We start from the raw sequence: 144,179 nt of genomic DNA on the forward strand, positions 1-144,179 counted from the left end.
ACACCTGTGGTTTGAAGTAATCAGTGAGGGAAAGCTAGTACATTACATGGAGGCCATGTGGCCATTTGTAAAGTAATTTTTTGGTAATATATCTTCTATTATGATGAGAGAGAGAGAGAGAGAGAGAGAGAGAGAGAGAGAATATACTAAATGTGATTCTTTGTTTCAGATAATTTTATGAAAGAACAATCATTTAGTTGTGTCTTTTATAAAAATTACACCTAATATCTAAGGGCTAGTTACATACCTAATATCTAAGGGCTAGTTACACATAAAGTTCCCACACAAGGTCTCCCTTTGGAAGATGTAAAGCTAGCTAGTAGACCTTTAAAACAAGCAAATTTTTACACATGTTAGGTGCCCAAGCATAAGGCAATGCCAAACATATTTTCATAATAAATCATAAAACTTACAACTTTAAAAAAATAAAAACATTAGCATCCTACTTAGGATTCTTTATGGTGGACGAGATCTTAAGAGATTATTAATCAAGTCAATGTATTAGCCGAGTCAATGAGAGTTATTGAAGTCAAATAATAACTAAGGAAGTGCTCACATCAATTATGATACCAGGGATACACGGATTAACTATGGGAGAAATGTGTATAAGAGTGACAAAGCTTTAGCAATGAGATTGAGCACATATACAACCTCTAACTCATGCAATGAGATTGAGCACACGTGCAACCTCTAACTCATGGAAGAATGCTCAAAGATGGGTTCACAAAGTGTAAAGCACCATTTTTAAGGTCAAATGTGCTGATTAGAGATGGATTCATATCAACATCAACAAAAGAGGGGTACCCACAACTACTAAAGCCCTAGATGACCCAAAATCATGATGGAAAGCCAATTTTGGCTCACAGCTTCATGGAACTAGGTAATTCTACTATTAAACACTTATGATGGCACTAGGGTATGCCCAAGGATGTGCCTAGGCCGTGTTTGCTAAATTATGAGCTTAGGGAATACGGATTTAGAGACTATACTAGTTCATAAGTGAGTTATGGTTGGCAGACAAATATGAACACCCATAACTTAAGCTATCTCTACACTCAATACACTTTAGCATGCTCATTTAAACTTTGAAGCTCTCGTTCCCTCTTTCTCTCTTGCTCTATATTCTCTATGTGTGGAGTGTTCTAGCTTTCATGTGAGCTCTAATCTTGTTGTATTTTACTTGAGTTTGTGGATTTGTTAAAGATTTGAGGTCTGTGTGAGTAGGAGAAGCTCACATTGGCTTTTCTTTAGTGAAGGAGCAAGGCTTGGGCTAAAATCACAAGATTAGGGTAGAGTGAAGCATCGACATGGGAAGGGAATGGAGCATTGATATATCGAAAGAGTGAAGCGTGGGAAGATAGCAAAAGGAAGCGTGAGGATGAAGAGTGGGATTGTGCAAATGTTTGTCAGAGTCCAATGGTAGAGGAAACGCCCATCGTTTCTTTCCTTGTGTTGCTTGGAGAAGAAGTAGGCAAGGAGCATGTCCCTTGAAGGAGAAGGAAACATGAGAGCAAACTAGAGAATACTTGCTCCTCCCCCATGATTGGATGAATAAACACAAAATTCACTCCACATACCATTTCACATCGCACCTTGCATGTTGCATGGCATAAACTGCACGTTTCTCTCTACACTTGCACACTACAATGTCACACTCCATACCTCTCATTTTGATGTCACACTCCATACCTCTCACCGCACTACACATTACACCTTGCATGTTTCATTTTTCACCTTTCATGTTGCACCTTCTTACATGTTGCACTCCGCATCTTACACCTCACACTTCGCGTCGCATTCCACTCACATCACGCGTCACACTTTGCACCTTGCACTTCGAATGTCCCACAACATCGGCATGTTGCACTTCCCACAACATCGCACGTCACAGTCAACACGTTGCACTTCCCACCATAGCATCCCATGTCACACTCTGCACATCGCACATCACACAACATGTTGCATGTTAGATATCCGTAACGCCACTACGGGCATTACCACGATAGGGGACGGCCTCTGGCTCACCACCCAGCCATAGAGGAAGAATGAGGATTGCCCCTCATCCCCCAGGCTATATAGTGTGTGGCCTGCCGTCCACACTAGCCTGGCCGCCCATGACTCCGCACGGGCATCCTCTCCCACTGAACCCCGGACATGGCTATCCGGTCTGCTGCCCGTTGGTCACAGGCATTACAGCCTACGTGACATTACCCCCCCTTAAGAAGAGTTTTTGTCCTCGAAAACAAACTGGGGAAACCTTTTGAAAATTGTACTACAGCGTTCCCAAGTAGCTACCTCCTCATCCCTATCTGTCTATTTAACAAGTACCTCCTAGTACACTTTATGTCGGGTTTGTCTATCACGATATGGTAGAATCTTTTCAGGTTCATGTGGTATCTTTGGTGGCTCTATGAAGTCCACCAAAATCTCTGGAGAAACTGCGTTCTCTAACCCGTGAACTGATTTCTTTAGTTTACTAACATGGAAGACAGGATGGACTTGAGAACTCTCTGGTAACTCAAGTTTATACGCTACGTCCCCAATCTTCTTAAGGATTTTAAAAGGACCACAATATCTCGGAGAAAGTTTATCACACTTTCCCATTTTCATGGTTTCTAACTGCGTAGGAACTTTGAGGAATACAAAGTCACATCCTGCAAAGGTCACCTTTCTACGTCCTTTATCCGCATAAGTTTTAGCGCAATCCTGAGCGCTACGAATGCTCTCATGTGCGGCTCTGAGCATATCATTCATATCTTCAAGGAAATCCTTGACAGATTGAATCTTCTCCTTTTCTAGGCCTACAGCCATCAAAGATCTCGGCTGGAATCCATACATTAACATGAATGGTGTAAATCCAGTCTCGCTGAGTGTTTGGAGCTGTTATAAGCAAACTCCAATAAAGGCAAGTACTCTTCCCAATTAGATTGCTTCTTACTAACATAAGAACGCAACATATCCTCTAGAATTTGGTTAACTCTTTCAGTCCATCAGACTCCAGATGATCTGCCGTACTCATACTCAGAGTAGTATCCAACTTTTTGAAGATTTTCCTCCAAAAATGACTGTTGAACTTTCTATCTCTATCCGACACTATATTTACGGGCAGGCCATATAGCTTGTAGAGATGTTCAATAAAGAGTTTTGCCAACTCTGGCGTTTTAACAGTTTTCTTCGTGGCAATAAACTTTGCCATTTTAGTTAACCTGTCCACTACCACCCACACCGAGTCATTCCCTCTCGACTCGTCTTGGGTAAATCGGTAATGAAATCCATGGAAATGCTTTCCCATTTCCCTTGAGGAATCTCCAGCGGATGGAGTAGTCCTCCAACCTTAAGACGTTCATGTTTATTGACCTGGCACTTATTGCATTTCAGCACATAAGTCTGGACGTCCTTAAACAAACTAGGCCAATAAAACTGTCTTTTTACTATTGCATAGGTCTTTTGAATCCCAGGATGACCCGCACTTGGACTATCATGACTTTCTTTAAGAATGTGGGCCCGAAAGTCACCAATAGTTGGTACACATATTCTACCCTTGTAGAGTAAGTACCTGTCGTCAATGGAGTATTTAGCATATTTCTCTCCCCGACGAAGTTTATCACTCCCCTTTGAAGCCGTGGGCAGTCAAAGGTGATGAAGGGCCTATGTCAGAACTCTCCGGCTCCAAACTAGACCCAGAAGACACGGCTAGTCTCTCCAGACTAACTCTCGCTTTTCTTCCCGTTGTACTTTCGGCTAGTCTCTCCGGACTAGCAATATGTGCCAACGAGGGAGGTGGTCGCGTCTATGAAGAAGTGCGTACGCGCACAGCGCGCCAGACCTCTGTAAAAGATGGATCATGCTCACATAAACCACGTAGTGACTCCAAGAAATCATTCTTGAAGACTGTGAAACTAAGTTCATTAATCTGTGGCATGCGACTAAGTGCATCTGCCACTACGTTATACTTACCTTTCTGGTAACGTATCTGAAGGTCAAACTCCTGTAGAATCTCCACCCACCGAGCTTTTCTACCCTTCAGTTCATTTTGACTTGAAAGCCATTTCAGACTTTCATGGTCCGTCCGGACCTCAAAAGTGGTACCATATAAATAGTGTCTCCACTTTTTCAGTGCATGAACTATCGCTAGTAACTCTCGCTCATAAGCCGAGTAGCTACGCTGCGCACGATCTAACTTTTTACTCTCAAATGCAGTTGGGCATCCCCTTTGCATAAGTACGGCCCCAATGGCCTCATTACTAGCGTCTGTTTCCAAAACAAACGGCTCATTTGGATCGACAATAGTCAAAACAGGTGCAGCTGCTAACGGTCACCTTGAGCTTATCAAAGCTTCTCTGTTGGGCGTCCCCCCAACTAATGTTTTTTGTTTTTGACCGTAACTGGTCAGTCAACGGGACTGCGATCTTTGCGTAATCCTTCACATACTGTCGGTAGAACCCCGACATGCCAAGAAAAATCTGCAGTTCCTCGAGATTCTTCGGCGCTGGCCATTTAAGAATAGCCTCTACTTTTTCTGGCTCCATCCGCGTACCATCGACGGATATAATATGGCCAAGGTAGTGAATTTTTGTTTCAAAAAATTCACATTTGCTCTTCTTTGCAAATAGTTTATGCTTTCGCAACAACTCGAACACGAGACGCAAATGCTCTGTGTTCTTTCTGTGTCTTACTGTACACAAGAATATCATCTAGGAAAACTACTACGAATTTCCCAGATATGGACGTAAAATACTGTCCACATCAGCATCATAAATGTCGCTGGAGCATTGGTTAGCCCAAATGGCATAACCAAAAACTCAAAATGCCCGAAACGGGTCCTAAATGCTGTCTTCACAACATCTTCTGCTTTTATTCTAACCTGATGATATCCTGATCTCAGGTCTATTTTTGTAAAGTATCTCGATCCATAGAGTTGATCAAACAACTCATCCATGTGTGGCATTGGATACTTGTTCTTAATCGTTATCTGATTAAGAGCCCTATAGTCTATGCACATCCGCATAGATCCGTCTTTCTTCTTTACCAGAAGAATAGGCGATGCCCACGGACTTGAACTAGGCCGAATGAAGCCTTTGTTCAAATATTCCGTCAATTGTTTTTCCACCTCCTGTGCCTCGGAGTGGCTTAATCTATAAGCAGGTTTGCTTATAGGTTTTGATCCTGGCATAACTTCGATGCCATGGTCTACTTCTCTAGATGGTGGTAAACCATCTGGCGAATCATCAGGAAAAACATCCTGAAATTTCTCTAATAAATAGTTTAAAGTATCTACGTACTTTTTCTTTAATGTCTCATTCACCTTGGATTTTTTCTTGTTTGAATCACATGCATGCCAAACAAGGTTTTCAAACAATGGGTCTCGTCCAAGGTTATTTTGTTTTCCTTGTTTGTCTACGCAAACATCATTTACAGTTTCATCTACAGAAACAGAATTCAAAAGAGGGTAACAAGCATATACCTCTACTATATCTGGTCTCTGCAGACTGTTGTACACAGCTCCATGGAGGAAATAAGTGGTGTGGCAGGGACAGTACGGTCGCCCTGCAGGGTAATGACTCTACCTCCGTGCTCAAAACATAGCGTATTATGTAAGTAATTTCGAGCTAGACTAGGGCCCAAGCCATACAGCCATTCCCTGCCTAAATATACGTCTGCTCTGGCTAAGTGCATGACCTGAAAGTCAAGCGGAGCCTCGTAATCCTGCATAGATAATGGGACCCCCAATACTACGGTATTCCATACCGTTTTGTCATATCCGTTGGCTAGGCCAACAGTATACTCATGATCACTTCGGGTCTCAGTCAACCCCAACTTCTTGACTAACGAGTAGTTGAAGAAGTTGTGGCTAGCTCCATCATCAATTAATACTGTGACTCTGCGACCACCTATGGTGCCATACATGCGCACCATGTCATGCGGACCTATAGTAGGCTGCCACATCGCTGGTGTCACTGAACAAGCGTAATGCTCATCACAATGACACACTGTCACCTCTCTGAACTCTGTGGAACTGAGAGGGAGTCTCTGCACTGTATGCAACTGCCTAGAAGATTTACCATCTTTTTTGGGCTCGTTGCCACTCGTGCTGGCTTTAGACTTTGGACACTCAGCCTTCGTGTGCCCTACTTCATTGCAATTAAAGCAGCGATTTTCCTTTCGCGCTTTAATATACTGCTCTTTCTTTTGGATTTCGGTCTCTTTTTTTCCTGAATGGTCGTGGTTTTTTAGACCAATGACCACCCTGTCCTTCCTGGTCCGTCCTATCCCCTTGTTTCTCACTGCGGAACCCTTTTCTTTTGAGGCCTGACCTTCTCTTTTCACTACCCTTGGCCCTGCTAGAACCACCACGTGCACTACGGCACTTGATGTCATCAAATATCTGTGCATATTTAATTGCCTCTGCTAAGTCTTTAGGCTGTAAGGGCTCTACGTACTCAAGGTAATCATCTTTGAGGCCCCTCTTAAAGCCTCGCAATGTCTGGAATGCATCGATTCCCTTTAGCTTGAGTACTATCTCCCTGTAATCTGAGATGTACTGAGTTAGGGATTTGTTCTCCATCGAGCACTTGTCCCATAACTCCCAGCTTCTCTCTGCCTCATTAACAGGCAAAAATTCTTTTCGAAACATCGTTTCAAACTCTGTCTAAGTGGCAGGACGAGTTGTCAAACTCATCCACCACTTATACGCTTTGCCGATTAATGAGAGGCTAGCCTCTACGGGCTGTATATGGCTAGGCTGCTGTCGCAGCGCATGCAAATCTGACCACTTCGCTAGAAAGATATTGACCGAGTCCTTGTTTCTCTCCTTCTCCTCGCCACCAAAACTAGGCGGCTTTAAGTCTTTTAATAACGACGAAGCTGTCGCTACAGACGGCCCCGCAGGCGCATCGGCCTGTACTCCTGCAACCACTGGCGAGGCTACGCTCACCCATGCCGCAGGAGCTCGGCTACCTCGAGGAGTCGGAGTACTAGCCGAGGCGGCTGCTGTCAATGCATCTAACCGTGTGGAGATGCTCTGTAGCATCGTGACTAAATCAGCCTGGACTTTACCCATATTATTTAGTTTGGCATTAAGATATTTAAACAGTCCACTAGAGAGCTCCGTCTCTGTCAGGACATCAACAGGGTCCAATAGGTCATAGTCGTCGTCGTCATAATCCAAGAGGTCCTCCTCGGTCTCCTCGGCGATGTCGGTATTCATGTCCTCTGGCTCGTCAGCCAGAAAGAGGTCATATGCCAATGCGGCCGCTGCGGGCTTGCTGGGTCCTAACGAGGGGTCAATAGATGAGGAGGGCGCTGGCGGATCACGCGTGATCGACGAGCGCACTCCGGACCGAACAACGGTCGGGCGTGTATGGCCTGACAATTCGGTCGGGGTCAAACCCGCGAAGACCGAGGACAAGAGACTGGAAAAACCTAGAGAAGTAGAAGGCGGTGGGGACACACTACGCCTAGCAGACATCTTTAATTCTTGCAAAAAACAATGTGAGAACTCGGAAATTACTAAAAAAAACGCTAATAAAAATGAGCAGTGGTGGTGGAGAGAGAATAATAGTCACCCCCCTTTACGGTTGCCTGTCGATTTGTGTTGCACTGCGAGCCTCTACAAGGACGCTACTCCGAGATTCTCCGATCCGAGAGAAAAAAATAATGCCTGCAACTCATAACAAAAAGTAAAATGATCGAGAGGCTGTGCCTTGCCGGGATTATTTCTTGCGGGGATTATCCCTCCTCCCCAGCCGAGAGAGAGGGTTTGTTTGAATTGAGTTTCATTTTTAATTTCATTAAAAATGAATAATGAAATATATATTTAAAAAATAAATATCTTTTTTTCTTTTTTTTTCTTCTTTCGCGCTGGTTGCCTGCAGCGCTGGTGGCTGGCCGGCCCCCTGGCCTGGCTGCTCGCCGCCGTCGTCGCCTAGCTGGCCGCCTAGGCCCGCTTGGGCTGGCCGCCTAGGCGCTAGTCACCCCCAACGCCAACGCGAGCTCTCCAAACGAGGTGCCAAGGTGCCAGACAATAGAATGGGGCGCCGGGGCTGCAGGTTTCTGATGGTGGAGGCGGCCGCCAGCTGGGCGGGAAGAAGGTCTCTCTTCGCCTTTCCAAGGCAAGCCCCCCCTTGCACAACAGCGCTACGTGAGGTAGGGGGCTGCTGTTCGCCCCCCCACACACAGCAGCTTCTCTCGTTGACAATTTCAACGAATTCTTTCGCAGACAGTGGGGCTGGTGTCCGCCCCCCCCACACACAAGCTTCAATGGGCAGACAATTTCAACGCAGAGAAAAAAAAACAAACGAAATTGCTTTTGCTTACCTATGTTTTTTGCTTGCTGTGTGTGATGGGGAGAGAGAGAGAGAGAGAGAGAGAGAGAGAGAGAGAGAGAGAGAGAGAGAGAGAGAGTTCTTCCCTTCCAAAAATGGTTTGGTCGCCTCCCTCCACACACTCCCTTGTGGAGATAAGGGTGAGAAGATGAATGGTTGAAAACCATTGAGTGGGCTCCGGTCCCCCGTTCACGGCGGACTCTCACGATCCCCTCGAACCACGCTCTGATACCAGTGTTAGATATCCGTAACGCCACTACGGGCGTTACCACGAGAGGGGACGGCCTCTGGCTCACCACCCAACCATAGAGGAAGAATGAGGATTGCCCCTCATCCCCCAGGCTATATAGTGTGTGGCCTGCCGTCCACACTAGCCTGGCCGCCCATGACTCCGCAACGGGCGTCCTCTCGCACTGAACCCCGGACATGGCCATCCGGTCTGCCGTCGGTCTCACAGGCATTACAGCCTACGTGACATTGCACTTCCCACCACTCACATCACATGTCGCACACCACATGTTATAGACCACTTAACGTAGTTGAAGGTCTTGTTGAGTCTAAGCCAAACTTGGGATGAAAACTTATTCATGTTCGAGGAGCTAAATTGTTGCCCTCACACAGTGTACACATGCTTGTAGAGCAATATCTTTTTTAGATGCACTGTTTCAGATGTAGGTTGGTGTTGTCCCATAGAGGCGCTAATGGCTCTAGAAAGCACACTAGGCACATATGTTGGTGGCCAATCATTGATAATCTCTTCCTTAAATTATGACACATCATGGGTGGTGTGGTGGTAACTCTTGGTTTCATAGATGATATTAGAGCAGAGGCTCTAATACCATAGAGCTTAGGCTCTAATACCATAGAGCTTAGGCTCTATGTGCTTTGACACTTTACTATTTGAAGGTAAATTTCGAGAGATGGCCCAACCTATAAATAACGTAGTTTCTTGTGCCTGACCTCCACATTTTCGTGATTGGAAATTAGATGGGACAAACTACACTTTTTGAATTTCAAGATCAAGTGCATTCTTGATTCATATGACTTGTGGAAAACTGCAACATGTGGTTAATGCAAAGCCAAGTCCTACTCCAGATCGAACAGATCCAGAAAGCAAACCATACCAAGGCTACTCTTACTTTGGCACTTGGAGGCAAAGAAATGCAGATACGTTATTGTCTCTAGCTCACTAGTACACAATGATGCCCTTATCTAGTATACTACCATTGGTTTTGAAGCATGGCAAGTTCTAAAGAACTAGTATAAGACGAGGAATCACACAAGGATATAAAACCTTCAGAATCAGCTTTGCAGAAAAGCATTTTGAAGGAGAAGTAGCAGAGCTGTTCATATCACGGATAAAGAATCTATAAGATCATATGGGGTCATGGTGATCATCCAGATGAGTGTAGGTGTATTAGGGTTTTTCCCTTGAAGTATGTCAGTTTGGTAACTTCACTAAACACATAGGTGCACAACCCACCTCTTACTTTTGAGGAGTTTAGTGCAATGCTAGTGGAGGACGAGATGCATTTTTTTGTGGTAATGTTACACACAAAGAAAGGCAAGGGGAAGCCTCCAATATCCTCAATGCTTCTAAGAAGAAGAAATTAGAGCCAAAGTGTTTATACTGGGGGACAAGCCTAGTCATGTGATCAAACCATGTAGAGGACTAGGTTGTGGCACATCTACTAGCATTTTCTAAAATGTTAAATGCATGTAAAGTGTGTATGATTGGAAAATAACGTCATCATACATTTCCACAATACAACGAGAATGGTGAAAAGTCTCCTCCAGAGCTTATCCATGCAGATCTTTGTGATAAAATGCCAACCTACATTGGGTGATTTTTCCTACTTTTTGTTATTGATCGATGACTTCAATAGACTTTAAAACTTTTGGTTGTGATTGTTTTGTGCATGTACCCAAGTAGGATTCCAAGACCAAAAAGTGTATCTTCTACCAACTGTACAACTCAAAGGTAAAGAAAATAATTGTCAAACATGATGTGTTTATAAAACAACCTCATCAGGTGGAGAAGAAGGCTCCAACCACACTATACTTTAATGAATGGTATATTGGATAAGTACAAGGTAAGGCTCTCTTGAGAAATGTGGTGCCATTGAGCACAAGGAAGAGGTAGGGAGTGAGTATGAGTAGCCAAGCAAGAGCAAAGTTTAGCATGAAGCCACATGAGCAAAGAGAATTATCCCATATTGATGTGCAAACCAAAAGGTGTACCTCCTCATATAAAAGGGGGCTATTTTCAAGCAATGAACATAACACTTACACTTATCTCAAGTCTCTTTATGTATCCAAGCTAATTCATCTTGGAGTCTAATTGTACTTGAGTGCATTTTAATTAGCACACACTCATGATGAGTTTTCTTCGTTTCTATCCACCTTAGATTAATTTAGTCATTAGTGTTTCATTAGGAAGTTGTTTAGGAGTCAAGAGCTACATCAGTAGAAAGGCAATAGTGCACAAGCAGTAGTTGAACGAGTAGCAGGCATGGGAGTCACGCAAAGAGCTACAACAATCAGCTCACAGTCATGGCAACAAGCAATCCATGCAAGCAAATGAGCTCTCGTGTAATAGAAGCATCAGTAATTAAAGCAAACGGTAGGCAACTAGTATAGCTGAGAAGACTGTCAAGCACTAATTCATATAGTGTAGCACATAAGAATCAAACAAGCGGTGACAGCCATGACCACTCAGTGAAAAAAAAAGATAAGGGTAGGTTATCCTAAGGCTTATATAAAAGTGCTTTAACAAAAAGTAGGTGTTCATATGGTCCTCATCACTAAAATCTCCAACAACACCCAATATAAGCAACAACTACACCATCATCAAAAGAAAAAGGGATCATCATCAATACTTATGCTTCCACAAACATCATTGACATGATCAAATGTAAAAATTGTCAACACTAAAAATCTTTGTAATGATGCCGTTCTTATGAGTAAACAAATGTGTGGTTATGTAAGAGCCAAGAGAAATCTCTCACATGAAGATTTTTTATTTATTTATTTTAGCGGCCAAATGAGCACGTATGAATGTGTGAGAGTGAAAAAGGGACTCTTAAAATCTAAGAAGAAAAGACATCATGAAGAAGAAGGACACCAAGGAAGCTGCACAATGAAGCATGAAGGTAGCCCAAGGTCTTCAACAAATGGATGAGACAAGGCCAACACCTCACTTCTTGATGCAAGCTAAGCAAGCAATGTACTTCACAATCAACCACTACCCTAACCTAGATCATACGTTGTAAAAGCCACCAAATGATTAGGCAAATTGATATGTTTTGAGAACACTTGTCCACCAGAGAGAAGCTAAAGTAGCACCCTAGGAGAGTGAAAATCAACCCGAATATCTCTAAAATAACCTCTAAGCTAGAGAGTAACCAAACCAAAAGAGCCTCTGAGTTACCCAACCAAGCTATAAATGAGGGGGGGTGATGATATGTTGTAAACCTCACAACTGACCACCTTGTAGTAGCCTAAGAAAATGGCACTAAGGGGAGGTTTTGAGAAATGTGGTGCCATTAAGCACAAGGAAGAGGTAGGGAGTGAGTATGAGTAGCCAAGCAAGAGCAGAGTCTAGCATGAAGCCACATGAGCAAAGGGAATTATCCCACATTGATGTGCAAACCAAAAGGTGTACCTTCTCATATAAAAGGGGACCATTTTCAAGCAATGAACATAACACTTGCACTTATCTCAAGTCTCTTTATGTATCCAAGCTAATTCATTTTGGTGTCTAATTATACTTGAGTGCATTTTAATTAGCACACTCTCATGATGAATTTTCTTCGTTTCTATCCACCTTAGATTAATTAGTCATTAGTGTAGGGTTAGTGTTTCATTAGGAAGTTGTTTAGGAGAGCTCGGTCCATGTTTCTCAATAGGTTCATGGTGAAGGGTTTTGTTACACAGGTCGAAGGGTTCAACTTTTAGGAGACATTTTCCCCCACCACTAGATTGACCACTATTTGTACAATACTAGATTTGGTGGCTCATGGTAAGTGGCCAATGATGTAAATGGATATGAAGTCATTTTTTAATGGCCATCTCAAGGAAGAGGTTTATGTGATGCAACCACCTCAGCTGGAGATACCTGATTCAGGGAAACAAAGTGTGTAGACTCTGAAAGACATTATAGGGGCCCCTTAGGCATAATACTAGTGGATAAATGCATTCTTTGTAAGTATTAGTCTTTCTAAAAGCTCATGGATCCTACCCCAAAATCATGATGATCTAGTTACTTCTTTGAACACTCAAGTTAGAAATCTACCTCTTACATTTGATGATTTTTATGCAATGATTATGAGGAAGACATCTATTAGAGCAAGATGGTGAAATTTAAGATTTTTTGCTAGGATGAAGAAAGGCAAGAGTAAAGGCTTTGGTGACCCTTCTTCTTCAAATGAAAAGAAGAAGAACGTGAAGCGTTTCTAGCATGACAAAATTGGTTATTATCAAAATGAAAAGAAGAAGAAGAAGAAGAAGAAGAAGAAGGTGAAGAGTTTCTAGTACAATAAACTTGGTCATTATCAATATGACTACAGGAAGAAGAAGAAGAAGAAGAAGGCAAAGCATTTCTAGTACAACAAACTTGGTCATATCAAGAAGGTGACTTATTTCTAGTACAACAAACTTGGTCATTATCAAGAAGGTGAAGTATTTCTAGTACGGCAAACTTGGTCAATATCAAAATGACTACATGAAGAGGCAAGTTTTGTGGCAAGTGAAGAAATATATGAAATAACTAACCATTCAACTAAGCTTGATGATTATCAATAGTTGGAGTGTCTTGACATACGACAAATCAGAAGGATAAATATACCTTTATAAGAGATAGCACAAGAACTAACCCATCATCTCTTTTCTTTTAAGTAATGGTGTATGTATCAAACATAAAGAGAAACCTAGTCTCTGGTGTATGTACTAAACATAAAGAGAAACCTGATCTCTGGTGTCATGACCATCATCGATTGTAGGGTACACATTGGTAGTAGGAGATAGTAGTCAAGAAATGGCCATCTAAGGGAACATGTACTAGACGTGCTTTCTTGGATATTCTCTATGTACTAGACATATATATGAACCTAGCCTCTCTCGTCGTGACAATCACCATTGTAGGGTACACTTTGATTAAGATGGTGCAATCATCTTGGATGATAATAACAATGGTTTTAAGAAAGGAGCAAGGTGTAACAACATTTATAAGCTATCAGCTTTTGTTGCTTGGGTTGATGTGTGGGCACAAGTAAATTGTGGCATGAACAATTTATGTACTTGAGCTATGTAGTCTTGAAAGAGATGTAGAAAAGTGGGATGCATGTGAAGCTTGTATGATGGGCAAGCATCATAAATAAAAGAGATCAACTATAGAGAAAAATCTCCTATTTAGTTGACCTTGTAGTAAAATGCCACCATTGATTTGAATTATTCTTCTTACTTTATGTTAAAGACCAACAACTACAATAGGAAGAGGTGTATATATTTTTGAAGGATAAGGTTGAGGCTGGAAAATTCAAGATATAGCTATTAAAAAAAATCCAAGATATGGTAGGTAAAAAATGAGTTAGGTAGGTAAAGAAGTTTTTAAGAGATTGAAGTAGAGAGTTTACATCTTATCCACCACCACGGAGTGGAGATTCAACCATCAACTTTCCACTAATATTCGATGGCAAAATAGCATTGTAAAACACATGAATAAAACAACGTTTCCATGGGAAAATGATTTGTAGAACACAAGAATCAAACAGTGATCAGGACGGCTTGGAGTATGCTCAAGGGAAAGGGTTATTTAATAACTTCTTTTGGCTAGGCAGTTTTAATACTGAGGTGCACATTCTTTAATAGGAGTTACACTAAAGAAGTCAAGGGAATGACTCCCTATGCTTACTCTTGGTGGTAGAACTTCAAACATTATAGACATTATCTCAATTTTACTAATGTAGAGTATTAAAAGGGTTTTTCCTATGCATGCTACTATGCGTGCTAGTGTTATTATTAAAATGACTTCAAATAAATTGATGCCGGTGTAGATTTGCAATCTTAAACTTGTTTTCTTGTAAAGATATTGTTAATATTGCTATTTTCTTGTAAAGATATTGTTAATATTGCTATTTTCTATAACTTCATTTAATCATATGCTATTCCACACACTCCATACATGGTTTATGAATCAATTTAACGAATTCACAATTAGTTTAAATTTTGGCGAGCGCATCGGCACACACAGTTTCCCTCATTGAAGCCCTGAATCAACCAAACAAACGACTCATGCCTGCTGCGCACCTTTGCACTACTTCTCTCACTAGGCCAAGGTAGAAACCAACAAAGATCACCAAGTTTAATGGGTAATAGCCTTGAAGCCCTAACATGAAGATGGTGGTTACATGTATGTATAAGGGGAATTGAGATATGAAGGGGTATGGTAATTTGACATTGTATTTCACTTGCGTATAAGTGGTAATTGATATAATTTCACCTATTAGGCACTTCCTGACTTAGATTTGCTTGCACAATCATGCTCGTAGACTGAGACCATAATTTAAAAATAGAAATATGCTCGCTCACTCGTGTTTGCTTTATAGCCATCCCCCAATAAAGATGCCTTGCTATATTTATCAATGTAGTAAAGTTTCAATTCATTATTACATGTTACTAAATGCTTCATCTAAACACAACATCAATTCATTATTACATGCTACTAAATGCTTCTAAACATAGTATCAATTAATTATTACATATTACTAAATGCTTCATCTAAACACAACTTCAATTCATTATTACATGTTACTAAATGCTTCATCTAAACACAACTTCAATTCATTATTACATGTTACTAAATGCTTCATCTAAACACAACTTCAATTCATTATTACTTGTTACTAAATGCTTCATCTAAACATAGCTTCTATGTTATATTCAAGGTGGAAGAGGCATGCATCTCTGCTATGGAAGAGGCGTGCATCTCAAATCTAAAGGACAAAGCTCCTCTGTTGTATTTAAAAGCTTGACTCATCAATGTCTCATGTTATATGGGGGATTTCATGACGCAATTCACTCATAACTTATGGCACATGTTGATTTAGAAATAATACATGACCCATGATGTAAAACCTATATGTGACGACACACTTTACTCAAAACCTATGGTACATGATGATTTATAGATGATACACGACTAATGATATAAAACACATGACTAGGAAGGGAAGGGTCCATTGTTTCATCACCCAACAAAGAAATCCACTTGAATTATCTTTCAAAAACTCTAGTTGCGTTAATATGGGCCTATTTTATCAGATCTTATGTCTTTGAGAGGCACTCTCACCCACACTCATGCATAATTCTTTTGTTTTTTTTCTTACACCTATGAAATGGCACATGCATATGACAAAGAAGAAAGTGTTGACTCTAAGGTTATGTGACTCTTGGGAGGATGTGCATCAACTCTCACTACACCTGTGATACAAGTTATTCTCTCTTACCCATCAAACATAATTGACACATGATAGGATTTCATGACGCAATTCACTCATAACTTATGGCACATGTTGATTTAGAAATAATACATGACCCATGATGTAAAACCTATGTGTGACGACACACTTTACTCAAAACCTATGGTACATGATGATTTATAGATGATACACGACTAATGATATAAAACACATGACTAGGAAGGGAAGGGTCCATTGTTTCATCACCCAACAAAGAAATCCACTTGAATTATCTTTCAAAAACTCTAGTTGCGTTAATATGGGCCTATTTTATCAGATCTTATGTCTTTGAGAGGCACTCTCACCCACACTCATGCATAATTCTTTTGTTTTTTTTCTTACACCTATGAAATGGCACATGCATATGACAAAGAAGAAAGTGTTGACTCTAAGGTTATGTGACTCTTGGGAGGATGTGCATCAACTCTCACTACACCTGTGATACAAGTTATTCTCTCTTACCCATCAAACATAATTGACACATGATACATATATAAGAGATTACACATTGCCATCTTCTAAATGGTGCTACCTTGTCGAGTCACTACTAAAAGGAGAGGGTTAGAGTCAATGTTGAAGAAAGGTATGGCTCAATTCATTCTAGGGAAAGTTGAAATTCAAGACCATGATTCAAAGATAAATTTAGCATGTATTAAAGATGGTATAAATAGTTTTAAGGGGCTTTACATACTAGTTGGGTGGAAAATATGAAAACTTTTAAAATTCCAATTATGTCGTTGGATGAAGCCAAAAGCCCACAACGCATTAAATAAAAGGTGCCCATCCCAACAAGATTTAAGTCAGGTGTGGAAAGGAAAATGAAATTCATTGAGGGGGAAATTTCCTAGAATGCCATGGGCAGGCACAAGACTTGAGCATTGATTGGATGTAATTCCATTTCCCATGTGGACACTCTGAGTCGAGCAGTGAGAGCCACCTTGCTAATGTCAAATTAGAGGGACAACAAGAAGATAGCCCCTGAAAATCCTCTATGTCAAGTGTGTAATGCAAGAGCTGGAAGGTTTTCCACCCACATAACTACATCATCATGATGTAGGAGGATTGATGCCGATGTTGCATAGATAGATGTATGCCATCATGATATAGATGGATAGATGGATGGAGGGATGGAGAGCAGACTTATGGTTTAGTTAGTTAAATGAATCCCTAGTACACTTGAGGTTGGGAAACACTCTAGATCATATAGGTATCAACATTATGGGCATATTAGATGGAGGGATGGATCTAAGGAAGGGAAGGATGGGAGGAGTCTTCAACAAGGTCAATAAATTATTGACACACAATAAGCACCCCAAATGTTTTTTTTGGGGGGTTGATTAATTAATTAATCGTGAAGATGCCCTTTGACACATCTTTAACATGTGTAAAAAGCAAATATTGCACCCCAAACGTTTTTTTGTTGCATGGTGTATTCCTCTCCGCTTCCGTTTCGCATGGCGTCTTCCTCTCCGTTTCCTTTTCACATGGCATCTTTGTCTCCGCTCATCTATAGGTGTCGGTTGCATATGATGTCTTTGTCTCTGATCGTCTGTAGAGCTGGCGGTTGCATATGGCGTCGTCTTCTTCGCTCGTGTGCAGTTGTGCATTGCCTATGCTATCTTCTGTTGTGTTGTGTATGTTGATGTGCAGGTGCCAGGCATGTAGACTTGCTGTTGCCATTCCTTTGTCCTCTTGTTTGCAGCAGCTATCGTTTGAGTGTGGGCTCTTTTGGTGTGTGGAGCGTTCGTTGCTATTCTCTGATGATTTGCATCCATCGAGCATTTTGCATGTGCTGTTATAACCTTTATTTCTTGTAAGATTCCTCCCTCCAGCTTCTAATGATAAAAAGATGTAAGAACCTCCCCTTGAGTCTCTTGTAATCATTTCCCCCTTCAGAAATGGAAAAAGATCTTGTTTAACCCTGTTTTTATCTAGAGAGAGAAAATATTATAGAGAGAGATAATACAGTTTTGAGATATTTTTGGATAAGTATTTTCTTCCAGCCAATAGGAAGTGATCCCTTGAAATAGAATTTTAATTAGAAATTTCTAAGTTGCATTAGATTTGGACAGTGGGTGAGCCAAGGAGTCCCCTAGTTTAAAGTTCTAAGCCTTATTAAATTATTTTGAATTTAAAAATGTGATATCCTTATCCATTAAGGTTGGAAAATAAAATAAAAATGAAAAATGAAAAAAATTAGAATTATCCAAAAAAATAGTAAAGAAAGGCTCACACGAGGTGAAGATTCAATAATTATGAGTTTTCAGATATTTTACGAGACTTTTGGGAGGGATACAAAGGATAGTTAAGGCTCTTGACTACATTAGAAGATTTTCTTAGAGGAATCACCTATGTTTTATGAGCGAGAAAAGTTTCTTTAGGGTTCGGTTTTGGAAGAGCCGCCGGACTAGTCCCTTGCCTGGACATTCGTGGGTGAGGCCCCGAGAGGGAAGCTCTGCCCTGCGCGTGAGGTTGCTACTTCCGCTGCCAGCACTCTAGAGTTTGATGCGCATAGTGGACAGGGATCTCACATTTCTTTTTCAATTTCTGTCTTCATGTCGTGGTCTTGGTGGTATATCTCGGTATGTCCCATGCTTATCATGTGCCTTTTTTTGGCTGTCTTTATTTAATTGGTTCTTCTGCACGTTCATTGTGGTGGATGAATTTGTTGGACTTCATCAGCTCCTTATCATGGCGATCCCGTCTTCTTTGGGTTCTGTAAGCTTCATTTCCTTGGTAGGTTTCGTCTTTCTCCCATACTGATCACGTGTATCATTCTCCTTCTAAACTATCTATGCCTTATGCCTTATTTAAAGAGCAGTACTGGCTCTTAGTAACACGCACTTCATGCAGCGTTTTTTTCTAGGTGCTTGCTTATGTGTTTTCGTTGTGCCTCCTAGAAGGAAGCCTTTTGATGATATCGGTAATAGCATGACATATGATCATCGCCCATGTTTGTCGTCCATGCTTTGCCTTGACCAACATGGTCGTGGTTCTTCTTCTGTATTGCTCTGCCATGAAGCTAAACCCTCTACATCAACCGTGCCTAGGGCTGAATGTCATGCACCCTGCCCTCGAATTCTCACACCATCGGAGGGCCCTTACACAATTCGTAGCCTTCGTGTAGTGAAGGAGAAAGCACGCTCCCCTGGTAAAAAATCATTGTCGTCTGCTACTTATATATGCATCCTAAACTTTTGTTACGTAATCAAAAGGCATATACTACATTCGTGGTTTACATACTTCTCACCATCTATGTAATGCTCCGTGATGAACTCAATCACTTTGATATATATAAGAAGGTCGTGTTTAACAGTTACTGCCAAATTAATTATTGTATGCATCTACTTTTTATATGCCCCCCCCGAACGTTTTTAAAGGGGTCATTTGATTGTTTATTTTAATAAAATCCTCGCACCACTTATGGGGTTTCTTTATTTGTTTTCTCTGTGTTTATAACATTTTTGGTGCCTACTTTTTCATTCTATATTACATTGTGGGTTGAGCATTCTTTTTTTAAATCGGCAGTGCCCGTGCTTATTAATATTTAATTTGCATAGTTTCAAACGTTTGCCCTTGAACGTTTTTTATATATATAATACGTAGAATATGCAAATTTATTTTCTCTGCGTTTATACCCTTATTGCATGTATTAAATTATTAACATATCGCCTACAGTAATTATTTTTTTGTTACTTCTTTACGCACACATCAAGAGTACATATGAAGCAATTTTTAGAGCATGGATAATAATTATAAAAAATTAGCGCGCACAATGTTAATAAGCACCCACATTAATAAAATAATCACCCACAATATGCACAATATGCAACATTTGGGTTTTTTATTATATTTCTCTAATTAGCTTTTAGAACAATAATTCCATAATAAAATAATGTATCACCTTCATTTGGTAATAAAACAAAGTAATGTTAACAAGCAAAACGTTATTGTGCAGGATCTACACATCGTAACTCTAAAGGCAAACAACCCATGACAAATGAAAAGAATGCAGAATCAGAGCCCTTTGTCCATAAGATTCCTCAATTTCCACTGGAGAAGAAAATAAACCTCTTTGAAGTATTAATGACTGTGGCTATAGGAAATACAGACATACGTCTGTCATGTTGGGAGCCACTCGAAGAGTTTATAAGGATGGATTGTTTAAAAGGAATGTTTGCATTAGAAAAAGGTGGTACTTTGAATCGCTTACATTTTCAAATGGTTGTAAGTCTTATGGATCCATCACTCATAAGTGTAGGCAAAACCATCAAAAGATATTTAGGTTGGGATTTTGTTCAAACCAGAGGGGTGGTATAGTAATATGTAGAGGTTTAAGATAGATTAAAATGCACACATTTGAAGGCATGATAGGATACTATATGAAAGATTTGCATAAGTTGCATTTCAAGTATTTCTTGTATAATATCTCCAGTGAGGAGATAACAAGAGGGCGTCAACTCTACACTCTTTATGGACAAGCAGACTTGAAAAACAAAGTATGCTTGTTACCTGTAAATTTGTTTGAAAGGGCATAGGTATACATGGTCAATTCCATAGCCAACAAGCTGGGTGCTTCACTACAAAGTACTCTTTTGAAAATGGTTCGCACGGGGAAATACTACCCAACAGCTTCATGGATAATTCCAAAGACTAGATCTGGCATGAGTAGGATGAGATCTGCTACTGTTTGGAAAGTGATGAAGCTCCCTCATTTGACCTAGTGCATAAATATTGACGAAATCTTCTTTGCAGATACTCCTGGTTATAGATACTTCAATCCTCTACATGCACAACACAACAAAGAAGATCATCAAGATGATGAAGGTGAAGATGCTGATGGAGGACAAAGTAATGAAGGTGTGCATGACAACCATAATATAGAGCTGGGGAGTCGTGGCAATCCCATTGTCATTGACGATGAGCAAGATAGTCAATCACAAGAGACCTATTCCGCATCATATCTTTTTCTTCATGAAAGAGCAGACAAGTTTAAAAAAGCAATTGTGAATGGAGATGAGTTTGTGCCGTTGTCTCACGGGAAGTCAGTAAATTTGTGGGCCTCATCGAGGAAGAAGCTTGCTTCCTGTAGATTGTGATTTTGGCTTGTACTGGATTGGGTTTCTGGCTTATAAGACATCTTCTCTTGTTTTTTAATCTTTATAAATACACGCGGCTGCAATCATCATGCTTATTGTGGTAATTTCATTTCTCGTTAAATTTATTTACTTCATGGCCTACTTTAAGATTACGTTGAATTTTTAACTAAGTTGAATTTTTTAATATGCTTTGATTTTAGCCTACACTAAGATTATACTACACTAAGGTTATTACTAAGCTTATAAACCTTAGTGTCCCTAAGCTTTTATACCATAAGCACCCTCAAATACATTATCATCTAGGCGGATTATTTCAACAACGATTAATTTTGCATGTCACTAAGGTTACTACTAGCTTACAAACCTTAGTGTCCCTAAGTTTTTATACCAAAAATTAAATACAAGCACCCTCAAAAAAATAAATTAATGTGTTAGAGTGATTTATATAGATAAGCACCCTCAAATACATTATCATATAGGCAGATTATTTCAACAACGACTAATTTTGCATGTTAAGAAGGGTACATTTGCCTTGCTCGTTGGACAATCTGCACGGTCCTCCGCAACAAGTCGCCTACTCCTTGGTTCTCATCGTCTGAGCTGTGCAGGAAGCAAAGCAAATTACGGGGAGCCCAGTTTTCTCTCTGGTTTTTTGTCATCAGATCTCGCCATGTCTGCTGGATTCAGAAGGCATACGCCTGGATACAGGGACAGTACTCCGCCTGCAGGCCTCAGCTTGGCCGTTGTTAACACCCCAAACAGTAATCTTGCCCTCACCAACTGCGGCTTCTGCAACCCTAATCAGGCGCACTTCTTTGACCATGGCTTCGCCCTCGTCGCCTCTCCCAGCGGCTTCTCTGCGGTTTTCACCGTCCAATATCCTTTTGATGTTCTTTGCAGTTGTGTTTTCATTCTGTTTTTTCTTTCTTTCCTACTTCTCTCTCTCTCTCTCTCTCTCTCTCTCTCTCTCTCTCACACACACACACACACACACACACACACACACACACAGAGAGAGAGAGAGAGAGAGAGAGAGAGAGAGAGAGAGAGAGAGAGGTATTAACGTCGGTAGAGAGAGAGAGAGAGATGTTATTGATGGATTGGCATGGGGGGACCTGTCTTATATGTATGGATGGACATATGTTATTGATGGATGGATGGGGGGACCTGTCTTATATGTATGGATGGATGTCTATAAGACCAGCATTACTTTGACATATATGGCATGATGTTTATGAGGTAGATAAATGCATCATCATGATGTAGGAGGGTTGGTGCCGGTATTAGATGGATAGATGTATGCTATCATGATATCGATAGATAGATGGATGGAGAGACGAAGAGCAGACTCATGGTTTAGGTAGTCAAATGAATCCCTGGTTCACTTCAGGTTGGGAAGCACTCTAGATCATCAAGGTATCAGCATCAGGACAGGAAGAAGGATTATGGGCATATTAGGTCAAGGGATGGAGCAAGGAAGGGAGGATAGGAGAAGTCTTCAACAAGGTCATCATTGACACAGATAATCATATAGCTAGATGGTGGCATCATTATTTTAACATGGGGGTAACTCCAGCTCATTAAAAGCTTGACATTTTTTTTGGCGTAGATAGATGCATGGATCTGCCTAGGAATGATACTACTCCAGCTCATTAAAAGCTTAACATTTTTTTGGCGTAGATAGATGCATGGATCTGCCTAGGAATTATACTGTTGAAGGGAGATTATTTGGTATGCAAGCAATACGCATGCAGGATGAGTGGACGGATGGAGAAGGGAGGAGCCCTTGGCTCAATTTACTTAAGAGCAAGTTTAGCTTCTTACTTAAGAGCAAGTTTAGTTTGGAACAGCCAACAGAGCAGCATTAAACGAGAGAGAGAGAGAGAGAGAGAGAGAGAGAGAGAGCTTTGGAAATTATCTACATTTAGAGTCGTTTCTTAACTCTCGTCAAACATCACACCAGTCAGTTGACGAAGGTACCTTTGGTTTAAACATAGCACAACGAAAATGCCTCAAAGTTGCTCAAAAGGACCCAATTACAGTGAGCAGGTAACCCTTAAATTGGCTTCCTTTTTCTTGCCCTAGTGATCTTGTTGGACATGCACTTTTAGGATGCGCTGTTTACTTTAGCCAATGAAATTATATTTTAATCACGTGGTGGAGAGGAGAGCAAGATGATTTTCATACATATACGAGAGTTTTTGTGTCTATAGGTTAGAGGCTTAGCTCTTAGCTGGAATGGAATGCTGTACAGGTTCATCCCCCCTGACATCGGATTTGGGTTGGTTTTGCTTACATTGGAAGTGGAATTTGTGAGAAATCGTGGAAACAGCGAGGAGGTAGGTTCATAAAAAACTATCACTCTTTTCTTGGATCTCTTGAAAGTTATGGCTTTCCATGACATGCTTTAGTCAAGGATGTGAGATGTCCTAAGATCTTATGTGAACAGCTGGATGCAGTTAACCTTGGGAAGCAGATACAGGAGAAGTTCAGTGGGCAGGTGCTTGTTTCATCCCCAATCATTTTTCCTCCTTACTTTTTTACAAGGACATGTTAACCTTCTATGGCTTGGCTAATTTGCATTTATTAGCTCAACATTCTCCAAGAGTTTTAGGTGTGATTGGACTAGAAGTAAAAAAGTGATAAAGCTGATGAAATTCTAGATTAAAAAAACTGTAGATTGGTCTGAATCCCTGCTTAGTAAAAAGTTGAGAATTTAAACCACTCAAAACATCCACTCCTTTTTATGGGCATGACAAATTGCAATGCAAGATTTTGTGATGTAAAGGTATCATATATGGAATCGAGGAGAATTGTCCTTGATAGAGATGCGACGGACAATGGATATAACATATTCGACCTCTAACATGTCATGCGTTACACACCATCGAACAGGTGGAAAGTCTAGATGACTCCAAGGTCCTGGAATCAAATTAACCTCATGGAACTCCGTTCACATAACTCATAACTGCCCCCAAGGTCACTTATATAGCAATAACCTGGTTACCTTGCTTTATTTATAAGCTTTTGCCATTATTAACCCTAGGCTATTAATTATAGCCATTATTAGTCCTAGGCTATTAATTATAAGCTCTTACCTTATCTAGACCTCATCTTGCTAGCATCCTTAGCCCATGTGTGAACCCTCTAGGTGCCCATGCCCCGTGTGAACCCTCTAGTTAGTCCTAACCCTAACTTGGGTTAGTCCATCTTCCTAGTCCTAACCCTAACTTGGGTTAGTCCACGTCCCTAGTCCTAATCCTAGGCCTGTTGAGGCGTAACACTTTTGCTCCATGTTTCTTTGCTCCTCGGTTCTTGTCAACTCGTAGGCTCTAGCTTTTCTCCAACGCACTAGCTCGGTCACTAAAAAAAAACACTACTGGAATGACTACTATGGGAATTTTTGAATCACTCGTCTAATCCTTGTCCGCATTGGATTTGAAGGAATCTCCTCAGGAACTAACAAACTGAACCCCCTCCTTGTCACGTGCACCCTGCACTGGGGTACACAGTGACACGCTGGCATTGTCATCAATGCAACATTTGTACAAAAGTAATACCTTTTTTAGAGAATATTTGTCGTACTCTGTGACCCCATTGTGAGCCTTCAGTCCAAGGACAATTAGGCACGAGCTACGTAGGTCAGTTTCTAAGCCATAGAGGTCAGTTTGGAGTCAATCCTCTTAACCCACTTGGAGAATTCATCAGATTAGTGGATGTAGCATTCAACCTTAGCAGTAGGTATGCATTAGGAGCATTAGCATAAGCATTGCATGCCTATGGGCCAGCCAAGCCGTGGACACAGTAGAATGGGCTAGCCGACAAGCATTTGGAGCTACTATGCTCTAGTCGGCCAGCATATAGAGCATGCCGACAGCATATCTGAGCATATGCAGCAGTCGGCCACATTGGGACTTAGCAACAGCATGGAAAACAAAGGCTAAAACATTGGATGTTAAGTGCTAGCATTAAATGTTATTTTATAGCATTTTATGTCCAAAAGAAGCAGGTCGACAAGGGTTGGCCGACCAGCAGCTTGTGTTCATATATAAGGAGTTGCTTGATCCGAGCCATAATCATTCATTATGAGAAAGTCTCAAGTCAACAAATTAGCAAACAAATCTCCTATCCTCTCCAAGCAAAGTCCTTGAAGTCTCTTCAACATTCAGCCAGCATACTGCAGTCCTACAGCTATTTTGGACTTGCATAAGTGGCCCCAAAGAGTCTTTTGCAGAGCCCTTGGATGGGTGGATACTCAGCCGATGTATGGTCTTCCTCGTCCTTGCGTTGGGCAGTCATATCGCTTGTTCTCAAGCATTGTACAACATTTCTCCAAAGAAGTAATATAAGCAAGTACTCTTGCTTGCGGGGGGGGGGGGGGGGGGGGGGAGGGGGGGGGCTTCAGTGGGTAATTGGGACCCAATACTTTGTCGTCTACTTCTCTTCTATTCTCTTCTCCCTCTCTACTCTGTGAATGGATGCAAAAAATCTCACCACATAAAGGTATAAAGAAGGCCCTTTTGTGCGTTAGCACGATCAACCTTAGTGCATGTAACATTAGTATCAGAGCATTAGGTTGGTGACCCGACCCGGCTACCTAAAGAAGTGAGAGCATTCGGTGGATGGTAATACTGCGGTCCGGAAAAAACACCCAAGCCTCCACCATGTCGGGAGAGACGTTGCATCAAGAAGAAAGCCAGTTGGATGTTATGGAGGCACAAATGTTACATGCGGAAGCTTTGGGAGACTTCTTTGAGCCCTAAACACCATCTGGGAACATGCTGATGCAAAAATGCATGCAGAAGAGAGAGAGAGGAGAGAGAGAGATAGCGAGTATTCAGTATATTCATATATGTACAAAAAGGTATAACTGTTCTTGCAGCCCTTGGCTGCCTTCCATGAAAAGGTAAAACACCTAGTCTAAGCCTATGTCTAGACCCCGTCCCAAGCTAGGGCTGGATGCCTAAAACGTTGAGCATACATGCCTTTTATAGGCTTGAAACTGCCATATGGAACTGGCCGACTGTTGCACTGGTGGGCCAGCTCCTGGACAAACCCTATTCAACTTGCTGCAGACGACTGGATATATTCATGAAAAGTACTGGCCGATAGCCCTTTATGTCCAACAACAGTCAACCACTTGCCAAGTCTAGCAAATCCATGCTCCCAAATCTAGTCTTGATCCGTCTTTATCTTGGTTGCTCTCCTTAGGATTAGCTCTGAGCTCAGGCAGTGCATAGGCATCCTCGATACGAGCCAACTATGCATGTGCTACATCCCTCGGTTGCATGTGCAACTCTTGAGCAATCATTGCCATTGCATGATCCATATAAGATTCAGCTTTCTTAGCTTTCAAACGGTCCTGTACCAATGGATCCTCGCGACGGTAGAGGTTCAATTCTTCTTCTTGTGCATGGAGAAGAGCTTGCATATGAGTAAGTTCAGCCCTCAAGACTATAGACTCTTCTTCCTGCATCTTCTCTTTGCCACGGGACGGCTGTCCCACATATTCATGTTCCCTATTGTGCACCACATGAGTTTACTCATAATCCATTGTCCTTTCGGGTGGTAGACCCGATTGCAGCTCCTTAGGAAATAATACATCTTGAAACGAGTCAAGTAACTTACTTAATTCTTTGCTTTCAAACACACTTAATTCATTAACATCCATAGCAGGTACTAGAAATGAAGAAAGTGGAATCAAGACACAATTGGAAAGCAGTATACAAAGAAGAATACATTATAGTTCCAAAAGTGGACATGCAGATTTCACATTGTGAAGTTTTCGTCTGAGTTGCGGCCAGTTGATATTGTGCTTATTCTTTCTATCTTTAGTGGTGAATTTGCCCTATCAACTACTTATTTGTTGTACTAATTCTTTCTATTTGCTACTTCCCTTAGTGCTAGGCTTCATTATGGTTGAGTTTGTCCTGCATCTCCGGAGGTTTGATAGAAACTCAGTACGAAGGGCTTTGTGTGAATATATGCTCTTATGTGTGTGTGTGTGTGTGTGTGTGTGTGAGCATATCTTGATATAGAGTTCTACACTCACTATTGGGCATTGATGACGTTAGCGGGGATGTCGTAGTATCTAGTCCATACTATGCATAATGGAGTTGATAGTTATATAGTCTTGTGGGTTGATTACCATGAGTATATAACATGCACGTTCCTAAAAGGTGAATTTGGGCATGTTCTTGGATTCATCTAGGTATATATTTCCAAAATCAACTGTATTTACAAGAGGTCCTTGAGAGGGACGTATACAATCACCTTGAATGCAAAATTGGGTGTTCCTATGTTCAAAAGAAAAAGAATGACTAGACCAATCTATTTGGACATTAAGGGTCTTAAACCACACAATCCCTAATAGCACGTGTACATGCTCTAGGTGCATAACATAGCATGTGAAGAAACAACACTTTTTCTAGTCCTAAAAAGAGACTTTTTGGATATTTTATATTTTATTTTTGGGGTTTTTTTTTGTCTTGGCTTCTGGCCTACACCTTTATGGTGGTGACCGACCAGCACTATATCTAGCATTGCCTATACCTCATCATCAACATACCACTTCATCGCCATATTTGGTACCATCTGGCCGCCTACAGCAAGAGCTCACATCAGCGTTTTCCTCTGCTAGTCCAGGCCGCCTTCTGCAGGGCTCACATCAGCATTTTCCTCTACTGGTCCATGCTACCTTTTACATCAGGCTGTTTTTGGCACTTACGTCAGCCTTACTTCTGCACCATATCTGCGTTTTACTTCTGCATATGTGAGCGCCTACGTTAGAGCATACATCAGCGTTTATACATTAGCTTACATCTGCGTTTTGGTTCAGCAGACATTTGCGCCTTGCTTCAGCAGTCATCTGCGTTTTGCTGCAGCATACATCAGTGCTATGCATCAGCCCACATTTGCGTTTACAACAAGCTTACGTCAGGGCTTATATCAGCGTTTATCTCAGCCTTACATCAGCGTATACATCAGGGCTCACAGCCATGCTTACCTTCAGCATATCTTGTGCGTTTTGCCACAGCCCTTGGAACAGTAGCCCTCTTTGCTACACTCAGGACAGTAGCCCTCTCTGCTACACATCGGGACGGCAGCCCTCTCTGCTACACTCGGGACGGTAGCCCTCTCTGCTACACTCGAGACGGTAGCCCTCTCTGCTACACTCGGGACGGCAGCCCTCTCTGCTACTACAGGTACGCAGCACCCGTGTCACTAGAGCTTGCACCATCGGGACGGCAGCCCTCTCTGCTTCAGGTACGCAGCACCCGTGTCATCAGAGATTGCACCACCATCATCGTCATCGACGTTATCTTTTTCCGTTGCCACTATCACCTCGGAGTGCTTTGTCTCACATCGACGTGAGCCTTCGTCATTGACGGTGCTTCAGCTCCGACGTCTTCTCTGCTTCAGCACTGATCTTATTTCTGCTCAAAGTCACCTCTCATATGAGGGCTCTTGTACATATTTGCACTCACCCTTTTATATATATTCACTCACATATTTCATGCTGTGTGGTTTTGCTCTAATCTCTCGTATATCTGGTCCTTCCGTCCTTTTGTCCTCCCATAGCACTCCAGAATATCTTTGTAGTCCTGAATCTGGATTGGTAGCTTCTCCACCTTTTGATCCCATACTTGTCGACCCTCAAGTAGGCGTACCTTGTAGGTATGATTGCTAGGCGTCGTGTCTGGATCCAATTTCTGCACAAGTTTGTAATTGACAAAGTTGTGTGAGCTTTCCGAGTCCAGAAGAATGTATATTCTATGGCCGTTTACTTCTCCATAAACTTGGAGAAGATTGTGCAACCCTTGAACAGACAATTGAAACATGAACTAGGGCGAGAAAGCACATTGACTGAAGTACATGTCAAAGACAACTGGTTGGCTGCCTTCGTCTTGGGTTCTGCATTTGTTTTAGCACCCTTCTTCTTCGAGAACTCGTTACGCATGTTGTTGGGGTAAAGGCGTTATGCCCACCCTTATAGTGTGTACAAGCCCATAAGTTATAGTACATAGTACACTTAGTACTTTTAATGTACTAAGTGCACTATGTGTACTAGTGCAATATACATGTGTGATAGGGGAGTCACACACTCATGCCTCATGAGTTGACTTATCCCCACAACTCTCTCTCTCTCTCTCTCTCCCTTGTTCTTCTCTGTGTATGTCTCCCACATGACCTAACCCTAATTCCTGTTTTTCTCTCACACAACTGGTATCAGAGCCTGCAGGTCGACTAGGGGTTGACGCTGAGTTTCTTCAGAAACGCGTAGCTGAAGCTGAAGCTGGAGCAGGCCCGTCCTCTCTGTTTGATCGAGCAAAGAAAGCCTGTGTAAGCTGAGTGCTGGGCGTGAACGAAGGCAGCAAAGCGAGCGTTAGCCATTGAAGGAGGCGCAGCCAATCAGGCGGCGAAGGCTTTAGTCGACCCCGCTGGTCACCGAGCGCATAGCAAGTGGAGGCTTTAGTCGTCGGCTGGCGCTAGGCGAAACTGAAGCGAAGGCGTCGAGCGTGGAGCAGCTAACACAGCGTGGAGCGAAGAAGCGCTAGGCAAGTGAACGCACGGCGAAGGCTTCTGCGCAAGGAAGTCACCGTACGCTGCAACTCACTACTAGTCGAGAGGTGGGCGAAGAGCAGTGGAGAGCGCCGACTTCAAGCCCCTTCAGGGTCGCAGCAGCCAAGCGACGTGTTGCTACCAGGCGTATTAGCGCTGGGCGTCAGACACGTAAGCCAAGGAGGCGCAGCAGAGACCCATGAAGCTTCTGTTCGTGGAGATGGGCGTTGGATACGATCAGCATGGGACATCACTGCAGCAGCCGTCCGCGCTTGCAAAAATGCCATCAGCTCGAACTCCATACCAGCATTCCGAACAGGAGGAATTCCAGGAGTCAGTTGGCAGGAGATGAAGCTAAAGTTAAAACTTGGTGTACCAAAAGCCCTCCAACAGCATCATCTATACAGCAGCACCAAATTCATCAACTCCTTTCCTGCAACAGAAAATCAGAAATCAAGGTATTTGCCTCAATTTTTTTTTGGGATTTGCAATTGAGCAGGTGCAATCATTAATTGAGCAAATACAGGCGCCGAATTGCTCAATTTTTTGAGCAAAATTGGCAAAATTGGGTGACATTGGTCACAATCAGGATCAATTTGCAGGAAATTGGTCACAATCAGGATCAATTTGCAGGAAATTAAATGTCAAAATTTGGGGCTTTTGATGTAATTGTGCAATTAAGCACTCATACATGCTGTATGATGTGAAAAATCGCACATTTGGGCAAAATTGCAGCAAATTGCAGTGCAAATCAAGGGGCTTTTGTGTCGATTTGGTTGATTTGCTTGCAGGCAATCGCATTTGATGCTGTGGATAATGTGTTGATGCCTTACAAGCACTCAATGTGCCTGTAAATCAAGGGGCTTTCATTATTTGGATGTATATGTGGCCAGGGGAAGCATCGTGAACACTCTGGATGCCTTCATGTGCGTCAATGTACCATGTATGATCAGAAATTGATCTTAAATCAAGGGGCTTTTCAAGTTCGTATGCTTGTTGAGCTTGGCAAAGCAGCAAGCAAGACATTTATGCCTTGAGTCCTCAAAAATCAGCTTGCAGTCAAGGGGCTTTTGCCCAATTTCTGTTCGGGACTGTTGTATGCAGTGTACAGGACTGTAAAAGTCTGATTTTCACTCATTTGGACAGCCAGGAGAGCATTTATTGCTATTGTACCTGCTGGTACAGATTTGGCACAGCTTTGTGCATGTTTTGGCATGGCTGTACATTGTTTTGAGTGACCAAAAGGTTCAAATTCAGCTGCTGTACTTGCCGGTACAGGTTTGGTACATCATTGGTGAGCACTTGGTACTGCTGTACAGTACTTTGGAAGGGCAATAGAGCACATTTAAGGTGCTGTCCAAAATCTGCAGCAACCAGATTTTGATGATTTCATCACATAAAGTGGGAGAAAAGTTGCATTTGTGCTTCCGCAGTGGGAGATAAAGCTTGGGAGAACAACTGTGAGCACTTTGTGTGCTTTTGGTGCAGTGTTTGCACATTTTGCAGGGAGTCAGGCATTGACAGGTTGCATTTTGCTATGGCAACCACAGGTGAGAGCTCTTCATTGCTTCACATCAAGAAGCTTGAAGGCTCGCATAATTATGATATTTGGCAAACCCAGTGCTACAATGTGTTGCTCCAGAAAAAGCAGCACAAGCCTATCAAAGAAAGGGGTGTAATGCCCGCTTCTCTTACTGCTGAAGAGTGGGAAGATATGGATGAGCTGGCAAGATCTACTATCATGTTGTCTGTGTCAGACTCATTACTTTTCAGCATTCGTGAAGAGAAGACAGCTTGGGGAATGTGGCAGAGATTGCAGGACTTGTATGCCCAACAAAGTGCCTCAAGCAAAGTGTATTGGTTGAAGAAACTCATAGGTCTTGAGATGAAGGAAGGGGCATCTATGAGACAGCCCATCTAAATGAGTTTAATGGTATTGTCAGCCAGGTCATTAATCAAAAATTGGCAATGGACGATGAGTTCAAAGCCACTTTTCTGTTATGCACTTTGCCAGAGAGTTGGGACACATTCAGGACAGCCACTAGCAATTCGCATGCTATGCTGTCATATGCAGATGTTGAGGGTGCTCTTCTTCAAGAAGAGATGAACAGGAAAAACAACTCTGTTGGAAAGTCCAATGCAATGAATGCACGTGGGAGATCCCAGCAAAGGGGAAAAAGCCAAGAAAGGGGAAGGAGCAAGTCTCGCTCCAAAAAGGATTTGGAATGCCATTATTGTGGCAAGAAGGGACACATTAAAAAGCAATGCTACAAATGGAAAAATGATCAAAAGGAAAAGGGAAAAGGCAAAGACAAACAGAAAGATGAAGCCAAAGATGTAAAGCCAAAGGGCAAAAGTGGAGTCAAGATTGAAGAAATCAATGTGTCACATGCAGGTGGCAGTGAGGATGAGGTCCTCTTTACGTCTTCACTAGATGCCCATTCACTTCTTACAGGTGGTCATGGTATGCACTCATGGATCATTGATTCAGGTGCCTCCTTTCATGTCATAGGTTGCAGAGACTTGTTTGTCAGATATACTGCTGGCAATGAAGGAGTGGTTTATTTGGGTGATAACCATGCATGCAAAATTCTTGGCAGAGGTGATGTGAGGCTTGTATTTTCAGATGGCTCACAGCTTATGCTCCATGATGTCAGGCATGTGCCTGAGATCAAGAAGAATCTACTTTCTACTGGACAGCTTGATGATGCTGATTATGTTACCACATTTGGTCGTGGAAAGTGGAAAATTAGTAAGGGCTCACTGGTTGTTGCCAGAGGCTCTAAGGTGGACACTCTTTACTTTATGCATGCAGGTGTTTGTCACCATGCTAATGTAAATGCAACCGAGCTGCCGGAAATCTCTATGTGGCATAGCCGGTTGGGACACATGAGTGTCAAAGGAATGGAGCAATTGTCTCGTTTGGGTTACTTGCCTTCTCTAAAGTTTTCAAGTTTTCAATTTTGTGAGCATTGTATATATGGTAGGCAACTACAGTGCCCCCACAAGAAAGCTCTTGGACAGAAAGATGCTCAGTTAGAGCTTGTGCATACAGATGTATGTGAGATGCCTCAGCTTTCTTTGGGAGGGGCAAAATATTTTGTGTCTTTTATAGATGATGCCACACGCAAGGTGTGGGTTTATCCTCTTCGTTTGAAGAGTGATACATTCTCAGTGTTTCAGAAGTTTGTTGCTCATGTTGAGAATCAAACTGGCAAAACACTGAAGGCTTTGCGTTCCGACAATGGTGGAGAGTATATGTCCAAACAGTTTCAGGACTTTTGTGATGCTAAAGGCATCAAGAGGGAGCTCTCTACTCCTTATGATCCTCCACAAAACGGGACAGCAGAGAGGATGAACAGGACCATACAGGAGAAGGTCCGTTCTATGTTGTCACATGCTGCATTACCTCATGGTTTTTGGGCTGAAGCTGTTATGACAGCCGTTCACCTTATAAATAGGTCACCTAACACGAGGCTTGGTGGGAAAGTGCCAGAAGAAGTATGGACAGGGAAGCCTCCGTCATACAAGCACTTGAGAGTGTTTGGTTGCGTTGCGTACGTGCACATACGCAGGGAAATGCGCACCAAACTTGATCCTAAGTCTCACAAATGCATATTCCTAGGATATGGTGACAGAGGTGAAATGGGGTATAGACTTTGGGATCCCATGAATAGAAAGATCATACGCAGCAATGATGTCATTTTTGATGAAACATGCATGTATAAGGAGCCTGCAAGGCAACAGGAGCCTGGCAGAGTCATCTTTGATGATGATGGACATCATGGACAACAACAAAGGGCTGTAAATCAGCCATTACAGCAGGAAAACTAGCCCTTAAATGGTGCTGAAAATGGTCCAAATGGACAGCCAGAGATGGCAGAAGATATCTCGATGGATATACCACAGTTAGAGGATATACCGGGCATGATTTTTCAGCCTTATGGCATGGAACAAGAGCCACCAATGGGTGATATGCAGGCTGGACAGCAACCTGCAAATGATGGTCATTGGGTACGGAGGTCCACTAGACCCTCCAGAGCCCCTGACAGGTTTGTTCCAGGGGTTGACTACTTGATGCTTACTGACTGTGGGGAGCCCTCATGTTACAAGGAGGCTTTACAAAGGGCAGACAAAGCTCTATGGGAGCGTGCCATGAAGTCAGAGATGGATTCTCTGCATAAAAATGGAACTTGGAAGTTGGTGCATTTGCCTGCAGGCAAGAAGGTTTTGCCATGCAAGTGGGTATACAGGCTCAAAGTTGCATCAGATGCAAAGCCAAGATACAAAGCCAGGTTAGTGGCTAAGGGCTTCAAGCAGGAATATGGTGTGGACTTTGATGAGATCTTCTCTCCAGTGGTCAAAATGACCACACTTAGAGCTGTGTTGGCTTTGGTTGCGCATGATGATCTGGACTTGATTCAGATGGATGTGAAGACTGCTTTTCTTCACGGTGATCTCCATGAGGAGATATATATGCAACAGCCAGAGGGTTATGCAGTGAGTGGAAAGGAGAAGCTTGTATGCAAGCTGAAAAAGAGTCTTTATGGGCTCAAACAGGCACCAAGGGAATGGTATCATAAATTTGATACATTCATGAAATCCCAGAAATTCAGGAGAAGTGACATAGATCACTGCTTATACACCAAGAAAGCTTTGGATGGCAGTCTATTGATCCTCATCTTGTATGTTGATGATATGTTGATTGCCGGGAAATCTCGTAAGGAGATGGATGCCTTGAAGCAGAGGCTGCATGAAACCTTTGATATGAAGGATTTGGGTGATGCAAATCACATCTTGGGTATGCGGATACTTCGGGACAGAAATCAGCATGTGTTGTATTTGTCTCAGAAGGAATACATTGGCAAAGTCTTGCAGAGGTTCAATATGGACTTGGGTATGCGGATACTTCGGGACAGAAATCAGCATGTGTTGTATTTGTCTCAGAAGGAATACATTGGCAAAGTCTTGCAGAGGTTCAATATGGACGGGGGGAAGAAGACTAGTACTCCTTTGCCTCCATATGTGAAACTCAGTGCTATGGACAGCCCACAGTCAGATAGAGACAGGGCTGATATGGCCAAGATTCCGTATGCTTCAGCTTGTGGCAGTCTCATGTATGCCATGGTTGCTACTAGGCCGGACATTGCATTTGCAGTGGGAGTGGTTTCTAGATACATGGCCAACCCTGGCAAGAAGCATTGGGAAGCAGTGAAAGGTGTCATGAGATACCTGAAGGGCACTCAGGATTTGTGCATTTGCTTTGGCAAACAGGATGCATTAGTGCATGGTTACACGGATTCGGATTATGCCGGTCATCCAGATAACCGGAAGTCTACTACCGGTTATGTGTTTACATTCACAGGAGGTGCTGTGTCATGGATATCCAGGATGCAGAAGTGCACTGCCTTATCTACTACAGAGGCCGAGTATATTGCAGCCACAGAGGCTTGCAAGGAGGCATTATGGCTATCTCGGTTAGTGGTTGATTTGGGTTATACAGGGGATATTCCATTGTTGCATTGTGACAGTCAGAGTGCCATTCAGTTGGCAAAGAACCCTGTCTTTCATGCAAAGACGAAGCATGTGGATGTGAAGTATCACTTCATCAGAGAGGTGATAGAGAACAAGCAAATTCAGCTTGTTAAGATTCATACGGATGACAACCCGGCTGATCTGTTGACAAAGAGTTTGCCTCCGGAGCGGTTTGCTCATTGCAGACACTCGATGGGCATTGGATGAGGCCAGTTTCAGCCTTGATATGGCCTTGTATATTATCATGTACATGCTGATTTTTTCTTTTCCTTTACTTAAGGGCACTTTGCCTTTAAGTGGGAGGTTGTTGGGGTAAAGGCGTTATGCCCACCCTTATAGTGTGTACAAGCCCATAAGTTATAGTACATAGTACACTTAGTACTTTTAATGTACTAAGTGCACTATGTGTACTAGTGCAATATACATGTGTGATAGGGGAGTCACACACTCATGCCTCATGAGTTGACTTATCCCCAGAACTCTCTCTCTCTCTCTCTCCCTTGTTCTTCTCTGTGTATGTCTCCCACATGACCTAACCCTAATTCCTGTTTTTCTCTCACACACGTGTCCTTTTTCTTCGCAGATGAAGCAACACCCCTCCTCTTTGAGCTTCGAAGCCTTGAGGAGACGATTTTTCTTCATTGGAGTCGAGTAAGAATTCTTCGAAGGTTGGTTCGAAGACTTTCCTTCTGTCGTGCTAGTTATCGGCGCGGAGAACTTCCTTTTGTGCTTGTTCCCTTGCTCGGTTATGGTCTTGGTTTTGGAAGAGACCATCATATCATCATAAATACGGCAGAGTGAATGGCCTCGTCCAAAGTTTTGCACTTGTTATTCTTGACTTGTAAACAGTACGAGTCGGGTAATTTTGTTACGAAGAAACCCAACAGAGTAGTAGAATCTATCTTCGTAGCTTTCATCTGCAAGTCTTTAAATTTTTGGAGGTCGACCTCAAAAGTGAGGTTTTGCGAGGTCATGATCAAACTGGCAAACTAGCAACTATGTTGTAGTCATCCTCCTTCTTGAGGAACTCTTTCTTGAGACTTCTTCAAATTGCACCCAGGTTGTCGGTTTAGGCTTGAGTTCTTTCCACCAGAGCAAAGCCTTGCCCAAGAGGAAACTGTCAGAATACGCAGCGGAGATGATGACCAAATCTGGGAACACGAGCAAAAACGCAGGCAGAAAAACAGCACAAGAGAGAGAGAGATGTAGGCGTGTAACTCTGCTCTATATACACAAGAAGATCTCGAGAAATGATACAAATAAGGTATGGGGGCTGGGGTCCTATATATACCTCCCTGGAAGGCAGTCGGCCAACAAAAGAGTGCCCACGACTGATAAAAAAGACCCACGACTGCATAAATGCAGTCGGCTAGCATCCAGATGCCCACGACTGATGAAAACCAGTCGGCCAGCAGCCCTGAAGCCCACGACTGATGAACATCCAGTCGGCCAGCAGCACTGGGGTGCTCCTGGCATCATCTGGCAGCCCTCCCAAGCCTCAGAAAAATGGAAAAAAATAGAGGAAAAATGCGGAGAGTGGGGAAAAATGGGAAAACACCTCATAAGGGCGGGCACACCCACAACAAAGGCCCTGGTGTATAAAACTGGACATGAGATGACTTCTAACACCCCCTCTCATCTCCTGGCTGTGAAACCAACCACTGGGAGCTGGGGTGCCGCCTGAGCAAATCCTGAGAGAGCGACTTCGTGAAGAGGTCCACCGTACTGTCCTCCGTCGAACAGAACTCTAGCAAGATGTCATCAGCAACGATCTGTTCACGAACAAAGTGCCTCTGGATGACCATGGGTTTCTCTAGTGGAAGCCCAAACCTGCAATGAAACCTCCTTCCGCGCCGTAAAACTGCTCCTGGGCCTGAAGTAGATCCCCTCGTGTCCGGATCTCCTCCCCAAACCGAGTCGCTCCAACCGTGGAGTCGGACTCCATCCAACAATCCCCCTCCTGTGTACAAGAGTCTATGATCCTTCGCATGTCGCAGAAACCACAGGAAACGCAATCCTGCCTCCCAAAGAGACATCTGCAACCATGAGCTCAACTGCCTCATCAGGAAGCTCTCGTCCAAACTGGTGTCCATCAACCAGATCAATGAACCATACAGCTTCTGAGTCATAGAGACATCACACTGCTCACAAGGATCAACACCTGTTACGGTGCACAAACAAGTCCTGGAAGCCTGATGAAACCTGTCAACCACCCCCTCTGAATCTGGAACCACAAAGCCTGGAGAAACCACCTCCTTCTGCAAGTAAGCACCTGTCACCTGCCTGGCTTTCCGAAAGGTCCCCGTGGAAAGAACATCCTCAACTACTGGAAGTTCTATGTCCCGAACACTACGAGACATCAGAGCATAAGTGACCTGTTCAGCTTCCTCTGATTCACGAACGCAAGAACTACCAACATCAGTACTGGAAAGTTCCTGCCAACTGCTGCCATCTACTGGCAAGCTATCCACCACCTGGTCTCGAAAAGCTTGCTCCTGCAGCGTATCCACACTTGAGTAGCCATTACCAGACTGCCACTCATCACAAACCTGAGGACCTGGGAGAGAGAGTGCTGAAAGCCTGTAAACTCCATTCTTCACTCCACCTTCCCAAACCACTTGGCCTGTTGCTTTGTCCCGGAGAGCAACAAAATGCTCATCAAACTCCACCCGTACGCCAGTCTTGCAAACCTGATGCATTGACAACAGATGAAAACCAAGTGCCGGAACATACAACACCTGGGAGGAATGCTTCCCCCCTCTGCCATCGGGAACTATCTCCATCCTGCCCTCACTGTGAACTGGGATAGTGGACGTATCCCCAGTAAGAATATGACCAGAACACCTGCAGAGATCCTGTACACCGGAACGGGAAGGAGTCATGTGCCTGGAAGCACCACTATCGAGAATCCACTCCCGAGTATCCGTTGCGGAGAGTCCTCCAATCTCCTCCCTGCCTGAAGAAAATGAAGCATCGATGTCCATCACCTCCAGGTGCACAAAAGCCGGAGTCTTCATGATTGCTGCTGAGGAGTCTTCACCCTTCTCGGTCTTCCGCTTGGGACACTGCCTCCAGTAGTGGCCTTTCTCGCCACAATCATTACAGGTCCTCTCTGCCTTCAGTTTCTCGTGGTCAATGTCGGACTTCTTCTCAGAAGACTTCTCCGATGAAGCCTTCCCTTTGCCCGAGTTACGGCCTTTCGACCGTTGGCCAGTTAAAGCCTCCGAACCTCCACCCTGAGGAGGATTCGTGAATCGTTCCTCCTGGTCCAGGACCATGGGCACAAGCTCCTTCCACGTGATGGTGCTGAGCCTGCCACTGGTAATCAAAGAGGAGTAAAATGCTGAGTACGAAGAGGGCAAATGTGACAGCAACGTGATGGCCATGTCCTCTGACGATATCTCCTTCCGAGCTTGAAGAACTTCCTGCTGAAGAGCCTGCAGCTTGTTAATATGCTCCCGCATCGTCGACGACTTTGCAGGGCTCATAACCCGCATCTGTACTTCCAAGGAAATCCTCTTCATGGGCGATACCCTGTTGTAAAGTGAGGCCAAATGCTGCCATATACCTCTGGCCAGCGTCATGTGCTTTACATGATTGATTACCTGTGGTGTGCAGTTGAGGAAAATAAACGAACGGACCTTGGCGTTGACACGATCCCACATCTGCGTCTGGGCCTCCCGGTCCTTTCGCATCGATGGTAACTCCCCTTCCTCTACTTCCGACCGTGGAACCCCAACAATGACGAAATCAGCGAGGTCGTAAGACTCCAGAACAGATTCCATCATAACCTTCCATATGCCGTAGTTACTCCCGTCCAACTGACGGTCCACCGGGAACGTGGGGAGTGTCGGGATCTTCACATGTCTCTCGGCCATCGCAAACAGATCTGCCATAGCGGGGATGTACTCTGAAAAGGGTGGGTGGGTGGGAACAAAGAAGAACTGATACCTGCAAGTGGCTGTTCAGCAAATCAGCCTGCCTTCCTCTTGCTTCTCCTCTCTCGATCAGCCCAAAACAGTCCACCAATCAGCCACAAAACAGTCCCCCTCTTGCTCACACAAATCCCAAGACCTATCTAGAGCCTAGGGCTCTGATACCATGTCAGAATACGCAGCGGAGATGATGACCAAATCTGGGAACACGAGCAAAAACGCAGGCAGAAAAACAGCACAAGAGAGAGAGAGATGTAGGCGTGTAACTCTGCTCTATATACACAAGAAGATCCCGAGAAATGATACAAATAAGGTATGGGGGCTGGGGTCCTATATATACCTCCCTGGAAGGCAGTCGGCCAGCAAAAAGAGTGCCCACGACTGATAAAAAAGACCCACGACTGCATAAATGCAGTCGGCCAGCATCTAGATGCCCACGACTGATGAAAACCAGTCGGCCAGCAGCCCTGAAGCCCACGACTGATGAACATCCAGTCGGCCAGCACTGGGGTGCTCCTGGCATCATCTGGCACCCCTCCCAAGCCTCAGAAAAATGGGAAAAAATAGGAGAAAAATGCGGAGAGTGGGGAAAAATTGTAAAACACCTCATAAGGGCGGGCACACCCACAACAAAGGCCCTGGTGTATAAAACTGGACAGGAGATGACTTCTAACAGAAACCTGCTGCTAACTGAATCTTTTTGTCATCGCCATATGGATGAAACTAGAAGTGGACTTTCCACTTATGTAGCCACGTGTCCACAATCTCCTTGGTACGCTGCTTTTGCTCGCCCCCGAACTGCTCCGGAGTGATGTTGGGGCCTAAAGCAGACGCTAAGGTATCCATGCCCGAGAGAGCAGACAGAGTAGTGGTCAATAGAGGGATGGAATTTTGCAAAGTCTGCATCTGCACGGTGACATGTGCCTGATGCTCCGCGAAAGAAGCCTTGAAAGTAACTTTAAACTCCAGAAAATCAGATTTAGTCATGCTTCAAAAAGATCGCCATCGGCGGCCTCGGGAGCCGGCAAATCTTCATGTTCAGGAGCGGGCTCCATATCTGATTCTTGGGTCGACATCCCAGAAGAGGAGAGGCAAAGAGAAAGCAAAAGCTCCCGAAAGCTAAGAGATAACCTGCGCACAAAGGGTTCGGGTTGCGCTAAGGAGAGCTGGGTGCCAAAGGAAGAGAGAAAACAAGGAGGCACTGCCAACCTGAGATGGTGCAAGAAGCCTTCACGAGAACTCCCGTGCTGAATTCTGGAAGCCCAAGCTAGTTTTTTAAAAAAACTGCCACGTTGGTTTTGAAAAAAAAACCCATAACAAGCTTTTTGTGAAAGGCCACGCTGGATATGTGTTTTTGTTTAAGCCATGCTGCATGCCTTTAAAAAAGGGGGGAAAAAAAGGGGGCTGCCGTCAAAAAACACGTGAGAATCCAGTCAGTGCTAAAAAAAACGCAAAGTTCTAAAAAATCGGGAGGGCTAAAAAAAAAGATGCACCCACGCTGCCCGCCACCTGCTAGCAGCAGCAAAGAAATTCTCGGTTCACTCTCTCTGACTCATAGACGACAAAGCTTGGCTTTCTTCTCACCTTGCCCAACTCTCTTCATGCTGTCCAAGTTGACCCTCTCCATGATCACAACCCAACTCGGGTTCCAACGATGCAAACTAAAGAAAGACACACACTGAAATCTGAAAAAAAACAGCAGTAAACATGAAAAACAGCAGTGTAGCTGAACTCATACCTCTTCTTGACCTCTTTCTTTGCCTACCTACCAACTTGCTCGCTCTCCAAGGCATGCTCTGATACCATTGTCAAAACCCCAAGGTCTCCTTGTAAAGCAATCCTGAAACAAGACCCGAAACATTCAAAACAAAGCCATAAACCGTGAAGGGGGTGCAAGCCTGGCTCACCACCCAACCATGACAGCCGAAGACCTGGCTGTCCCCACCGAGCCACGACCTGAGCTAACTAGCTAGATGTATCGACCAGTTTCTACTCCATGACGTCCTATACCGTCACGGAGCTACCCTCGCGGGCCTCGAGACTGCTGTCGGCCTTGGTTGCATGAAGCAAGTGCACGTCTGTACTAGATCCAAGCTTGTGACCGCAGAGCTCTCGCATAACCTCGCGAGACTCTGACTGACTGATTGACCCGGGCCACCCTTTTATATGCTCTTGGCCGGTCACCGGGCCTCCACACATGGGCGCCTGCCTGTCAGTCTGTCACCAATTGGCCGACCATTTGGTCCATCTCGAGATTTGTGTCTCGTTCACTTGAGGCCAGGTCGGTGTCTCATGTGAAGGGGCCAGTATTTTTGCTTAACATGGACGGGAGTCAGACTGGTGCCACCCGTGTGTTAGCAGGACGGTGTCGTATGGACGGGAGCCAGACTGGTGCCACCCGTGTATGATCTGGATTGTGTTCTATCCATGGGATTGTCACGCCATGGAAGAGCCAGTATTTGTGCCGTGTCTTGCCTATGGGACTGTCACTCCATAGGGAGGCTCGTGCCTGGATTTGTGTCTTACCTATGGGACTGTCACTCCATAGGAAGACCGGGATTTATGTTTCTTTGTCATGCCATCATTGTGCCCGACAGATTTTTTGTACTTGTACCATGAACGGGAGATATGTCCATGATACTGTTTGCACATGCATTCATGTTTTGCATGTTTGGAATTGTTTTCGCATGACTTGTATTCTTGTGTTTGCCTGTTTGACGTGCCACTTACTGAGCGGGGACGCCTGCCAGTGAGTTGTAAAGTTTGCTCTGTCTTTTGACGAGTTTTGTTGCGTGTGAACAGGTGGTAAATGTATTGCACTTGTTTGTTTAATAGCTTTCTTTCTAACCTTTATTTTTATAAGGTTGTAAGTTCACATTCATTGAAGAGTGGGCACCCATTATGGGCACCCACGAATGGGTCAAGGTGGGGAGGGAAACCCTACTCTTAACCCTTTATGTGTGGGGGTGGGTGCATGGCCACCTACCCACACCCCACCTTGAAACTGGCCGCCCCCATGCAAGCTAGGGGAGCTGGCCAGCTGTGGTCGTGTGCTCTCCCTCCAACACCTACATATGCATGACCACCTCATCGGCTGGGATACACGATTGAGCAAGCGGTCATCTCCTTTGCGCTTGTCTTCAGGTTGCTGCACGCTGGTGGGTTGCTCTCTCTACACAGGAGTCTGCGCCTCTTCTTCTGCAGGCGGCTGTGCTTCCTTTCCACAGGCGGCCACAGCAGGTTGCGCGCTCTCTCCAGCAGGCGGTTGCGCCTCCCTCAAGCGGCTGTGCTCTCCAGTTGGTGGTTGCGCTTTGCACAGCAGGTGGCTGTGTTCCTCCCCTTGCACGCGGCTGCGTGGGGTTGCACTTCACAGGCTGTACAGGTGGCTGTTCTCTATTTACATAGGCGGCTGCCCTCTTCCACAAGCGACTGCGCTCAGACCTCCAGGCGGTTGCATACTCTTCCTTCTCGCCAGTAGGCTGCTGCGCCCTGGTGTCCATCTCTAGTAGCTCCACCTTGATGCATCGGGTATTTGTCTTACACTAGCAAGCTACAAGTAAGTGGATTTGAGATTTAAGTAAAGGATTTTGTTGTAAATCTGATAAAGGATTCTATCTACTGCTAACACCCGTTCGTTGCCGGGTAGTCCAAGCTTCTGGAGAACCACGGTCCATGGGTGCCGAGATCGGGAGAGCCAGGCGTTAGTACAGGAGCGCTTGTTTGTGCGTGGTCGTGGAACACCAGTGGGGCGCTCTCCGCGGATTCCAGTGAAGGCACAGGACCGTAGAGACTAAACTACACAAGTGGATTGATCTCCTTCGAACGTCTACTTCGAGTCTCTTGTTTGGTACTGTATTCATCTCAGTTGTACATGGACATCATCTGGTTCTTTGAACCCATGGAGCATTGTATTTGTTAAATACTCCCAATAATATATCATATATTGGGGGGGGGGTCGGCCTGTTCCGGCCCCAGTGCTGGTGTCCATTGATCAACATTTCATTTCATTTCAATTTTCAGTTGTTAAGTTGTCCATTCAAATTGTGATATTTAAGTTGTGCTATTACGCGTGTGGGTGTTCAATGGAGTTTATTCCCACTTGACGGGATCGGTTTCATTGGTATCAGAGCACGGTTATTTCCCTCTTCTTAGTGGGGAAACGAACCTGTGTATTGGACAGCCCGCTTCTAGCACACTTAACACAATGGATAGCCAAGGCAACCCTTTGGAAGTGCCTAATCCGAGGGGCCCATCAAGTGCCTCGCATGGTTCTGATGCTTTACAAGGAAGGCACAAGTCCCTTGAGAGGGTAAATGATAGTGATTCAAGGGAACAACTGTCTCAAGGAAAGACAGTCATGCAAGAAGAAGAGCCTGATGCAATGAGGGCTGAATTGGAGCATACGAGAAAGCTTTTGCAGGCACAAGAGCAAGAGCTGAAATTCTTGCATGAAGATCCCCATGTGCAAAGTGCCATTGAAGCAAGGAAAGCCGTTGCAATGGTAAACGTGACTTTTGAGTCCATGGCACGGGAAGTGGGCAAAAAGCCAAGGGAGTTGGCACTTTCCTACCTCCTCCGCAAAGGTGACATCAAAGAGGGGGAAGATGGAGAGCTGAAATTCAGAAATCCACCTCGCTTGAAGCATGGAGATCCCGCATCTCAAGGGTTGAGGTCATTTATGCAAAGGGAAGAGGTGACAGTCACCTCTCGTCATGCATCTTCTCCACAAGACACAAAGCCTGACAGGTATATGTATGCGAGTGCTCATGGAGGGCATGATGGTCACATGCATTCAAGACATGAATCCCATGGAAGGGGTGAGAGGTCTGCCACTAGAAGAGCTTTGCCTACTGAGTTGTCTCATGGAGAGACATTGCATTATGCAGGAAGGTCACATGCATCTGATTCTCAAGTTCGTGGAGCACATGCCACCGTGCTTCATGAAACTTCCATGATGGCCCATGGAGCCCATGCAGATAGGGCTGCCCCGTTGTATAGGGGAAAAGAAAAAGAGAGGACCATGAATCTCATGCCAGAAAGCTCAAGGAATTTAAAGCAGGTGACAAGTCCCTTAAGTTTGGTTTTTCATGGAGAGCATGATGCTTCCAAAGTGTTAGCATTTGTGGCACAGTTTGATATTGCTTTTAGCGATGAGGACTTCACTGGGAAGTCTAAAGTACGCCATGCTAGCATGTTCTTGAAGGGGACCGTTGCTCATTGGTGGATCAGTGAAAAGATCACCAAAGATCCCATTTGCACCTGGAAAGAGTTTAAGGACAGATTTTATGCTCAGTTCTCGCCACCAAATGCGGAGCAAACTCTCACCTAAAAGTGGGATAGACTTGAGCAAAGAGATAATGAAAGTGTGCAACAGTATGTCAATAAGTTTTGGAAAGTGTTGCTTGAGGTAACTCCTTTTATGCAAATCACTGAAGATGAAAGAAAGAGGAAGTTTTGCTCCGGATTGCAACCAGCTTATCGTTCGGGCATTGAATTGCACCCGAAACATACTTTGCAACAGCTTACAACCTCTGCTCTTGCTACGGAGCAATTGGTGCTCAAAATTAAGCAAGATCAAGGCGCTTCAAAGGGCAAAGACAAGGCTGTCCCAAATCTGCGAAAAGGTGGACAGCCACCTAGAAAGAACTTCCGGGAGACCTAGAAGGGAGGAAAAGCTGAAAATACCTCATCTAAAGATCAGGGCCCAAAGAAGAACAAATTTGGCTTGACTCCCGAGTAAAGAGAGCAATATGCCAAGGAGGAAAAATGTTTTTCTTGTGGTAGCAAAGAGCACATGTTTCGACAATGCCCTGACCGCAAACCAAACTATGAGGACAAGCAAACCAAGGCTAATGTGCATGCAGTTCCCGATGTGCAGGGAAACACAAAACATGATGCAAAAGAGCGGATGGTATGCAAAGCTTGGGGTCAAATCAAGGATTAGTCCGCCTTATTCATGTTTGATGATTGTGCAACCGATAACTTCATCTCTATTCAGATGGCAGCTGCCTTGGGTATTGAGGTGGGACCTCAGATTGAAGCAGAAGGTGCCTTTGTTGGTAAAGAGGTGCAGGTTACCCCACTAATAGAGAGGTTGCGCATACATATCCAGGGTTACCTTGATAATGAGCATTTCTTAGTTGCACCACTTAATGGATGTGATGTATTGCTGGGCAAGCCATGGCATCATAGGCTTGAGCCCCGCAAAGAGTACAAGACCAACATGATTTCTTTTATGCATAAAGGCCTGCGTACTTGGTTTTTGTTCGTGATAGCATTGTACCAAGTCATCAAAATGTGGATGCTATGACTTACGATAGGCTGAATTTTCTTCATGCATTCAACGATTGTTTTGCTGATGCATTGCCAGGTGAATTACCTCCCCAAAGGCCCGAGGATCATCGCATAGATCTTGTGCCAGTCAGTTCTCCACCCAACAAACCTGCATACCGTGTGCGTGCCGCACAATAAGAAGAGATCATGAAGCAGGTAAATGAGCTTTTAGAGAAAGGTTTGGTTCAGCCTAGTTCCTCACCTTATTGCTCTCCTGTGCTTCTTGTTCAAAAGAAAGACGGGTCATTCCGCATGTGTGTGGACTACAGAGCTTTAAATAAGCTTACCATCAAGAATAGATTCCCAATTCTGCGTATTGATGACATTTTGGATAAGCTTGATGGTTCGGCTTGTTTCAGCCGTCTTGACTTGAAGAGTGGTTACCACCAAATACGAGTGGTGCCACAAGATGTCCATAAAACTGCATTTAGGACAGCTTTTGGATTATATGAATTTTTGGTGATGCCTTTCGGTCTCACCAATGCTCCTGCCACATTTAATCGTATGATGGATAGGATATTCCGACCCCATCGCAAATTCACAGGTGTTCTTTTTGATGACATCTTGGTTTTCTCCAAGAATGAGCAAGAACATAGAACTCATTTGGTCACAGTGTTCGAAGAGTTGCGGAAGCATAAACTTTTCATTAATGCCAAGAAAAGTGAGTTTTTCCTTTCAGAGATACATTATTTGGGTCACATTGTATCCAAGGATGGAGTAACAATGGATCCTGCAAAGATAGAAACCATTCGGAATTGGCCAGAATTGCAAAACGTACATCAAGTACGTAGTTTTCTGGGATTATGTTCATATTATAGACGTTTCATAAGGCATTTTGCTATGATAGCCACTCCTCTACATGATCTCACAAAGAAGAAAACCACTTTCAAATGGACTTCAAAAGAACAGGATGCCTTCTTGCAACTTCAGCATGCTATCATATCTGGACCTGTATTGATTGTTCCCGATGTCATCAGAAAGACTGGAATCTGTGAGTTACTACTACAGGGGACGGGCCCTTCCGGCTCAGTGGGCTGTTTATTCATAGATCTTGTGGTTTCCTGCTGTGTGTTCTCTGTCTGAATACTTGAAGAGTTCTATCTTTTTGTCTTGGGTCTCCAATATTCGTGACAGTGGTATCCAAATGTATGTCAAAGATCCTGCAAACTTGGCTTTCAGATATCTCTGGGAGGACGACGACATTTAGGTACAGCCAAACGGTGATCTCCTCATCCTAAAACTTCCTGAGTAATACAGGAAACACACACTGGAGGATTTGGATGAGCAGTCATGCTAAGAGAAGAAGAGACCTTGCCTGCTTGCTATGATGGTCTTGAAGAACAACTGAAGCCTGAAGATCGTCACCCAACACCTCCCGAGTCTGAGGAAAGAGTAGCTATGGAGCTTGTCCATATGTCCGGAAGTGTAGATAGTTGATCGCAATTGAAAAGCTTCCAAGTATGCTTCACTTTGTCCATCCTTTGAGGATGATATGCGGATGAAAATTCAGCTTAGTGCCCATATTGTCGAAAAGAGCTCTCCAAAAGAGGCTCGTTGTCGTGGGATCTTTGTCTCCCACAATTGACTTGGGCATACCATGATGCTTAAACACCTATGACATAAGCAGTCGGACCATATGCTCAGCTTTTATGGTCTTTTTGAAAGGCAAGAAGTGAGCTTGCTTGCTAAACCTGTCCACAATAGTCCATATTGCATCATTGCCATACTGTGTACGAGGGAAATCCATAATAAAATCCATGGCAATGCTTTTCCATGGCTGGTTCGGAACTGGCAAAGGCTGAAGCAAACCGGGAGTCTTTTGCCTATCAAATTTCACCGTTTGACAGGTGATACATGCACGTACATGTGCCTCTATGTCCTTCCGCATACCTGGCCAAAAGAAATACCTCCTTTGTCTATCAAATTTCACCGTTTGACAGGTGATACATGCACGTACATGTGCCTCAATGTCCTTCCGCATTTCTGGCCAAAAGAAATACCTCTCAATCATGTGTGTGGTAGGCATTATGCCTCTATGACCAGCGTATGGAGGAGTATGGCACTCATCCAAAATCTTTTGCCTCATGTCAGACACCATACATAGGCAATTATCTTTCATAAGATAACCCTCTTTGATCATATCTTTCACGAGATAACCCTCTTTGATCACATAAGAGGCATGTGTATGACCAGCCATCAAATCAGCCCAAATAGTGACAAAATTAGCATCCGAATGATACAAATCACGCATGGTAGACAAGTTCCCATGAGAGGCAACCGAAATAGCTGCTACTACATACGACTTTTGTGACAATGCATCTGCCACTACATTCTTCTTTCTTGGGGTGTGCAAAATCTTAAAATGAAACATAGAGAACGCGCAGGGGGTGGGGTGGGGGGTGGGGGGGGAAAGAGAGATAAAAATATGGGGGGCTAAAAAAAGTGGGGGAGGGGTTAGAATTTTGTGCATCTCACTGTGTGTGGGGATTTGGACCTTTTATTGGTGCCTCGTACTTTCTCAGAGTCGTGGGGGTATTTTTGCTGCTCTCGGCTAGCTCCTTGATGGCGGTCAGCCAGCTACATGCCTACCTATATAAAGGTCTTTCCCTCGTCACATTCAATCCATTTCATTCATTCATAGACACTTGTTCTTTACACCATCTGCTGGTTGGTATTGCCATTGTAAAAGCCTCACGGTACATAATAAGATATTCATTGCTCTCATGTTTCTATGTTCTTAGTATTTCATGATGAGTGTCCATGGACAGTTTTGTATTCACCGCAGTGAGATAGCTATGTTTATGTTTCTGTTTTATTTTCCATTCCATGATGAGATATGCCATGGACATTATTGTATCACTTTGGTCTCATAGACCCATTGGGTCTTTAGTATACGCTTAATATATCTTTCTTTCTTTCTTTCTCAGTTTCTCTCCCTCTCTCCTATGTTTTGCTTCTGCATTGTGCAACTTTATCATGGTATCAGTCGCTTAGATACCAGCATCCACACGACGGTCCCCCCTCCTGCAAGAAGGTCTCTGTTTTTTTTTCTGGAGTAGAGAGGTACTTGCGTTTTTAATCAACTTGCTGCGTTTCTTCAAGGTGGCTGCGTACTCCCCGTGGGTGATGCGTTTTCTCCCAGCCTTGGACTGTAGTTGGTCGTCTTCTTCACGTGTGGAGCGCTCCCGACTAGTGGCATTAACAGCTTGCCTCTTCTTCGGCGGCTCTACATACTTCGTGGGTGTTTTTCGAGGGCTTGTTTGCTACAGTCCAATCCTACCTTTGTTTTTAGAGGGGGCTAATCGGGTCTTTACCTTTCGTGGCGTTGGAGTTTGTTGGAGAAGTTTTGGAGATTGGTGAGATCATCGGTGGCACAAAGGCTTGCTTGCGGAGGTGTGCTATTGCTGTGGATATGGGTTTCCTCTTGGAGGAGGAATCTGTCCTTGTTTCTACACAGCAGGTAATGTTCCCTCCTAGTGGATAGGATCAAGCACTTGGTACAGTGCAAGAAACAAGACAGTGTCACTGCTACTCTTGTGGAAAGCAGGTTCATTTGGCCAAGGATTGCAAGACCAGAGGTACAGCCTAGGCTAGGACCAAGTTTTCAAAGAAGGGCAATGATCATATACAAGATGATGACTCTGATACTTCTAGTGTCCCCAAGGTTGCAAAAGTCAAGGAGGACCTGGATGGTCAGCTTCTCTCAGTCGTGGGGGTATTTTCGCTGTTGTCGGCCAGCTCCTTGAGGGCAATCAGCCAGCTACATGCCTCCCTTTATAAATGTCACTTCCATTCATAGGCACTTGTTCTCTACACCATCTGCTAGCTGGTATTGCCATTGTAAAAGCCTCATGCTACATAATAAGATGTTCATTGTCTAATGTCTCTCTCCCTCTCTCCAAAGGTACAGCCTAGGCCAGGACCAAGTTTTCAAAGAAGGGCAGGATGATGACTCTATACTTCTAGTGTCCCCAAGGCTGCAAAAGCCAAGGAGGACCTGGATGGCAGCTTCTCTCAGTCGTGGGGATTTACTAGTCGTGGGGGTATTTTTGCTACTGTCGGCCAGCTCCTTGAGGGCAATCGGCCAGCTACATGCCTCCCTTTATAAAGGTCACTTTCCCTCATCGCATTCAATCGAGTTCATTCATTCACAGGCACTTGTTCTCTACACCATCTGTTGGCTGGTATTGCCTTTGTAAAAGCCTCATGCTACATAATAAGATGTTCATTGTTTGATGTCTCTTTCTTTGCGCCTCTCCCTCCCTCCTATGTTTTTCTTCCGCATTGTGAAACTTTATCGCGCGCGCGCGTGCCCCGCCGCAAGGAGGGAGGGGGGGGTGTCTTCCTCAAAAGCAACATTGCCATTGGTGCGGTGTCACAACAAAATGGTCATCCTATTGCTTTACATGAGCCGTAAGCTGAATTTCGTTGAGCGAAATTACTCTATCTACGAATCGGAACTTCTTGTGATGATCTAGATCCCAAAGCATTGGAAACACTTCTTATATGGGCGTGTATCTTTGTGGTTCGCATGGATCACGATTCACGAGGCACTTCGTTGGCTTGAAACAATGCGACATGTGGAAGGAGCAAATGCCAACATTGTTGGAGTCGGCTATTTCAGCAGTTTGGCGGCATGATAGTACCTTCTTGACAAGTCAGCGCAATGGCTGATGTGCTCAGCATGAAAGGGGTGGTTCTCCCTAGATGACATGAAACACATGTATGCCAACTTTGAGGAGTTCGGTACACCATGGGCACAAGCATTAGAACCCACAAGGCCAAGCAATTTCTTGGTACATGATGGGTGGCTCACTTACGAAGACGCCTACATGTCTTGAACAGTTTTCGCCAACCCTTTCTTCACGACGCGCATGACATCATTACTGGTGGTCTTCGCGGGGTGAATTTCGCCATGGAGAAGTTAGAGCGGCACTATTATTGGCTGAAAATGAGGCCAAGACGTCTTTACTTACGTGAAGCATTGTGTGATTTGCCAAAAAATGATGATTTTCCATGGAAAGCCGGTAGAAGTGATATGGACCCTTCCATGTGATACTAATGGATTTCATGACAAACCTACCTCTAAGCATCGGGAATCGTTATACACAATGGTTAACCATTGTGGACACGTTCTGTAAATTGTCATGCTCACTCTGTGTCGGTCCAATGCCATTGCCAAAGATATCCCCTGTTTATTCATTAGGTTTTGGTACCTTGCTTTTGGATTTCTGTGTACCATTGTACCAGATCCAGATGCTAAATATACTATATATTTTTGGCGAGGATTGTTTGATATTTTTGGTACTAAACTTAATTTCTCTAGTGCTTTTCATCCATAGACTGATGGGGCGAGACCAAAATCTACACCAGGCAGCCTTTGATGTGTTGAAATGTTGCGTCCACGACCAACAAAGTAAGTGGGAAACCTTTTTGCCTTTGGTTCAGGTTGTGCTTAATGATTTGCGGTGTTTGGAGTATAGACGATTGTTCTAGTCACTTTTGACAGTCTGCTTCTCAAACACAAAACGGTTTCTCCTCATAAAGGGGGCCTTACAAAACAGAGCTAGCTGGTACCAGTAACAATGAGGGTGAAGCATTGATTTCCAACATGAGGAGCATCTTACCAGAATTCACTAGTGGTTGACCATGATTTTCTAGCATCTGTAATGTGAGCACACATATTGCAATATCATTTACAAGAAAAGTGTTTTCATTGAATCTTGTTGTTACTCATTGGTTGTGACGTGTTTAACCAAGTTTTTATATTTTAATGCCACTTTTTTGTGTTCTCTTTCTTTGAAGTGTTTGGGTTGTAACTCGTGTTGTTTGTTTGTAGATTTTCACGGTGGGCCAACTGGTGCTTTTGGACTTTATGGGAACAAACTACACCTTAACTGTCAACCAAACAGTTGTTGATGACCAATCTGAATCTGAAATTGCTACAAGAGGCTTGCTGGCCAGTGGAACATCATTCTTTTTTGAATCATCTCCGACTTCTGGCATAAAGGTAGAAAAGTTTGTGCTTGTGCTTTGTGATGTGGTGATGGCACGGGTTTGGGGTTTTAAGTAAAGGGTTGGGGAGTTAAATGATTGATCTGATGTAGAGTAGTAAACTGGTTTTTCAGATTGTCAATCAACGAGGAGGCACTAACAGCAACCTCTTCAAGCAAAAAGATTTCAATTTTCAGAAGTTAGGCATTGGTGGACTAGATGCTGAGTTTCAAGACATTTTTCGAAGAGCATTTGCATCGAGGGTCTTTCCAGCCCATGTCATACGAAAGTGAGTTTACTTGTACCGTGTGTATCAGTTGTAAGTTGTAAGCATACAGTCACTTGGTGTTTTGGTTTGGGGTTGAGTGTGTGGTCTTGATCAATGTGGTGTATATAGAAACATTAACGTTTGTAATCTTAGTGCAGGTTGGGGATCAATCCTGTTAAGGGTCTACTCCTTTGGGGTCCTCCTGGAACAGGGAAAACATTGATTGCGAGACAGATAGGGAAAATGCTCAATGGTCGTGAACCCAAGGTGTCTCTCTCTAATATCCATGATCCCACGTGCAAGGAAAACACTATACTCTCACATTGTTTAATGATAATTAAGTATTGTAAAATTCCTATGTTGCAACGCATTCAAGAAGCCTTACAGAGGTAGTTCAAACTTGGCTTGGTTTAGCTCTGTTGAGACGGTTCTTGATTTAGCAACTCAAGAGCTGTCCCATGCTCAACACTGCCTGCCTGCCTTGCATGCAAGAGGTCCTAGAATTTTTTGTGATATCCCACAATCAAACTTATAGCTGTGGTTTACCATGTTGCCTCAGGAGCCTCTCCTGCACCTTCCACCATTTGACCTCAAAGTTGGAGTGAAAGCTTGGTGTTTTCTTCCAAAGTGAGGATATAACCTAACTTCACGCCAATAAGGTTACAGGTCATGTGCCATTTTTGTGAAATGCCCTTCGAGTTAGTTGCAATGAATTTGTCTTTGAGTTAGTTGCAATGAATTTGTCTTCACCAGATTTCGTGGGGCTTTGTCCATTTAAAGTGTGGAGTCATATATCTTTTTATGTTTTATTGTTTTTTTTTCAAGGAATAGATCCTTCTATTAGTTAAAAGAGATACAATAGTGCCTATGACAATAAGAAGACAAAAACAATGAAGGGGGGGCTCCCTCCATGCCTGACCGCTCTCGGAGGAAGGCTACATGAGAGGGGGAGGGGGCGGCAAAGCCAAACCAGTGGCCTGTAATGCCAAATGACTGTGCCCTCCTTTCTAGTGAATAAGGGTCTGGTGCTGCAGGTGCAGAAGGAAGCAGCCTGTTGTCTCTGTGTCACCATTTGGCCACCGAAATGGTTCTCTCCAGTTTCTTGTGCCCATGTGTGGCTAGTTTGTGGATTTGAGAGTCCGGGATCCCAGTTTCTTGCGCCTGCTGTTTATGGCCAGTTTGTGGATCTGAGTATTTGCTATCGTAGTTTTTCAAGCCTGTTTATGGCGAGTGTGTGGATCCCAGTATGGGCACACCAGTGTCGTATGTGGACTCGCAACACGAGGGACGTGTTTGCTTCTCTTTAGTGAGTGACGGGGAATTGTTGAAAGTCTTCTTTGACGGAATTCTTGTCCGACAAACAGTGTTTGGTATTTGTATCATTTATGGTAAATCTGGCTTTTGTAGCCCATGGAACATTGTACAAATAAAATACTCCAATAATATACTTGGTATTGAGGGGGGTGTAAAGCTCCCATGCTTGTAGACCATGCGATTAAGCTCGCCCAACCATAGAGCCATTCAGGTTCAACCCCGAGCACAGGGGGATAGTAGCATTAGAGACATGGCTCACGTGCAAAGCCCTTAGAGTCCCATACCACTAGAACACACCCATTGGATGTAAGCACGGAGTAGTCCAAGGCCTCAAGTCTAGGTCTGAGAGCTAGTGGAGATCCCACGATGTGGACATGATGACTCCCGAACTCTGACGAAGCTAGACCAAAATCTGAAATTGCCTCCATCCTACATTTGAGGTCATGGCTCATAGAAGAGAATTTCCAGTTGAAGCAACATTCTCCCAAGTTACATTTACATTTTAGATTGAGTAAACATTCTATCAAAACTCTGGCTCTATGAAAGCAGCTTTTATCAAGCCACTCTTGGACCCATGCAATAACATGCGGATTCTTTTTTGAATCCCAAGTAGCAAGAACCTCCCAGCACAAAGTGAAAAACAATGTTCGCCTTCCCGTGCTCCTCGGGACTGTGGTTCCTGAATCCTCAACTTCTGGTTCAACAGTGTCCAATCCCTTGGGGTTCTGGACCACACTTTCTCAATCATCCTCTTGCAAAACAACAGGCAGATGATAGGGTCCAAGCCATCACAGTGGCTTCACTGACTCCAAGTCATTACTATCCACAGATTCCATAGATTAAGCTTGTTGATAGTTGCTGTAAAAAATACATCACGTACAAGTTGTCTATAACCTGCTGCTTATGAGGTCAATCCCACTGTTCATTGTGTCCACAGCTATCGCGGCACCACTTCAATGTTCAGCCAAGAAAGCAACCCCAAAGAGTGTGTGGAGATCACTAGCATACGCCTCACATGAAGGAGATGGTCGCCCTGCACCTGTAGTAAGTAATGGCACTTTTTTTGCAGAAACCTATGCCCAAGCACTAGCCCACACGTCCATATGTAAGGGGCTGAGATTGGCGCTTCTTAAAAAATGACAAACTTACTAAATAAAAGCGAGCTTCCATCTTTAGCCCCCACTTGTCGTTTATAAAAACAACTTAACATGTTTCATGCTATTTGTGGCTTTATGCCCGTGCTTTTTTTTTTTTTTCCAGAAAGAGACTTCTATTAAGTATGAGGAAAACATACAACAATCACAGCTATAAGCCAGAAAAGAATAGAATCACCCCAATATGTAAGGTGATTTCAACCACTGAGGAGCATCATGATGCCATGTAAGACCTGTGGTACTAGAGGAAAAGAAGATGCCATGGTCCCATTCCTGCATAAATATCACACGCTTCGCTTGCGCACAACAAGAGGGCCCCTAAATGCGAGCCCAAGTAGCCATAAGAGTGTGGATGATATCACCCCATATAGTACTAAAGCACTGAGACCCAAAAATCTGGACACTCTCGATAGCCTTCGTGCATCTAGCTCTCCAGATTTGCCATGCTGTAATAGTGGCAATAATCTCCCAACTGGTGTCAATCCTCTGTCTAGGGGGTGTATAATCAGAGTGAGGAACATCCTGCAATAAACCATGCTGGGCAATACTTCTACGAATGAAAAAAGCAGAATCTGTACCACTGCCCTCATAAAAAAGCTACGGACCGGATTGGGAGAGCCAAGCAACTGCCCCCCCAAGTCACATGCATGGCTCGGCCACTCAGTTTGCCCATAAGTTGGACTACAGGACCCCAAATCTGCTGTGCAATGCTGCATTCCTGTACGGACTCAGAATCTGCCGCACATCTAGGACAGGAAGGTGCTACACCGAAAACTGATCTCCATTGATTGGTGGGGAGACCACCATGTAAGAATAACCAAAAGAAATGAGAGATCTGGCTCCTTCTGTATGAGTGTCAAAGTCTATGCCAATATCTGCGTTGTATCACTGGAGAAATATCATAGCTCTCCCAATGAGGCCTGAGAGTAGGGATCCTATGCATCTGTCGAGTGAGGAGAAGCGTGGCATTCCGAACAGTGAAACTGAAGAAAGGAAGGCTTTTCAAAGGATCGAAGGCATCAATCCACTCCTACTCTCCTGGATCCCATTGAAGATATCTGATAGGACTGCCACCATATAGCCACAAACACAAAGAGCCATGAGTCACTATATGAGGAGAAGGGTCAATATACCAGTGCTTCCCCGAGCGACCAACAATCCTCACTGGACTAAGCCTAGTATTTGGGATGATCTCCTCCATACTACATCTCCTCAATCTCCCACTAGGCATGATAGAATAAATGAGGCAATTTGTATCCTCCTGGCTCGGGAGAGCAATGACTTGCAGAGGTATGTCTATCCTCGAAAAAACTCCCAGCCAACTCGGATGATAGTCTCCGTGAAAGGTCCCAGAAAGCCACTCATGCGGAATAGCTGCAGCAATTTGATCAATACGAATGCGAGAGCCCCTAAGATGCTGAGTGGATGCAACTCTCCGATCCTCTGGAAGACTCTTAAAGGTATTCCAAGCAAGAACTGTGTATGCACATCTCTCCCATCCTGACCATTGCATATAACGAGATGCACCAAGTGGCCGACCAGCTTCATCCCTAATGAACTCGTTCCACATAATAGGTTGTCGGTTAGCCTCGTCCAAAGACCTAGGATGTAACGTGCGGAAGCTCTGGGAGTCTTCTTTCAGCCCTAAATACCACTGGAAACATGCTGATGCAAAAACGCAGACAGAAGGGAGAGTAGAGAGAGAGAGAGATATGGCTGGAATTTCAGTATATTTCTGATGGTACAAAAAGGTACCTACATCTACAGCCCTTGGCTGCCTTCTTGAAAAGGTGAACATCACCAAAACATTCCTATACTAGGGACCCAACTCCTAAAGAGTTGAATGAATACAACTATGGGCACACTTTGCCTTTTATAGTATTCTTGAGCAATGTAGAAGCTGGCCGACGATTGTCGGACCAGCCGACTGGGCCTGAAGCACATATATTGCTGGTCGGGCTGCGCTTCTCCATGGATTGAGGTGCCTGTTGCAGCCGACTTGATCTGGTACAGTCAACGATGCCCTCCCTGCAGCCGACAACTCCTTCTGGGTCTTCTTCAAGCTTTGCTTCATGTCCAATCTTTTGCTCCTTGTGCCCCAACTCTGGTTCTCATGCTCTTTTTCTGGTTGCCTTCCTCTGGATTAGCCCTGAGAAGGTACATGGCATTTATCATGCACATGACATAGAAAGCCTTTGTCGCAAAAAATATATCATGCTTCTCCATGCTCTGACAATGGCTGCAGTAAGAGGGGAAGATGGTGCCCTAATACGAGCCTCTGTGAACAAAAAACGTGTGCTGGGCATCCAGTCTCTCCTGACCCTGGGTGTACATCTTGAAATCTGAGACAAGAAAAAATCCTTTCAAGGCTCAGTGCTTCGGAAACCTCTGACCACAAGTTTGCAAAGCAACGCCCTGCATTGAACATCCGGATTGATAATATTCAAGCCCCCCTCTCTTTTGGGCTGAATAACTGTGAGCTAAGCTACCTTGGCAATAGTGTCTGAGGTGCCATCCAAGCCTGACCAGAGAAAATTGCGGATCAATCTCCGCAATTGGCCAATGCACGCACGAGAGAAGCACCAACAAGAGGCAATAAACCAAGCTGAGGCAAGCAAAACTTGATTAGCCATCAAAGGTCTGAAGGCTAAATGTAATCTCTTGGAGCTCCAATGGAGGAGCTTCTTCCGGATACTCGTAAGTATTGGAGCAAACTGCTGTGCAGGAGAAATATCAATCCCAACTTGGCATCCCAAAAACCAACAGATTTGTGCCAATTAATGAGTGCCCCTGCTGCCAAACAGAACTCCTCTAGTGCTACCCAGAAGGAACATAAGCATATATGTGAAGCCTCCAAAAACAGGGCTGTGTCATCAGCTAACTCAGAGTCAACCAACTCCTCATGATTACGAAGAGGCAACCTCAATCTTGAAATACTAGCAGTGGAGTGGAGAAAGATGCTCATGGCCTCTGCAACTATGATATATAATAAAGGGGCTAATGGGCAGCCTTGTCGTACTGAGCGAGAAATCTGAAACCGCTCTCCTCTATCACCGCAAGCAAGGACTCTACTGTGGGCATCACGATACATGCATGAAACTCCCTTGATCCATCTCTGAGAGAAGCCCATATGACTAAGAGTACCCTCAAGGAAGTCCCAATCCATTCTATCATAGGCCTTCTCGAAATCCAAGAGCAGAATGGCTAAGGGTTGATTGCTCGCTTTAGCCCATTCGACAGCCTCCCAAAACGAGAAAATGTTATCAAAGATGCTCCTGCCGTGTAAGAATCCATTATGGGTATCATGAATAACATCCTGCAAAATTGGCTGCAACCTAATGCTCACTGCCTTAGCAAGAATCTTATAGGCAATCCCAAGTAAGGTGATAGGTCTCCACTGGCCAATCAATGTCTTATCCCCGCTCTTAGGAATAAGATAAATAAGCCCCCTCAGTGAGAGAAGAAGGCATAGAACCTGTGTCCCACATCTCTTGCAAAGCCGATGTGATCTCAACCCCAATCTCATCCCTAAAAGAAATGAAAAAAACAAGGGAGAGGCCATCCTCTCCTGGACACTTACCATGAGGTAAGGCATGAAGAGCATGATTGAACTCCTGCATAGAAAAAGGGGCATCCAGAGCGGCACACATCTCCTCAGTAATCAAATGTGGCAATGCATTCCAAACCTTCCTCTGTGCCCTGTGTCTCAAATCAGAATGCGGCTCAGCACTAAGAAGCTGGCAATAGAAATCGGTGGCAATCTGTCTAACCATAAGAGGATCTGAGTGAAGAGTGCCATGTGAATTTTGCAACTGCTTTACACTCTCTCTGGCGTAAGATGGGCCGTGAGAAGCAAAGAAATGTTTGTTACATCTGCCACCCATCTGTGTCCAAAAGGATTCCTGGGCATGGAAACGGTACTCCGCGCGCTGCTCAAGAGAGTGATGAAGTTCTGCTCTAACAGTACATAAAGAATCTGAAACCCATTGAGCATGAGGATGTTTCTCGTGCTCTTTCTGCAAGGCAACCAATCTACGTCTAATAGCCCTTTCTAAGTCCAAGGCCTCTTGCCTCTTAGACAGGGCACATGTGTGATAAAAGTCACTAATATCACAGAGAGCAGAGGCCAGGCTTTGAGAGGCCCGTAAGAAGTCATGAGATCTCCAAATATCAAGCATACGACGCGATAGCTCTGCATCTGAAAACAAATGATCAGGGATGCGTACATGGGGTGCTGATCCATGGCAATTCGGATCTCTAATACATAAAACCACTGGGCAATGATCTGATTTGGAGGTGCCTGTAGCAATCAAAGTATGTCCACCTCTGTCAAGCACCCAATCATCCACATAAAATATGTCTAACCGTGCATAGATACATCCTACATCTCTTCTCCTGTTAGACCATGAATAAAGAAGAGTGGATGGACTCCTCAAAATGTCATCCTCATGCCAACAATCTCTACCATGAATGGAGAGTATAAACCTCTCCCAAGTCGCTCTTTCAAGAGGATGCACCAAGCCCTCATGTCCACCTCTTTTATCCGTTGGCATCTCAACCATGTTAAAATCCCCACCAATAGAGGCATCAATGTAGTGAGAGATTTCCAAAAGGCAATCCTCTCACCTCTATGGTTAGGAGCATAGAGGTTGAGAATACCAATGCGTGTAGTACCTTGCATAAGAAGGATCCATTGCGCTCTCGCAGGTAAAATGGCACCATGTCGAATGATGCAAGGCAAGATCAAAACTGAAATAGAGATACAAACACCACCCTTGGTACCAACAGCCGGTGACCAAAAGGTGTGTCCCGAGAGAATCTTGCTTGGTCTCCCACACTGACTAGCATCCAGTTTATGCTCTTGCAAGAGCAATATATCCATAGGTCCACCTGCGACTCACAATGAAGCTGGGTTTTTACAATTTGTTTCCGTTGACGCGGGAAAAAACCCCCAAGACCCTGAATGTTCCAAGAGACGATGCTCATAAAGACTCAGAGTAGGAACGACCAGATCTTGTGGTCGACGAAGGACCCCCGTTAGAGGTGGAAGTATGTCTCGCATAGGTAAGGGAGGGAAAATTTGACGATGTAAACCTTACCTCTCTCCCACTCCAGGGAAAAGGTAGGGCTAGTCCTCAGAACTGGAGAGGTACCATGACAATGCGAATGTGCAACATCATCCTCAAGGGTGCAATCATCTTGTAACTGTAATGCAGCATCCTCCTGTGAGGGATCCAGATCATGTGCCTGCAAGGCCTCATCCTCCAAAAAAGGATCAACATCCTGTGAGGCAAGAGCTGCATAGGGGTTAGGGTGCTCCACAGGGGGTGTGGGTGAAGGGGCAGGTACGGGGGTCCAAGGGTGCCTGCCATCCCTAACCACAACCCAACGCTGTGTGGTCTGTTGTGGCAAAGGAGCAGCCGGAGTCTCGGCATCTCCTCTGATGGGCAGGACCACGCCGCCTCCTAGCATGGCCCCTCAATCTGGGACAAGCTCTAGCAATGTGACCCTGTCTCGACGACAAATCCGACACTGGTTAGAACTTAGGTCTGCCTGCAATCTCTATCCTCTGGCGGAAATGAGATCCGTCATGTCTCTGAAGCATAACATGATCATTAGGAACAAGCACAAGGACCCGGGGTACACCATCAAGAGTGGCGGTAACGGCCGCGGAAGCTGAGGCGGGAGAGCTCGGGAGGATTGGTACCTCTAGAACCTGGCCAAAGGATGCCCCTATGGAAGCTAAAAGCTTCCAATAGGACCGAGGAAGAGCAGGGAACCGTAGTGAGACCGGGGTAAGGCGTTGATCCTCCACCACTGGATCAAAGCCCACCTGGTACTGAAAGAAGAAAATCTTCCTAGGACCAAGAGGAAAGGGGCTGCTAGCCAAAGCCTGAGAAGTAGCTTCTGAAGAATGAAAGTCCACCTGGAAGAAGCCTCGACCAAGTAAACGAGTATCCTGAAAGTGCACAATCAGCTCCGAAGGGAGACTTGCTAGAAGCCATTCACGGGCTTGCGAACGAGAGGGGTGGGAACCATAAACTCTCGCAACAAGGGTAGTCTGGACCTCAAGGTCAATGTCGTGCTGAAGAGAGGTGAGCTCGTCTTGTTGGGCGGCCGACTTGAATCCAGATAAAATAGCTGCTGGGAAAATGGGAGCAGAGGAAGGGGGGCAAAGGCGGGGAGCAGCTGGGGAAGCAAGGGCAAAGGGGCAGGCGGGGACTGAAGAAGGCAGGGGGCGGGCAGCAAAGGGGGAGGCGGGGCAGCAAAAGGGGGGCTGGTGGGCGAAGCAAAAGGGGCAGGCGAAGGCAGGCGGGGGGCAGCAGAGGGGCTGGTGGGGGTAGCTGAAGGGCAGGCGGGGCAGCAAAAGGGGCAGGTGAAGGCAGGCGGGGGGCAGCTGAAGGGCTGGCGGGGACTGAAAGGCTAGCGAAGGGCAGGTGGGGATTGAGGAAAGGCTAGCGAAGCCTGTAGAGGGACAGGCGGGGGGGTTGCAGAAGGGCAGGCGAAGGCAGCAGAGGTAGGCGGGAGCAGCAAAGGAGCAGGCGGAGGCAACAGAGGGCAGGCGGGGGCAGCAGCACAAGTTCACGTCACTTCAGCCCCCGTGCTTTTTGCAGAAAAGGCATGCTCAGCTGAGCTTCTATCCACAGCCCTGTAGGAGTGCTAAGCCCTGTAGGAGTGCTATGCCCAGCAGTGTGTACGGCTTATTGCATGGTCAGCCCAGCACACGGGCCTACTGCTGTATGACCTACCCAGCATGCTACAGCCCCACGCGGCCTGCTCAGAGTGCGACAGCCCCATATGGTCTGCCCTGTGCACTACAGCCCCATGCAGCCTGCTCAGTATGCTACAGCCCCGTGCTTTTTCTCGCCTGCAGCAAGATACCTGCTTTTCTCCAAGCAGGTCACTATGCACACGCGAGTCCACACAATCGACCATAGGCGTCAGTAAGGCTTTGATCCGCTATCCCACAGCCGTACGAATAGAACGGGCTGGGCCTACAGTAAGTTCTTCACAAGCATGAATTTCTGTGTGCTCCTCCCATGGTGGATGCACACCAAATTCCAGCCCTTGTAGACCAAACCACCCATCTATTCATCACTTTTAGACAGCAGCAATATCCTGCAAGCCCACGACCTGACCCATGGGAACCCCTTACCTGTGCGCATCTAAGACCTGAAAAGCACCAAGTCTCCAGTGTTCTCCCCTACTTTTTTCGTGGACACGCAGCAGTATAATAACTGCTTCTTGCATATCTATCCAATTACCATTTCCCCCTCTCTGCTGAGCCTCCAAACCTGAAGTATTGGGGTTTGAAGTGACGAGGCAGAGAATGGGCCACCAAACCTGCTGGGCCTTTGGGCAATCCCAAAGGCAGTGTTGCTGGGACTCATCAGGGCTGTTGCATCTGCGACAAGTTGCTGGCCATCCCGAAAGCGCTAGCCAGGTGCCTACTGCAAGGCTTCAGTGGCAGAAACTGCGCCAAAGGCGCTGCCAGAAATCCTCTAGGAAGGTGATTGGGATCCCCCAAGCCTGGTAGTGGGGGGACGCAGTGGGGTGCTGTCAATCTGTTGTAGAAGGATCGGACGCCCCAGTCTGGTTGAGTACTCTAAGAAGGAGATGGGGGGGTCATCGGGAGAGGAGGTGGTGTTGTGCCAGCTCCACTCACTGTGGTCCCAATGGTCATGCACCAAGAGCATGGTCTCCCAGGACCCAAAGCCATAAGTGTTAGGATGTGACACCCATGATCTCAAAAGAAGGGGGGGGGGGGGGGGGGTTGTTGTGGATGTGCCACTGCCTGTCCCATAGGCCCATGATGCTGACTCTCTGAAGGGGAATGGGAGTAGTGCCATCAAAAAACTGTTGGAACAGTTAAGGCTCCTGTGGGGACCAACCTCCAAGGTTGATTAAGTGCCTCCCACCAAGCCGAGAATCAGGAGGGACCCCCATCTTCGAGAATGAAGCCATTCAGGCATCCTCTGGAGGGTGAGCAGGGAGGGTGAAAGCCAGTTGGGGGGAAAGGATGAGTCGATGTCGAGGCATGTGGCAGAGGCATTGCGCAGATCCAGGAGGTGCTCATGCTGGGTCTCCTCAAGGAGACGATGGAAGCGCCTCCAGGTCCCCAGAGTCCGGGCAAGACTGGAACAGAGTTTGTCTCAGGAGAAGTGAGATCTATCCCCAATTGGGCGAGGGAGGTGGAAGAGAGGGTTTATGGCGATGGGTTGGTGCTCTCGGACGTCCTCCGTGGGTGGGGGGTTTTGGATCAATGCTGGGCGAAGGGCACCCCAAGCATGGAAGAAGCTGGCTACAAATCTATGAGTGATTAGGAGCCAGTCTCTAGCTAACATCACTAGCTGTGCAGCTTCGCTTGTTGGCTTCTCGTCGCCCCAGCAACACCGAATGGTGCTTCCCTTGTTAGCCACCCGTTTCACTGTCTTGCTACACGGCACCACCTTCGCTTGGTTACGCTAGTCAACAGCACCACAGCCATAAGGTTGAATCGCTCTGATACCAAATGTTGGCAAAGCAAGAGCAAAGGGAGCAATCGATAGCATAGGAATGAAAAGCTTGAAGAGCACACAAAAAGAGGAAGTCGAGTTGGCGGTGGAATCTCTGATGTAAGTGAGGTGAGAGAATGTCATTAACAAAAGTAAAAGACCTCCCTAATACAAAGGACAAATGGAGTCCAACAAAGTGCCAAGTGTCCCTATAAAAGGGGGAGGTGCCAGTAAGGTTATAAACCATTCAAGGAGTGCTAATAAATGCCTAGTATTCTAGCACAATAACTCCTAACACCTACATACAATTCCACTACTAATGTGAATATCTCCTATAGGGGCGAATAGGTGTGGTTCATGCCGGGAAGAACCTTCCCATAATGATGCGTTTGGCTGGCTATTGGTGATGCTCCTGAATCATGAGCACATCAATGGTTCCCTCCCACTAGGGCCTTGTGAAGCTTCATCTTGACAGATGACTTGCGCCTTTTGCATAAGGCGCCTCCAAGCTTGCTAGCATTCCATGAGACAATCCTAAAGCTAAGTGACGTGCCACAGCTTGTCCATGGTGTGGATAATCTTCAAGGCGGGTTTTGATGGGGAGTAGTGGTAGTTGGTGCGAGGGCGAAGCCTCTCCAAGTCATAGTCACATGAAAAACCGTTTTGTTTAATACGGACCACGTAACATTGAAACGGACTAAACAAAACGAAACACTCCCCACCGAAACACCATTTTGCCCAACTTTGAGAGTTTTTCCAAATTTGTTAAAAAAATCCCTTATTCTTCTCCTCTTCACTTTCTTCTCCTCTCCATCTCAATTTTCTTAAAAAACCCGTAAAGACGAAACAATGAAATAGATGAAACTTTTCTTGTGATTGTGTATCAGTCCCTAAATTTGACTTCTTGGTCAATTTCACCTAATTTCACCTCCAATTGTTGAAATTTCTTAAACCCCAAAACTAAGGGATGCACATATGCTGGCTGAATGCTGAAGATGCCCTTCGTGGAGACCTGGGAATGCTTGGAACTGATCGTGGCTTTTCTGAATTTTTCTGAATACCGGAATACCTGAATGAATAAATGAGGATGTAAGTGATGCTTTTATATCCCCAAGGATGCTGGTTGGTTCAGTCCAGGTGCTGTCGGCTTCATATGTTGGCCGACTGGACTATAACCACGACTGGCTGCTGTTTTGGATTAATTATATGCTGGCTGACTCCAGACTGCTGGCCGACTTACCGAAGATGACCAAGATGCCGGTCGACTAAGAACCAGTGCTGGCCGAATGATAACCAGTGCTGGCCGACGATACCGTTAAGCCTTTAATGCTATTGACTGATACTATTAGGCATATAATGCTGTCGGCTGAAGCTTGTGGTCATAGGCTAGCCCCTAGGCCTGTCTAGTGTGCAACTACATGCACTAATGCAAATCTATTCTACATGCACTAGCTGATGAGTTCTCGAATTGGGTAAGAGGACTGAACAAACTCTTTATGGCTGTGGAGACTAACCTACATAGCTCGTGCCTGATATGTCTCGGACTGGGGCTCACAATGGGGCCACGACATACGACAAATATTCCTAAAAAGGTAAATCCTACTGATGAATGGTGCACTGATGTAGAGCCAATGTGTCACATAGCACTCCAATGCAGGGTGCATGTGACATTGTAAACAACATCATTTGGCATTAGAACATCACATTGGCTCCTATCCCCTTGCCAGTTCGACATAGCAGTCTTGTCCACCTATTGCAGTCTCGTCAACCTATTGCAATCTCCCGACAATTTGAGGTAATGGGAAGCAACCAGTCTTGATTTGATGCTCCAGTTCTCGTTTTGATCTAGATCTCGTACCTCTACCAGTTTGGTGGCTTTGGAATCTCGCCACTCTTGTACACTGGTCCCGAATACTCATTTGGAAAACTTGTCCTTTATCATTGCTAGCTATGTAAATGCTTTTGAGACTTGAGGTTGAGCTTCACAGCAGGTTAAGGTTTTATTGGGTTTTAGGCTTATCTAGTATGCTTTTATTACTATGCAAGGGTAAAGTTTGTACACACATTTGCTGTTATGACTCCATGTAATTTTCCTTTCTTTTGATGGGGAGGGTTTTGATCATGACCTTATCTTCATTGATGGCACGTTCGAAGATCGGTGCAATAGGAAGATTCTGTACGAGGCGAGATTGTTTGTGCGGCTTGACATCCAATAGTTGCCATCACTTTGTTAGCCTATCTTTGGCACATGCCTCCTTTTCATTAAGGGATTGTTAGGGAAAGTCAATGTTAAAGGAGTTTGTATAAAGTGTGTGTTGTGTCGGAACAACCCCTTGTAAAGATATTTATTGTGTGGGTTCCTTTGTGTGTGGGAACAACCCCTTAAGATATTATGTGAGCATGTGACACCTAATGAGGACACTTGGCATCATATTTTGGCATAAAGCATATGTGGTGGCAGCATATGCTTTAGAATATGTAAAGGGGTTGTCTCCTATAAAATGACTATCATTTTATGTTTAATATAACACATGAAGCAAGATGTAGTCTATGGTGCACTCCACTTGTAGATTAGGTTGTTCATTAATCATTGTGTCATTATGCTTCCTTTTTCTAGTTTTTCCCTAAGCCTAAATGTCACTGTTGTAGGACGGGCTAGGGTGGGGTGGGGGGGCCCCGGCGGGGGGTGGGGGGGGGGGGGTGTAGTGTAACAGCTAGTTTTCAATGTCACACAACTTTTTCATGGCATTGGAGTATGTACTTCTTCCATACTTCTGGCTAAAAGGGCAGCAATAAGCAAGACAGAGAGATCTTGTCTCTGAAAAACCTTAAGCATGTGCTCATCAATATACCCCAGCAAACCTTTGCTGCTACTCATTTTATAAGTTTTTCAAATGTGAGCTTAACCTGAGTGCATTCTATGAGTTTGCATTGGGGGATCTTTGCTGACATCTATTTGTTTTTTCAGGTCGTCAATGGGCCAGAAGTTCTGAGCAAATTTGTTGGAGAGACAGAAAAGAATGTTCGCGATTTGTTTGCAGATGCAGAAAACGATCAAAGAACCCGTGGTATGATTACTTGCTTTCACTGGTTTATATTGGTTTGAAACTAAGCAGGTGCACTTGTTTTGGGAAATGATTTATGCTTCGTAAAAGTAATCCCCATGCCTCATTGGGTATGATGTCTATTAAAATGGCTTATCATAACTATCCTTGACTATGTGCCAAAAACTCTTCATTGACCAACACATGCACAGTTTTTCCCTCTTAACACAAAACTCCTCTTGCATTGAGATGAGCTGCAGGCCAGTGTACCAAAGTACATGTAAATCAGATAAATTGTGGGCCCATGCACTTACCTTATGACTAGTTCCTGCCCCATTCTCCATGGATGGCTGAGGTGGTACTCTTATGGGTTTGCCAATTGATGCATGCTCTTGAGGGTGCAGATTCTCCTTCCTGTCCTAGAGCCATCTAACCACCTAAGAGCGCTTCTCCATGATTGATTGAGATGCAGGCCGTGCATCTGCGTTTTTCTGCAAACGGAGGGGTTGGGGCGGGGTGCGGGGAGGAGAGAGGCTTGCCGAAAGGCAGGTTCCCTGGTGCCTTAGATTAGGAACAAGAAGCTCACAACCATAAAAAAAGAATTACATTCTGTTTCTTACAAGCATTCTTATTGATGAAGTCATGTGCTGGCAGGTGATCAAAGCGATTTGCATATCATTATCTTTGATGAGATTGATGCCATTTGCAAGGTAAAAACTGTGGTTAAGTTTGAAATACTCCTTTTACATGATGGTATAGGTTTTATTTCTTTGGAGAGTACCAATCCTCTGTCATATTACTAAGGACATGAGCATTGGTACAAGGGTATTACAACGCCAAGGCTAGTCGAGCCATAAACCCCCTCTAAGAACTCACTTCTCTGCCAACAAGTTCAAGGGTTAAGTATTTATAAGCATTTTTAATACTTTGCTAGCTCACCTTTGAAGTGAACAGAAGCTTACCTTTAAAATGAACAGAAACTCCCCTATTAAATACCTTGCCATTGCTCTTGACTCTTCAGAATGCAGAAAAGAGGGAGATAACCTTAAAATTAGAACATATCAGCTCCATTATTTTCTCTTAGCTCACCTTTGACTCTTTAGAGTGCAGAAAAGAGGAAAGACAACCCCAAGGGTGGACTTGTCAGCTAGCTCACCTTTGAAATGAACTGAAGTCAAAAGAGAGGCTTATGTTTTTAGTGCACTAACTTATTTGCTAGGCTTGTGTTTGTGGAACCTAAAGGAGGATAACAGCTTCGTGCAACAGACAGACAGATTGCAAAGATCATTCATCTTATGTTCTCTTGGCATGTGACAGACTCGAGGCTCAACAAGAGATGGAACGGGAGTTCATGACAGTATTGTAAATCAGCTTCTTACCAAGGTCAGGTTCTCAACCTTACCAACTTATTAAAAAAAAAATGTTTAAGAAGCTTTAACATCCACGGAAGGGAACTTAACATTTGCTCTGCTAGATTGATGGAGTTGAAGCACTGAATAACATACTTCTGATAGGAATGACCAACCGAAAGGACCTCCTTGATGAAGCTCTATTGCGGTCAGTTCTAAAGTTGATTACTGTGTGCCACTGTGTTTTGTCTCCATCCGGCATTGTGCATGTATTCAAATGGGAGATTAGCCTTGTGCACTAAATGTGTTTAGTGCTGTTAGAGTGCTACATGTGGTCATGGTCTCTGCAGGCCTGGGCGTTTCGAAGTACAAATTGAGATAGGGCTTCCTGATGAAAGAGGGCGTGTACAAATCTTACAAATCCATTCAAGTAAAATGAAGGAGAACTCTTTTCTAGCAGCTGATGTCAATCTCGAAGAGCTTGGTAAGATTTTCTTGGGACTTGCAATTATCCTATGCATAAAGAGGGAGGGAAGTATCTGTCGGCACATGAATATAAGAGAAGTATATGAGAGCATGAGTAAGGTTTGACATCACCAGATTGGGACTTGCATTTATCCTATACATAAAAGGGCGGAAAGTATATGTGGGCATGAGTAAGAATTTGATTACCATCTTGGGACCTGGGTAAGAAGTATATGTGGGCATGACACATTTTTGTGACTCATTCTCATTGAATGTGCAGCTGCCCGAACCAAAAATTTCAGTGGGGCAGAGCTCGAGGGGCTTGTCAAGAGTGCCGTGTCTTTCGCTTTGAACAGACAAATTAGTTTAGATGATCTTTCTAAGCCATTAGATGAAGACAACATCAAGGTCAGCATGGATGATTTTCTGCATGCACTTCAGGAGGTGAAGCCAGCCTTTGGAGCAGCAATGAATAGCCTTGAAATGTGCAGGTGGATACACTTATTTTTTCGTCTCTTGAGGTAGTTTTTTGTGTAAGCAAACAGACACCTCTCCTAAAGCCAGAATTTTTGTGGTGAAACATGCTCAGATTGAATGGCATGCTGGATTGTGGAGAAAGGCACAGGCATATTCAAGAAAGTCTAATGACTCTTGTTGAGCAAGTCAAAGGAAGCGAGCGCAACCCACTTCTCACTTGCTTGCTTGAAGGCCCTCGAGGAAGGTGACGACTCGCGGCATTCTTTTGCTGTATATAATAAGCCATTTCTTCATGGGGCCTTAATATAATTTCTTTAGGCTTGTTGTGTATGTGTGTGTGTGAGAGAGAGAGAGAGAAAATGAAATGATATATTAACGTCTTCAAAAGGCCAAAATGACCTATGAGACCAAAAAGGTTACAACAATTGGTGGATCTGATACAATGTCTGTGTAAGAAAAGCTAAAACAACTAAACAACTAATTGAAACTGAAACAACAACTATGGGGAAAAGTAAGGTACTAGGAGCTCCTAATGGATAACATCTGGGAAGGAAAACTCCAGCAACAAAGGTAAGCATCATATACATCACTATCCAAAGATGTCTCTCATCGGTCGATGGCGGATATCCTCAATGTCCTCCATGGTGAGTACTCTGACTATACGTCTCCCATGCTGTGCTAGTATGGTCCTGATCCTCTGTTGTAGTCTCCGCCGGTGTCGAGATGGGCCTCTCGTCTTGGGGCGGGCTAACAGCTACACGAAGCAAGCAAGGGGCTCACGGCCTGCAGCGAACGAAGCGAGGAGGGGGGGGTGCTCCATATTCAGCAGAGAAGGGGGGGTTCTTGCCATGCAGCGAACGACTACCACCACTAGCAGCAGGGAGGGGGGTAATCTAGGTATGCAGCAAGGGTTCCCTCTCTGAAACACACACGGTGCGTGTATGGGTGTGGATTTTTTTTTTAATTTTTTAACATCACCATGGGCAAAGTTTTACGCGAAGTCCACCATCGCTCCGCTGCTTCCATACAACACCGAGAAGAGGGGTGGACGAGGGAGTGCCGCGGAGAGAGTGAGGGCTTCACAACCCACGGGTAGGAAAAATTTTTGCTCTGATACCACTGTGAGGATTATGTTGTTAATCCCTCATATTGTGTACTAATTACTACTTAAGTACTTAACTTAGAGAACAAGAGACTTCAAGAGAGAAGATTGAACTGAATTAAACTGAGTACAATAGGTCTCTTATATAGGAGATGAAGAGACACATTTGAAGAGGCATGTCCTTAGACGAAAGGACATGACCATAGACGAAAGGACATGACCATAGACGAAAGGATACAACTTTAGGCTAAGGGATGTGTCTATTCGATGTAGAGGCACAACCATTCATCAAGGGATACAACCATTCGTCGAAGGGATGTGGCTATTCGATGAAGAGGTACATCCTTTGGCGAAGAGTCGCAACCAATCGAGGGTAGGGGCTCCCTTGGCTGGATACTCTTTGCATCTGCAACAGGAATCAGCAACGAAGAGAGTATCTGATACATACATACGTCACAATCGTGACATAGATGGATTACTAATTGGTGGAAGATTGAGAAAAATCGCTTTTTCAAGAAGGTAGTTTTTGGGTTCTTAGAAGTGGTTTTGATTAAAAGTTGGCATTCAACCATACCTCTTGATCTTACTTTCCATCCAAGGGCTTCCTAGGTCTTTGGATGAGGTTGACCGACAACCTATTATGTGGAACGAGCTCATCAGGGATGAGGCCGGTCGACCACTTGGTGCATCCCGTTATATGCAGTGGTTAGGATGGGAGAGATGTGCATACACAGTTCTTGCTTGGAATACCTTTAAGAGTCTTCCGGAGGATCGGAGAGCTGCATCCATTCAGCATCTTAGAGACTCTTGCACTCGTATTGATTAGATTGATGCAGCTATTCCGCATGAGTGGCTCTTTGGGACCTTTCATGGAGACTATCATCCGAGTTGGTTGGGAGTTTTTTTGAGGATAGGCATACCTCTGCAGGTCATTGCTCTCCTGGGTCAGGAGGCTACAGATTGCATCATTTACTCTATCATGCCTAGAGGGAGATTGAGGAGATGTAATATGGAGTAGATCATCCCAGATACTAGGCTTAGTCCAGTGAGGATTGTTGGTCGTTCAGGGAAGCATTGGTTCATTGATCCTTCTCCTCAGATAGTGACTCATGGCTCTTGGTGTTTGTGGTTATATGGTGGCAGTCCTATCAGATATCTTCAGTGGGATCCACGAGCGTGGGAGTGGATTGATGCCTTCGATCCTTTGAAAAGTCTTCCTTTTTTCAGTTTCACTGTCCGGAATGCCAGGCTTCTCCTCACTCGACAGATGCATAGGATCCGTCTCTCTCTCTCTCTCTCAACTTTCATCCTCTCTCACGGCATCTTCTTCACAAGTAACCTTCGGCTCCGCACGTCGTGGTGGTGCTAGAAGAACCGATGGTTGGGCATGGTGGGAAGAGGTTAATGCCAACCGCCCTGGAAGTGGAGGAGGTTCACACCCGTGGTCTTGCAAGCTTTGCCCCTATAGGCAGACGAGTGGGTCAGACAAAGTGAGAGTCCACCTATGTATGAGTCCGGGCACGAGGTTCGATTTTGCACGGGAATCACATCGGAGAAGAGAAGGGAGCTTCTTGAGCGCATTGTCGGGCATGAGGCGTTGAGGGCTGCAAGGCCGGCACGTGTGGCTGTGGATCCTACAGCATTTGTGACACCACTTGAGGGGTCTGTTTCAGGGTCAGGGGGTGCATCTATCACATCTACACCACGGCCACATAGTGTAGGTTCCATTGCGATGCCCACACCCGCGCGGCGACATAATACACTTGAGGGAAGTTGGGATCCTAAGAAGAAGGAAGTTGTTGATACAATTGTGGCTCGTTTCTTCTTCCATGACCATATTGCTTTCCATACTGCTAGGTAAGCCTTGACTCTTCTCTCGTGACATGATTTTTCTAAGTTTCATTCTTGAAAGTTCACTTGTTTCTTTTTGTAATCAGATCCGAGTACTTCAAGACTATGGTGAAGAGGATTGGGGAGTATGGTCCAAACTACACCCCCCCATCATCGGAGTCTCTGCGCACCACATTGCTCGACAAGGAGAAGCGCCTTGTCGAGCAAGCTGCAGAGAACACAAAGCGGCTATGGGCAAAGAATGGAGTGTCACTCATTGCAGATGGATGGAGTGACACACGAAAGCGGTCCATCCATGGTCTCGTTGCATATTCCCGTGGCGAGATGTACTTTATTGCTTCACATGATGCCTCAGGGACAGGGAAGAGTGTAGACGTGCTTGCAGCAGAGTGGGCAAGTGGCATTGAGCTCATGGGCCCGGAATGTATGGTGGGTTTTGTTGCAGATGGCGAGGTTGCGAATAGGGTAGTTGGAGCTATTATTGAGGGTATGTATCCACACATGACTGTGTCATATTGTATGGCACATTGTTTGAACAATCTTTTAAAGAATATTGGAAAGAAGTCATGGATTGAGCCAATCATTCAGGAGGCCAATCAAATGGTCACATTTGTCTTGAACCACCAATTCCTCCGCCACAAGTTCTCCAAGAAATCAAGGCTCTTACTTCTCAAATACTCGGACACCCGATTTGCCTTCAACTTCTTGATGCTGGCCCGCTTGAGGGAGTGCAGTGGTGCATTGAGGCAGCTCTTCATCAGCAACACGAGTTCACCACTTCTGCATTGGCTTCAACAACCATAGGCATATTATGCAGGGAGCATGCAGAGAGTACTTCCTTTTGGGAGGATGTGAAACGCATTGATGCTATGGTGAGGCCTATTGTCCACTTGTTGAGGCTTGTAGATGCTATGCAGCCATGCATCGGAAAGGTGTATGAGGCAATTGATAGAATGATAGAGAAGTTGCAAGAGTTAGAGCCCGATGAGGACAGATACGAGGAGATTCGTTCCTTATGTGTGACGAGGTGGAACTCCTATGCATCTCCTATGCATGCAGCTGCATGTATGGTGGACCCTGAGTTTCAGGGTAATGGATAGGAGAGTGACAGAGAGGTCAGTGATGGTTGGAGGCGTATCTTGGATCATCTAGTGCGAGATGGAGGCATTAGGTGCAAAATCAGAGACCAGCTTGCTGCATACAGGTCCTTTCGTGGTGCTTTTGGTTGTGCGGATGCACAGGAGGATAGGTTGAAGGTTGGGATTGCTTTATGGTGGGAAGATTATGGTTTAGATGGGCCTGAGTTGCAACACTTGGCTATCCGCATTCTCGGCCAAGCTGTAAGCTCCTCTTGTTTGGAGCAGCTTTGGAGTTCTTACAGCCATATTGCATCAAAGAAGAGAAACCGCCTTGGTGTAGAAAAGGCCAATGATCTTGTCTTTGTAAGCGCAAACTTGCAAATGCTTTGCAAGGGTGCGACTGCAAAGGTAGATCCCTTTACTCAGTGGGAGATGGAGCAGGAGGAGGGAAATGAGCAGGTGGAGACACAACAGAGCCCAGAGGATGATGCCACTACCTTTCAGACTGGTCATGTAGGCAGCCATGATCATGACGCCAGTACTTCTCATGCTCCAGCCTTCGATTGAGCATCGCAAGCTCTATGATTTATCATTTAGCTATGTTTCATTGTTTTTACTTTTGAGTCTTGACTCGGCACTTTATGTGCATTGTAGACACTAGTCTTTTGTTATTTGATAGTGATCATCATTCCATGCTTATATATTGGTTTGAACTTTGTCAGTGTACTTAAGTCTTATTAGCGCCTGTTCGGTGTTTGCGCCACGTATTGCACATTTAAAGTGATGCCACTCCGTTGGACCTGCATACCCCACCACATGTGCGTGTCTCCTCTTGGTAGGTGGATGCCCACTCATAGCCTGAGATGGTGGCAGCCCTCTCTAGGCTTTGGTGGGTCTCTGTGAAGAAGAGAATGTCCCTCTCTGTAAAAACTTCCCCAAGTCCCCCAATGTCCGACCATACTGTCCCATTGCAGTTCCAAACTACCAACTCTAGGTCTATGCTCCGTGTCCCTATTTGGGACGCCGCTTTGTGATGATGACTCGCCCGTCCCTGTATACTACCCACTTCCCCGCCTTACGGGCCTCGTGCACCTTGGGTATGTTCGCCCGTCTGTGCTCTACCTGGGTTTGGGTGAGATCATGCACTAGGTATATCTTCTCCCTTCGGAGAGCTGTCTGTGTCTCCATGAAGGCGTCTCAGCTAGCAAGGTGAGAGAGAGAGAGAGAGAGAGAGAGAGAGAGAGAAGGAAAGAAAGAAAGATTTTATTAACGTCTTCCAAAAGACCGAACTCGGCCTATGAGACAAATCGGTGTACTTGTATGGGGTATCCTCTGTCATCCTAACAAAATGAAAAAGTACTGAACTAAAAAGCTGAATCTGGGTGTGCAATAAGTACAATGAGTGGGGGAGGGGATGGAGCTCTACTACTAGGAGAATGCAAAGCTATATGCATGGAGTATACAATCATGATATGCAACCTAGCTAGCTCCATCCTGTACCATACTGGGGGTATAAAATGGTATACATCAATGAAGGGGGTGTCCACAGCTCCCTGAAGAACATGCATGGGTGTGCTCTGAAGCGAGCCAGTCCCTCCGCACCCTCTCTGTGAAACTGATCTGTGGTCTCTGTCATCTCTCTCTGGTATAGGCGTGATGTCCGAAAGCCAGGTGTCCTCTGTCTCCTGCGGGCTCTGAGTGTCTCTGCTCTCTGGAGAGCAATTCCCTGCCGTGTAGGGGCTGGGAGTGGGATGGATCTCTGAAAAAATGTAGTAATCTGTGTCTGTCGTCCCCCCTCTGGAGCTGTCTGAGCCTGTAATGATGTCTCTCTGTGACGCTGTATGTCTAGGATGAATCTCCCTAGTATGCGTTGGTTTGCTGCCTCAAAGATCTGGCGTAGGGAATGTGGCTCTCTGAATAAAATGGGATATCTCTCTCTGATGGCTGTATATGCTCTGCATCTGCATACATAATGCTCCTCACTCTCCACCTCCTCTCTGCACAATCTGCATATCCTCTCCTCTCGGGGGATCTGTGCTGCTCTGCCAGTCTCAATCTCCAATCGATGTGATGAAACTCTAAGCTGACCAATAGCCACTCGGGAGCCGTGTGGTAAAAAGCCCTCCATGTATCTAGGCCTCTCTATAAATCCATCATCAGTGATACTCATGAAGTGATCTCTGTAGTATAGCATCTTCGGTGGAAGAGGCTTTGTAGGCGATATCCATGTCTCTCGTGTATAGAGCTGCCATAGGTCTTGTCTCAATACTCTGTTCCTCTCACTATGAGAGAGACGGATATGTGGTGCATCCTTGTCATACTGGAATGGTGGTAGATGATCCATGTCTAGGCCATGCTGTGAGAACCAATGTGTGACCTGTGCATACCATGATCCTCTGTCTCCTGCCTCAGCCAGCTGTCTAGATGCCTCAAAAGCTCTGTATGACAATCTGTCCTATGGCATCTCTCTCAATCTGTCTAGCAGGCATATAGTCTGAAATATGGCCTCTGCCATCATAGGAGGCGCAGCAAACTCTGCTCGGATAATGTCATGAGGTATTGACGGTTTGCTGCGTATCATGCGTGCCATCATGAGGACCTGTGGTCTCTCTATCTGTGTCCACCAATGGGTAGCAAGGCCTGGCGCCCATACCACTGCTCCATACATCAATGCCGGTGTGACTAATGTGTCAAATAGCCACCCATTCGTCCGGGGCTCGTGAAAATGCGCCTGGTGGCACTGTCTCTCTAGCATAGCCAATGCTGCATATCCCCGTGTCAATCTAGCTCTGGCTGCTGAACCCATGGTGAAGCGTGTGGCTGCTGCAGAGAAGGTAACCCCTAGGTACACGTACGATGTCACCACCTCCACCTGGCGTCCTGCGAGAGTGAATGTCAGCTGACTCCTGCCCTGTCTCGATGTATGAAAGACCATAACCTTGGTTTTCCCAAGGTTCACAGTAAGACCCCTCTGTGTGCAGAAATCATCGAGTGCATGTAGATGCTGCTGTAGACCTCTTGGAGACTCAGACACTAATACAATATCATCAGCATAAAGCATAATATGTACTAAGGTACCTCAACTCCATCTCCGCCTCCCCGTGTAATGAAGTCAACCACCTCATCAATGTATAACCCAAATAGCGTGGGGGAAAGTGGGCATCCTTGCTTCACACCAATGGTGCTAGCAATAGTCTCGGACATACCTCCTGGACATCTGACTCGCCCAAAAACCTGCTCATATAATGCATAGATGCTCCATGTCATATGTGCTGGTATGCCAAGAGATTGCAGGCGCTGAAAGATCCTCTCTTGCGGTACTTGCGGAAATCCACAAAGCAGCAATAGAGCTTTCTCTTCCTCACTCTGGCCTGATCAATTATACATCTCAAAGTGAATACATGGTCAGTGGTAGAGAAAGCTCTCCTGAAGCTTGCCTGCCCTGATGAGCGTAAACCTGCTCGCTCTCTTGCTCCAACACTGCACCATAGAGTTTGGCCAGCACGTGGCCAACCATAACCGTCCTGTAGTTGCTCGGATTGAGCATATCCCCTGTTTTGTGAATCGGCACAATGGTGTGCATCGTCCACTCCGCAGGCAAACCCTCTGCTAGTGCCCTGCTAAACAGGTGTGCAAGAAAAGGAGCCAAAGAATCTACTGCATATATGAGATGCTCACCCTGCAGGCCCATATGGTCGGTGGCCCGTCCATGTTGTAGGCGACGGATAGCTTCCTGTACCATTGAGTGGGTAAAGAAGCTAGCTGTGGTTGTTGCCATATATATAGGCAGTGATGTGTGTGAACACACTTAGGACCGCCGGGACACTTTTTCCCTCTTTAGGAGGTTTTTTCTCCCGGCTTGTAAATACGCCCATTATTCTAGGGCTAACTTATCTTTTGTACATTGACACAATCTAATACACTTTGTGTTGTGTGCATTCTTGCTCCTTCCTCTCCAAGCTTTGTGTGCTTTCCTGCAACCCTAATTCCAACAATTGGTATCAGAGCAGGCATCGGCTCCCAGGGCTAGGCCGCCAGCACCCTCCGACTCACGTTCTCTGATTGAGGTGAGTTTTCACGAGCGCTTGTAGGTCCCTATACTCTGCAAATAAGCCCGATGGGCTTAGCGTTCTCGGAATTTGCATCTGAGGTCGTTTCGGGCTCCGTTTTTGCATTTCAAGTTCTGCACAGGTATTTTCGTCATTTTTTGCAGAAATTTCGACAGTGCAGTTTTCTGTAAAACAGGCATACGTACTCTATTGTGGACCGTGCTACATAGCACGAGTTGTTTTCTGTTCAGTCTTTGTTTCATTACAGGTAGCTTTTGCATCAGTTTCAGTCAGTGGCCATGGCTGATAACAGCAATGATGTATTTCGCATGTTGTCTGCTGAAGACAAACTGGATGGAGACGGCAACTACCCACTTTGGGCATACATGATGCAGCATGTTTTGGTTGCAAAAGGAGTGTGGAACATTGTGCAGGGTATGGATGTACGTCCAGGTTCTGTGGATGTAGGATCTGTTGAGGATGTTGTAGGTTCTAGCAGCTCTACTATTGCTGTTGTTTTACCCACTGCTGAACAAGCTCGTTGGGATGGTAAAGATGCGCAGGCTCATGCCTTGATTGCACTTTCTGTCAAACGTAACATCACCTCACATATTCGTTCAGCTAAAACAGCAAAACAGGCTTGGGATATTCTAGCTGGTTTGTATGCAGGTCGTAACGAGGCAAAAATCGCTTACCTGCGTAAAGAGCTAGAATTGAAGATTATGCAAGAAGATGATGACATGAATGTTTTTCTTGCTGAGATTAAAGATCTCAAAGAACAGTTGATTTCTGCAAGTGAGATTATTCTTGATCATTCTCTTGTGCAGACTGTTCTTGATGCTTTACCTGAGACATATCAGACTTTTGCTTCCACGTGGAGACTTCTTAATGAGGACAGACCTGATGCTGTCAAGTATGATACTTTAGTCAACAAACTCTTGCAAGAAGCGCAGTCTAGGCAAAACAGGGCCAGGCAATGTGCAGTTGATCAAGCATTTATTGCTGCCCAGCAGCAAAGAAGAAGTGGTAAGGCAGCCCCTTCCACTGTTTCTTCTCCTATTAGTAGGTCTGCAACTTCTTCTCCTTCCATAGGTAGCAACAATAAGTCTGAGAAGGCTCTTGATAAAGGCAAGAAAAAAACCAGGTGCAACTATTGTAAGGCAAATGATCATGTCATTAAGAATTGCCCTAAGCTAAAGGCTAAAGAGGCAAAGAAGAAAGAGTCCAATACAGCCACAATAGCGAATGCTTCTACAAATGTAGATTCTGCAAATGTTGTGCAGGATACAGAATGGGCGTTTAGCGTGTATTGCCAGTATGACCCATCTGTACATGATGCATGTTTGGCAGTTTCTGTTGACTCTCATGTTTGGTATTTTGACAGTGGTTCTACAAAGCACATTACCTCGCATCGTGATATGTTCACTTCTCTTGAGGCTGTCTCTAATGGGAATACTGTCACATGTGTCAATAATGCTTCTTACCCAGTGAAGGACGTTGGTAAAATTATGCTTACTGATGCAAATGGTAGCGCTTTCACACTTTCAGATGCTTTGTATGTGTCAGGAATAAAGAAGAATCTATTGTCTGTCTCTGCGCTTGCTAGACTTGGATTTGTAGTCAAATTTGTGGATGACAGATGTACTGTTCATGATTTGACTTCTCGCGATACGATTATTGCATCTGGCACCTTGTTTCGTGGGCTGTATAGGCTCAATTCTTATGACAAGTGTGTGGAAGATTCAGCAAATGCAGTTTCTGATGAAAAGGCAGTTTCAGATGCAAAACTATGTCATGCTCGTTTTGGTCATCTGAACTTTGCTAGTTTGTTGCGTTTGCAGAAATTTGATATGGTTGCTTCATTGTCCCCTCTTGAGGCACCATTGAAACATGTTTGTGAAGGCTGTATTTTGAGCAAAATGCAGCGTTCTGCATTTCCAAAGGATGGTTCCGTGCGGGCCACTCGCAAATTGCAGCTTGTACATAGTGATGTATGTGGGCCTATGCAAACTCCGCCATTTGGTAAACACTTGTACTTCGTGACTTTCATTGATGATTACTCGAGGCATGCATGGGTATATCCACTGAAGACAAAGTCCGAAGTGTTTTTGTGCTTCAAACAGTTTTTTCTTATGGTTGGAAATGTATCCAATTGTACTGTGGGCACCCTCCGTTCTGATTGAGGAGGGGAGTACATGTCTAAAGAGTTTGATGCATTTCTGGCTAGTCGTGGGATAAAACACCAATGTACAGTGCCGTATACCCCTCAGCAAAATGGTGTTGCTGAGAGGAAGAACAGGTCACTTATGGAGATGGCACGATGTATGGTCAAGAGCCAAGCTTTGCCACATGCGTTTTGGCTTGAGGCTGTCATGTGTGTTGCATATGTACTCAACAGGTGTTCCACTAAGGCCTTGCAGTCTATTACTCCATACGAAGCTTGGCATGGCAGGAAGCCTTCTATTGGTCACTTGCGTGTCTTTGGTTGCTTGGCCTATGCTTTAGTGTCTGTGCAACAACGCAGAAAATTGGATGATAAGGTTGTCAAATGCATTTTTGTTGGTTACAGTGCTAAGAGCAAGGGTTACAGATTGTATCATCCGCAGTCAAAGCGTATCTTGATTAGTCGAGATGTTGTTTTTGTGGAAGATGCTGTGCAGTCTTTGTTATCATGTACCAAAGAGACAGGTGTGAGCTCACGGGATGTATTTGATACGCTGTTGCCTCTGTTTACGGGTGGGAATTCAAATGTAAGTCCTAATGAGGCAAATATTCAGCCTATGCAGATTTCAAACGACATCATAGATCAGCCTATTTCTGATGCAGATTTACAAGATGTAATTCATGAGGATAGGGCTGAAAATGAGCAGGCTAGAGGTATGCCTAAATGGCTCGTGCAAACCTTGCGTGATAGTAAGATTGATGCACCTATGACTAGTCGTACTCGTTCAGGTTTTCAGCATGCCTCTTATGCATCAGATTGTTATGCTTTGGCTGTGTCTAGTATGTGTGAAGAGGAAGAACCTCTTTCGTTTGATGAGGCACAAAAATCAGAAAATTGGTTGGCTGCAATGCAAAGTGAATATGATGCTATAATGAAGAATGGTACATGGTCTTTGTGTGATTTGCCTATTGGTAAAAAGGCCATTGGATGTAAATGGGTTTTTAAGTTGAAACGAAAGCCAGATGGCAGTGTTGATCGCTATAAGGCTAGGCTTGTTGCAAAGGGTTATGCTCAAGAAAAGGGCATTGATTTTGATGAGACCTTTGCTCCCACTTGTCGTATGACTACCATTCGTAGCATTTGTGCATTGGCAGCTCATAATGGTTGGAATGTACATCAACTGGACATAAAGACTGCGTTCTTGAATGGAGATTTGCATGAGGAGGTGTATGTATCGCAGCCTCGTGGTTTTGTTCAAAGAGGGCAGGAAAACAAAGTGTGCAGGTTGAAAAAGGCTTTATATGGTTTAAAGCAAGCTCCACGAGCTTGGTATGAAAAGATACATGCATATTTGACTGCACATGGGTTTCAGAATAGTCCAACAGAAAGCACTTTGTATGTTAAACGTGTGGATGATGTACATCTAATCATTGCTCTCTATGTCGATGACATGCTGCTCACAGGACCAAATGAGAGTCATATTGCTGATTTTAAGGCTGATTTGAATGCCTCTTTTGAGATGTCAGATTTGGGGCATTTGCATCATTATTTGGGGATATAATTTAAGCAGTGTGATGGAGGTATTGCTTTGTGTCAGACAAAGTATATTGAGACATTGTTGCGGAGATTTGGCCTTGAAGACTGCAAGCCTATTGCTACTCCAATGGAGACAGGTTTGAAGTTGAGTCTTCATGATGCTGGAGATCACTTTGATGTCACACTCTATCAGACAACTGTTGGTTGCCTCATTTATGTATGCATTACGAGGCCAGACATTCAGTTTGCAGTCTCACAGGTGAGCAGGTTTATGCATAGCCCAGGGTCTCAGCATTGGAAGGCAGTTAAACGCACCTTTCGCTACTTGAGTGGCATCATACATCTTGGGTTGTTTTATCCCAAGGGGGGATCATTGCCGTCAGATTTACATGCTTTTTCGGACTCAGATTGGGCTGGTTGCTATGACACAAGAGTGTCCACAAGTGGTTTTTGTTTCATGCTTGGTAGCTCATGCATATCTTGGTTGAGCAAGAAGCAACCTACTGTGCCCACTTCTAGTTGTGAAGCTGAGTACAGGGCAGCTTTCACAGCTACGGTTGAGTGTGTGTGGCTCAGACGGCTTATGGTTGACTTGGGTGTTGGACAGGAGTCTGCCACCTCTATCTTCACTGACAGTCAGAGCGCATTGGCAGTTGCGAGAAACCTAGTTTTTCATGCTCGCACAAAGCACATTGAGGTGCATTATCACTATGTCAGGGAGAGACTCTCAGGAGGAGAGATCAGCTTGACCTATGTGCCAACACAGGACAACCTCGTCGATCTTTTCACAAAGGCGCTTCCTCGTGAGAAGTTCGAAGCTTTCCGCAAAGCTTTGGGCTTGCTCCCCTTTGTGGATTGATCTACTTTGGGCATGGCATTCCCCTATACATGAGTGCCAGCTCTCGTTCACACCATCACTCCCAAGGGGGATTTGTTGCTATATATATAGGCAGTGATGTGTGTTAACACACTTAGGACCGCCGGGGCACTTTTTTCCTCTTTAGGAGGTTTTTTCCCCCGGCTTGTAAATACGCCCATTATTCTAGGGCTAACTTATCTTTTGTACATTGACACAATCTAATACACTTTGTGTTGTGTGTATTCTTGCTCCTTCCTCTCCAAGCTTTGTGTGCTTTCCTGCAATCCTAATTCCAACAGTGGTAGATCGAGGCTCCTGTGGCTGAGGTATAGGTGGCTGCTGTGGGGCGTGGTATAGGCCCTCTGCATATGTGTGCCATGTCTGTGGGTCTGCAATAGGTGTCGGTGTCCGGGGCTCTTTGAAGTGCCGCCATGAGATAGGGCTATCTCTACTCATGAAGAAATGAAAGATCTCTAGCTCCTGTATCTCTGCGAAGGGCCGCCTTTTGCGGCGAGTAAGTCTCCTCATCTCTCTCCTCGACTCCTGCTCTGTGATGGCTCCCAAGGCTCTCTGTATGCGGAGCTGTGAGTATAGGGCTCTGCACTCGTCATCATACCGTCTGTTCTGGGACATAGTCCCAGATCTCGCAGGCTCTCCTAAGTGGACACGATGTGGGAAGCTATGTAATGCAGCCGTGTGTAGGAGTGATGCTAGCTGGGCTGTAATGGTATCCATAGGTGCCAGGGGATCCATGAGTAGGAGCCCATCCTCTACTCTGCCAGTGTATATGCTTGCCATGTCATGTGTGAAGTAGATGGTAGTGTGTGGCGTCGGTATATAACCTTGTCTGTGAGAGATGTAAGCTGATCCACATGTATCTGGCCTCTGGATCCTGTGCTACCACTCTTAGTCTCCCCTGTAGCTCCCGTCTGAATAGAACTGCTACCCCCCCGACCCTCTTGAGGTACCCTGGCGTGTGGTCCTCCTGTATGCTGACTCCCACTGGAATCCCTCTACTCGAGGTAGCTCTCTTTGGGATCTGATGTGTCTCTGTCAGAAGTATGATGTCTCTCCCCACCATAACATGCACCAGTCGTCCAGGCTGCACCCATAGTGTACCATTACAGTTCCATACTGCCATGTGTATCTCTGTCAGTGGCCTTGTCTGTGTTCCATAGGCCCCAAACCGCTAATCCATGGGCCGGCCATCAATGATGACCCGACCATCTCGATAGAAGGCCTTCTTGCCTTCTCTCCTCGCGTGTAAGACTCGTGGCATTCAAGCTCTCCTATGCATCCAAGAAAATAGGAGCTCCCTCGAGCCCTCATCCTACAGTTTGCAGGAGAGACGGAGAGGGTCACCTTCATGAGGAAGAGGGTCATACTACGTATCTGCTTGGCTTCGAGTTTTCCCTCCATGTCTTTTGTGATCTCCTTGGAGATCTCTTCTTTGATGGCCGTGAGAGTGTTGTCATTGATCTCCCCTTCTTCCTTCTCAGTATTCTTGATGGCTACCATTTCCACTTTCAATGCACTCACCTCCTCCTTGAGTGCCGTGTTCTCTTGTTCGAGGTTCGTGACCCATGTTTCGAGAGCCATGATGTGCCGGTGTAGTTTGTTCTCCACCTCATTGAGGTTGGAATCGGATGTCTTCTTGTTCTCCTTGATTAGTGCCTTCATTGCCGTCTCGAGGGCCTCGAGTTTCTCTTGGAGACTTGGGGCCATTCCTCCAGATCACTCTGCAGTCCTTCCCACAGGCAGGGAGGAGAGAGAGAGATTTTATTAACGTCTTCCAAAAGACCGAACTCGGCCTATGAGACAAATCGGAGTACCTGTATGGGGTATCCTCTGTCATCCCAACAAAATGAAAAAGTAATGAACAAAAAAGCTAATGTGGGTTATGTTGCTGCCTTGGGGGCCTGAGCAAGGATGGGTGCGGAAAGGGGGGCAGCCAGTGCAGCGAACGGAAGGTGCAGGGGGCTAGTGGGTGGCGGAGAGAGAGAGAGAGAGAGCGCGTCATGAAATTATGGTGCTCTAAGACTAGAATTTTGTTTGTTTTTTATTTGTGGCAGTGGTAAAACTGCCATGGCTGCAACCGTTGGTATCGACAGTGAATTCCCGTTCATCAAGATTGTAAGAAAAGTTCTGTTTGAGTCCATTGATATGATTTGCAAAGGGACAGAAACCATTAAAAAAAAAACCTAAAAATGTATGCCAGGTTTCTGCAGAAACAATGGTTGGCTTCAGTGAAAGCAGCAAGTGTGGGATGATTACAAAGGTATGTGTCAAGGATACATTATGGTGTTTACATTTAAGCCTTGAAAGTCACACTAAAGGACGGTTTCTTTTTTTATTCTCAAAGTCTTGGTGCAGGTATTTATTGTTGTAGGCATCCAGGAAAACCCAAGGCCTATCTGTTATTACATTATCTTTATATCTTGGTGCAGTGTCAAAAATAAACTTTTTTTCTTATAACCAGTGAGAAAAAGGACAACCTTGAAGCCCAACCGGTTTTTATTTAAAAAATGCATAGATTAGTCGGTTTTATAACTGAAACCTCAAAAATTTCAATGTTTACATTAAAGGCTAAGCAAAATTACAAAGATCCTCTTTTACTTTTTGTATTGACCCAATCATGCTTCTAAACTATTTGACTTGTACATTGTTCCACCCCCTTTTTTTGAAAGGTGTTTGAAGATGCTTACAAGTCGCCATTGAGCATCATAATTCTGGATGACATAGAACGGTAAATGTATCTTTTGTACAAATGGCCTTGGCTTGGGTTGAAAGACATATTTGCCAATTTTTTGTTGTTTATGCAGGCTACTTGAGTATGTAAATATTGGCCCTCGCTTTTCAAATCTTATTTTACAGACTCTGTTGGTGTTGTTGAAAAGAATACCCCCAAAGGTACTTCATGAACATTTACACATACAAACATGAAATAAAAAATCTATTATATATTATCATAAAATAACTAGATAGTATATATCCTATTAATCAATCTATATGGTAGTATTGTTTCTATGAAATACTAGAAATGTTAAAAATTGTTTTTTTTTAAATTTGAGATTCTCGTTGATGTTAAAATCCTAATTTATACATATGGCAACAATATATTTATCACTTAATAGAAATTACATCTAATCTGATTTTTAATATAATAACCAATATTAAATAAAATGTTAATAAGATTTCTTAGTTTTCTAGAGTTAAAAATCAACATCTTTCAATATCGAAGGCAGGCTTGGATTTAATGATCCCTCCTAGCCTCCTTGTTCAGGGGCGGAAGCTCTTAGTCATAGGGACAACTGGTACAGCAGAGGTTCTCAATGAGATGGGTATGATTGATGTGTTCAATAAGAACCTTCATGTGCCGGAGTTGCGACCGGCGGACATTAGAAAGGTTTCCCTCTGCTGCATTACATTATCCACCAATTTTCTCCCCTTTCTTGTTTTTCAGAAAATGCTATTGTTGAGGTGCAGGTCCTGGAGCTCCTGAATGTGTTCTCTGCAGCTGATGTGGAGGATGCGGTTACTGCTTTACATCAGGTACACTGACAGAAGAATGCTTTAAAGTGAAAGGAGATTAACCTTCTTTTCAAAGTGCTAATGGGATACATGGTTTGCAGCTTTCGATCAAGAAACTGCTTATGGTGGTGGACATGGCTGCTCAAGGCACATATAAGGAGCATGCAGAAGCAGTATATTCAGGACAGAGGAGGATTGACATCCATACGTTCTACGATTGTCTGCGTGATCTGACCTAGGTTTTGAGCCAGGTCAGCACATGTGCCTATATATTTTGTGTAAGTTGATGTAAAGGCCATGTGCCCCCACAAGTATGGAGCATTTCATGACACTGGCTGTGCAACGTAGTCTCATTTGAAGATGCCTTGAAGCATTGTAGTATCTTCAGAGACATGCACGTGTGGGTGCATTTCTATTGATAAAACCATGCAGAATTTTGGCATAAGCTTCTACCTGGCTTTTGGGCAGCTAGTTTTTTTTTCCTAATGAGATGGTAGTTCTCTTTTGGACTTTTATTCAAGTCCACCTTTCAAGTTTCTTTGTTTGATTTTTGAGGAGTGACGAGCTTTCATCTTGACTAGGAGCAGTTTGAGACTTCGGCTGAGCAGACCATTTTTAACAGTCCTCAGCTTGTAGAGCAAGGGCAAGTGCAGTCTCTTCCTGTGTTTTTTTGACAGAGGCTTTTTACAAATCAGAACAAATGTCAGTACAAAATTCTTGGCAGCTGGCACTGGCAGCTTAAGTGGTGCTGTTTAAAGTAGTTTTAGTTGTCTCTGCTTATCCAATAATATAGAATATATGTGGCCTTGTCGTTACACATGATTCGTGATACAAAAGCGCCTCTTGCGCCTACCAGTAAACCTTGCAAGACAAGTTCACAGACTACATGTTCGACCATCCATCTCTCTCTGTAACTGACAACATCTTCACCACCGAGCTCGGTATGCGAGGACGTAGTCACCATTAGGAAGGGGGTTATGTTAACCACTCCAGTTTACATGGTCTCACCACTTACCTGTATGTAATGGAAGCCATGGTGTTGTAATATATGAAGCAACCTTCTGCATGTGCTAAACGCCAACAAACGGGGAAGTCATAGAATGTGTTGCTTAAGGCTAGAAATAGTGGCCATGGATTATTTTGAAGTTAAAGCCGGTCAAGTGTGAACACTGGCCATTGTATATAAGCTTATTTTGACATTAAAGGCAGGACTCCATCCACTTTTGCATTTATTTGGCTTATTTCTTCCCAAGGCTCATGGCTTGAGCCTTGGGAAGAAATAAGTAAAATAAATGCAAACCTGGATGGAGAAACCATAGAACCCTTGGAAACGGGAGCCACCTTAGTTCTCTGAGTCCCAGATTCGTCAACAAGCTCAAGGAATAGTGACATAAATTGTGGAAGGGATATGGAATGTCTCATTTTTGGGCGAAGCTCTAGAGCGGGAGCGGGAGCGGGAGTGGGAGCGGGAGCGGGAACATCAAGGTTTGCTCTCTAACGGAAAGTGCGCAAAGGGAGTTAGTTGCCACACTTTCCCAAACTTTGGGTGTTGAACCTTGAGTTAGGTCTGTCCCAAAGTGGTGATTGCCAAGAAGCCAAACCACCACAGTCGTCGTGACAGTTGAGACACGTGTCTTTTGCAGTAATACCATCAAGGGCGTGCAATCCACAAACTACTCATTAATTACACAGTGTGTAGGCATGGGTCCCATCTCTTGAAGGAGCCCATTACGGAAGCTTCGTCACCATGGAACTAAGTTCTAGTTCCTCTTTGTTCTGAGAGGAACAAGGAACGTGGGGAAATGTAAAGAACCAATTATAGGGATTTCTTCCAACCCATGTGTTCCATAAGGGTAATCATGTGATGTGTCCTCAACTGTTGCAAGCATGCAACCTTTAAGCTAGGTAGGTGTAAGATGAGTGCCATTGAAAATTACACAACTCTATCCCATGGGCATGAATTGCCAAACATGGAGACGAAGGGTTTTGAGCAACCATTCTCGTACGTTCCACTGTGCCTTGAATATGTAGAAGACATGTTGAGAGTGGCATTTGAAAGGGGAAGGGGTGTTGCTTTCGAACATTGTACCAAGAGGTCCATATTTGGGTTAAACTAAGCCAATCCCTATCACAAGGATGATGACTAAATTTGATGGAACAAGAGATCCCATTGAGTACCTAGAGAAGTTCGGTAGAGTTTGTGAGTTTCTCATTTGGACTTTGCCTCAAAGGAAAAGTAAGCAAGTGGTCTATGACACTAAATCCACTTGAAAAGGCAAACTATGAGGTCTTGAGACACACCTTCGTTGTGGGATTCTCACCTAGTGGAGTGAGATGGATCTCCATAGCTCAAATCTACAATTGTAAGTAAGAGGAAGGAGAGACCATGCGGGACTACATTGCTAGAACCAAGTATCTCTATACGCGATGTAGTCCCAGGGAAATGCTAGATGACTTATCGCTCATTGATCCACTCATGATCCTCCTTTAAAAGCAAGATGTGTCACGACCATGTCTTCAAGTCTAGACAAGTATTGTTCAAGTCAAGACCTTACCTTACTCTTGTTGAAGTTGGGTCTTGCCTTTGAGTAGTAAATCTACCTTTTCATTGTGGGTCATGCTTCTGGGCCATAAATGCAACTTTCCATTATGGGTGCGCTAGCTCATCTGTTGTGTCTTCACCCGTTGTCACATTTGAATGCTCTTGGCCAAAGGGATGACGCATGTGTCCTTGGGTCTTACCTTGCTGGAGCATATGTTGTTGGGTCTTGCCTTCAATCCGTAAATGCAACTTTCCACTGTAGGTGCGCTAACTCATATGTTGTGCCCTCACTCTGTTGTCACACCGGAGTGCTGCTTGCCAAAGGGGTGAAGGGAGATCTCTCATTGCCTAGATGGAGGCAAGCGATGGCCCTTTGTGATGTTTCTCTCACAAAAGATGAGAAAAGAAGAAGCTAATGGAAAGGGAGAAACCTACAATCACACCTATTCAAACAAGCATTCATTAAGCAAGTAAGAACACAATAGCATGCAAGCAAGAAAGAAGAGAGAAGGAGAGCTCACAAGAAAACTATTGCAAGGAAATGATTGTCCATTGCTTCTTGTAAAAAATGACTTATATACAAGTGACTAGTTTTCACGCTCGGCTAGCCAAACTTAAAAATAGTCTGTCTTTATTAGTAGTCTAAAGCAGCGATGTACACGGAAGTCCATAGACTTTCCCTTTTTGACATTAAGCGGATGGTAAGGTTGCTATATATGTTCCAACGTCGTCTTACAAAGATTAAGTCGTCGTTTGAGTGTGTAAGATGGCAAAGTGCCTTATTGTAGGTCGGGCGGGTGAAACCATGTTAACACACAAAGTGGTTAATATATCTCCCTTCCTAATGGTGTGACCACATCCTCGTGTCACCAAAGTCAGTGGTGAAGATGTTGCCAGAACGGAAGGTGTGGATGGTCTAGGAGATGCCATGAAGTTGGCGGCTGAGGTTAAGTGGTATAGTTCGAGACCGATCCACAACCGGATGCATGGCAAAGTGGTGGGAAGCTTTGGTTAGCCTCGTCGGTAGAAAGGCAGCATGAAAAGTGATAGGTGATATAGAGGTTGTTCATGCAAGGCCTCCGATGGTTGTGGAATTGGTGGGGACTCTAAAACATGTGGTAGAAGCGGTCTGCACCTTGTGATTAGCGCAATAAGTGCTAGGACCACCATGGAATGATTTGTGTGGATAGATGTTGATCGAAAACTTCTTAGTGTAACATTATAGTATTTCTCGATCTCATAGTGTGATGCTTTGAGAGCAGTTTTCTTCGTGGCGAATATGTCGGCTAGGTTGAGGTTGTGTTGGTGTTGAATTGGAGCCGAAGCAGAGGTCATATGCATTGAAGAGCTTTGGAGGTACCTACAAGGTCGAGGATTCATCTTGTGGGATAGGATGTCGTACCTCTTAAGAGTGCCATGGTGGAGATGGGTGAGGTGCTAGTACCTCCTCGGGGGTGAGAGGGTTAGTGGGAAAATCTATCTCGGGAGGATGAAAAGATGAGAAAATGCAGTCAGCTTGAGAGGTGTTAGTAGGTGGTGTGTTAGGATATGGATTAAGTAGCTCACTAGCCACATTATAATAGACAAGGTAAGTTGATTTTGAAAATGAAGAAGAGGATTCTTCTTGACCCTGACCTGTGCCACGGGGTGGGTGGCTAGGCTTATGAGACTTAATAAATTCTTGTAAGTTTGGAATTTCTTTGGCATTGATAGTGGGATATTCTATGTGGATAGCATCAAAATTGTATTGGACATTTGTTAGCATGGTTTCTAAATGTTTGTAGATATTAGAGTAGAGTTTCAGAATGCCAAAAGGATGATATAGAGTGGACTTACATAAATTAGATGTTGGTGAGTGTTATATACCTCTAGCCACCCATGACTTATATACCTCTAGCCACCCATGAGTGTTATATACCTCTAGCCACCCATGACTTATAACCCATTGGTAACTATGTGCTACTACCTCATAGTTGGCGCGCATCTCTGGATTGTCATCTGGATAAACATGTCTAATTTTTTGACACTCTTGTTCACAATTTTTGAATTTTGGAGAACGCGACACCAACTATGAAGGTTTAGCACTATAGGATGTAGAGGGTAGAAAAAGATGTCTTGGGGATTAGTTATATTAAGTCTCTTGATCTACTTTATAATTTCCTTGGTCTCCATCAAGATAGCCTGCCCTTCTTGCACATCTTCAGCTGCTGTTAACTTGAATTGGTCTGGTATATCAGTGCCAACTACATGTGTTCCTCTGGTTCGGGCTCCTTGAAAGGCCTTTTTGCTACGTGATTGAGAACCTGTGTAAGGAGGTATGGGTTATATATTTTAAATTGGTGGTCTTTCAAGTAGTTCTCCATCTCCTTATATGTAGATAGTATGCCCAATCATCATGTTTCTCCTCATGTGATTTTGTAATCCTGTTGAGACCGACTCTATTGTATCTGTCCACTGGCTTTATTTGCATCATCAAGGACATGGCCTTGCAAGCTTTCTCTGTAGCCTCATCTTGGATATTTTCATACTCGGCACCATTCTAATTGTATGAACTTTTCTTGAGCATGGTATCTGGAGGCATCTTGTCAATGGCGTGTGCATGGTATCTAGAGGCATCTTGTCAATGGCGTGTGCATGGACCCTGACTGCGGCGGCTGGAAGTTGCAGAGCCTCCCGAATGAGTTCCTCTATGATGAGGAGTTGATCGGTAGTGGTGATTGTTCCTCTTTTGGTCCCCTTGTCGCGTAGGTCTTGAGGTACTCTGTGCATAGTTTTGTGTCGATACTTTGGGAGTATCTGTGTCATCTTACCTAGACCAACTTTGTCCAGTTTTGCTTTAACTTCGGCCTCTTCCAGTATTTGTAGGCATTCCGGGCTGTGGTACTGGAGGGCTACCTTTCCATGGGCCATGTGAGCTTCCTTGCTGATGATGGTCCCATGGAAGGTTTGGGCATAAGGATCCAAAAAGTTCATCTTTGGCGGCTGTGTTGTCCTCCTTCTCTGACTTGCTGGGATCCAGTAGCGCTGTTGGCTTGAGTTGTAGAGCTTCTGACTCCGAGGTTGACGTCTGTATAGGCACATCGGATCATCTTTGGCGGCTGTGTTGTCCTCCTTCTCTGACTTGCTGGGATCCAGTAGCGATGCTGGCTTGAGTTGCAGCTGGGGTCTCATGAGCTTCTGACTCCGAGGTTGACATCTGTATAGGCACATCGGATCAGTCTAACGATTGGTGGGGTTGATATTATCTTTTCCTTTTTCTTTTCTCTTTAAAAAAAATAAAAATTAATTGGGAATAGGTTAGTTGGATTGAAGAGTTTGTTAGTGTACGAACAATCCTGGGGTGTGTTAATAGTCAGGTTATGGCATGGAGGTGCATGGTTAGAGTTAGTTCGTGAGGTCATGAAAAGGTCAAGCGTGAGAAAGCAGGTGTGAAAACACAGGCTGTGAAAAAGTTAGTCGTGAAAATCTTGACCGTGAAAACACAGGTTGTGAAAAATTTATACCAGAAAATGTCTAACTGCCATGAAAAGACAGGCTGTGAAAAAGTTAATTGTGAAAATGTCTAACCGCCATGAAAAGACAGGCCGTGAAAAAGTTAATTGTGAAAATGTCTGGCCCTGAAAACACAGGTCGTGAAAATCCTGGCCATGAAAAGGTTATACGTGAAAATGTTTGGCTGTGAAAAGACAGGCCGTGAAAAAGTTATATGTGAAAATGTCTGGCCGTGAAAATTGTGGCCGTGAAGAAGTTAGTTTCTGTGAAACCGTAGGTTTCGTGAAACACGAACCTGAGTTTCCGTGAAACTTTAGCATGTATTGTTAATCATTGGTTATGATTTTGTGTATGAGGATTTTTTTCATTTTTTAATTTTATTGAATGATGCACATGTGAAGGTGCTACGAAGTCATTGGTTATACTAATTACAATGTGTATACTCAAGATGTGATGAATCTTTGAAGAAAGACCAACAACAAAAACAAAAATAAAAATAAAAATGAAAAAGAAAATGAAAAAGAAGAGGATCAAGCTCCCTTCGAAGGAGATAGTCGAATAGTTCGAAATGAGATGGCGGACTCGGGAGATACAATCTAGAGTGATTTGCACTCGATCATACAATGCACATGATGCAAAATGATGAAATTAGGAAAGAAATTCAATTTTATAATGCAACCATTGGACAGGGTGGCTACCTTAATGAAGAATGCCATGTGGCTCTGCGTGATTGGTGCGTGATTTTTTGTCATGTCGTGATTCCCTGATAATTTTAGCTATCTAACCAACCCCAAAATTATGCATTAGATGTGTCTTATCTTAGATAGATTTCATCTTATCTTATCTTATCCAATAGTGATCATGGATCTCATGTCCTATGATTAGGAAACATGACCGTGACTCTCATGTCATAAATCATGCCTTTGGATCACGCCCATGATTGATAATCACACCATGATTTCCATGTCACTAATCACGGGGTAACCCCACTTGACAATTTGATAAGGTTTACATATGAATTAGCTATTAGGGGCCTCAAGGAATTCATATATACATTCATTGAACTTATTTGGGTGAAGATCATTAGCACGATTTGGCAGAAGATCACGTGCATGATTCTTGACCCTGCAGGATCACATCAACTCAGACCTTAAGCATCATCAAAATAAGTTCTTAGTATATCTAAGGTTTCCTTGACACTAGGGGTAGTTGTAAACAACTAAGAGTAAACAAAAATAACGTCCATGATTTCTTATCACGTCTGTGATTTTGCAAGGATCTGATAATTGTAGACCTGAGTAATTCCAATTGTGTGAAAATCAACATTTTTGCCAATTAAATCCATTTCATGCACATAAGGCAGGAAGGCTTGTTGGTGACGACATTGCCCTTAAACCAACTGGGATTCTCCTACCAGAGAAGCCTAGGGTTAGCTTGCATAGTTAGCACACAAAGGATTGTGTTTGCTCTGCAAAGGATGAATTCTTTTGAATTATCAAGTAGTGAGGAAACCATGGAGATCCCTCTTAACGAGGAATTGGTTGTATGGGGAGAAGGGTATTTCTTCTCTAACAATATCTAGTGGGTTCATGGGCTTAGCCCAAGGAATCCTAGGGTACAATTATGAGTCTAAGCTCCATGGGCTACCAAGAGACAACCATCAAGCTCAAACAAGGAAGTAAGCGTTGGAAAGCTTAAAAGTACAAGGCAGCATTTGATGGAGCGGTTACCGAGGGAGCAATCCTCAATCCACGGTATAGCATACTCCCAAAATTTAAAGGGATTCTATAATTGCCCAAAGGATGGGTGCAATGTATTTCACTTCTAGGAAACTTGAGATTAAGGAGGACAAAATATAGGAAGCACAAGCCTAACTTAGAAGGCTTAAACAAGAGAAGATAAGTTTAGATCTCTATGGGGATCTAGCTGAGAGATGCGCCTTTGATACAACAATACACGAGGAAGGTTCTTCTAGCCTCAGTGGATTGAGGCATGAAGAAGACTTGGTCGCACGAGGTAGTGCTAGGGAAATTCATCATGCAATGGAGGAGATTATACCATCTTTAGAACCTATTCTGGAGGAGAGCCTTGAGAAGACCTAACCACTCTCACAACAACTCTCTCAGGCAACGATGATCTGTCAAGAGAAAATTGAAGAATACTTACACCAAGGTAGAAGTGGATCAATGTTGAGAACCCCAAAGTTATGGGAATACATGAGAGGCATACTCTTACAAGAGGGGGAAACCTAGGGGAAATAATCTTGGATAACGATGTGAACAGGAATGTGGGAGCTATTCCAATACCACCTGACCCAAGGGTACATGTAGATCAACATTCTAGAGCTACCACGAGGCCAAGGGAGGGGTGGGAAAACCATAAGAAGTATGATGACATACAAGGCCCCACTAAGGAGCCAATCAAAGTAACCCCTCATATGGGAGAGTCACAACACCTACCGACCTATTAAGAATGGCTAAAGAAATAGAAAGGAGGGTTTCTTGGGAGTTAGATACCACATCAGCACAAAGAGCAACACCAATCAAGCCTAACCATGTGGCAAGATTAATACATAAATTCTCAAGTGTGATGACGATGCCATACAACACCTCAAGATATTTGAATTAGTGTGCAAAACTTATGGTGTGATCAGTGACCAAATGAAGATATTTGTGTCCTCCCTTACACTAGAAGGAAAAGCGCACCAATGGTATCGACGATTACTTAAGTTGGATGATAGAATTAACTTTGCACGACTTAAGAGTGTGCTCGTACCAAGTTTTGCATGAAGTGGAGATAAGTGGATCCATGTGGACCAATTATACAAAATTAAGCAAGAAGAGCAAGAGTCTATGATGAGATTATATCTCATGTCTAAAAACCTGAAGTCAAGGGGTTGACAGATGAGAAATTGCTGTCATGCTTTCGTATGGGAGGAAGAGACATGTGGATGCATGACTACATGTTGTTGGCTAAGCCAAAATTGCTTGATGATTGTTGCAAATTAGCCATCTACTTTGAGGATAACATGCTTGAGTTACCACAACCTGATGACACCAAACCCATCATACGACTTGGGAATCATGATACAAGTATGTGTAGATACCCACATCATACACAATAACTACAAGTACCTCAAGTACCTCAGTTGCCTTCCACACACCAAAAATTAGCTTTACCTAAACCACTTGGGAAAGGGCATGCTCTAGGGGAAATTTTACCAAAGATGCAAACCCAGATGAGGGGAATGTATAGAGTACTCGAAATGTCTATACTGTCAAATGTTCTACCACCATAACCACTGGCACCTCAAATAACGCTGATTAATAAAATGATCATTGAAGATGTGCTGAAAGAAGAAGAATATGTATGAGAACCTTGGTAAACCATGGAGGCATTAGATGACATTTAGGAGGTAACCCCAAAGGATATTTTGATGCAAGAGAACACACTAGTGCTAGTGTTCTAGGCTATAACAAAATGGAAGGGCAAGGAGAAGGAGAGATCTACTACAATCCTATCATTGCCAAAAGGACCTCATCGTGTGGCTGAGTGTCCTCTCTCACAAGGTCAATGCAATGAGCCTACAAAATACTCAAATCAGTATACACCCAGATTTGAGTTGTGTAAAATGAGGAATTGACCATCTTATTAAGGACTATCCTTATAGAGGCACTAGAGAGTCTTAAGTGACCACTAATCCAACCACCACAGGACTCTGAATGATTGGGGTAAAATCAAGGGTGGTGGCAACACCACTTAATCATGCGCAAGCACTAAAGACTTAAGAAATAATGGATAACCTTTAGCAAAATCTTCTGCTCATGCGTCAAGAAGAAGAAGATGGCAAAAGGTGGGGGACGCGGAGACTCTGCAGTGATGGTTTGGATGAGGGAATGATCGACACTGCAAACCACCGAGTCGAGCTAGGATAACATGTTGACAATAAAAAAAAGGGTGGCGACATGATTAGAAGCTGAACTAACCAATGAACATAAGACACTAAGAGAAGTAAGTGAGTACCCAAATGCCTACAAGGAAATAGAGAAACTAGAGGCTACAGGACTAGTCTAGGAAAGTCAAAAGTGATTAAGGAACGACTGTAAGCGAGCCGGGCTACTCAAACGGTCTATCCTAGACAAAACACCATAGGGAAAAAAATTAACTAAATTTGCTAGAACCTGTGTCAAACATAGCGAGGGTGCGACTAACTTAGAAGAAGGATGAAATAATGATTTATTATTAAGGATGTTTGAGGAAGGAGGAGAATATCTCCTATATGAATCAACAAATCCTATCCTAGAATCATACAATAACAATATTGGTCAAAACTGAATGCCCCGAGATGTGGCAAGGCTAACAACATTCCTGTTCATAGAGATAAAAAATCCAATTGGAACCTGGCTAAGAGAGGAAACCCCCAACTTTGGATTGATTTAAAATATTAGATGGAATGTAGAATACAAGCTAATCCACCAACCAATGAAGAATTACCCTTGTTTGTAAAGGAAATTAGAATTGGTTAAAGGAAGGAATGACCTACCTGAGCTCGTTTAAATTCTAGTTAATTAAATGGAAAAGTATTATGAGAAATATGACATGAATGCAAAACTTCTAGTAGGTTCATAATGGTTATCGAACTCTTGTGATCCTTGATGGTGAAGCTAAAGTAAATATCATCACAAAGCAATGTTGGAAAAATTGGAAAAAACCAATCATTTTACAATGATGGATGAGTCAAGCTCATTGTAAAAATGGCCTATGGGAGTTTTGCAGAATCTGAAAATGAAAGTCTTTGTATTCCGCTACCATATGTTTGTGGTCATGAACTTTATTGGGCATGCATATTCGTACGATGAAATTCTTGGTAGACCTTTTATGAGGAGTGCTAAGCTGGTACACAATTGGGCCATAGATCACATTTACCCTCAAAAGGACTCACAAATCATAGTAGACATGTGGACATGGAAGACGCATCCCACCATGGATGAAGGGTTGTTGGAATGATTCTAAGACTACAAAAAGAAAAACCTCAGTACAATTATGTATCACCCATGAATAACCCATGAACAATGAGAAGTGTCATAAGAAGAGAACATCTTGTATGCTTCTCAGTACAATTATGCACCACCCATGGGGACAACCAGAAGTATCATAGGAAGGGAACATCTTATACGCTCCTAAGTACAATTATGCACCACCCATGAACAACTAGAAGTATCATAGGAAGGGAACATCTTGTATGCTCCTCTTTCAAATGATGATTTTTGTGAGAAATGGATGCATGTACTAGCCAACAATAGATGTCATAGGTGGAATTTCGGAACCAAGTTTGAGGAACCAAATTGAAAGGATGAAATGCTAGTTGCCACATGGTGCACATGATGAGACCATCATCTGTTGTATGACTCATGGAAAAGCTCTTCAAAAGAGCAAAAGTCTGAATTTTATTGCAAAAAAGAAGCTTTAGATTCAACCGCAAGGTTGAAGTTACAAAGATGGATGAAGAAGAAGAGGACCCACACAGATGCTCAATTTCTAAGATATGTCGAGGCTTTTGAAAATCATGAGGATTTTTTTTAAGGGAGAAGATTTAAGTGAAATAATGTTACAAACACCTCAAGAGCTAAAAGTGAACCAAGAAACCCCCAAGCTCACAAGATCGACGAGAAGGAAGCGAAACAAAGCATTGGCTGAAGCTGAACAGGAAGAAGAAAGAAGAGTATTGGCAAGAAAGGAGGAGAATAAGGAGGAACTAGACTTTGAGAAAGTTCCCAACCATTTGAAAACCTTCAATGTCGATGAAAGAAAGGTGGTTCACTTAAGAGCACAACTCTCAAAGGGTGAGCAAATAGGGGTCTTGTATGATGGACCTGGCGAGGTGAAGGAGGTAGATATTACGGAGCCTAGTGAAGATCACAAACCTGTCTTCATTACCACAGACCTAACTCCGTAGGAGTAAGAGGCATCGATTACTCTTTTAAAAGAGTTCAAGGACTACTTTGCGCTTGGAACTATAAGGACATGAAGGGAGTGCTGCTAGAAGTGGGGTTCATCACACCATTCCTATGATGTAAGATTCAAGGCCAGTTAAGCGACATCCTTACCAAATGAATCCAAAATACTTGGCAATTGAAAAACTCATTACTATTGAAAAACTCATTACTATGGATATTTCATTTACAAGGTTGAGAATACTGATTGGATATCATCAATTTTTATGATTGTACCCAAGAAAAATGGAAAGCTATGTATAAGTGTTGATTTGAAGAAAAAGAATACAGCAACCTGCAGAGAAAGGATCACTATCCATTGCCTACACATGGAGCATGTTTTGGAAAGAGTGGCCAAGGTAGAAGCTTACAGTTTTCTAAATGGATTCTCAGGATACAACCAGATATCCACCATTTCTCCAAAGGGCCAACACAAAACCACTTTCACCACCACATGGAGAACCTTTACATATAAGGTCATGCCATTTGGACTAACCAGTGCTCTTGTAACATTCTAGAGGTTAATGAGCATAACTTTCAAGGATTACTTGTAAAAGTTATTGGAAGTATTCATTGATAATCTCTGTTTGCATTCACAATGGATGGATCAACTACCTTACCTAAGAAAAGTGTTTAAAAGGTGATTATATCGTATATCTTTAAACCCTTTGAAATGTCAATTTTGGGTAAAGCATGAAGTGATATTGAGGCATATAGTGTCCAATAATGGGATTTCCACTAATGACAGCAAAGTGAAACTCATATTAGAGTTTCCACCACCTACCAATTTTGGTTAAAGCATGAAGTGATATTGAGGCATATAGTGTCCAATAATGGGATTTCCACTAATGTCAGCAAAGTGAAACTCATATTAGAGTTTCCACCACCTACCAATTACAAAGGAGTACAACAAATTTATGGGTCACATAGGCTATTACTTGAGGTTCATTGTGTTATATAGTGATATTTCCAAGCCATTGTATAAGCTTTTGATTTGTCTTTGAATGGACTAAGGAATGTCAGTATGGGCATACTATTGCACCTCTTGACACCACCAAATTGGGACCTTGTGTTCCATGTGCATATTGATGCATCAAACTTTGCAATTAGGTGTGTTTTGGCTCAACTATGAGAGCATAAATTAGACTAACTAATCACATAGGCTATTACTGGAGATTCATTGTGTTCTATATTGATATTGCCAGTCTATTACATAAGCATATCTTCAAATGGACTGAGGAATGTCAATAGGCTTACAATGAATTAAAGAGGGCATTAGCTAGTGCATCTATCTTGAGACCATCAAATTGAAACCTAATTCTCCACGTGCATATTGATGCATCAAACTTCACAATCAGGGTGTGTTTTGGCTCAACCAAGAGAGCATAAATTAGACCACCCAATCTTCTTTGCAAGTCAATAGCTCAATAAAGCTGAGATAAATTGGGTTAGCCATGGTGTAGGCAGTAGACTCATGATCCATTGGCTAATAAGTTCGTCTTCTTTGTGCATCATCAAGCTTTGTTATATCTTATCAAATTAGATGTAATATCAGAATGGAGTGAAGAAGTCTCTGAATATCTTGCTTATGGATTTCCATAGAATAATCCATTGAATAAGAATAAGATACAATGACTTATTAAGTTGGTAGCATCTTACCAAAATTGATAGATGGTCAATTGTATAAGCTAGGCAAAGATCTCATGCTTAGACATTGTGTGAGGGAGGATACGTAGCTCATGGTGGGATCACTAGTGGAAATTTTGTGGGTGAAGTAACTACTTGAAAAATCTTGCAAGTAGGGTTATGGTGGCCAACTATTTTTGGTGATGCCATGGAATTCATCAAATATTGTGATGAATGCCAACACTTAACATTTTTCATAGATAAGTAGAATGCCTTTGATTCCAATCATCGTGCCAACAACATTTTTGAAAAATGGGGAATTATAGAATTTGTTAGACCTATAAGCCCATCTCCGCATCCAATGCAAACCTGGTATATAATTGCTGCCACAGACTATTTCACTAAATGGGTAGAAGTGAAAGCTACATGAAAGGCAAATGTTCGTACAACTGCCAAATTCTTATACAAGCATGTCAGATCAAGGTTTGGGTATCCCCTAGAGCTGGTTTAGTGATAATGTCTCCCATTTTATCAATGAGGTCATTGATAAAATGACCTCATTGATAAAATGTCAGATCAAGGTTTGGGTATCCCCTAGAGCTGGTTTAGTGATAATGTCTCCCATTTTATCAATGAGGTCATTGATGAATATCTATTCATTGGATTTTCGGTGGTGCACCAAAAGTCATCACCATACTAACCTTAAGTCAATGGTGGGCAGGTAAAAGACAAGATTCTTACAAACAAAAGACAAAGCAATAAAATTTTAATTCCAAAAGTCTTATTTAAGTACGTCAAAAGAGGCCATTAGGCTATCACTGATGACAAGCCTCGCTCTCATGGAGTGGTGATACATGCAAATGGATATGCTGTAATAAATTCAATCAGAGATTCGGCTAGTAATCAAGATCCTATGACAAGGAAAATAGTTCTTAAGAGTTCTATACATCAACCTATGAACTCTTAAGAGTTCTATGCATCAACCTATGAACTCCTAAGATCTTACCGAAGTTATCCCTCTCACAATCTCTAGTTGAATGAGAAATTCTTGGACTACCATTTCCAGCAAGTATAAGGAGTTTCTTGCTAATTTTAATTCTTGGTCTACCATTTCCAGCAAGTATAAGGAGTTCCTCCCTTCAATGCAACTCCTTCCCATATATAACATATCAAGTGCATCTCAAGTGATGATCTAAAAGCTTAATGATTTAAACTTCTTTTTTTTGGGATCAACTATTCTAACTTAGAACGATCCAAAAAGAGAAAATAAAAAAATGAGATCGATGATCCAAAAGAGTTAGCGATTTGATAATTTTGGGATTGGCAATCCAAAAAAGGTAACAATGTGAGACTTGGGATCGATGATCGAAACTGTTAATGATTTGCGACGACGGGATCTATGATCTAAAAATTTGATCTGAAATTTGGGATCAACGATCTGACACATAGCTGTACTAATTTTTTTTTCTTCTTTGACTGTGTCTATACATGGTCCCTAACAATTTCAAGGTGCATAATTCATGTGTTTGTGTAATATAGGCACACCTAGGTATGTACTTGAATCCAAAGTACGTGTTGTGCAGGTACACTCACTGGTGGGGGTCCATGGGCTATCGGTGATGAGTTTTTATCTTGGTGGCTTAGTGAATTTAATGGAATAGTCATGTAGTGTGAGAAAGAATTAACCAAGGAGTTCTTAGGTATGGGTAGTACACTAGGCCAAGCAAAGAAACGTTTCCCTTCCATCCTCTTGCGAGTTCTCCCCATCCAAAAATGTACCTGAGTTGCTCAAAGAAGTCAAGGTTTCGCATAAAAGATTTCTGTGAATATTCCATGAGGGGCATGAGTGGACATGTCTTCTTCACTCCATTAACTCAGACATGGACTTGACTCTTATGCCTACCGCATCCTGCATAGGCAAATTAACTTGACATTTATGCTTACTTCTCTATCACAAAAGTAACTTGACTTTAAAGATATTGCTTAGGATTTACACGGGATCTTTTTGGCTTTTTACAACTTGACTCTTGACTTATGTCATTGGCATGTTTCTGATGACTTGACATGACAAGTTACACACACATCTTTCCCTCTAATTTGTGTTACTATCAGGTGAGCAACAACTTTTTTTTCTTGTGATTTGACATGTAGTTGATAGCAATCTCTTTATCAATGAAGCTCAACCCATGTAAGGATCGAAGACTTGAGGGTCTTGAATGAGTTTTTCTTGTAAACAGGATCTTATGCTCCTTCTATTGGTGTGGAAGTAGGGAATGATAGGATACATGAATCTCCTTGAGGCTTGAGGTTGATGGGAGTTCTTGGATTTAGTTTTGGATATGTTCCCTTTCTTCATCGGTCCATGGCTCCTCTACTTTGGCCTTTCCCTTTGTTGATCTTTTAGCTACCCATACCTACTTTGGTGCATCTTGGTGGTGTATCATCTTTGAGCACGATGATGATTTTCAGTGCATTTAGGTTCTCATACCCTTGGAGTTGTCTTCACCTTAGTTACCCAAATTATTTTTTGTCTTTGGTATTAGCCTTGGGATTTTAAGTTCTATGGCTACCCAACCTTGTGTGGTTTGGTCATCTTCAATTTTTAGCTTCTTCCTTATCCAGTTGGTCACTTGCTATCTACAGGCTTAGAATGTTGGATTTTGGGATCCATTACCTGCTTTAGATTTTTGACTTTAAGCTAGGAGTGTCCTTGGCATCTCTTTGGTTTCTCTTGTGGTTCCTCCTTGGTTTTGGGTTGGGTATCTCCTTGGTTCCTCCTTGGTTTTAGCTTGGGTATCTCCTTGTAACATGTGGAATTTGGTTTGTTTACCTTGGCTCTTGATAATCCTGGTTTGAATCAATTTGACGAGGCTTGGAGAGCTTGTAGATAATTGAACTTACTAGCTTGATAAGACCTTTTTGTAATAGAGTGGGAAATTTCTAATCTTTGAGGAGATTTGTCTTGGTTTTTCTCCTACAAAAAGAACACTCATGGTTCTTCTCCTACAAAAAGAACATTCGTAAATAGAGTGGACAACTTCTAGATATTTGATGAGATTTGTCTTGATTCTTCTCCTACAAAAAGAAAATTCATGGTTCGTTGCTCAAATTTTATGGTCACGATCTTTGCCCTCCATTCAATGCTATAGATGTATTAAGTGTTTATGTGGAAATCAAGCTTTACAAAGCCTTCACATTCATTGTAAAGTCCTAAAACAATTTGCACTAAGGCCCCTGTACTGGTTTCTCTAATGAGATCCAAGTCTCATAGGACATCAAGTTTCTACCTGCTCCTATATTTAGCAAAGTAAGTTTGGCTATACTCTTTTCCTTAGTTTTGAAGTCCAAGAAATGCCTTGCAGCTTCACTTCTTCTTTTGTGTCATTATTGTCTACCTATAGCCATGTGGATATGCAAGATGCCTCCCTCAATTTTATTTTTTCTTCATGAGACTTGGCTTTGCATTGAGCTTATCATTTTGATCTCCTTTTTTCAAGTTTCCTCAATTTGGGGAATGGCTTTGACTTGTTCATAGGAAGAAAGAGGTCTTTAGAACTTTCTAAGTATTCTTCCATTGAGAAATCCTTCCATTTGGACCCCATCCAATGTTTCTTAGCGGACCGCTCCTCTCATGGTCATTTCATAAATGTTGAGAGGACCCATTCCTCTAAGCTTGAGTTTTCTTTTGTTTTTCTTGAGATTGTGTAATAGAACCAGGTCCCCTTTCTTAAACCTCTCAGTTTTGATGTATTAGGGAAAATTTAGACTCACTTTTGGGCCTTTTAAGCTCTTTGAGATTCTAGGGAATATTCCATAAGGACCAATGAGGGTGAGGCTTCCGTTACGGAACTTTTGAGGTTACTTTTTGGTGGTGGGGAGGCCATAACTTGAGCATAAGAACTCCAAATTTGTCAGAAGTTGGTGCGTTAGAATCCTCTCATCAAGATCTTTCTAATGATATGTTACATGATATAGTTTTGAGGTACTATGAATATAGAGTTATCCACGATCTCCCTTTTCGTAATAGAATGATGACTTGGCATTTCTTAGAGGGCCCAAAAATGAGTCCACATTTTCCCTAATGTTTTAATAAAACCATATTTTCCTCCTTTTCTTTTCAGTATACATGTCCACCAAAGACTGTAACCTAGCCTATTCTAGTTTTCTGAGCTTGGTGAGTTGTTCTTAAGGCAACTCATGAACAATCAATTCCATTTGCTTGTATGGCTACCCTCAAAGTTGGGATCATAAATTTCACAAGGGGAATTGCATCTAGTCTGAAGACCAAAGATGCAATCCCGGTTAACATTTACAATCAATACTATATGCCCACAATGATGCAAGTTTAAGTTCCCAATCAGTTCTCGAAATATCAACTGTTTTTGAGAGCACATGCATAAAACTTTATTCGTTCTGTTTGTTTGTTCATTTGTCTATAGATAGTAGGGGGAATTACGATGGTGGACAACCATAAATTCTTCTAAAAGAAACTTCACCACCTCATTTAAGGAATGAGTCCTTCGGTCTCACTAATGATTTCAAGAGGACATCTAAAATTTTGTGATGACATTCTCATAGAGGAACTCAGCATTTGTTCGAGCGTTAATATTGACTATGGCCTTAGCCCATTTGGTTAGCCTTGACTATAGCCTTAGCCTCAGCCCATTTGGTCACATAGTCCATAGCTACGATAATATATCACACACGTGTGATTTTAGCTGGCAGGTCTAGTGTTCCAATAAAATACATTCCCCATTTAGAAAAACGACCTAAAAGACATTATGGGTTGTAAAGGCATTCTGTATTTTTGTTGTGGTATTATGAAGCATTAACACCCGTCATATGTTTTGATGTATTCCATCGTATATCTAAACAGTGTCACCTACCATAACCTGTTCATAAAGGACTTTTGAAGTGGTGATTTTGCCCCTAAATTGGCCAATGACTCTTGTGTTAGCTTGTTCAAGAATATTTACATATTCATCTTCACACGCAATATCTTAAGATATCATCCTTTCCCTTTTTATAGAGTGGCTCCAAAATAAGCATGTAAGGGGTTGCTGCCTTCAAATTTATTTTTTTCTTTTTAGGGGTATTAATTACTCCATTGGGAATCCATGGCTCAAGAATTGAGCAATTTCACCGGTCCATCTTGGCACAAGGCTGATTTGGATGAGAGGAGTGTTTGGACGATTATCCTTAACTTATATCAGTGGTTCTCCACTCAAGATTCTTGGCAAATGGCTAAAGCTCTTACATGCATTGACCCATTTCTCATAGAGAGAGTAAAAATAAACTCAAGAAGAAGCAATACCACCTACTATTGGTGATTCACTCGGTGGTGCATGATGATAGAGTAAGGCTTGATGATCAACATAAAGCATAAACTTATTGCCAATAAATAGTGGCAAAACCTCTTCATAACATATGTGAGCGAGAGGATTAGTATAGATGTAACTATGGTGGTTTGAAGAGATCTATGCTACTGTGTGGAGAGACAAGGAGAGAGAGAGAGCTAGAGAGAGAAACACAAGCTCAAGTGAGGATTTGCATGATTCAATGAGTATTGAAAACTCCACCAAATACATGCTTTTATAGGATCTTTAGCTTTATCGTTTGACTCAATCAATTTTAGACTAAGTCTCCCCAAGGAAACTTCCTACACACTTACACACACACTTGCACAATATCAAATCCAAGCCTAAGAGGCTATTCACACACAAATACACACTAGTACACTCACACCTAGTTACACACTATGGCTATATATTTTTCCTTTAACATTGGAGCTCATACAATGATAAATAGCAGGAGAATATGTGTTGTCTCCAACATCATATATCATCAATAATCTTTCTCTCTCATGTTGAAATTAGGGTTAGGGTTGCAACAATGCACACACACAAGATAGAGAAGCTTGAGAGCACACAAACTCACTAGATTAGAATGAACAAATGTGTGCCAAATACAAAAGATAAGTTACACACAGGGGAAAAAATCTCCTAGTGGGAAAAAGTGCCCCGGCGTTCACACACATCACTACCATATAATGTTGTAAATCCCCCCTTGGAGTGATAATGTGAACATGTACAGGGTATGGCCGATCAATCTTGAAAAGGCAGTAACTCCAAAGCTTTACAAAAAGCTTCAAACTTTTCACGAGGAAGAGCCTTCGCGAATAAATCTGCCATGTTGTCATGTGTAGGCACATAGACCAAGTTGATCTCTGCTCTGCAGAGAGTCTTTCCCTGCTGACAAAGTGGTAATGCACCTCAATGTGCTTAGTGCGATCATGAAACACTGGGTTTCTCGCAACTGCTAATGCGCTCTGGCTGTCAGGGAAAATCGTAGTGCTAGACGACTGTCCACACCCAGATCAGCCACATAAGATGTCTGAGTCACACACACTTGTGAAGTAATGTGCTTACTAGCACCACTGTTAAAGTACCAAGCGTCTGATTCTGCCCACTGACATGCATACATAATGAGAACAGAAGGGTCATAACTACAATGTACAATCCATTCCCAATCATCTTGAGCAAAACTTACAGATTCCTTCTTCTTTGCACTTGGTGTAGATGTATCAGCTTTTCTCCTTCTCTAGCCTTTTCTTGCACTCATGTATGTAGTGCCCTAGTTTCCTGCAATATTGACACTTGCCCTTCTTTTTAGGCTTATTACCTTCTTTCTCTGCATCCTTACCTGAGGATTCTGATTTTGGCTTATAGTCACCATGCGAAGAATCTTTACCTTTGCCTTTCTGATTAGCAAAACAAAAGCTTGGTCACTAACTCGCATATTAGATCTGTTTTGCCTAGACTGCTCTTCTTGCAAGAGTACTGAAACTAGCTCATCAAATGTAAGGGCATTTGGATTTTCCTTCATCATGAGTCTAAGAGTAGAGGCAAAACTCTGATAAGAATTTGGTAATGCATTGAGAACTGTGGGCACCAATGTACTATCAGGATATATCTCATCCACACTAGCAAGCTGTTCCTTAAAATTTTGATCTTGGTCAACAAGAAGTTGTCCATTGAGTCTCCCTCATTCCTATGCTCAGACTCCAGCTATTTGCGCAGATATGCAACACCGCATTACGCACTTGGTATAATGCAGCAAGTGCATCCCATGCCTGTTTTGAAGTCTTACATGACCGAATATAAGGAATAATGCTTCGCTTCACAGAAAGTGCAAGCAATGCATGTGCATGTGCATGTGTATCTCTTCCATCCCATCTCGGTTGAGCATAGCAGCAGTGGGAGGTACTGGTGGTGCATGTGGAGGAGCCACATCTATATCAGATTCTACTTCATATGTACCTGTAGCACATGATTGCACTGGTAGTTGTGAAACAAGATGAGTTTCACTACCACTGACCACATTCCAAAGGCATTTAGCAACCAATACATGCCTCATCATATAGGACCACAATGGGTAGTTAGTTCCATTAAGTTTGTCCTCAGGCAGACATGTTGAATACATCACTACTACCAGCCATGACTTTCTACCAAATGAAAATTCTTTCAACACACTGCAAGTACTTAGTATTCACTGAATGCAACCTTGGATGGCTGCCAACTGACTGAATCACCTTTAAAGTGTATGAAAATTAACAGAGTAGAGAATAGAGTGTTACTGGCGAAAGTATGATCGTCGATGTTGTTGAAGACATTGTAGATGCTGCTGCACACCAAATCTTTTTCGCTACTACTACACAGCCCAAACACCCAAAATCGAGTAGAACCAATCCAAAATGACGCCTCTCCAGAACGTTTGCAGAAACCTTGCGGTGCCCAAAACACGTCCGAATCACGTCGCGGATCCCGAAAACGTTGTATACTTTGTATATAACACACTACAGTATACACTTTCTTCTCCTAAGAGGGTATCTTAATCGGAGACAGAAAAATAGGGTCCTGAGAAGGGAGGCAGACTACTAGATCAAGTGTCAAGGAAGCTAGCTCTGATACCAATTGTTGGAATTAGGGTTAGGGTTGCAACAATGCACACACACAAGATAGAGAAGCTTGAGAGCATACAAACTCACTAGATTAGAGTGAACAAATGTGTGCTAGATACAAAAGATAAGTACACACCCCAAAATGAGTAGATAAGAGGGTGTACATACGCATGGGGGAAAAAACCTCCTAGTGAGGGAAAAAGTGCCCCGACAGTCCTAAGTGTGTTCACACACATCACTACCATATAATGCTACATCTCAGTCATCATATAGTTCTTTTTAGGCTCATTCAATTGTATACTGTCACACCTTTCCTCCTTTCAAGGAATCCTCTGAAAGGATTGTTTGGTGTTATGCTGAAACTTCATTATCATTCTCATCATTGTTGGTACCCATCTTGATATATAGCTAGGCTAGGCTGGTATACTATAGCCCTCTGAGTGTGAGACAACTATGTCCTCCTTGAAAGACATATTTTCTTCCTTCATATCTATTTTTAACGGAAGATAAGATTTTGATTGGAATAATGTCACTTTCATCTTTGTCACACAGAACTAGGTTCTTGTGGTTCTTAGACATGTGTGCATTATAGCCAATAGATGTATCCAAATTTCCTCTTCATCAGAGTCGAGTAGTGAAGCAATGGAAATTTCCTTCTCATGATCATACCTTTTATGGGCTATCTCCATCCACATGACATATGTTTATGATTTTTGAACTTGTTGTCCTATCAGATCCTAATTCATTTAATAGGCATCTTGATCACATTATGAATGGTTCTTTAGGTTCACCTTAAGGGTACTATTGTCTTGTTGGAGGTAGATGTCATCTCTTCCCCATCCATGGATTAACATCATTTGGACGCATGAATGGGCATCCATCCATCGAGAATCACATCGTAATTATGTGGGCCTTCTAAAGTTAACACCAAAATGTATATTCATTGGTGACCAAACAATCTGATACAAGAGGGGTTTCGCAAGGGGATATATTGTCTTGATTGGCTCGTACTTTCCTTAGAAAGAATTGATCTTACACTTGGAGGTTAAGACTCAACAGGCTCTGCACGAGCTCTTGAAGTTTCATGGACTCTATGAGGTCCTTGTGCCCTTGTTGGCACACCAAACGATGTGAAGGAGTTTTGAGATAAACCCGTTTCCTTCCATATCTACATAAAATTCATGTCTATCATGTTTAGTGAGCGATGACTTTGGGTTATCTAGGATCTTTGGTTCACGACCTACAAATGACGGAAGCATGACCATCACTCCAAGAGCACCCCATAAAGGTTAATATAGGCTAGCACTATTGTAGTCTTATGATAACCGTAGCATTGTAGCACATAGGCCTCACTAGCTGATCAGGTTTGTGCGTGTTCACTGGCATTCTCACTAATACCTTGTATCTCTTTCTTGGTGAGCAACTTGAGCCTTTTTCAGCGCTTCTTGATGATTCACCAACTAGAAAGGCACTCACTAGACTCCATTCCATCTATTGGAAGCTCTACAAGGTTTATACCCCACAAGACTAATCTAGTCACTTCCATTGTGAAGGATTCTTGATCTGCTTTTGAGTTGAGTCTGGCACAATAATCAAGGAGGTCAACTCTGCATGTGGTCCAATGCCACTCCCTAATGTGGTGCATGAGACGAATATTTGAAAGTCAAATTAAAATAGGAATGAGAGGAGCGATGATTATACCTGATCACAAATGCATAAGCACTTGATCCAGTGCCACAATCACTTGCTAAGGTTCCTTTTATGAGTATTTTGTGAGTTTTTGGAGTTTTTATGGGTTTGTATTTTCACGACAAAACAATAAACATTCAAACAAAGGAATAAAACTATGCAAGGTACATATGAACAATGCAAATGTAAATTTTTATCCTTTTTTGTTTTTTTACTTTCTGAAAATCTAGTTAGACTGGTGATCTGAATCTTGGATTTTTAGACTAACGATTTGGATCTAGGATCGACGATTCAGATCGCAGACGATCTCAAAACTGAGACTTGGATCGATGATTTGAATTTGACAACGATCTAGATTTGTGATCGCACAATTTGGAAGTGGACAATCTGAAAGTCAAATCAGCGATCTGGACTAATTAGTTGGGATCGATGATAAAAAAATGAATAGGGATCAATGATCAAAATTTGGGATCAACGATAAAAAACGAATAGGGATCAATGATCAAAATTTGGGATCGACGATCGAAAATGAATAGGGAAAGTGCATTTAAGACAATAGTTAGCACTGGTCTTTATATACTCTCTAGGTATAATAGGTTCTTTACACAACTTTATTCCCTCTTACAAGAGAATAGTTAGTTGGTATCTTGATAGCCCCCTTTTTTATAGCTTAAGTATTTGGAAATAAAGATCATTTACCATTTCTTGGTCCCAAGAACTCGCTTTCAACTTTGGTCTAACAAAATGAACTTCGGATCAGTGATCTAGATGCTGGACGATCTGGATCCTAGTCGACGATCCAAAACTTTCAAAGAGCAAAAAACATAGTTTTTTTAAAAAAGATTTTGGATTTTTCAAGGTCTTTCTTAACGTTTCAAAGGTTTTTTTGGCATGATAGTAATGCTACTTAGTAACACTCTAATGCTAGTGATGTTGCTTTAGTAACACTCTAATGCTAGTGATTTTGGATTTTTCAAGGTCTTTCTTAATGTTTCAAAGGTTTTTTTGGCATGATAGTAATGCTACTTAGTAACACTCTAATGCTAGTGACGTCGCTTAGTAACACTCTAATGCCATGATTTTTAACGTAATGCTTCAAAAAATAACAACTACAAAGATGGCTATGCTAAGCTAAACTTAGCAAAAGAAACTAATGAGTATACTAATTTGCTAATCAATCTAATGATGATCCTCATGGTAATGAAAAAAGCAACCAAGTATAACCTACCTCAATTACACTCAGGCAAGCTTTCTCTTCATTCCATCACTGCCATGAGACAAAGAATAAATCAAATTAATAGCAAAAAATACAAAAAGGTTAAGTTTAGAAAGAAAACATACTCTAATTACATAAATTCACTCTCAAGCACACAAATCACACACATTAACACTTTAAACTACTCAATACCCTACTCTAGAACTCATTTCCCTAACACTAGACCAAGGATTTACATCCAAGGGCAAGATAAAGTGAGAAAAATAGAAGATTTTTTAGAAGAGAATGGTTTTGCTTCCTTCTCTCATCTAAGACTAGTTCTTTCCTGGCAGTGGCACCATTTGTTCATGTCAAAGAACCTTCTTGCCCTCTTGCAAGGAATCATAGGATAGTGGCCAAACCACTTATCTTGGATTGTGGAAGTCTTATTAGAAGCCAAGAAGAGGTAAAAGAGGTTAAGATGAGTATCAATCCCTCTTATTTGAGCTCTTCCTCTACTCTCAATCCTCTAAGGTAACACTTCTAATGGCAATAGTTAAGCTAGAAATCTTGAACCACTCTCCACTCTGCTCCAGCAGCTCAATCACTCCCTCACTTAAGCTATCAAGCATACAGAGGCAATCACACTACAAGTAATCACATAAGCATGTATACCACAAGCAAGCAAGCAAATTAGAGCACAAGAGAAGAAGAAAGCTTTGCACTAAAGAAATGATTGGTTCTCCCCATTCATCTTATCAGAAATTGTATATATACACAAGGACTTTTCTTGGCCGCCCAAGCTAAGTGGGTAACCATAGCCTATCTCTATTCATACATACAAGTCTTATGGCTAGGTAATTGTTACATCAACAATGGGGCTCATGGCTATACATAATGTGAAATGCTCTTAGGCTAGAGGCAAGGATTTCCTAATGTAAAAGGTGTAAATACTCCTTGAGCAAGGGAGGAAAACAAATCATGCTGAGAAGTAATGTGCTTGCTAGCATCACTATCAAAATACCAGACATGATATGTCACTGACATGTATACATCATAAATAGAAGGGTCATAGCTGTAGTGCACAATGAATCCCCAATCATTATGTGTATAATTCGCTAACATACTAGACATGTTGATCTATCACTGCCATGGATACATCATGGATAAAAGAGTCATAACTTTAGTGTACAATGAATGCCAAATAATTATGTGCATAATTTGTTGAGTCCTTTTTAACACTTGATGATGCATGATTAACTCTTTCTTCTTCTCCTTCTCCAGCCTTTTTATGTATTCATTGACATAATGACCTAGCTTCCAACAATAGTTGTATTTGTCTTTTTTAAAAGGCTTATCACCCTCCTCCTCGACATCCTTGCTAGAAGACTGGGTTGATTTTTCCTTTGACTTGTAGCCACCCTGAGAGAAGGCTTTCCTTTATCTTTTTGACTGGCAACGAATGCCTAATCTCCCACATGTATAACAGTTCAATTTTATTGAGATTTTTCTTCTTGCAAAGAGCATTATAATCAACTCATCAAATGTAATGGCATTGGGATTACTCTTCTTCTTGCAAGAGCATTATAATCAACTCATCAAATGTAATGGCATTGGGATTACCCTTCATCATAGGCCAAAGTGTGGATGCGAAACGTTGGTATGAATCTAGTAAAGCTATGAGAATTGTAGACACCAATGAACTATTTAGATAGGCCTCATCAATACATGCAAGCTGCTCTCTAAGATCTTTGATTCTTGTGAGAAAATCATCCATCGAGCCTCCCTTATTCATGTTTAGACTTGAACTGCTTGCGCAAGTAGCCCACACGTGCCGCCTTGTTACATACCAGGTAAAGTGTAACAAGCATATCCCAAGCCTTCTTGTTAGTTTTACATGAGCGAATATAAAGAATAATACTCCTTTTCACGGAAAGTGCCACCAATGTTGTATGTGCATGTGTATCCCTGCTATCCTACCTAGCTTGTTCCATTATGGGAGATACAAAGGTGGATGACATCGAAACTAGTATCACCATCTGAAGTACATGTATAATCTTGCATTGGCAAGAGAGGGTGTGTCTCAATGCCAATAACATTTTTCAAAGTCCTTGGTGCATCATATAGGACCACAACAGGTAGCTGGTCCCATTAAGCTTATTCTCAACGGAAAGCATCCCAAATACATCAGTGCCAGCCATTTCAACTTGCAAATAATGAATCTCTAACACAAAATGTAAGTGTCCCAACAACCTACAAGTACTGTCAATACCCAATGATTGCAATCGAGATGGCTGCCAATAGATCGTTGATAACGAAGAGACATGCAAAGTGTATAAAAATGCAATGTATAGTATAGAAATGTTATGGGCAAGGATACAAAAGTCAATGATAATGATGACGATAGTGAGAGAGAGAGAGAGAGAGAGAGAGAGGGATGTGTGTGTGTGTGAGAGAGAGAGAGAGAGAGGAGGAAAACAAAGAGAAGGGAGAAGATAGAGAGAGAATGGAGGGAGTTAGAGAGAGTCAAGGGGAGGAAGACAGAGAGAGAAGGGAGAGAGTTAGAGAGAGAGAGAAGTGGAGGAAGACAAAATCCTCTCTCAATCGCTTTCCTCTCTCTCAGAGAGAGTGAGAGGGGAGGAAGACAAAATCCTCTCTATTGCTTCCCTCTCTGTAACTCTCTCCCTTCTCCCGCTTTCTTCCTCCCCTTTTCTCTCTCTCTCTCTCTCTCTCTCTCTCACACAGAGAGGGGGGGTGGGTAGAGAGGATATATGCATGTATGCACATATGTATGCTTGTACGTATGCATTCCAACATGCATGCTTACTTGTACGTATGCATTCCAACATGTATGCATGCATGCATGCATGCATGTAGGTATGCACACATGCTACATGCATGGATGGATGCATACTACATGGATGCATGTATGTATTATACGATAAATCACTCACCACTTTTGGTAACCGCTTGCATGTAACTGCTCGCCTAAGAAAATGCCCTCCCCATTAGTAATGGGCATGCATTGAGCTATATTCTTAGCAACATCAAAACAACAGCATCTTTCATCTCCATCCTTGCTAGCAATATGAAACCACCACCAGTAGTATTCTCTGATGATGCCCTCACTTGATATGCAAGAAACAATCATCTCAACTCTACCTATCATCCCAACAAATCTGGTGTAGCTTTGGTAGTGGACTCTGCATCAACAGCACAACATAAGCTCTTCTGCACATCATGTGGCAGATCCACTATAGGTTCCTCCAGTGGCATTCTTCTTGAAGCTTAAATTTTGTTTTTTTCTTCTTAAAGAAGAAAATCCTACCATAGGGTAAAAGCCTTCGTGTGCCAAGATGACTTCAGAAATTTCCCTTGAAGATTCTTAACCCTAAAGTCTATTACACAAAGCCTCACCTTTAGCAAGACAATGTTCATATGCAAAAGAAAAGTGCGCTCACTTGTGGGTTGCATTTGAAAAAAATTGAGCACCTTATCGTTTAATGCTTTTGCATGATCATTGAGATTTTCATTGGCAAACCTTGTGCTTCATCATATATGTGAATAACAAGTTCTAGTCATTATTCCAAGCATAGGAAGCCTGGAATAGGCCAACTCTAACTATAAGTCAAAAAAGGGTGTAATTGATATGATAAAAGAGTGTGGGTTACTCTTTGGGCAAATTTGTAAAGCAAATGAAATGTATATAGACACAAAAAAACCTTCTATCAAGGAGAGCAAACACCTATTTTAAGGTGTAATGTGTGGCTTTCACCTTCACTGTAATATCACCCCAGCCACTATGATAAGTTGAAATAGGTCCAGTCTAGCAAGGGTTTGGATGGTGCCTATGACCCTTGACTAGACTAGCTAGAAGATGCATTCCTGAAGTGGATTAGTTGAAAGAGTTACGGGGTGATGCCACTGTTGACATACTGAAAGCTTACACTTCTTTCAGAGTTGTGTTTCCATGTCCAAAATTCTCCATGAAACCCACAACAGCAACCGCTTAGTATGCATCATTAGCATGGCTAGAGGGACTACACTTTCAATCACACTTTCAGCACGTGAAAAACCAAGTGATTTCTGTGACTCACTGATTAGACCAACAACCATGTACGGGACAGCTTGTTTGGCAGTCAACCTCACACCTGTGGATTGGAGCAAAGAACTAAGACTACAAGTTATGATGCTCTCGCAGTAAACTTTCTATCCCACAGCACATCATTCTAGCACAGTTTGCAGCCTGGCCCCTTCACAAGATGCCTTATTTCAGTTGGTCACACACATAATGAGGATGCAGCAGACAACAGCCACCATGGCTTCCTTTCACCTCATCTATGCACCTGGCTGTAAGGGGTAGAAGACTAATGCTATGCTCGTGTCACAATGTAGATGATATCACGTGGGCTGTCTCTCGATGCCACCGCCACAGTATAATGGAGTGTCCCAGAAACCTATCCACATGCAATGAACAGAGTTACTAGAGATTACATGTGGCGGATATACATCCACAAGACATGATCAGATATGGTCCAATCTAAAATGGATCAAATGGTAACTACTTCCAGAGTGTGAGAATGACTTTATTTAGAAGCCAATTTACCTGGGAATACACAGCATGCACCGAGGATCTCAATGGGGCAGCTTAAGGTCTCATCACACAGGCTCCACACCTTGCTTAATTGGCGTCAGTCCACCAACAATATCCTTGCCCCTTTCATGCTTGTGATTCCACTCTTATGCCTCAACCTTGTTCACTTCCTTCTGTATGTCTGCACCTGCATAGATGTTAGACATTAAGACAAAAGCTGTAGCACCCATTTCATCCAAACGCACTGCATGTTCGAAGGCCTGTCTTCCAAGCTCTACATTTCCCCACATTCTACAAGCATCCAGCACAGTATGCCATACTGCAAGATCAGGACACAATGGCAACTTCTTAATCATTGCTATTGCCTTCTCTAATTGGCCTGCACGGCCAAGGAGATCAACCATGCAAGTGTGGTGTTCAAGAGTTGGAATGATACCATAGTTGGTGCTCATGGCCTCAAAGTATGTCTGGCCCTTATCAAATAGACCTGTCTGACTGCATGCATTGAGAACCATTACAAAGGTGGCCGGATCTGGCCTTATACCTTCTCCTAGCATTCTATCAAAGATAAGAAAAACGTTTTCACCTTCTCCGAGCTGGCCATATCCTGCAATCAGTGAATTCCACGAGACAATGGTTCGAACTGGAAGCTTGTCAAACACTTGCTGTGCAATGGCAAGTGAGCCACATTTGACATACATATCCACCAAGGAAGTGCCAACAACAAGGTCTCTTTCAAAAAACCCCTTTCTTTCAATTTCACTATGTATTTCTTGGCCCTTGTCTATGGCTCCTAAGCTGCCACAAGCTTTCAAGCTACAAATAAATGTTACAGAATTTGGAGAAACACCCTCGAGTTGCATCTTTTCAAAACAGTCTAGTGCTTCCTCGCCATGCCCATGTTCAGCATATCCTGTCATTAGTGAGGTCCACGAGACAACATCTCGAACAAAAAGCTTGTCAAAAACTTCCTTTGCTTTGGCAAGGGAGCCACATTTAGCATACATATCAACCAAGGTGTTACCGACAACAAGATCTCTTTCCAGAAACCCCCCTCTGGCAATCACAGCATGTATTTCTCGACCCTTGTCTATAGCTTGTATGCTGCCACAAGCTTTCAAGGTGCAAACAAATGTGACCACATCTGGGGAGAAACCCTCAAGTTGCATCTTTTCAAAACACTTGAGTGCTTTCCAACCATGCACATGTTCCGTATATCCTGAGATCAGTGCATTCCATGAGACCAGGTCTCGAACTGGAAGCTTGTCAAACACTTGCTGTGCTTCCACAAGCAAGCCACATTTGGCATACATATCGACCAAGGCAGTGCCAACAACAAGGTCTCTTTCTAAAAAACCCTTTCTTTCAATCTCAGTGTGTAATTTGCGGCCATTCTCTGTGGCTCCTACGCAGCCACAAGCTTTCAAGCTGCAAACAAAAGATATAACATTTGGAGAGACACCCTCAAGTTGCATCTGTTCAAAACCTTTGAGTGCTTCCTCACCATGCCCATGTTTGGCATACCCTGCAATAAGAGCATTCCATGAGACTACATTTTGAGAGGGAAGTTCATTAAACACTTCCTGTGCTTCAGCAAGCGAGCCACATGTGGCATACATATCGACCAAGGTGTTGCCAACGTCGTCTTTTTCCAATAGCCCCTTTTTGACAATCTCAGCATGTATTTCTCGACCCTTGTCTGTGACTCCTATGCTGCAACAAGCTTTCAAGCTGTAAATAATCGAGACAGGATCTGGAGGGACGCCCTCAAGCTGCATCCTTTTAAAACAGTAGAGTGCTTCATCACCATGCCCATGTTCAGCGTATCCTGCAATAAGCACCTTCCATGAGACTACATTTTGAACTGGAAGATTGTCAAAGACTTCCTGTGCTTTTACAAGTGAGCCACATTTGGCATACATATCAACCAAGGTGCTGCCGACAACGAGGTCTCTTTCCAGCAACCCTTTTCTAGCGATCTCCGCATGCATTTCACAGCCCTTGTCTATGGCTCCTATGATGCCACAAGCTTTCAAGCCGCAAAGGAATGTGATAGCATTTGGCAACAAACCCTCTAGTTGCATCTGTTCAAAACACATGAGTGCTTCCTCACCATGCCCATCTTCAGTGTATCCTGCCATTAGTGCATTCCAGGAGATTACGTCTCGAACTACAAGCTTGTCAAACACTTGCTGAGCTTCCGCAAGCCAGCCACATTTGGCATACATATCAACCAAGGCATTGCCAACAACAAGGTCTTTTTCCAACAATCCCTTTCTTTCAATCTCCTCATGTATTTCTAGACCCTTGTCTGTGGCTCCTATGATGCCACAAGCTTTCAAACTGCAAACAAACATGACAGCATCTGGAGAGAGACCCTCAAGTTGCATCTGTCCAAAACACTTGAGTGCTGTCTCTCCATGCCCATGTTTGGCATACCCTACAGCCAGTGCATTCCATATGACTATGTTTCTAACTGGAAGTTTGTCAAAAACTTCTTGTGCCTTGGCAAGCGAGCCACATTTGGCATACATGTCTACCAAGGTGGTGCCAACAAGAAGGTCTCTTTCCAGTAACTCCTCTGTGGCAATCTGCGCATGTAATTCTTGACCCTTGTCTATAGCTCCAATACTACCACAAGCTTTCAAGCTACAAACAAACGTGACAGCATTTGGGGAGACACCCTCAAGTTGCATCTGTTCAAAACACTTGAGTGCTTTCTCACCATGCCTATGTTCAGCATATCCTGTAATTAGTGCATTCCATGAGACTAGATTTCGAACTGGAAGCTTGTCAAACACTTGCTGTGCTTTGGCAAGGAAGCCACATTTGGCATACATGTCGACCAAGGCATTCCCAACAAGAAGGTCTTTTCCCAACAACCCCTTTCTTTCAATCTCAGAATGTATTTCTCTGCCCTTGTCGATCGCTCCTATGCTGGCACAAGCTTTCAGACTGCAAATAAATGTGACAGCATTAGGGGAGACACCCTCGAGTTGCATATTTTCAAAAGTTTTAAGTGCTTCCTCACCATTACCGTGTTCAGTATATCCTGCAATTAGTGCAGTCCAGGAGACTATATTTCGAACTGGGAGTTTGTCAAACACCTCCTGTGCTTTGGCAAGCAAGCCACATTTAGCATACATATCAACCAATGTGCTGCCAACAAAAAGGTCGCTTTCCAGCAACCCGTTTCTTTCAATCTCCGCATGTATTTGACGGCCCGTGTCTGCAGCTCCTATGATGCCACAAGCTTTCAAGCTGCAAACAAATGTGACAGCATTTGGGGAGATGCCCTTGAGTTGCATCTGCTCAAAACGCTTGAGTGCTTCCTTGCCATGCCCATGTTTGGCATAACCTGCAATAAGTGCATTCCACGAGACAATGTCTTGAACTGGGAGTTTATCAAACACTTCCTGTGCTTTGGCAAGCAAGCCACACTTTGCATACATATCAATTAAGGTGCTACCAACAAAAAGGTCTTTTTCCAGAAACCCCATCCTGGCAATGTGAGCGTGAATTTCGAGGCCTCTTTCCAGATCTTTGAGCTGCGCACAAGCCTTCAGTAAGGCCACAAGTGTATGCACACTGGGATGTAAAGAATCATCCTCTTGCATTTTCTGGTGTAGGGTGAGAGCATTCTGTGGCTTTCCACATTTGATATAACCTGTGATAAGGGAATTCCAGGACCACTCATTCCGATATACCAACCTGCCAAAAACCTGTTGGGCATCGTGCATGCTTCCAACTTCCACAAACATCGAGACGAGGTAGTTTCCGAGTAATCTATGAGCTTCTAGCCCACTTTTGCACATGTAGGCATGCAAGCGCAGGGCATGCGCTTGGTGTCTCTCCTTCCTGCACTTGTGCAAGATGTGTGCAACATCCTCAACGGAAGGCTGGGGCAGCAACCCCTCTTCCAAGGAACTCAGTGCCTCCTCTAAACTAAGCTTCCCCCAGCCACCGCCATTGTTCTTCATCATCTTTTCTTCTTTCTGTGCTCTGTGCATTTCCTCAATCACACAAGGATCTTCTCTTTCTTCTTTCTGTGCTCTGTGCATTTCCTCAATCACACAAGGATCTTCTCTTTCCTGGATCTTCTCTTAGCCTGTCTTCTTTGAAACAACTTGGCATAGCTGGAAATCTGGGGCCCTTAGATTTGTCTGCAAAACACAAGCACACGGGACAGAGACTCACGTGTTGTCAATCAAGCATCATCATTTACCTAGACACTTACTTTGCTCTTCCACAAGCGCTCGTGATGTCTGCATCTCATACGCTCTACAGAAGAGTTGCTCCAGACTGAATTATTTGAGGGCTCCTTCACAAAGAATACGTCATGGCCTGCAGCATCCGAGCGCCCCGCCATGGGTCGCCTGGATGGCGCTGCAGGCCTGCCCAGGAGGATAGCTGGCGTGATAAAAAAGGTCGGGTGGTATGAGCCCTTAACCATTCCAGCTTCCATGGTCTGCCAATGAGAATGTCGAGGAGCGGAAGAAAACGGACTGAGGACACTGACAGTAAAAAGAAATGTCAAGCCTCCGGTACTGTGTATTGTCCTCAAAGAGCTTGGAGGTAGGATCCCATGGGTCGATCATCCGAAATGTCTCCAAGAGCTGAGCTGTCTACAAATGTATGTACTAGTTAAGAAACACTCCATCAAAAGCCTGATAGACCTCCATCCCAAGAAAGTAGTGGAGAAGTCTTGAATCAGTCATCTTAAAGGTGGAGCTAAATCTCACCGGAGTTGTTCAAGCTTGACAAGATGTGTGTCAGTGATCAATAAATCATTAACATATAAGACAATCAAGCAAAGAAAAGCATTCTGAGCAAAGACAGAGATATTGATGTTTGCAAAGCATCTCTGGAATCCAAGGGAAAGAAAGAATGTATCAATCTTATCATACCACACCTTGGGTGCCTGTTTCAAACCATAAAGGGCTTTATGCAATCTGTACCCCATGTCTGGGAACCTGAAAACCTTGAGGTTGTTCAACATACACCTCTTCATGTAAGTCAACATTAAGAAGTAGATTTGACATCCATTTGGTAAACCGGCTAGTGCTCATGAGTAAAAAGAGCAAGAATTGTCCGGATAGTGGTGTATCTAATTGTAGGAGAAAAAGTTTCCTCATAATCCACACCCTCAATCTGAGAGTACCCCTTCGCAACCGATTTGGCTTTGTGTTTGTCCACAGATCCATGAGCATGAAACTTGGTCTTAAAGACCCACTTGACCCCGGTACTGTTGATAGACCAACGGGCCTTGTTGTGGCAATGGGCCTAGGTAGACACATTCTCTTTGGTATGATGTCTCAGGCCTTTGGGAAGATGGACCTAGTTCTTGGTTTAATAAGGTGTCCGGAGCTTTGAATGAGTCTGCCACCCCCCAGACAGGTATGGCTCTCTAGTCTGGTAGCTGGATCTGGGTTTGATGGCTCTCACTCTGGCCGACTTCTACTCTAGGGTCTAGAGAAGGAGTGGGTCCACTTTCTTGAGGTTTATCCATATCTCTCACTCTCGGTTGCGGTTCTATGGACAGTGTGTTTCCTAGGATAAAATTGTGAAGCTTTGATGCAAGGCTTTGCTGAGAATGAGTTGGAGAGATAGGAGCAAGTTCCTGGACAGATGGTCTGTCCATACACTATGGTTTGGGCTCTCTTGCCTCAGAGTCTGGAGTCCCTCGTCCACTATTGAGGAGATCCTCAGTCTTGCTAGTACTGTCAAAGATGAGCACCGTTTGATTCCACGTGGTATTTACCGATGGATCCAACTGATTTGCGAAAGGGGCATCTAGAGAGCTCACTTCGTCAAAGAGAGGGTTATTTCTCACCAACATTCCTGAGCGTAGGTGCATGGGAATATAGAAGTACTGTGCAGACCTCTGAGAAAAAAAGTTTTTTTTTTAAGGAACGACTGTACGCTTGTGAGCAAACGGGCGTACGCTCCTCATCAGAGAAGAAACGGACATTCACTTCTCGACTGGTGCGATGTGCGCTTCGAGGAATTCGAGATGGAACGGGCGTTCACTTCTGGTGAGGAAGGGAATGGACGTTCGGAATGAGATTTGAAAAATGGAACGGGTGTTCGCTTCAGGGCAGGAAGGAATGAGCGTTCGAAATGAAGCCAATTGGAATGGGCGTGGCAAGCTGATGTTGCGGTCGCTCGCTGCTGCAAGATTGGCATGGGCAATCGCTCTTAGAGAGGAGAAGGAACGGACGTATGAGTTTATGGGTTGTGTGGAACGAACGTGGCAAGTTGTAAAAGAGGAACTCGAATGGCGTTCTCTCTAGGATGAGGAGCGAACGGGCACGGCAATACTTAGAACGGACGTGCGAGTCAGAGCGTACGGCCGTGGCATTGTCAGGCAAGGACTTTTCAAATCTGATTGGCTTACAAGTCTGACAGCCACTCTAACAACACAGTAGTCTGTAGGAAGCAATAATAAATCACGCTTGAGTTCCTTGAGCTGCTGGACTAATTGGTTTGACAAAGTCAATGGAGACACTATAGGGCATAAAACTTTGCATTAGCACGGGCCTCAACCCATTTGGTATAGTAGTCTGTAGGAAGCAATAATAAATCATGCTTGAGTTCCTTGAGCTGCTGGACTAATTGGTTTGACAAAGTCAACGGAGACACTATGGTGTAAGGCCATTTTGTCATGGTTGAGAACCTAAGTGAATCATTGACAATTTTCACATCCTTTTACAAATTCAGTTGCATCTCCAAATAGAGTGGGTCACCATGAGCCTACTAAAAGAACTTTTTTGGTAGTGGGGTGTCTGCCACCCTCTAGCTACGTCAGAGTGGGCTTGCGGACGTCCATATATTTGGATTCCTGAGGATAGTGCCTTGCCTCATAATTCCATCTTAGTCTAACTTGTACAACTACCAGGCAATCAATTGGTAAGGGGCTACCTTTTCGATAAGGCATCATACTTTGTCCCTATTGGTGGGTCTCTCTAGGGGAAGACCATTAGCAAAATAATGGATAATCTCTTTGCCCATTCTAGAATAATGCAAAGTTTGAATAGCGGGGCATTTGGTAGTGTGACAACAAAAATTGATATCTTTTTTTTCAGAATAACAATAAGGTGGAAACTTGTGGGAGAATCTTGCAAGGCCCACAATGTGATGGAGAAGCTAGCCATGGAGACATGGGAACCGACAAGCGTGATGGAGAAGCTGGCGGCGGGAGACGGCTTTTGGCGGGCTAATCTTGTTGCGGCTTGTCAATCATTTAATGACGACTACTTTATCTCATGTAATAACAAATATGGACTTGATACTAATTAGAATAATTAGTAGAATGATTGTGGATGTGAGTATGAGTGGAGTGAATCATTGTAAATGCCATGTGTATGAATTATAAATACCTTGGTATGGGAATAAAGTGGTTTGAGAGTGAAATATTATTGGATTGTATTGGGAAGATAGAAATGACTCATGTATTTAGGGTGGGCCAAATGTCTACATGGACTCAATAAGATACTTAAATAATATGGAGACCACATGCAAAGCACATGAAGGGCATGTGGAGGAGTGTGGAGAAGTGTGGGATCAAGAGGAATCCTTCTAAAAATCCTAAGTGGAATATGGAGGATGTTGACATGTGGAAAAGAGAGGGTCCCTATGGGCTCCATGTGAGAGGACTCTTGACTTTTTCAATTTTAAAAGATTCATGAGAATCTTTAGATGGGACAATTGTCAAAATGTGCCCAAAAGGACGATTGATGGTGACCCATGTCCTTATGTCACCAGGGGTGAAGGAATCTACTAGCTGGAAATGTAACAGGGTGAGAGTTTCTCTATAAAAGAGGTCTCTCTCCTCCCTCTCAAACACCTCATTTTTTTCTCCTTGTAGCTATGCCATAGCCTTGTTTCCAGCTCCTCATATGCTTTTCCATCTCCCTTAAGCATTAGGCTCTCCTACTCATGTAGTCCTCTCCAATTGGAAGTCCAATTGGAAGTCTCTTTTGCTCCATGAATCAAGCTTCTGCTTCCTTTCTCTATTGTTTCCCTCTAGTGTGTCCACATGAGTAGCTTGCTTCCAGATTTGTTATAAGAGGATCCTCTACTCCCTTGGGCGACCTCAACCCACATGAGTAGCTTGCTTCCAGATTTGTTATAAGAGGATCCTCTACTCCCTTGGGCGACCTCAACCCACCATGCATCTTGAAAGTTACTTCTTTAGTGAGGGAAATCGTTGCCTCTCCCAATTAGTTTCACCTTGCTGTTTCATTAGAGTATAGATACCATGTTCAGAAATAATGTGGCCCAGAATTACTCCATACCTGACTCAAAATTAGCATTTAAGTGGGTTAAGGGATACAATCTATCTTTCCTAAGGCACCACAGAGATGTGCTTTTGATTTGGAATTGATGCAAAGGTTAACCTCAAGGAACTGCCTAAGGTATTATGTATTTTCACTTGGTTATTGCCCGAGAACCCATCAAGGAAGCTACAGACCTCCTTGCCTTCTATTCATTCTAGCAGCATATGCTCCATGAATGGTATAACGGTCAATGGTCCTCCACTATGGTGGTTGCATTAACCTTTTTGAGGTTAACGCAAACCTAGATCTTTCCATTTTTCTTGGGCATTATGACTATTAGGGATAGCCATTCTGTGTGCTCTATCACATAAATGAACCCAACTTCGATGAGGTTGTCAATTTAATCCTTGACCATTATAGAGTATTTTGGATTCATTTTGGTAAGCCCTATACCCTGATGGGTCGTGCCCCTTCCACAATGGAAATAGTGTACCGCCTCCAAGGGTCGAGCGTACTTATATTCTATTGCTCTTCTCTATCTGTTCTCGATATTCATGGTAGCTTCTTGGCTGGCAGGCAAGCAAAAGGGCTAGCTGCATTTTTGGACTCATGCTCGCGTCGGCGTGAGTGAAAGGAAAAGTTAGGTTAGGAGGTAGTGCATGCTCGTTGGTCTTGATATCAAAATTCTTGCATTCGTGCTGTGTGTGTCTGGTTTCAATGAATAGTATATTTCCAATAAAATTAGTCTTGGAATTATGTGAGTAGGTCAATGCTGTCTTTTTCATGTTTTGGAGATTAGTCATTTTTTCAATGTATATAGGTTTGGGATCCTCATCAGGTATTGACCTCCTTAACTTCATCCGGTCCCATTTGTAAGATGTTCTAGGCTTCCCATTAGGGGTTCTCTTTGCCTTCCCAAAGTGTACAAAGCGATCACCCACATTGTATGTTTTGAAATGCTCAGACACTTGTCTGTCAATCAACACAGGTGTTCTCTTTACAAGACATGCTTAGCTTCTTTTTTAACCTCTATTGATGCTTTGTTATTTTCTCTTCTTGTAGAGAAAAAGAGTTTTATCCTATGGGTTCATCTGTTTCCGTGGCCATTAACCTGATAGGTACTTCAGAAAGGTTGAGCTCCTTTTGCCACACTGATGGCAAAAGTCTACATGTCTCTGGCTTTGATGTATCAAAGTCGATGGTCTTTTTTTTCTCCCTGAAAGAGATGCAACTCAAGTAGTGGGAGAGTCATTTACCAGGTGATAATGAGAGTTGCACAAGCCAGACCATGTCTGAAAGAGCAATGCTAACACTGGTGTTGGACTTGAATGGATTTCTATTGAAGCATTGTGTTCAACCATCACCACTGCATTACTCCACTAAAAAACAAGTATATTGCATTATGACCTGGATGTATACAAATTTTAAAGACCCTTTTTAAAAAGATGTAATGTTGAGATTTGGTCAACTGCAAAGGAGAATGATGTTTATGATATAGTTAGAAGTTTGCATAAGGAATCTAGACAAGTATTACCTTTCTTTGTCATTTGTTATCAAGGTGGTTTCTCCATTTATTAGAAGAAGAAGCCGTGTAAGCCAGAGTGTCAAGGTGTTGAGGCAATGTTTAAGACATTGGCAAGAATGGCCACAAGCTTTGGATGTGATCCTGCACGAAAAGTTCTTATTGGATGTCTATCCATATAAGTGTTGTGTTGCTCCTACCAATAACTGCATCTTTCCATCCATGTTTGATGTACTTCATAAGTATGATAACATTCTTATGGAGGAATTGCTACCTTACTTGATGCGTTTGGACAAAGCTCAAGATGTTCATACTATCATTGACTCTGATCATTATGGGAAACTGCCAATGTTAAATGACCATGAATTTTTCCAACAATTTGGTGTTGAACTCCCAAATATGGAATGGTAAAAAATGAGGTTTACAGGTTCCTCTTGCCGAGAAAATAGAGAGCACTTCTATAGATGGCATTGAAGCATTGGTAGATGCAAGAAGAATGAGTAGCGATAATCGTAGTACATCTCATAACAACAATGAAAAGATACGAGAATTTAGAGTTTGTTCTCAAATAAAATTAGCACTTTTGTAAAAGATTTTAAAATCTAGTTGGAATGGGAATAATAGCCATCTTATGTGGATTTTCAGTGGTGCACAATTAGAGGATATGACCCCACACAAGAATTCTCTAAATTGATCAAATTAAATTTATTATTGGGCTAAATGCAATGAATAAAATAACCTATGGTCTTAGTTTAACAAAAGATCAAAACTATTAATGAAAAGAGGATAGTTTAAGTGCACATTTTTAATGCACTTAGAAACTCTAATTTTGATACCCAAAATAATAACCCTTTTATGGCTTCAATGATTCCAAACACCTAAGATTATTCTATCCCTATCCAAAGTCAAAATTAAGGTATGCCCATTTACACGTATGTTTCCAAGGCTTCCTAGTAAGATTGTTAAAACATACTCTATGCTTTTTATTCTAAGGTTCATTGTAGAGTAAATAATCGCAAAGAGCATAAATGATAAAAAGAAATCATATACAAAGGTGGTCACAGGCTTATCCTATGGGTCAAACTATTTAAAGTCTATAGCAAGGTCAATCTATTTAAATTGGCCTATTTAATGGTTTCCAAGAACATATGGTAGATGGCTAAGATAATAAAGTCAAATCTTATTATTGTCAAATAACAGAATGCTAGAAAAGAATTAAGTTTTAAAAACACCAAGAAGGGTACTTATACTTGGCCAAATTCAATTTTTTAAAAACTTAGATAGTTTGCTTACTTGTAAAAGTGAATAAAAATGATGTTAATGCACTGCAGTATATGTAGAGGACCCTCCAAAGCCTCCAAAAAACTTTCTTCATTCTGGTCTTGGAATTAGTTGCCCCACAACATCAATGACATGCAAGGGTACTAGGGGAGTACTACAGGACTGGAAATACTAGCTTAGAAGGGTACTACGGGAGTATTAAAGGACTAAAAATTCTAGTTTAGGGGAGCATAATAGCAAGCCTAGCGATTTGAAGCCAATGGGACCCATTTTTTATAGATGTTAGCTCCTTCAAGTGTATATATATGAACCTATTTGGTAGACTCCATCTAAGCTAGTTAAACTCACACATACTCAAGTAAAAGCTGGCTTTACTAATTCATGCACTAGTCTAAGGTGGCTCTATTAAAATGAACTCAATTATCTCAATTGCAAAGTGAGCCCGACTTGGTAAAACCACTTCTAATTCAAAATCATCAACCACAACCCACTTACTACTCAACAAAACCATGTATGCAAGACCACTTACCACACTCCATATACCACTTTCCCAATTCCACTTGTATTGTTCAAATCCATGGTTTTCCAACCTTTTCCCCTTACCATAGTCTAATTAATTTATTTATCCAAGGGTGCACACCAAATCTAGGTCAATGTTTTATTTATTTATGCCAAGTGCTATCAACATTCTTGCCCATGCTATTGACCCTAGTGTGAAACCCATGTGCTAGACTCATTTATAGAGCTGGTTTTTACAAATTCTTTTAGGATCAAATATGTGTGCATTTTTGTATGTGTGTACTAATATTGCTCTTTGACTTTCTTTGTTTTTTTTTCACTGCATATGTACCTTAGATCTTTAGGTCAAAATTAATGTTCCTATCTAAATGTTAATTTTCCTAAGGCTTTTACTCAACTAAGACAATTTTCCATGTGTCCATGTTATGGCTCGCCCTCATTGTTGAACACATCCAACAAGAATATTATCTAGAAAACCGCAAATGTCATGGGGATCTTTTCAATGGCTGAGCTCATAACACTTGAGGTCTCCAAGCTCCACAACTCCTTGAGAAGCAATTCCATCATGCCTCCCCTACTACGAGCATTGTCACACCATCACGTTGCACTACGTGTACTCGTCCCTCCTCTCACACACACTCACTAGCATGGATTAGAGAGAGATTAGCAAGAACAAGACTCTATTGCACAATGGGAGAGTCCTTTATATTATGAGAGATTTTCACTTATATACATGGCCATAAGTGTTCACACTCAAACTATGGGCGGCCAGGCCCATAGTTTAAGTGTTCACACTCACTTAAACTATGGGCGGCCAGCCCCTTTAGGCTCATAAGAGGCCTACTGCTATTACAATGACTACTCTCATAATATATCCATAAAGTACATCACTTGGGACTTCATCCTAACTTGCTACCACACACTCTTGAGCGGAAATTGCCATAAGTATTCCATCAGACCATTAATGGGCGTTCGTCCAAGTTGTAGATTTGGACACTCTTGCTTCATATCTTGAATGTATGACCTTTTGGTGTGTCTACCTTGACTCCTTGATGTAAGATACTGGCACTAACTCTTGTTAACCCTAGAAATGGGTTTGTTATGGGCTACCACATCTCCCAAGAGGTAACTCCACACAATCGCAAATGGGAGAAGCAATAGACACAACAATTGTTGGCACTAACTCTTGTTAACCCTAGAAATGGGTTTGTTATGGGCTACCACATCTCCCAAGAGGTAACTCCACACAATCACAAATGGGAGAAGCAATAGACACAACAATTGTTGGGTACTTACCAATGCTTTGAGCTCACATCCCTTTAGGCTCCCCAATCTCTCTTTGGAAGCTCCACTGCTCTGATCTCCACCTCCACACTATCACCATGGAGTTGCTCGCACCACAATGCAAGGCAATCAACCTCTCACTCTCTCATACACATGCATGAAGGAGGAAAATGCACTAGAGTACACTCTCTCTCTCTCTCTCTCTCTCTCTCTCTCTCTCTCTCTCTCTCGACAAAGATAAGAGCTCTTGTAGCACAAAGGGGGATTGTGTCATTTCATTATGAGAATTTACCTTTTATACAACTGGCCCTTATTCACACTTGGGTGTCCAAAACTTACTAACTAAGGCCTTGGGTGGCCAGTATCTCAATACAACTTTTACAGTGCCTTTTCATGACACTTATTAATGTCCTTAATTAGAGGAGCATATTTGTTAATAAAAAATGGGATTAACATCCCCCCTACCTGATGTAGGTTCTTTCCTCAGAACCTTTATCTAGGTCGAAAGACCTGGTCGCCGAACTCATGTCTATAGAAGTTATGATGGGACTGAGGCTTTTTAAGGGTTCTTTGAAATGTTGAGTAGGAAGTCTAGAACTCAGTGTTTACCATGTCTTCGAATGTGACATGAATGTATCCTAGAAGACACCTTAGGCGATGATAAAATAGCATCATGCCTCTTTCAGATGGCCCTTTGTTCATGTCAAAGCAAAGTTGATCTGCATCAAATCCATCACGTCTTTCTTTTGCGGTTACAATCAACTTCAGGAATCACACAACAGCTAACTACTACATTTGGATCCGGGATTCTGTGCCATGTGCTTATTCATGTGAGCAACAATAGCCACTTCATTTGGATCTGGGATTCTATGCCATGTGCTTATCCTCCATGTGAGCAATTGCTATCTTTCACTTGTTATACTTGGAATGTGGATGGTGAGAAATGCGAGAAGTTGTACCACACATGAGAATCCTTTTTCTTTACCTCTTGGAACTGTAGTGGAGTCAAGCGCCATTTAAGTGTGGCATGAATAAAGGATTTACTCTTTTTGCTGGTGGGGAGCTCTGGTACTAATAGTTGTATTCGGGCACTGTTAAATACTCCTTTCGCCATTCCGGCTGTATGCCAGAATCTGTCAAGCGGGGGTTGGTATCATCTATGTGGATAGTCGTGTAGCCTCCCTTATATGCACTGGGTGTTGCTTCTACCATCTTCACAAACAGTAGCTGATCATAAATGTGACAATTCTGATTTCCAACAAATCAGCCGATTGTAGATTGATCAGCTTTGTGTGATGAGCCACATTCTCCCATAATGTCCCTTCTCCACTTATTGGTAATAGTTCCTCTAAATCTGGCATTGGGGCTCGGAGAGGGTATGGAACATAAGGCTGCCTCCTTGATTCCATGGTCGAGTATGCATCCAACAAGATTCTTTTGGTGGGCTCAAAGGGTGTGATTTGCATCAACACCTTAAATATGAGTTTCTGTTTCAATAGTGGGTTTCCTGCGTGGATGAAGCCCTCATATTCTACAACTGTTAAAGACTCAAGAATATTATCATGAGAAAAAGCATGGATATCATCGTGAGGGTGATTTCCATGTACCTCATCGAGCGGCCTTGGTCAGTGGAGATAGTGTTGATGCTGGCAACTCCTTGGGGGGCGAGAATGTTAGTGGGAAAATCAACTAGGATAGAAGAGATGCGAGAGAAGATGCAATTTGCCTCAGTTTTATTAGTTGGAGATGCATTAGGAAACATGTTTAATAACTTACTGGCCATGGATAAGAACATTGGATAAAAGTATAAGATGAGGAGGGTCCTTGTGTTTCTTCTTGACCCTCTCCAGAGATTGGGGGCGGGAGGCTACGCTTGTTAGTTTTCATAAATTCCTAAAGATCAATTATATCATATGTGGTTATATGATGATATTCTATATGCTCTTTATCAAAAATCTTAGTGGTGAGCATAGCCTCCAAATGTTTATGGATATTTCGATAAAGCTTTATAATAACAAAAGATGATATAAAGTATATTCGGAGAGATTTAAATGCTGATGGTATTATATACTTCAGTCCATCCATGGCTAATAACCCATTGATAACTTTGTGCAACCACCTCGTAGTGGGTCGGTGTCATTGGTATATCATCTAGGATAAATAGGTTGGATTTATCGACACTGTCATCTAATAACCCATTGATAACTTTGTGCAACCACCTCGTAGTGGGCCGGTGTCATTGGTGTATCATCTAGGATAAATAGGTCGGATTTATCGACACTGTCATCTAGGATGTTTGACTGTTGTAGCGCCCGACACCAACTACGGAGATTTAGCACTATGGGGTGTAAGGGAAAGAAAAAGATATTAGTTGGGTTAGAAAGCACTGAGGTCTTCTCTGAGGTTAATTTCATATTGAAGGACAGAGTTGGTTAGTGTAGATAAAAACAATGTTAGTGTTTGAGGAGGGGCCCGAGGAGTCACTTGGAAATGAACCTATCTCCGAGGCGCGTTCAATGAGGAGTCATAATCCATCAATTTGTTCCATCCTATGAGATCTTTCTTGGAGGGCGAGCTAGCGTTCCAGTTCCTAGATCCTTGAGTCTTTGGTGGTGAGGAGTGTGGAGATGGTGGCTTCCTGCACATCTCGAGTAGCACCCAGTTCTGCATACCTTCTATCTACTTCCTCTACTGCAATCCTCGAAGTTGAGGCCTAAATAGTAGCTTCATCAAGTAGTCTTTGCCGCTCCTTAGCCAAGCTTTGGCTTGCAGTCCACTGTTGGTGTACGTGCTCAAGTACTTGTTGATGACTAACAAGCATTTGATCAATATCTTTGGACTTTGCATTGATTACCTCATTTAGGAATTTCAGTTTCTCAACATGGGCTTTGTTCATCTACTCTCTTTTTGTATATAGGCTTACCACTCTATTTTCTGCCTGAGTATTTTCTTCAGTTAGTGTTTTGATTTGTCATGTATAGCCATCTTCTTTTTCTTGGAATGTGGCTTGTGTCTCCTCTTGTTTTCTTTCATATTGTGCTTCCTTCTCCTTTGGTATACGCCACTTCCTTTTGCAATCGGACCTTGTCCTACTCTAATCATGCCTTCAACTCCTCGTTTTCTTTTGTGGTAGGGACTATGGTTTTGCTGATGAACCTGTTATTACTTTCCAAAGTGTGCAGTCTGGCTTCATATTCTTTGGCTGCCTTTAAGAATTTTAGGATGACTTCCTTGTGAGTGGCATTAGCCGGCTAGCTGCTCCTTAAGTGCTTTCACTTGGTCAGTAGACTCATGGACCTATTTCTAGAGTGTAGCATTTTCATGTAGCAAGTGAGTGTGGTAAGCAAGTGAGATCTCCATACTCTTTAATCTTGTGTCCATAAATCTGCACTTGTGGAGGCCGAGCCTTCTATTTAGTGCACCAGTAGCATATCGAGGCCTTCCATGGTTTCTTTGAGAAGGCGACGAGCATTAAGATTGTACAAGAACGACCTTCATCAACTATGCCCTCTGCTTCCAATCGCCTTCTCTTACTTGGATTCATGGTCTCATCGGATCTCTTCCTCTTCTTAGCTTCTTGAACTTCTTGAGATTCTAGGTGTGCTGGGTGGCCTCTTCATTCCTTTCACCTTCATCCTTTCATGGCATTGTTTTGCAAAGCAGGAGCTTGTGTTGCACCAACTTCCGTTGAGATGGGCTGATCAGAGATTATGGAATCGTGTAGTGGTGTGAAAGATTTGTGAAGACCATTTGAGCAGGGGCTGGAAGGTGGCGTTTGTTGTGTTTACTCTAGAATTGCTTGTGCCTTTATGTTGATATTTTCTATATCTTTGGCCTCTTGTTCCTACAGAACCTGTTGGAAAGATGCAATATCCTAAGCCACCTCTTCTTCCATTCGTTGTGTTTAAGATTCTAGCTATTGTAAACTGCGACACATCTTTTTACCCTTCTTTAATTTCTTTCCCCCTTTTAGTTCTTGAATGAGTTCTTTGGTCTCTTTTAAGACCGCCTGGCCCTGTTGTAGCTCTTTTGAAATGTGTGTCGAGGGTTCCAATGTTCCTTTAGTTTGGGATACCCCTGTCTCCTGAGTGCCTTCGAGAATGGGTAGATGAGATGCATGGCTAAGAAATTTGGTAAGAAGATAGGGATTACACACCTTTGATTGGTGTGACTTTAAGTAATTCTCCATCTCCCAGTGGATGTAACAAGCCCAATCTTATTGCTTTTCTTCATGGACTTTTGCTATTTTGTTAAGGGGGACCTTGTTACACCTGTCAATTGGCTTGACTTGCATGATCGTTGACATCACCTTGTAAGCTTTTTCATCCACTTCATCTCTTATGTTCTCGTATTCTTCTTTGAAGGAGACCCTCTTTAGCATTTCCTCCATAGGCATCTATGATTGATGTTATGGAAATGTGGTGGTATGGGTGGTGGTAGCTATAGGGATTCTCAGATCATTTCCTTGGTAATGAGGACCTGCTCAGTGGACACATCAGCCTTGGTCACCGTGCCCCTCTTGGTGGTTCTGTCATATGTCTTTAGGAATTTTGCACAGTGTGTTGTGTTGATGGTGCAGGGGAGGATCTTTGCCATTTTTTCTAGACCTACTTTCTCCAGCTTGTTCTTCACATTTGCATCCTCTAATATCTTCAAACATTTAGGGTTGTGGTATTGGAATATTATTTTACCGTGAGTTGTCTCTAAATGTCCTTTTGAATGATTGACCCTTGAACTGTCTGTGCATACAGCCTAAGATAGGTTAACTTGGTCCCACATGGTGCTCCTTCCACTTTTTAGCTGGTGATCTTGTAGTAATAGCCTGGGTAACGGCTAGGTTTCCCTCTACCTTTGGTTCGGATGTAGCAGAGGAGGCCATCTGTAACATGTGAAAACACATTAGTCATTGTGACTGCTAAAGGAGCTCTTGGTCCTCCTTTTTCTTTTTTCTTTAACAAAAAAAAAGGTTAGTAATTTGCATGGGTGTATGATGGGAAGAGTGTTAGTGTGGTGAGCAATAAAACAAGAAGGGATGTGTGTGAATTAAACCGTGAAGTAGCAGGCCATGAAATGGTTAGGCATGAAGGATTGGTGCATGAAAGATTAATTCGTGAGGTGTTAACCCATGAAGGGTTAGCATGTGAAAGGTTAGTTCGTCAAGGGCTTAACCCATGAAAGGCTTAACTCGTGAAGTAGCATGCATGAAAGTGTAGTTGTTATTTCATGAAAGTGTAGTCATTATTTTGTGAAAGAGCAGGTGTGTTAGACTATCTGTGCTGATGGGGAGCCCAGATGTGGGCAATGCAAACCTAGCCATTTTATTATATGTGCTTCAATCCTTGATTTGCATTTGATTCCGTGAATTAGCAGACTGCTATTTCACGGGTCATACCCATGTGCATTTATGAGGAGATTTGTTGGTCTCTAGACTTAAAGCACAAATGAGTAGGATGAAAATCACAATGAATGAAAACAAGCTTACACAGACTCAATCCATGCGTGCAGAGATGATTTCATGAAAATAATTTAAACCATTGTTGTCATTAATGTAAAGAAATTGAGAGTGTGAAGAGATCCTAGGAGCTTTGTCCTGTCTGTGCTTATGGTACTCTTATGTTATTCGGGAAGCACTTGCAGAAGTGGGTTTGAATTTGTTTTTGGTACCCATACCATTTTTTTCCCTTGATAGTAACCCTGTGCCACTAGTAAGTCCTTTCGGACCCATGGTTGTTAAATGCTGAGTTGTGTGTGGGCTTTCCTATTATACAGCTTCTTGTCCTTGTCTAGCTTTCCTTATCTCTTGCTTGTATCATGTTTGTTCTTATTTGTTACCCATGAGGCTTTGTTTGTCTCATAGTATCCTTGTTCTTGAAGTTGGGCCTTGGGAACCCACTATTTTTTGCTTGGATACTTTTGCTACCTTTGCCTTGGTCCTCTTGAAGATGGAAGACCTTTCAATGTGGATGCTTGTTCTGTTAAGTCTTCTGTTTTTCGTGGCATTGGAGATTCCATGTTGCATGCCATTACCTATTTCCCCTTACTCAATGGCCTCCATAAGGACACTGTGATGATGTCCTTTTTATCATTGAGTTGTACTTCTCGTTTTGCCCATTGGATGTGGCAGTTTGCTGGCGCAAATCCATGTTCGTCCAAGAAGCATTTCCTCTTACATTGTCCCTACAAGCATAACAAACACCTTCTTGAACAAGGGATTATTTTTGACAGAGATGTTTACATTCATCAAAAGTCCTATTGCATGTGTGACAGATGGATACATAGCTCGAACCTCAACATTAGTTGCCTCTAAGGGCGGTTTGTTTAAAGCTACCCCTGTCTCATAGGAAGTCAAGTCATGACTTGACCCCCCGTATCAATGAGTGTGATTCTTGTTGTGTGGCCTTCCTTTGTATAGAGACCCTTACACACTGAGTCATGCAGGTTTAATATCCAAGTCATCCTTGTCAAGAAAGGTGAGTGAAGCCATGTTGACATGTAGCATTCTCCCTTGGAGTCTTTGCTTGGCTTTGGCTTCATATAAGAACTTGGCTATAGTCCGAGCATCAGCTCATTTAGAGGCTCTCACCTTTGCCCACTTAAAGAAATAATATGTAGCCATGATTACATATAATGGGCTCGTGTTGATGGATGCGCTACTGGACTAATGGGTCCAACAAAATAAATACCCCATTTCTCAAAGGGTTGTCTTACAAATTAAAGGGGCCAGTAGCATCTTGCCCTTTTGTTGTGGAATAGAAAATTGTTGGCATTTCTCACATCTCTTTACAAATTCTATGGCATCCCCAAATAATGTAGGCCACCAAGTCCTACTTGAAGCACCTTGCAAGCTGCTCCCACAAAATGTCCTTCGACTATTCTTGCGTGTGCTTCTTCTAAGATAGTGACAAAATCATCCTCTCGCACACATCTCCTAAGGATATCATCCTTGATTAACTTATATAATTCCCCAGCAATCAATTGATAAGGTGCATCTAGCTTAATAAGCCGACACGTTTTATCCTTGTTCAAAGGTCAATCTTGTGAAAAACCATGAGCTAGATAGTCGGATATTTCCTCGCTCCACTCAGGCACCATGTCAAGTTTGAGAACAGACAAGCATGTGGAAGGTCATCATCGATGCCTATTGCCGGTTCTCCATTAGGAATTCTAGACATATGGTCCGCCAAAACATGTTGTGTTTCTTTTCTCACGGGTGACCGTGAAGTCAAATTCTAGAAGTAGAAGCGATCATCATGTGATTCTTCTTATGGTGCAAGGCTTGTTCACTAGATATAACAGGGCATGATGGTCCATAAAGAATAAAAATTTGTTAACCCAGCAGGTAATGTCTGTATTTCTTTATAGCATAACCATGGGGGCCAACCCTTCACGCTCCGTGGTGGTGTAGTTTATCTCAGCATCATTCAGTTGATGTGACTGCTGACAAAGCAAAGTAGGTAATCCAATTTGAATTCCCCAGGTTGCACCAATACGCATCCTATAGCAAAGTTTAATGCATCAATGTGTATGTGGAATACAAGATCCCAGTTGGATGGTCTCAAGATTGGTGCACGAGCCAGTGCATTCTTTAACTTATCATAGGCCTCTTGGCATTCCTCGATCCATTCAAAGACAATGAGTAGTTTATACAATGGCCTGGAAATTTTAGCATAGAATATGATGAAGTGTCGATAATACCCACAACGTGGCCCGTAAACTATTGTATGCCTTTGTAGTTGGTTGGTGGGGGTAATTCCAAGATCAATTTTACTAAATGCCATTTTTAGACACAATGTGCCCTAAGGTTACAACGTGCTTAACCCATAATTGACACTTTAAAGGGTTTAGGGATACACGATATAATCGACATCTCTCAAACACCTTTCTCAAGCAAGCCAAGTACTCAGTCGTCCAGCGTGAGTGTGCACATAGATCATTAATGAATACCTCCAGCCACTTTTGCAACAAGTAGTCCTTGAAGGCCATACATGTTGGAAAGTTTTTGGGGCATCGATGAGGCCAAAAGGCATAATCTTATAAGGATATGTTCCCCACATCTATTGAAGGCAGTCTTGTGTTAGTCTTTGGGTGCTATGGACACCTGATTATAGCCCAAAAACCCGTCTAAGAAGCTATAGGCTTCTTCACCTGCTACCTGTTCTAATACATGTTCCGTATATGGCAGTGGTAGTGGTCCTTTCCTGGTGGCTACATTGACCTTTATGAGACAACACATACCTCAATTTTCCATTTTTATCTGTCATAATCACGATTGGTAAAAGCCAATTTGTGTGCTCGATTTCATAGATGAAATCTATAGCAATGAGTTTATTAATTTCTTCCTTTACAATCATTTCATATTTCGGATTCATCTGTACGATTTTTGCCTGGATGGTCTCGATCCTTCCATGATCGGAATTATGGTGTGTCAAACCACCTCAAGAGCTCTTCTTCTTTAGCCCAGTTAAGTCTTTAGCAATGTAGATAGGTTTGGACCCTTCCCTAGCTCTGCAATATCAACCTCCTTTACTTCAGCCTGGTGGACTGGCGTAAGAAGTGGATTGTCCATCTTCCTTTACTCTCTTAGTCATCAATTGGACCACCTTTCGTTCTTCAATGATGTATGTTTTGAAATGGTCTAGCACTGAGAGTAGGTTTGGCTTGTCGTCCTCCTCATCTTTTGTCCAATCCATTGCCTTTTTTGCCTCGCGCTTAGCTTCAGCTAAAGCCAGGTTGCATGCTTATAGTCCTGATAGTGGCATGGTTAGAAGTAGAGGTGGAACTACTAGCATGATATGGATAGCCTTTGATCAAATGATCGAAACCACACTTCACACATGAAAGTGTAGGCATCACGTTGGTCTGTGTTGAGACTGACTGAGCTTGACTATCATTAGCCACATTCTTAAGAGGACACTCCGCTACTTGATGAGATCCAATACAATGAAAACATTGTATGGGTCCCCTTCTCATAGTCAAGTTTATGTCTTTTCCTTTCCATTGTACCGTGGTTTGAAACACTGGTACTGGGCGTGTTGTTCTGTAAGACATAATACTCTAGTGTGATCTCCGTGGGCTCCTTATAGTAATCATTATTGACTTCTACCTCGCACATGATTTCTCCCTCATCCAAGGGCTCCTTACTCAACACTTGGTTTATTTTGGCCTGTGGTGGCTGTGGGGGTAGAACAGGTGGTGGCAAAGGTGACATGTCCTGCATTCAGAACATCCCTTTGAGTAGGTAGGTATTTGGCTACCTTGTAGCCACATTGGTTTTGCACTGGTGGTGCTAGCAAGGCTAGTGGCACTCCGGGTGTTATGCTAAGGGCTGAACCCTCGGATATCTATACATGGCAGTGTCATGGTTTCCCAATCTCTCACAGTGAGCACAATAGAGTAATTTCCTTGGTCATTTGGTGGGTTCCAGAGTTGGTATCACTCCATTTGTTATTCCCGCTATTAGTGGTGTTTCTAGATGTTTCTAGTACCTCTCCACGTGGTTGAAATTAATTCACTTCCTCCATTTTTTGCTCTTCTTCCCTTGTTCTTTGCATATCGAGCTCTTGTTTTCTTAAGCTCAATAGCTGCAATTGTTGCTCTACCTTATCCCTCTTCAAGTCTATTTCTATCTCCTCCAATGTGGGGAAGAAGACTTGACTTGTCTTGGTGGCGCTTTCCTTATCCCTCCTAACCCTAGGGCTCATCCCATCGATCCTTACTATGTTAGTATTCCTAGGGCTAGAAGGTTGGGTTAGTAATTCTGGTCTTAGACCGTGTCCTACGCTTGTCAAAGGATATGTGCTTGCATAATGCGATTCATCTTCCGTACCATGTTAGAGACCAAAAAATCCTCGGCCATATCAACGATTCTCCTGGATCTTGTAGGAGAAGAGGGTTTTTCTTCCTCCTAGCCCTTCTCCTTGCTACTTGTTTCTATGGTGGTCAGATTTCTCCAAGCTAAAACACTCAATTGAGTGCTTTCCGAGTGGCTTGAACCAACACTCCTTTGGTAGGAAGAACATGGGTGATTTGATGCATTATTGTCGAGGATAAGGTCGTCTCCAATGAGTTACTAGACCTCAAGTGCATGAGAATGTATTTCGACATGTGAAATCACTACTCCAACCTTTTCACTTGTTTTTTCTGCCAAACTATCTTTCCTAGCTGTGAAATAGCAGATATCCATGAAACCACAGAGAATGGTTCATGTCGTGAAGTAGTAGGCCAGCAGTTCATGCCGTGAAATAGAATTTTTTTCACGTCATGAACTGTTTTTCATGCTGTGGCAACAACTAATGTTTCACGTTTCAAATTTTCAACTCAGAATTACTTCAATTCGAGTTGAATAGACTCCAATGGTGTAATTAGGGTCCTACTCTTACCACTGGTCTGACAACCCTTAATTCGTGAACTAGCAGTCCATGAAAGCTTAACTCGTGAACTACTAATACGTGAAGCACTAGAGCGTGAAGGGTTAACTCGTGAAGTATTAACCTATGAAGTAGCAGGTTATGGTTTATGCCGTGAAGTGTAAAATGCTTCACAATGTGAAATAAAATATGGTTCACGCCGTGAAAAAGAGTGTGGTTCACGTCGTGAAATTCTTTGCTGCTATTTCACGTGATAAGATTTTTTGGTTTCGCTATGTCAGATGTGTCAGGATAAGATGACCTAATTCTAGTGAGGTAGTCTCGAGATTCTCGATGTTGATTTTGCGGAATGTGTTTCACGCCGTGAAGTAGTAGGTTATGTTTCACGTTGTGAAATGTTTCCTTCACTTTCACGTGTAACAATTGCATCGATAGAATGATGGTTAGAGGGTGATTTCCCTATCCAAATGATCCCGAATGGTTGTGCCAAGGATGAGGAATGCAATGTAAGTCATAAACACAACCGATGGCTCTTTGTTTTTGTAGTTTTTATGATTTTTTAAAAAATAAAACAAAACGTCACCTCCTACTAGCTCACGCTAGAGGAATTGGTGACAAAAAAACAACAAAATTGAATGTAAATTTGAGTGTAGCTTTCCTCTAGGTTCTCCCAAGTACTTACCCACATTCCAACACACGATTTTCTGTAATTTGTTCTCTACCACTCAAATCTTATCTACACAATTTCTTCACATTCACCTTACAAATGCAAAGGCAATGGTGAATCTTGTATAGTGGGAGCTTAAGCTCTAAGAGGATGGACGGAACAATGGTGTTTCCCTAGAAATAGTGCCAAAAATATTATGGGCTCCCACATCTCCCAAGAGGGAACTTGTCAGGACTATGGTCCTACGGAAGTCGAACCCTAGCATAAGTTAATAGCTTTCGGAGTCTCGAGAGTATTATTAGTGCTAGCGGGGTTCAGGGGTTAATGGGCGTTAGGGTTTGGTCCATGTGTGTACACATTTAAGTTAGCACGGCTCTTAAGTAAGATGGGCGGCCGGGCTAGGAGGTGTGGACACAGGCTAGGGTTTTGCTATAAAACCCAACGAGAAACCCTAACTTGTCATTATATGGTTGGGAGGTGAACCGACTTCCACCCTCTCTTCTTCTCCACGCCGAGGCTATGGCGGCTTGAGGAAGACGCAGCCGTAGCGGAGGCGTTACACTGGTATCAGAGCTAGCGGCGATCGGCGTGACTTGCACGAGAAAAAGAGCTCAACGCTGCAGCAAATGAAACGAGCGCCGCCGCCCGTACGGTGACCTGCACGAGCGCAGCCTACACGCGTCCGCGTGAACAGCCCACAGCGAGCGCCGCCACCTACCCGTCGTCCGTACGGCCTTAGCAGACGGCCACCACAGCGGACGCCCAAGGCGGCGACCAAGGCAGACCGGCAGTCCTCGAAGGCGATCGGTGAGCGATCGTTGGCGCGCCGTTGGCGAGCGCGCGAGAATTCTCCCTTACTTGAGTGGCACAAGGGGGAGGCTTCACCATCCAAGGAGTGGGGTTTTGAACCCACAACCTCAAGCTCCAAGGCAAGTGTGCTAGCCACTTCACCTTTTCACTTGTGTTGTTCTTCTCTTCAAAAGAGCTCTACTTATTCTTTCAAGGGAGGACACAAACTACAAGGAAAGTGACACAAACTACAAGGAAAGTGACCTTTTCACCGTCAACTTTCCTTCTTTCAATTTGTGAGAGGAGTTTTCTATGCTCCAAGTTTGGAAGTTTTTGGTGGACGGATCTTCAACGACATGCTACATGCAACACACTTTTTTGCATGCATGTGTTGATTGACGACTCAAGTGGTGATTTCTTCTCGATTTCCGTGCATGCAAGAGGACTTCTTCTACGACGCTTCAATTGGAGTTCGCTTTTGAAGGTAATCCGTTCTCTATTTGTAAGCACGTGCATACCATGGCCTCAGCGGAACCGTCTCATGTTCACTTCGATTTTGAGAATGATATGCATGATGTTAGTGAGGCACACCCTTTGGGTGGTGGTGTGGGTGATTCGCGACAGGCCGTTGCGCCTGATCGGGATGACAACATGACCGATGCCGAAGGGGGTGCGAGTCCAATAGATGATTATGGTTTGGTAGACACGGTAGAGTTTGGGCGTCTCACTTCAAGGGTAGTTGCACTTGAGCGCACTATAACAAATGTCAATACCAATCTCACAAACATGAGCACGCTTTTTACTGAATTTATGGCACGTTTTGCAAGTGGATCGGCGGCAAGTGGAGGGCCTATTCCGATAGTTATGCCTCCTCTTGTTCCAAATCCTATAGTAGAATCTATTGCACCATCTGCAACGCAGGAAGGGGCTATGTTGAAAAACGTGAAGCCGCCTGTGTTTAAGGGAGAGGAGCGCGATCGTAACAAGGATGCGGTCCATACATTTTTACACAAGTGGACGGACTTGCATCGCTTACGCCGCACTCCCGCTGCTGTTATGGTCACTGAGACGAGTCTCACACTTGAAGGTAAAGCCTACAAGTGGTGGATGAGTCTACCTATTGAAACTCGCCCTAAGACTTGGGAGGAGTTTGTGACAGCATTTAAAAAGGAGTTCTTACCACAAAACGAGAAAGATCGGAGTTGGACAGCCTGGGACAAGTGCAAGATGGAAGGTCTTACACTTAATCAGTATGTGTCCAAATACCGTGAAGTCATTCTCAAGCTAGATGGTTTGGACGACTTTCAAAAGGTTCGTGGGTTTGTTAGAGGCCTTGATAAAGAATATCAGGCAAAGGTTAAAACCCAATATCCTAAAACTTTGGAAGCGGCTATCCAAAGTGCCCCTATCTTTGATGACACCATGGATAAGAAGGGCATGGATAGACCGGCCAAATTCAATGGCTCGCAATTTAATGCTAATAAGCGTAAACTTGCCAGCAATTCTACTGAAAACACAAAGAAGTCTAAAGGGTCAAGTGGTCCGTTGTCTTCACAAGACTTTGAACGGGCCAAGAAGGAGAAACTATGTTATCATTGCTTAGGTAGTGATCATGAGAAGAAAAATTGTCCACAGTTGCCTCGCAAGAATAAGGATAAGGAGAAGGTCAAGGAGAAGGCTGTACACATGGTGCAAACACTTCCCTTGGATGCTGATCCTAAGTATTCTGCGGTAGAGGTTTCGCACACTGCCGAGATGCATGAGTGTAATCTCACTGCATCTATGTGGCAAGAGACAGTTGGACCACATGATTTGGTCCGTATGCATGGCTCCATTTATGGTCATCGAGTACGTATTCTCATTGATGATGGTGCCACGCACAATTTTTTGAACTATGCATTAGTTAAGAAATTAAAGTTGCCGGAGACAAAGAGTTCTCATCGTTATGTGGTGTCCACCATTCAGGGGGATGATCACGATGTGTGGGATACTCTAGTACGGCAAGTGCCTGTGTTTGTGCAAGAACACACTATGGTTCTTGACTTCCAAGTGATGAATATGTCTCGTGCGGATGTCATCTTAGGACGGGAGTGGTTATATGGGTTAGGGTCATCACTCAAAAGGAGTTATGAACATAATACGTTTACGTTTGAGGCCAATGGTAAGCATGTTTTACTTATTGGGGAACGTGATGTACCCCCAACACCACTCATATGTAATGCCGAACTCTCTTTTTTGGAGCATAGTAATCAAATAGAAGAAGTCTATTTTTGTTATTCTGTGTCTCAAACTAGTGGGTTTGATGTGCATGATGTTTCTTCTTCAAATGAATCTTCCTCAGCGATGCCTTCTTTCTCTTTACCTTCTTCTAAAATCTCTTTAAATAATCTTAAGCAACCAGTTAATGCTTTGTCTTTGCAACAACTGTTACAAGAATTTAAAGATATTTTTCCTAATGAATTACCAGAGGGTTTGCCACCCGAACGAGCTTTGCCTCATCGCATTGATGTCGTTCCGGGCACCAAACCAATTAGTAAGCCGTCGTACAGGCTTAGTGCGACTGAAGCAGCTGAGGTGGAACGTCAGCTTGCTGACTACCTTAGTAAGGGCTTCATTCGCCATAGTGCTTCACCATGGGCATCGCCCATTCTTTTGGTGAAGAAAAAGGATGGATCCATGCGCATGTGTGTGGATTATCGCTCCTTGAATGCGGTAACCATTAAGAACAAATACCCGCTACCTAAGATAGATGAGTTGTTTGATCAACTCAAAGGTGCGAAGTATTTTTCTAAAATTGATTTACGTTCAGGATATCATCAAGTGCGTATTAACGCTGATGATATAACCAAGACTGCGTTCCGAACTCGCTTTGGACACTATGAGTTTTTGGTTATGCCGTTTGGGCTTACTAATGCCCCGGCAACGTTTATGACGCTTATGGATAGCGTACTAAGGCCGTACTTAGGCAAATTTGTCATTGTCTTTCTTGATGACATTTTGGTCTATAGTTCGACTTTAGAAGAGCATTTGGAACACTTACGAAAAGTTTTTCAGTTACTACGCGAGAATGCACTTTACGCGAAAGAAAGTAAGTGTGAATTTCTCAAGGATAGCATACAATACCTAGGTCATGTAATTTCTGCAGACGGAATTGCTATGGATGCTAGTAAGGTTGATGCTATTATGCGATGGCCAACACCTCGAAGTAAGGAAGAACTTCAAATCTTCTTGGGAATGGCAGGATTTTATCGCAAATATGTGAACGGTTATGCAAAGATTGCCGCTCCCATGACTGATCAATTGAAAGGCGCGGCAATTACCTTTCAATGGCGTGAGGAGCAACAACGTAGCTTTGATAAGCTTAAAGTTGCTTTGGCTACAGCTCCCATCTTGGCAATTGTGGATCCTCAAAAACCATTTGTGATTGAAACGGATGCCAGTGCTAAGGCAGTGGGTGCGGTTCTCATTCAAGATGGTCATCCTGTTGCCTATGAGAGCAAGAAGCTCAATCGTGCTCAACAAAACTACTCAGCTTACGAGCGTGAGCTCTTTGCCATCATATATGCCTTACGAAAATGGCGACATTACTTATATGGTGCACAATTCGAGCTTGTTTTTGATCACGAAAGCATAAAGTGGTTTATGAACCAAACAGATTTGCAAGGTCGAAAGGCCAGATGGGCTGAGATCCTTCAGGAGTATGATTGCAAACTACGCTATCGCAAAGGACGTTACAATATTGTAGCTGATGCCTTGAGTCGTATGCCAGAGATTAATTCGCTGCTATTCACAGAGTTGAAAAGCGAATTGTTAGAATCTTTACGCGGCAAATGCAAGCACGATTCAACATACTCAAAGGTGTGGAATCATGTTCAAATGAGGGGTCCCTCTCACTCAAACGGTAGTGTTTCCAGTTCTTCCACACATGGTTCTTCTTTATCACAAGATGAACTACAGCGATGGAAAAACTTTTCCATCGATGATGGATACTTACTCCACAAGGGGAGAGTTTGTGTTCCATTGGACTTAGACACTAGGCGCCAAATTCTTTTTGAGTGTCATGATAGTCCAAGTGCAGGTCATGCGGGCATTCGCAAAACGTATGCTCTCGTAAGAAAGCATTTCTATTGGCCTGGACTTCACAAGGATGTTACTGACTATGTTCTGCAGTGTCAGAAGTGTCAAGTGAACAAAGCAGAACGTCTTAAAGCTGGCGGGTTACTGCATCCATTAGAGATTCCTGACGGAAAGTGGGAAAGTATCTCTATGGATTTTATAACGGGCTTGCCCACAACGAATCGTGGACATGATGCCATTTGGGTAATCGTGGATCGATTAACCAAGCTTTGTCGGTTTGTGCCTACTAAGAAAACAGTTACAACTCCATAATTGGGACGCCTTTTCGTGGAGAATGTTTACCGACTTTATGGCTTACCATCCAATATTGTCAGTGATCGCGATCGCAAGTTTAACAGCCATTTTTGGCGAGCAGTATTCAGTAAGTTGGGTACTATGTTGAACCTTAGTACAGCTGATCATCCGCAGACAGATGGTCAGACTGAACGGGTTAATCAAGTGCTGGAAGATATGCTTCGGGCATATGTTAGCAAAAAACAATCTGATTGGGAGTCTTATTTGCCTATTCTTGAGTTTGCTTACAATAGTGCAAAGCATGTCTCGACAGGCTTTAGCCCTTTCATGTTGATGTATGGTTTTCAGCCACGTTCACCAGTGTCGGTGGGACTGGCGAATGAGAAAATCAGTCAGGTTAAGGATTTTATCCAAGACCATATGGATATGTTGCGCCTTGCACGATTAAATGTTCGTCAAGCGCAAGATCGTTACAAGAAGTTTGCGGACCAGAAACGTAGGCCACTTCACTTTCAAGAAGATGATTGGGTGTTTCTGAAGGTACCAGAAAACTCCATCAGTTTAAAAACGGGTCCCGTACCAAAATTGTCGCCCCGATTTTGTGGACCGTTTAAGATACTCAAGAAGGTGGGCCCAGTAGCCTATAAACTTGAGTTACCAGCACATTCCAAGGTTCATCCCATCTTTCACGTAAGCCGTTTGAGGAAACGCCTTATGGGTCATGAAAGGCCGGTGGATGATTCTTTCTTGGTAGAATATGTGGAACCCCCAATACTGCCTCATGAACCAGAAAGAGTATTGGATTATCACATGTTACGTACTCGCCACCAAGTTCGGAAACAAGCTCTTATCAAGTGGAAGGACCGTCCAGAGGAAGGCTCCACTTGGGAAAACATTAGTGTGATGAGGAAACGTTTCCCCACTTTTGTTTTCGAGGACGAAAACTCTTTTCGAAGGGGGGAGTAATGTCAGGACTATGGTCCTACGGAAGTCGAACCCTAGCATAAGTTAATAGCTTTCGGAGTCTCGAGAGTATTATTAGTGCTAGCGGGGTTCAGGGGTTAATGGGCGTTAGGGTTTGGTCCATGTGTGTACACATTTAAGTTAGCACGGCTCTTAAGTAAGATGGGCGGCCGGGCTAGGAGGTGTGGACACAGGCCAGGGTTTTGCTATAAAACCCAACGAGAAACCCTAACTCGTCATTATATGGTTGGGAGGTGAACCGACTTCCACCCTCTCTTCTTCTCCACGCCGAGGCTATGGCGGCTTGAGGAAGACGCAGCCGTAGCGGAGGCGTTACAGAACTCCACACAATCGCAAACAAGAGAAGCAATAGATACAACAATAGTTGGGTACTTACCAATGCTTTGAGCTCACATCCCTTGAGGCTCCCCAAGATCTATTTGGAAGCTCCACTCCTCTGATCTCCACCTCCACGTTGTCACCCGCAGAGTCACTTGCACCATAATGTAAGGCAATCAACCTCTCACGCTCTTACACACATGCATGAAGGAGGAACATGCACTAGAGTACTCTCTCTCTCTCTCTCTCTCTCTCTCTCTCTCTCTCTCTCTCTCAAGATAAAACACATACTCAATCACAAAAAACTTACATAGTAAGGGGGTTAGATTCTATATATATTGTTTGTTCAAAGTATCCCAAACATGGCATGCTCGTGGATAAAGTTGTGCTAGGAGTGTGTTGATTTTATTATAAAGTTCAAATCCAACTATAATCTTTGGAATATTCTGAGTAAGATCCAACTCCTCCAAGGTCTCTTCTTCCTGTAATAGCAATTTCACAATGCCTGTGCTGCAGGAGTGTTCAAGGTGACTGTTTGCATGGATTCATCAACTGAATACCTCGAGTGATGTACCCAAGTTCCACCAAGGATGACATCATATTTAAGAGAATTTGGGGTTGCATGGAATTCAAATTCCACATTTTGACTGATTGTTTGAGTAGCATAGCTG

At 43.3% G+C, this 144,179-nt stretch overlaps 2 protein-coding genes across 4 annotated transcripts; one reads left to right on the forward strand and one right to left on the reverse strand.

Annotated features, from left to right (window-relative positions):
* Nucleotides 1-21,610: 21,610 nt before the first annotated feature.
* NSF (AAA-type ATPase family protein) lies at nt 21,611-84,577 on the forward strand. 2 transcript variants are annotated; one of them, XM_086825142.1, is made up of 21 exons: nt 21,611-21,821; nt 22,899-22,989; nt 23,195-23,279; nt 23,390-23,440; nt 51,145-51,315; nt 51,434-51,588; nt 51,726-51,834; nt 65,499-65,598; nt 66,229-66,284; nt 66,892-66,957; nt 67,049-67,131; nt 67,274-67,407; nt 67,669-67,879; nt 67,978-68,109; nt 82,578-82,638; nt 82,724-82,783; nt 83,193-83,251; nt 83,328-83,415; nt 83,789-83,911; nt 83,992-84,057; nt 84,138-84,577. In XM_086825142.1, the coding sequence occupies exons 1-21, from the start codon at nt 21,611-21,613 to the stop codon at nt 84,273-84,275; spliced, it is 2,250 nt and encodes a 749-aa protein (XP_086681268.1). In that variant the 3' UTR covers nt 84,276-84,577. The 2 variants fall into 2 exon arrangements, with proteins under 2 accessions (XP_086681268.1, XP_086681269.1); XM_086825143.1 differs by having other exon boundaries at nt 21,690-21,816.
* A 27,639-nt stretch (nt 84,578-112,216) lies between these two features.
* LOC147620882 (pentatricopeptide repeat-containing protein At2g39620-like) lies at nt 112,217-117,918 on the reverse strand. Of its 2 annotated transcripts, XR_015270023.1 has the most exons (3): nt 117,365-117,892; nt 113,140-117,290; nt 112,217-112,990 (listed from the first exon to the last, which is right to left on the reverse strand). XR_015270023.1 is itself a non-coding variant. In XM_086825144.1 (2 exons), the coding sequence occupies exon 2, from the start codon at nt 117,186-117,188 to the stop codon at nt 113,274-113,276; it is 3,915 nt and encodes a 1,304-aa protein (XP_086681270.1). In that variant the 5' UTR covers nt 117,189-117,290; nt 117,365-117,918; the 3' UTR covers nt 113,107-113,273. The 2 variants fall into 2 exon arrangements, 1 of the variants encoding a protein (XP_086681270.1); XM_086825144.1 differs by lacking the exon at nt 112,217-112,990 and having other exon boundaries at nt 113,107-117,290; nt 117,365-117,918.
* Nucleotides 117,919-144,179: the final 26,261 nt, after the last annotated feature.

Source organism: Cibotium barometz, chromosome 31 (genome assembly GCF_041138505.1).
Source record: "Cibotium barometz isolate CiBa-2024 chromosome 31, ASM4113850v1, whole genome shotgun sequence".
NCBI classification, from domain to species: domain Eukaryota; kingdom Viridiplantae; phylum Streptophyta; class Polypodiopsida; order Cyatheales; family Cibotiaceae; genus Cibotium; species Cibotium barometz.

Coding starts and splice junctions, on each gene's coding strand:
- NSF (XM_086825142.1), top strand. CDS start 21,611: ATGTCTGCTGGATTCAGAAGGCATACGCCTGGATACAGGGACAGTACT. Junction 21,822..22,898: donor GGTTTTCACCGTCCAATATC/CTTTTGATGTTC, acceptor GTCAAACATCAC/ACCAGTCAGTTGACGAAGGT. Junction 84,058..84,137: donor CGGTTACTGCTTTACATCAG/GTACACTGACAG, acceptor CATGGTTTGCAG/CTTTCGATCAAGAAACTGCT.
- LOC147620882 (XM_086825144.1), bottom strand. CDS start 117,188: ATGCACAGAGCACAGAAAGAAGAAAGAGAAGATCCTTGTGTGATTGAG.